Source organism: Thunnus thynnus, chromosome 11, assembly GCF_963924715.1.
Source record: "Thunnus thynnus chromosome 11, fThuThy2.1, whole genome shotgun sequence".
NCBI classification, from domain to species: domain Eukaryota; kingdom Metazoa; phylum Chordata; class Actinopteri; order Scombriformes; family Scombridae; genus Thunnus; species Thunnus thynnus.
Genome location: NC_089527.1, coordinates 21603803 through 21747305, shown reverse-complemented (window position 1 = coordinate 21747305; position 143503 = coordinate 21603803). Strand labels below are relative to the sequence as shown.

The window sequence follows — 143503 nt, the reverse complement described above, 5'->3', positions numbered from 1 at the left end:
TTCCTCCAGCATGATAGCATGATAGGTTTTTCTCTCTCTGAGCGCTAGCAGAGCAACAACACATTCCTGTCCGCATTCCAGCCTCAGGAAAAACAGTGTCCGGAACATAATAAAAGGCCAAGCACGTCATTTGTTTTTAAACCCACTTGCTCGCTGGAACAAAGCTGTGCTGAGGGCAGGAATGGGCAAATGTGTTTGTGCATGAGAGAAAGAGACAGTGAGAGGGATGTGTTTGTGTTTACACGAATCTCTGTGCATGTGTGTTTTCTGTTTTTCTCTGTGGTAATGAGAGCATGATGAGCTTTACCCCTCTGTTACCAACAATATACCGCATGGCCTCCGCCCAGCCATACGAATTGAAATACAAATGTGTGGAGGAAAAAAACAAGCATGGCAGACACACATATCAGCAGCAGTACATGTTTTCATTTGTACCATCCCTCTCCTCTGCCTTTCGTTTTTGGCCTTTTGTCCAGCTTGTCTAATTTCTTCTGTGCACGCCAGGTCACAGGAAAATCCCCAGGTACACTGTGACCTTCTTTAGGCGACCAGGTATCTGCTATTCAAACATATGCAGTGGACAACGGCATACAAAGACGGAAAGACACAGGCACATATTTGGCTGTACACACAATAATTATCATTGGACAGCTGATAAGAGCAGCACTGGACATTTGGCGCTGTCCAAGTCGGCCCTTTGTTGTGTTTGTTGTGGAGACGGCCTTTAATATGTGTGTGTGTGCGCACACACTGAAACCTTGATAATTATCCATGCAAACAACAGTCTCTCTGACAGTGGTGGCAGGTTGAAGGTCAGGGCAGTTTTAATGAAGTGCTTCGCCCGTAGTGTATCCTTGGTCAGACAGCCTCTTGACCTTTACATCCTGCCTAGAACAATATCACTTTCACTCCTCTAAACCAGCCATCACTCTCTAAGCATGACTGTGACCGATTTTGGTGCAAAAGCCTCCGTGTTGACATTTCCCATCATTCATCCTATTTTTTAATCTATCCACTACCCCCCAAACTCTCAATTTCCAAATGTCTCGAGATTGTGCGGTAACTGATACTGAGAGCTTCCGACTGGCCAATCCATAGCACCGCTGACCTCATCCTGTCCTCTTCTATGTCTGCTGCTCCCCCACCACCAGAGCTCCTCAGGAAGCTAATAATCTCCTTCCTGTATATGACACAGGACGTGGCAGCCAGCAGAGCCCATCCATGAAGGGGGTGAATCCGTGTACGCATGTGCATGACAGTACGTGTATGCGCGAGCCCCGTGCACAATGATTATTCAGCCATAACGGAAGTCATAAAGACTTCCGCTGATCACTATCAGTGTAGACAGAGCGGGTGGAGAGATAATACAGCCACAGGGTGTAAACGCAACACTAGACCAGAGCTGCACTGACACCCAAACAAAGCTGCTGACCGAGAGTCTGGGAGATTCCACATACCACTCACATTACTTCTAAATGTCACTAAATGTCAGTCAGTGTCGTTTAAAAGCGACAGTGATGCCACACTGATATAAAAACAAAACACAACATGATTAACAGTCATGACAGCATCATATGCTTTGTTGAAATATATCCAAGTGTGCATTATTGGAGTTACCATCTCTTTGGCAGGAGAACATTATCATGGCTGACCTGGCTGAGGATCAGTAACATGTCAGTAGGAAAGGTGAGGAGAGGATGTATGTAGTTTATTTTGAGTCCTGCTGTTGTAAATGCTCACTAGCACACCAAAATTTAATAGTCCACAGCTGAGAATAGCCCCCGACAAATGCACTGTTTGGGTAATGTCTGATAAAAACTACAGCGCCTACAGGCCAGATTCATGATCCAACAATGTGTTATTACTTACTCAGCTTGTTCTAGAAAACCGCATGTACACCTGGTATGAGGTGTGTGTAAGGTGTGCACAATTTAACCACACATTCTGTTGCATGCATCATTTATATGCATGATTTATGCATTCGATCCCAGCAAATATAAATTTGTAATCCATTTTTAAAGATTCAGTAGGAAACGCTTTGTTGGTTTTTTCATGAGATTTGTCGATAATAAGAGAAATATAAAATAACACCAGCATTAATCCTTTATCTTGCTGAAATCAGCTGCGCACTCAAAAGTAGGAACACTATCCCCGTCCGATTCTAACATGATCTCACGGCGATATCCCACCGCAGCAAACATCGGAAGGCCAAAGTTTAACAACCCACCTATAAAGCAGCAGTTCTTACAACCTGCGTTTATATGACCCAATATCACACTAACAGTCTGTTAGGACTTAGGGGACCAATAACTTGTGTCATTATTGACTGCTGCTTATCCCGCCTCTTGACCTGTACATCTTTCATAAAAGAGGAAGGAGAAAAAAAGTCAGCCTTACTCATTTTTTCCTTGCCACACCACACACATAAATATATATGCACATTAGGTAAGACTAAATATTGCCAGGCAGTTTAATGGTGGTTTCTTTGGTAACAAACAATTTGATTTCATGGTGACAACAAGAGAATAGTGAGTAAAATGTGTTTTTTTCCATGTTCTGTTTTATGTCACCTATATTCTTGCAGTTTGTGTCTCTTTGTGACTCTGTCACTTTCTCTCGCTCCCCTTCTGTCTCAGCCTGCTCTAACTCTTGTTTTCCTCGTAGTGGTCTTGATGTTGTAATCCACACCTGGACAGGCGCCAAGCCTGTCTGCGGACACCTGCGTCAGACCGACTGAGAAAAACAAGAGAGAAACGAACAGATCCCACCCCTTCATCGTTTTTCTCCCGCTCTGTCTCACTCTCTGTTTCTCTATCCAACCACAACCAACCCCCCCCCACCCCTTTCACTCACTGTGAGTTTGAATGGGTCATGTGACTTCCTTCCTGTTGATTTGACCCTAGGGTCAGTCTGCCCCAGGGTCAGTGTATACCCCCCTTGCTTATTAAACACAATCTGAAAATCTCTGTCTTTTCTCTGTCTCTCTCTCTCTCTGTCTCTCTCACACACACATACATACACATACACACACGTACACACATTCACATATTATGGACACACACACACACATACAGCCACAAACAGAGTAGGGGAGACAAAGGGCGAGAGGTGGAGCTTCTGTTGAATCTGATTGAACTTTAGAGGAACTCAATGACCACACTTTACTCCTCTTTATGGTGCTCTCCAGCTGACCTTTATGTCTGTGGAGGACAGCAGGCGGCTGGGGGTTGGGTGCTGGCCTTTTGTTGTGGCTAACTCAATGAAGAACACCCTGTTTTGGGTCCAAACATGTTGGATAAAGACAACTATTAACAGCAGTCAGCCACACTAGATACATCACATTCTTCCTCAGCCTGGACATCAGCGTCATCAAATTAAATCACCTGCATGTCACTCTGAATTTCCTAAAGCTTCTCATCTCAACATCAGTTGTCCAGGGCAACCATTATTTTTGCTGTAGAGTGTATTGAGGTGAACACACACTATGAACAATACAATCCAAGGTCATTGAAACATAAAGTGCCGCCAAAGTCTCTTTGGATTTTAACATGTAATCTCCCAAATTATCAAGAGTTCCTGCTATCTCATAGTTTTCCCACAGACGCAGGCTTCTGTTCCTATCTAAATACCATTCAAGACACTTTTCCTGATTCAGAACAGGCGTCAGAGGGCCCCAATGGATCCAGTGTGTTGTCATGGTTACAGATAAGGCTGTGTGTTATCACTCTCTTCAGCTATGGAAAGCACATGACCATGAATTGTAGTACAATCGGTATATGTATTTGGGCATGTGTATGTGTGATTATTGGTACTCATACAACGTGTGTGTATACACAGTGGTGGCGTCACTGGCTGCATGAAGAGGAAAAAGGATATTCATTTACTTACTGAACTTGTGACTGAGGTCTAAAATAATCAGTCAGTGTGTATTTAAAAAGATCTCTTCACTTAACAGCAAAAACTTTCCTGTCAGAGATGGAGGGCATGTGTGGTATTTGCTCTTAGGGAGGAACAGCCCGTCTTGCTCTAAGTTTAATCTTTCTGTGCGTGTATGTGTGCACATGGCAAATGCCTCACTCCGTGTACTTGAGCTGACTAGAAGAGGGGGTGTTTCCGTGCTGCTTTGACAACTGGGGAACGCTGGGTGCTCAGCAAATTAAACTTGCCTTCAGCTGCGTAACGTTCTGTTCCCAACCTGGGAAACATGTGGCCCCTGGCACCAGGGCAAACATAAGTTTGAGTTCTTCTCAGCTCCCTGTCCTAGCGAGCAAGGTGACCTACCAGTGTCATGTCAGCTATTTCGGCAACAAGAAGAGTTGAGAGTACTTCACTGCATATGGGTGTGTGTTACCACCCATGAGAGACAGACTTGCAGAGTTAAATGTAGAAACAAACATATGTACAGTAAGTAATTCCTTGTCAGACGTGAAATGCGCAACGCTGCTGGCTTCATATATCTGTAAAAGTAATGGCTTTTGGGCTTTCAAACAGAGGTCTGTAATGGCTTTATTCAAACATGACAAGACCATCAAGAAAGACCCACAATGCTCATGCAATATTTGGCACCTGGTAGGTGAGAGGAGGCGGTGGCACAGCTGTAGAGGTTGGCGAGTTGTAAAATAATAATATTATGGAACAAGACTAGTGCTCACAAGATTGCCAAGGACTCCTCTCATCCCAGTAACGGACTGTTTACACCGCTGAAGTCTGGCAAACACTTCAGCAGCCTTAAAGCTCGGACAGAGAGGCTGAGAAGTTTTTATCCTCAAGCTGGTAGAGGTATAAATAAGGAAATGTAGAAAATGTGGTTAATAGTTTATAGCGTATATAGTGTATAGTGTAAATGTAGCAAATATACTGTTGTCTCTACTTTTGTGCATTCTACTTCTTCTTTGCACATTCACTTGCTCACCTGCTACTAAAATTCAAATTCAAATTTATTGTATTGATATAAATGTCACAACAACAATATTGCCAAAGCATCAAGAGTCAATGAAACAAAATAACATTAACACAACATTAAGATTGACATATGTTAATTATATATAGTATATCTATGTATCTATATTTATCTCTCTCTCTCTTTCTCTCTCTCTTTATTTATACACACACACACACACACACACACACACACACACACAAATACATGCATAGGATTATATATATATCTGTGTGTGTGTGTGTGTGTGTGTGTGTGTGTGTGTGTGTGTGTGTGTCTAAGTCATTCACTGTCTCTCAGGTTGTGGCATGTTGATACATATTGGGCAGCAATAGGAGGATTTTTAATTTTGAGAGAACATTAAGCTCTTTTAATTCTGAATCTTGTTAAAGTAAATGTTCCTTATTTCACTGAATGTTTTACATTATAGGAGGAAGTGCATCTCTGTCTCAGCCTTACCTGTCGAACAGTGACAACATACTCTGTTTTCTTTTGGTTGCCATGATTTTTTGTGTTGTCCTTTTTCGCCAGTTTGTGTTCACTGAGCCTGTACTTGGTTAGGATTTGTCTCTGCTTTCTCTCTCTGACGGTACAGAGATATTCTGCTTATTCATAATCTCTTTTTAGGGCCAGATAACACTCTGATCTACTTTGTGCTCCAAATATGTAGGTTTCCTTACATTGCGTTATAATTTGATTTACTCTGATTGGTGTTTGGAAAGCAGTGTTGGTGTGTGACTGGTCAGAGTGTGTCTGAGAGGGGGCAGTTAGTCTCAGCACCACTAGGGCACTTTCCTGGGCTCAGCTCTTCGGTTTGGAGGGCTTTAGAATGGAGGGTGTTAAGGGGGCTGGATTTACAATGATTAAAAAATTGAGTGCTCTCTTTTGAATGTTAATTATAAGCAAGTATCTGCCCAATTCTGCTCTACATGTATTTGTTGGTGTTTTTCAGTGTAGGCTATGTGTAAAATGTATCTGCAGAATTCTGCATGTAAAGATTCTGTTGGATGTTTGTCCAAACGATACGACCCCATACTTCACTACCATACAGTGCAATGGGCTGGATGACAGTATCAAATATTTTAAGACAGATGTTAAATGGAATTTGGAAATTATACAATTTTCTCTTAATTGCATTTAGAGCTCTTCAAGCTTTTTCTTTTAGTGCATTCACTGTCATGTTGAAACTCCCTGATGTTGTTATGGTTACACCAAGGTAAGTATAACTCATACTATGTTCAATAATATGATTATTTATGGTATTTGTTCTCCTGACATCTGGGGCATTTTTGAAAAATAGTGACATTAGTTTTCTTCATATTTACTGCCAGGGCCCATTTCTGACAGTACTTCTACTATGTCCAGCTGTTGCTGTAATCCTTGTTCAGTAGGAGACAGTAGAATAAGGTCATCAGCATAAAACAGAGACTTCATGTCTTTATCTAGGAGGGAGAGGCCAGGAGCAGCACATTGATCCAACTGATTTTTTCCAAATACATTGATTTAACCAGATCATACATTTTGTTGAAAACTTTCTTGAAGTCAATAAGTGAATATCGTTCCATTTTTTGTTTGGTGTACATGTTTGTTAATTAAAAGTGTGAAGGTTATATAAATGGTTGGTGGTGCAGTGTTTTGGGGGGATGGAGTGTTCATCAAGGAAATTTAGTATTCTTTTATTTAGGATATTACAGAATAATTTACCTAGACAACTGCTGACACAGATGCCACGATAGTTACTAGGGCCTGATTTGTCCCCACTCTTATGAACGGGGGAAATGAGCCCTTTGCACCAGATGTCAGGAAAAAATCCTGACTGTAATACAATATTGAACAACTTCAACACTGCACCCTGAATCTCTGGGATGCTGCATTTGAGCATTTCATTTTTAATGCTGTCTGGACCACAGGCTTTCCTTTGCCGGAGAGATTTTTTCTGTGTGGTTAAATCTTCCCAAGTAATTGGGAAATCAAGGGGGGTTTGGCTGTCTTTAATTGTTTAGTCTAATGTTTTTCTTTTATAATACATTGATCTGAATTAATTAGATTTATTGGTATTTCTACAGATTTTCAAAATGTGCTCTCCAGATGTCACAATCTTAGATGGGTAATTCTTTGTTGTTCCACATATGCCGGAATTGATTTTGATTAATGGAGTTCTCAATATCTTCAAGTTTCATGTGGGTATCATTTTGGTTTTTTTCCCTAATTGTACATTTATATTTGCTTAAAATTTCCTTGTATCTAATGCGTAAGATTGGGGTGTTTGGTTGGCGATGTTTTTCATTTGCTATTTTTCTCAAGTCTTTTCTGATGGACATGCATTCTTGATCAAACCATTGTCAATGTTTTGCCTTTTAACAGGCTTCAATTTTTGTTTTATAAGGTCGCTTTAAAAGCTGCCTTATGAAATATCATATTGATATCATCAATGGCCTTGTTTATGTTGCGCCCTTAAAACAGGGAAAATAGTGAGGGAAGAGGGATGAAGAAACCCGCACACTTCTCTCGTTTTCATTTGTTTGTATTGAGTCTTAATTATGTACAGTACAATCAAATTCACATATCTTCTCAGTCGGAATACACTCAGTCTCAGGACCACAGTTTACAACGAAGTTATCCTCTGTGTTTTCTAAATAATGTAAATTATATTTTTAACCAACTTAAACTGTAACTTAAATGAAATACATTTACCTTTTTAACTTTCATATAACACATGAACTGACCTTTTACCATGATAAAATAATGTTTTTAAACACCTTACAGACAAACTTAAATGCAGAAAATGGCGGAACAACAGTCGGATGCTACATCGGGACAATAGCAGTAGCTAGCTTACACGGTGAAGGAGTTAGCCAGAAACTCTTTAACAATATAAAAGTACAAAGTTCACCTCTTTCCCTTGCAATGAACAACAATGAGATAAGAAATATGAGAAATAAGTATCAACAATGTGTGTCGTTTATAGTGCTTTAAGTACAGTATTTACCTTAAAACAGGGAAAATACTGAGGGAAGAGGGATGAAGAAACCCGCACACTTCTCTAGTTTTCACTTGTTTGTAGCGAGTAAGGCAGAGAGCGCGATTCCCCCTACTGGAGTCATGAGGCATTACCAATAGATCAACGCACAATCAACCCAGAAAAAGAATACACATTACCTATTTGTACGGTTTACACTCTGGCTGTATATTCTCCACAGTAATAACCTTAGCGACATAACCAACATAACAATAAAATTATGTATTAAGGAAATAGAATATATAAGACATATAATTGCATAACTCTGAAAAGAAATAAAATCATGTTTCTGAAAAATCTAATTATTTTTCAAATTCTTAACTACCACATTTACACCATCTCTGGTAGGGGCATGTTGATTTTGGTAATGCACTGTATATACTATACATTAAGTGTACATATGTCATTTATTCATCTATATTTTAATGCTTATTTATGTGCTTTTTCATATGTTTAATGTGTCTTTAAGTCTTTCCTTTTTATATTTCTTTATAAACCCCTAAGCCCCCTCCCTTCTAATTCTTCTTTTCTCTTCTTATATTATCTAATATTGCACAGTCTTGAAACTACCAAAATGTCATTTCACTGCAAAACCATACATCACTGTATCACTGCTTGTATGTGACAGATAAAATCTTTGAATCCTTGAATTGAATTGAAGAGCATTTACAGATCTCTCACAGGTTGCATCTGTGATGGATATTAAAGCCATTTCTTGCAGTTGAGTGACTGTTTATCTCAAGGCTTGATTAATGACCACTATGAGCGCAAGGGAAAATGGTTCCCCTATGGCGGTTTTTTCTGCCACACCAGAGAGAAAACAAATGAATGAAAGCACATTAATTTGTGACAAATTTGTGTGTGTGTTCTTAAACCTGCAATAACAGATTTTTTTGGCCACATGTGGGCAGTGGAAACCACTTGTGAACATGACATTGACATGTCATCATCACCTTTTAAGTTGACATGGTGAACTTGTTAGCAAACAGTTACAGAGCAACATTATCAGACATGTTTCTGTTCACCTGATGAATGTAAGTCCAATATTCACTCTCTTTTAGTTTCCACCAGCTCCTAGGAGAAATATCTGGCTCTTAAGCAGCTATATGCTCAACTATGTTCACCAACTAGTTGCTAGTTGCTTGGTAGTGTATTTTTGCTAAAACAGCTATGAGAGCAGTGGAAATGAAGAACTGGTACTAAGCAGCGGTGCGCACAACTCCAAATCTTAAGATTGTATCGGGTGCACAGTGGTGATAAAGACTAAATAAACAAAACAATACAACAGCACTCACTAATCTATCTTCTTGTGTTTTTTAAATTGTGGACACAATTCCACAATTAAAAAGCACAAGAAGATAGATTAGTAAGTGCTGTTGTATTGTTTTGTTTAGCAGTGTAAATGAACCAAAACCTGAGTCACAGCCACCCAAATTAGTAATATATTATAACATATTTTTGTGGTGCAACCTATCTGTATCTGACAGGAGCAGACTGAGAATAAAAATTAGTGCGGGACATTTGATTCAGATTGACACACCAAAACAAACCTGGAGATACACCACCACTCATACGGCTCATGTCACACTTACCAAACACACTTATTAAATAACTTAATCCCAATAACTAAACCTAGATTTTCTCATCCCTGTTGTTCTCTGCCTACAGCTTCTGCTTTAAAACCTTGACTGGTGTTTTCACTGGACTGCGGTCCTGGATCCTCTCTACCGTCTTCTGCCCTCTTCTCTGGCTGTTTGTAGAGCCACTGCTGCTAAATGCAGTTATTTTTGAAGCCTTTGGATGCTTCTACTTTTCAGGTTTTTAACTTCTTCTCTCTGAGATTTTCAGCCCAACCTTTGTCTTTTTAGCTTTGTTGTTGATGTAAAGCAAGTCAGCAACAGTCCACTTCTGGCTGCATGAATGTTGAAACAGTACTTCCAAAGCAATCTTAAAGGAGGGACGGAGATCCATCCACATAAACCAAATATGATTGGCTGGGGGAGGGAGACAGATGTGATGACAACCACCTAGAACAGCACATCACAGGCTTCTCTCTTTATATCTCTCTCTTTCTCCTTCTCTCTGTGGTATTTTCTTTCTTTTTTTTTAATTGCGGCATCACCCCAATTTATGTAGTGGCCCACCGGGAAACCTCCCATTACTCCCAATGGCCCAGTCCGCCCTTCATATCTGATGTCATTGAGATTTCTGTAGAATAAAGGTAAAGTCATGTTTCTTTCCCATCACAACCTTCCTTGTGGCTCCTGTAAATCCCATCTGTATTATATTTACTCCTGCTTTTCAGAGGCGAAACAGACCGTCGCAAATTGTGTTCCTGTAATAACTATATAATCAACCCCTGTTAACATGCCTCCTTGTATTATTTGCATCATCCTCCCTTAATAAGAAGGGAGAGACATCTTTCAAAAACCTGATAGCTAAAATGGCATTAGATCTGCAGCTCCAGCCCGGTACACGTATGTATATGAGCAGAATGTGGCAGATCTGTGGCTGAAAAACAGGTGCAAAAGCTGTAGTAAATCTGGTCCAGGGAGTACGGCATGCAAACACAGCAAACATTTTAATGCTTTTAGGAATGTGGCTATGGGCCCAGAAACTATCCACAATGTTTTCAGAACACATGGGAGTTGAGCCTAACATTGTTACACTAATTGTGCAGTTGTAAGTAAAGGAGCTGCTGTTTGAGTAGTAGGGTCACTGGAGTCAGGAAATACTAATCTCCACACCACGCCTTTTGTCTGTTACCCTTCCTTCATACCGTATTTCCTCAAATAGTGGCCGGGGTCTTTATTTACCTCAACTGCAGAGGGTACCAGGCCTTTACTGGAAGCAGGCTTATATTAGAGAGAGGCCTTCATTTCTAATTCCCTCTGTTTGATAAGTACCATATATTTGCTAATATTTTAGTACAAAGACTCCTTGTTTTCTGATCTGCTTCAGTTTGCTCTGTTTAATCTTTGTTACTGCATTACCAGTAATCCACTTACTCCGATGTGCGGAATAATAATTCTAGCGCTGGAGTTCCACCCGGAATGTTTTGGCAGTGCACCACTTAGCTGTAGCATGTGGGTAGCATGCTCGGGGATGTATGCTCGCTTACCCAGGTTACCCTGATTACCTATGCTCATGTAGTGTCATTGCCGTAATTATTATTAAACTATGCGCAGTTATCCCTGTATTTAAGCGATATTGCATCTCCTCCATCCCCCTCCCCTCTCTGTGACGGTCGGCTAGAGGGCTACGCATGTAACTACTATTTATGCTTAACTGGCATGAACATTTTATAACAGGCACCAGAAGTTTATCTACCCTTGTTTTTTCCCCGGCCTGTTTTTGGGGCCGGCCTTTATTTGTTTGTGTCGACCACGCCCTCAGCCATTATGGGAGACCCAGCTCTGAACGGACTACTGTCTTTTATTTGAGGAAATGCAGTAGTCACCTCCTACCCCTCCAAGCAGGATGTGATTTATTTACTCATAATAACATGGCCACTGATTGGCTGGCAGTTGTCCATTAATTTTTGGTAACCAGACAGCATAACTGTACACCAATTATTAACCAAAATTACCTCAAATCTGTTGTATATTTGCAAGGAATTTGGACATCCAAATCATGGACAAAAAGGATTTTTGAAATTGTAATGGCGAGTCTGGTGGATCCTGCCGGTTGGAAGTAGTTGGACAGTTGTAGTGGAATGATGAATGGAAATGTGGCCAAAGAGTTGTGAAGGCAAGTGTGAGAGGAACAGTGATGTAACACCCTCTAGCAGTGTGGAACGAGTTGCCAAATTTGATTTGGTCGGTAGAATCCTTTTCTGTCTTCAAAAATCACTTGCCTGCCTCTTCCAACTCACGTAATATGCTCTTTCTCTATCTCTCGATCCTTCTCTAGCTCTCTCTCTCTCAAAAAAACAAAAAAATAAATCTGTGAGGCAGATATTCATGCACCTGCAAGCCTTGTGACACTTGTGTCAGGTGTAACATGGAACTGAAAGCCGAGACACTTCTCATAGACTTTTCCTTGATGTACTGTGGCGCGGATTGTACACATTTGTATGTCGCTTTGGACAAAAGCATCTGCTAAATGAATAAATGTAATTGTAAATGTACAAATGCCAAGGAGCATCAGGACATCAGATTACCTCCCAAAAATCAGACCCAAGCAAATGAAAAAGAATTTTCCTGACCAAATTGGACAGTAATTACCAAAACTAAATCCAATGTGTTTTTTAGTCCTAATGCACACACCTATACAGTAACACTCTATCTCACCTCTATAGCCAATAAAAAGATGGAGGTAATAATAAGTAACAATAAGTAATAATAAAAAAACCTTGACTGTATAATGTCAATGAAAACCATGGCAATGAACAGACTCAGTTAACACAGCCTGGCTATTGAAACAGGTAGACAAAGGCAAACTTGGCTACCAAGAGAAGACAAGCAGTAAAAAGGGGTTCTCCATGCATCCTCCAGCAAAGTGCAGCTGAATCAGGTACCTCTCAGATCAGGGACATTTGCAAATTAACTTTCGACCACTGTGTCGTCATCAGGGTCAAAATGCTTTTGCATTTGCTGCAAAGACTGCAAATCAATGAGTGTGCTCTTTTCTCTCTGAAGAAGATGGTCTGTGTCCTCACTGTACTCTCCAAGCAAAGCCTCAATTCCTCAGTGAAGGTCCAGCCTTAAGGTAAGAATTCTTACAAGAAGCCAGTGGGTAAACTTCTTTACATTTTAGATAAAATAGCACTCTTGGCTGCAAAATATTTATGTGCAAACTCATGAAACTCCTTGTTTGTTCTATAATTTGCTGTTTTTTCTTTTTATGTTCTGTATATACACCTATTGTGTTATGTTCCACTGTAACCAGACGTACTACTTGTTTAACCTTTTTCTGCTGTCAACTGGTGGCGTGTTTAGCTACATGTTGCCTAGCAATGCAAACAACAGGAATTCTAATATACATGTTTCTTTTAACACTGACCGCAACACTTATCTAACCTTAACCAAGTAATTATGGTGTCTAAACTTAACACAAAAGCCTAACCATAGAGGTGGCAGATCAAAAAACAGACATATGAATTATTTTTATATCAATCATTTGTTTTAGGAGGTGCTGACAAACTATGTTGTCCTGATGAAAGGCGGCTGAAAACAGTCATTCCTACGCCTCCCAGGCCCTTTTGGTCTCCTCCCAAGCTATTTCACACATAAGAGGAAGCCTCAGGGGTGCAAATACTACATAAGCATTTCAAAATAACAGGAAGCAATCATCTCAGTTCTAAAATGTTTGCACATTGACTGTAAATCTGAAATGTGTGTTTCCCATTTTCATTTCTCTCCCAACCCCCAAACTTGTGTTCCTACCAGATGGGTTGCAACCTCCATGTGGAGAGCCAGCGCTGTAGAGTGCGACAGTTTAATTAAGCACACTCATAACCGCTCAACACCGGTGCATCTCTCTAACTTTGTTGCATGTTTTATAGTAACTGTAATATGTAGATAATACAGCAAACCCGATACATACCAATACCCTAAAGAGCAGGCATCACAATGTGACATAAATCAGATGACAGAGGCTTGTGTAGAGCTTGTGTGTGTGTGTGTCTTTGTGTGTGACACCTGCCCATTTTTAACAGAATAGCTTTGTGCGCCTGCTGTATACTAATATACAGATCTAGCAGGGATGTGCTGATTAGGATCAGACCTCTCTGATCGGATGAGGAACTGGATGAGAACCATCAACTGAGAGGACTTGTACTGGAGTGGTGCTAGCACTCTCACTCTCACACGCAAGACAATGAATGATGGAAAACTCGTTGAGTAAATGAACAAAAATATCACACTATTATTTCCATGCCTGCTATGCTGTATATTATATGCAAATATTGTATGCAAATATTGTACCAATACTTCAAACGTGTTAAAAGAGTTGTGAACGTGTATTGCGGTGTGTAAATGTGGATGGCCATATGTGTTTTCAGGCTGTATGAACACATTAAAAGATTGACATGTGCAAAACTCTCAGGTAGAGATGCTCTGCTGGTAACTGCAATGTTCTTAATTCAAATTCAGCTGAGGTATTGCATGTCTCAGATTTGTCTGTCGTTCTCTCCTCACCTTTTTTCTGTCACTCTCCATTATTAAGCTGTAGTCCTGTAAGAATAATGTCATATATCTAACTGTGCCAGCCACAATTACAAATTTAGATACAATAAAAACAAATCAATATCACTCTTATTGCCAAAGTAGTACTCTCAGGCTGTTAATTTCCCTCCAAGCAGCTCCACCAATTAACAAAATTCAACCAATTATTTAAACGTAAACATGTCACCCAAAATGATCCTTATTTATGGAGCTTGTTAAGAGCTCAATAAGAATGTCGGGAGGATTAACAACCTCATGTTTCAGGAAGAAAAAAGTCTATTAAATTTCCTGGTGAGGTATCAGCATTGACTACTGACTGCCCACACGGGCGCACAAGGCAGGGTTGGAACACTGCATCTCAATTTGACTGCAAATTCAAAATCATTTTGGGACAAAGTAATCATATTAAAAAACAAAGATATACTGCAGATACAGGTGCAGCATAAATATAAATCATATACATCCACAAATTAATACGATAACCACAAAAACCACAATACTGACTTGTATGTGTGTGTGCACATGTGTGTATTTCTGTGCTTGTGAGGGATTAACCCTTCCGTTTTTTGACAGACAATGAATGTGGATGGCTTGTGGGTAGCTCAAAGGTAAATTAGAAAAGACCAGACAGCTCGTTGCAGTAACATTCAGCAGCTCCTCTTTGACCAATAAAGAGGAGCCCATCCAGCTAATTAAATTACTTATACCTCTGAAGTAGGGCAATTATAAGATTTAATTAGTTGGCGAATGGTTGATTAGATGGTTAACCAATGCTTGATTAAAAAAGTGCTACAGCACTATGTGGTGCTGATTGTCATTCAAAGTTGGGGGTGAGTTGGCACTAGGCAAAATCAGATGTTTGAAAATAAACACAGGTCTATGTACATTTAGGATCAAAAGAAAATGGTAGGGCGTTTTCCTCTCCGCATTTGTCACTGTGTCTCCTGCAGATGTTAAGAGTATAAATGGTCTGTGGTTTTCTCTAATCTTTCATTTTACTGGTGACAGCAGAGACAAATGAAGGAAGAACGCTTGGCCACCACACAAAGGCGAGGCCCACGGGATGAAGCTGAGAAACATCTGACATTTTCCCTCTTGACCAGGCTGTGTTGCTGACTGAGCATATGCATATTCCGAAGATTTTACTGCATAAAATGTCTCTCCTCTGAATTCATGGAATGGATGATTTATCTTACATCCAAACATACAGATACTTTGGAATCACTCGATATTTTTACGAACCCCCTCTGACAACACATGCAAGCTGGAATGGCATGTGGAATTTTTCTCCTACGCCGCTCTTCACAGGCTTATAGACCGACGCTATAGAGTGCCATATGTTTGCTAGTGGGAGCAGCGTGGGTTGTTAATGTAAACATGACATACAGCAAAGAGAGGTCCTTGGAGAGGCGGCCCGAGGGAGAAAAGCAGCATTGCAGTACAATAGTAATGCTGCACTGACAAGGCCTCTCGTTGCCAAGGAAACAATACAGAGGTTATTGACATAATTTCAGAGATTTTCCAGGAGTCCTATCTTTGCATAATTTTGTCAGTTTCTTTGATGCCTTTATGGAGGCAAAAACCTCTGGATACTGTATTTATACCCTTTTAATATTATATTCTGACATGCAGCATAACAGCATGAGAACAAATGTGAATTGTTAGATTTGGAGAAAATGTTAGTTTTCTCTTTATTCCTTTTTCAGTTATTCCTAATACATTTGTTTAATAGATTTGTGATTTCTGTATGCCTCTGTAGCCATATTGCAGACACAATTAGAGCTGATTAGTGTTTCCCCATGAGCCCCTCTGAGTACCTTACCTGACAGACATTTATGTGTACATGTGCATCTTCTGTCTATGAGTGGAAAAGTGTACTTAGTCCGTCTGACCTCGTCAGCAATATAGAGCCTTGTTAATTGCCATGTTAATTAGCTTTAACATCAAAGACAGCCTCTGTGTCTGTCGATCTGCTGACTGCTGTGTAAAGGGGGAATGGAAGGAGGATGATTACGGCGGCTGCCGTCTGGATTCAGGGAGGGTGGAGCAGACAGGATTCATCTTCTGTTACTGATCTACTGGCAATGATTTATCACTTTGTTTTTCTTGTCTAGAAGCATATGAGCATGGGATCATTGTGGTTCTACATCAAGACACAGATAGCTGGAGAGTTTGCTGGATGTTTATCGAGTTCATATGGGGGAAGAATTTCTATGGTATGTTGGGAGTGCATATTGACACAATACTTATCTCCGCATGGGGCCTTGTGTGAACAGCATTTGATGGTTTCAGGGGTGGTCAGAGTTGAAAGTAAAAAAAGTGCATTTACTCAAATGCCATAATTATGCAAAGAGCTAGTACTCTGAAACTGAATTACATGTACCATTCTGGGAGACCTTGGGCCTCATGCAAGAACCACCCGTATGACAGATTTGTTCTGAACAGACCCCCCCCAAAAAATGAATGAAATCATTATACCTCTGGAGTTTAAATATGATACTGAATATAACTAAGACACAACAACTTCCACATTTCAGTGGTTGTAGGAAACTTCTCTCACTCTGACATCTATAATATTCCCTCATCTGATATCTTTGTCACTGTCACGTACGTTGACCACCTCTCATTTTAGTCATGGACTGCTTCGCTTTAGAAAAACATTTTTTAGCATCTTACTTCAAGTCAGACTGTATATCCCCTATTTATTTTTCTGTCGCAGTACAGCGCTGCTCACACAGCGTCATTAACATATTCTAATTGTTTAACTGGTCCTTTAAGAACACTACTGACAACTGCTACATTTGAATGACAGCAAGACTTTTTTTACTCTTTGGTAACATTTTTTTGTGAATGAAACCTGCCCATGCAAAGAGCACAACAGGTTTCTTTACATGGCAATTTTATGCAAATTATCAAACGCATACCTGCTCCTGAACAGGTAACATTTGAACAGTCACATGGGTGAACCTCACAGAAAAAAGTAAGAGATTTAGGATAACAATACAAAAATGTTCTTTCATGAGGCTCATTGCACTCATACCTACTACACTGCAAAGAGAAATGTATTTTTTGCACCTCTACAATTACCTTTGGTTTGTTATGTTGCAGATTAAGGTTTAACATTGAAAAAGTAGTTTAAGCCCCTACTCAGACCAATTTTCTCCAGGTTTGGCAAATTTTTCTAATAACAATACCTTCTGGTGTTAGAATCCTTTGAAAGATTCTAATTCTTCTTCTTTGGTATAATCATATCAAAAATACAGCTATAGGTGCTTTATTGTTCTTATTAGAGCACTGAGTCTGGTCATGTAATTCCAGTATAACTCCACCTTCAACTTGAGCAGAGGGCAGAGCTATTTGACAAATGTAAGTCCAATATACACTCCTTTTATCTCTGTTTTGGTCTCCACCAGCTCCTGAGAATCTGGTTCTTAGTTGCTAAGTTTTTTTGCAGCCACAGCTGCCCACTGTGGCTGGAAAAAAGATAGGCGGTAAGAGCAGAGTTGTCGTCCGTTAAACCCAAAAAATGAGGTGAAAGTACACTAAAACAATGTCTACACAGCCTGTGCAGTGAAAGCAGCACGTTAGCAGAGCAGCATTAGCAGCTTCGGCTTCTGAACTGTGAGTTTTGGATGGTAATTCTGTGGGTTTGTCACCGCAAGTGACGCTTTTCACATTGCATGCAGTCTTGATTCATTGTTTATATAAAATATTGATCAGTGCAGCTTTAAGGAAATAATTTGAGTGTTTTCTTCCACCTTAGTGGTGTTGTGGGCTGGGTGGTGTTGGCTGTGTAAGTGCAAGAATCACTGCTTGTGTGAGTTTGTGTCTAATCTGATTTTTCGAAGGCTGATCTGATGTGATAGATGTGTCTGGCGAGACAGACCTCAAAGTCATTAATTGAAAATTGAGATGGTGTTGAGATGATGTTATTGATTTTCACACTCCATGAGATGTACACAGAAATCTGTGCCATTGCGAAAAAAAGGGTGAGGAGGTGAAAAGGGAACAACTCTGAGGTCAGAGGAGGATAGGGAAAATGTGATGGGGGAGGATGAAGAGCAGAGAGGGTAAGATTGGGGGAAACGGGGATCCTATGGTGAGGGTAGGCAGTAAAGTGGAGTTGAAAGATGGACATCTTGTGGCCTTGGAAAATAGTAACCATCCTTCGCAGCTTCATGTACATTACAAGCATAACATTAAACCTTCAGTATCATCGTAAAGCCAGTGAAGGCTCAGCACTAAGGAAACAGCCCCTCTAACCTGTGCCTTTTCTTTGCCGAATCAATCAGACTGGAGCAAACCAGTCCCCAGGCTGTTTATAAGTCAACATAAACCCACAAACCCTCCAACCAGTGCTCAAGTAATCAATAGAGGTGGGAATCATGTTTACCCCTGTGTTTCATGGCCTTTGAAATGTTTCAGATGTTTGGACTCATACAGCTTTCATCTGCCTTCTGTCTTGCTTTTCTCTTTCAAGCACACACAGTAACACAAACATGTAGACATGAAGACAAACAGTACTGTACTGTCTGTCTCTAGTGAGTTCGTAAAGGTGATTTATAGACCAAAAGAAGCATATGATCAATACCTTGCCTCTTCCTAAAGTAAAGCATCATCCTATAAAACTAACAAGTAGCTACTGAATTTTTACCAAGCAGCAACTACTACGACTTGAGGCTGAAGCCAATGTGGAAGCACCAAGCACCAAGTGTAATGCCACCGAAACAGTGCAATGACATTTAAAGGTCTAGTTTATAGGATTTAGTGGAATATAATATTGGAATATAATATTAAATATATATAAGTATGTTTTAGTTTGTGTATAATTCCATGAAAATAAGAATTGTTGTGTTTTTGTTACCTTGGAATGAGCCCTTTGTATCTACATAGAGAGTGGGTTCCCTTCCACAGAGCCTGGCATGTCGCACCGTCATGTTTCTACAGTAGCCCAGAGCGGACAAGCCAATACTGGCTCTAGAGAGGGACTTTGCGTTTTTCGTGAGTTTCGCGGCCACTGTAGGTTCTCTCTAGTGCAACCTCACCACTAGATGTCACTAAATCTGACACACACTCCGTCTGTGACTGTCCATGAGAGGAAACTCTGCTGGTAGCCACAAAAACAACAAAAATATTCTTTGCATTTCATCCGGTAGCTCTTTAACTCACTGGCTGTCTGTTCCTGCAGTTATCAGCTGGTAAAATCTTGTGTTAAAATGTTAAATCGCTGTGCTGTGGAGCAGCAGCGGCCCGCAGCTCTGGCAGCGAACAGGTTCAGTGACAGTGCAGCTCCGGTTATGTAAAATAAGAGTTACTCTCAAAAAGGACAGACACATATTTGCAGTTTCAAGCTTTCCATGTTACTTTGAAACCATCATCAGGAGCAGGTAGAGGATAGTTAATAAATACCAGGTCTGCCAGCTGATGCTCAGCAACATCTGATGAAGTCTCAACATCATGTAAGCACCTTCAATTCCTTAGACTCAGAACAAATCATTTCTTTAAAGAATGGCATGTTGGTAAAAATTGTTTCCTGAAGTTTGTAGTTTAGTTTAACTTGGCTGTTTTTTATATCTAACATTTTCTTTTTAACATATTGTACATATATCTGTCCTGAAACAAATCCAGAGAGGCTTTGGATGCAGGCATGAAGGAAAGGGAGTGGGGGACATCATCAGCCAGCCATCATCAACCACCTGTACTGGATTACTGCTTCCACTCCTAAAGGTGATCCGGATGCGATGGAGGCCAAGTGGCAAAGCAAGGTGAATCATATTTAGGACATCCATGAACTCAACATGCCTGCATTTCCCTGCTGCGCACATCCACCTCTGCAGGGAGAAGCACCGAACAAAGGAGCAGCTGAAACATATATACATTATACATCAGCCCTGATGAAGTCTCTGAGGGAAGACTACCAAAGACTCTACAAGACAGCAGTGCTGCCGTGTCCTCCACTGCACTGGGGTCCCTTTACAGAACCTACCAGCAAATCATTGACCATGAAGCAGTTGGCCTCTAACTTGCACAAGCCTTGACAGTTTAAAGCCACAGATATACTCCCGAGCAGACATGTACATGGACAGCTGCGGACACCATGGATACATAGTGGCTCTGTTTATACTACTTTCTGGAGACTGCTTGGAGGACGCGTTCCACACATGCACAGTAGATCAGAGTCAACAGGAACCAACAGGGAAATTGGCGGTATGCCGATGTCCGCACAGAGTCCTACGCGTACACCCTCTGATGACGAAATTTACGTCACGCAGACTCTAGCAGACCCTTGCATGCTCGCGGATGCAGAAGGTATAATTTTAGCTTAACACACTTGATTTTACAATTCATACTCATTGAACAAAAGCCTAACAGTTATACCTCTTAATAAGGTGACGTCACACATACAGACTCACGCCATCCCTCTCTCATCCCTCCGACACACAGCCCGACTCTGCAGTAGTTAATGAGTAGAGTTTTTTCCTGCTGTTGCAAAGGTGAAAACCTGTCAAGAAACAATAATAGGGATTGTCCATAACCCCCTGATGTGTGTGTGAAGGACATACATATAAACTGTGACACTTTTGTGGTGAATAATTCTACCTGAATAGACCCTCTTTCTTACATATTCTACCTCATTCTGTTACATTGTGTTATTTAGCATACTTGTCGACAATTTTGCTAGCTTGATTGATTGATGGCTTAAGTACTTTGTAGACAGAGTTACCTTATTATCAGTGTTTTTCATGCTAATGTATTAGTTCACTGGGGTTGCCAACCTGCAAGTTGCTCTTGAACATTTTGGCATGTAAAGTGTGATACAGCGTGGTGGGGATACGTATGTCCCTACCACTAATTTGATATGAATTACATATGCATTTAAATAAAATATAATTTCCATCGGCTCTAAAAAGAGTTTATCCCCTCATGGTCCCACTGAATGAGAAATAGAGTTTTTATTGTCAGTGTATTACATAGTGGTTGTCCATACAGGTATCAGCGAGAGATAGAGGCAGACATTCCAACTGACTGATAATTTCTCACCTTTCATTGTGTTCAAGAAAGTACTATATAGTTATAGTATATTGTGCAGATTTGCAGGAAATGCAATGAAAAAATCCTTAATTTTCTGGGGGAGGATCCCCAGACCCCCTGCCAAATTTATGTAACCACCACTTTCCAAATCAAACCTACACCCTTGCAAGCACGGTCTGTTTCAGCTTAATTACAGTTAAGCTAATGTACAATTGGTATTTTAGCTGTTTGAGGCTAATACACACAAACGGTCCAGCGATCACACTCCACCAAGAAAGGTGAGAGGTTGTCAGCCCAACCACAATCTCCATCATCTTCCTCAGCTTTGTTTATAGCTTTCTGCTGGACCATCCAACCTTAAAACCCATACAAATACTATACAGCAGACACAGTTCACACCTGGGTACAAACTGCTCCCTAAAGTAGTCCTGAGGGAGTGATGGAGACCAAAGAGAGTCAGGACAAATGGAGAATGGTAAAGGTGACCATTCAGTGCCCTTAATGGAAGACTGAGAGAAAGGGGCTGTGGGTGTGAGTCAGGGTTTATTGGTTACCTCCTGGCCATTTACCCCTCCTTCCTTTTCAACCCAGAATAAATGACTGAATGGTCTTACTACCACTTCTCGTGGTGGGGATAAATTAGGAAACAGCCCCCCTACAGTGTTGGTCACTGTCCTTGTATTAACCTTAAGAAAAGGGATTTTTGTAACAAATAGGCCTTTTTCACAGAAGACATTTTGACATGTCACAGTATGGAAAGCACAGGTGTAAATAATAAAATGAATGATGGCTCAATTTGATTTAGCTGCCTCAGTTTCAGGGTCCTGATATTGTGCATGCTAGCTCACTGTCACACTGTAATGACTTACTGGGACAAGGGCTTAGTGTTTTGCAAACAGAATAAAATGGATTACTGTATTTTTTTGCTTTTTTTATCTGAGTTGTCCAGGTAACCCAGAATGTCATGCAGTTATGTTGAATGGCAGTATTGTTGAGTACTGTGCAGGACAGTGCAGATGAGTAGTGAAAGGGCAAAAATAGTTGCATATCTCCACCAAGATTTCATGATATTTTAATCAAAGAAATGTTTTGAGGTTTTAAAAGTTTTAATGCTTCAAGGCTATTTAAGGCTATTGTGCTAATTTTTTGGAGAACACTGACATTCAGAGAATATTAGGGCCTTGTCCAGAGGTAAATTGCGAGTCACAGTCATGATCAGCAAAAATCAGACAAGAAAAGGAAAACATATCAAATTCAAACACCAATATATGCATTTTTATTTGCAGGTAGCTGTATCAGTAGTGCAAGTAGTACATGGTTGGAAATGTTCAAATGTTATATACTGCAAATATTCAAAATCAAACCAAACCAAACCAGAGGATGTGCAGTCAAGGAGAGACTGACAGTAGTGCTGACTTAAGTAAGGAGTGGTTTTGCAGAAGCTAGCACACAAGACTAACAACCCCCAGCTCTGGCTGCACTTCTGAAAGAGACAACCAGTGAGACAGCTCAGGTGGAGAGTGAGGGATGTAAGGCCCCAATACTCCATGCATGCATGCAAACAGCAAAGCCTAGACCATACAGTTCCACCATAGTCCATCATCATATCCAACATGTGCTCTTACGTACCAGTGAAGGTGATCAATCACAGTCCTCAAGGAAGCTACTTAAATCATTAAAATTTGGTTGCAACAACCAGTTTGTCAGTTTATATCTTTATATGAAATAGGGCATGCCAACAGCAAAAGGGAAATGAATGTGTCTGAATAAAATCTGATGTGTGGATTTCCGAAAACTTCTAAATGGTGGAGAATTTCTGTAAGCAAAAATGGTTTGATACAAACTGATATAAAGAAGGTGGGCCAAACAAACCAGGAGAAAAGAAAACAAGGAAGAGAACAAGTAACACATGAAGAAACACACAAAAGGGAGTGAAAACGTAACCTTACATATTATGGTAATTAGATTGAATGAAATTGTTTACTCTCCATAATTCTTCATTGCTCTCAAGCATCCATATATACCCACAATCACGTGTCAAGTGTCTGCTAGAGTTGTGTAAAACGTGGTTCATTTGGGATTCACTTGCTGTGGTGCAATGCTGTATGCACACATTACCACATGCAGGTGTTAATGAGTGTAACCACAGTTTTTCTGTCTGTAGCACTAAAGCTACTCTTAATATTTATTCTGTTCATTAAGTTCTCGAGACTGCACAGAACAAATTGCACCTAATGATGTTTCAATAAACCAACTAGCTTTCACTCTTGGAGCCTGAAACAAAGTCTTCCGAACAAGTCTTGATTGAAATTGCAAGAGCATAAGTTGGCTGTTTTGTGCCTATACTTGTGCAGATCAATCAGCTGACACTGGTAAAGTTTGCTCAACAGATTGTTCACCATTTTAAATTTTTAAGTCATAATGCATAAGATTACCATTGAAGAGATGAACTCGCAGGCACCTAGAGCTACAGTATTATCTACTTCCTCTTATCGGCAAATGTAGAACATTTGATTTAACAGTACATATTAAATTATTAGATCTGATCTTTTTAACAGGCATAGCCATACCAATTATCCTGTGTCATCATAAGAATGCAAGTATAGTAAAAAAAAGGATTTGGCAAAGTATCATAGATGATCCATCTATGTTTACATTAATTGTATTATCATCAGATAATCCACAAGTTATGAAAATTGTAAATTAGGGGTCTTCTTGGGGAATGTTCTATGTCTGTTGCACTTAATTTCTGCTGGGTATGTTGTTTGTCCTTCAACCAATCATCCTGGCACTCACATGTTGAGTTGAGTTTGATGTCTAATGCTGTTTATATATCCGATTTTACACAGAAAGTAAAACCAATCTGAATTAATATCCGATTGCATATTGAATGTATTGAAAGAATGTTTTTTATTTGGGGACATCTTTTTTTTTTTATTTTGAGACAATATAAAAATGTCCATCAATCCTGTTAAACTGATGACTTCACTCAACTGTCTTTCCAGCTTCTCATCTATGAAGTGTGTAATCATACTGTACACACACCAGGATGCGTATGAATCAGCAACTCCTGGTAGGAGCTGTTTACTGTGACACATAAACTTCAAACACATGCTCCCACACTCTGAGGTGACGCCTTTCAGAAACATTCCTTTAAGTTACTATAGCAGATTATTAATGTGGGAAGACACTGTTCAGTTATTCAGTTGTGGCTTGTGCTTGTCTTGACCTGATTCTCAACAGAAACCACCGCAGGTTAGTAAATACCTGGATGGGGCAGCCTTCTGGGAAATGTCACATAACGCTAGCATTATATTTGTTTATGCAAACTTCTGAGGTTCCACTTCCAAATACATTGGGAGCAAATGCACAGCATTGAAAATTTACATTTAAGAAACAACAATAACATCTCTCTTCAGATACATTTTCCTCATTACTCTAGATAATACAGACCTCACTGTCAACAGTTTTCATTAAAACTACTTTCTACCCAAAGAAATAATAGCTTTAAAACCTCAATGTGAAGTCGGTGCATTCACCAGAGTAATGGGGACACAGGTTCTGGAAGCAAATGTGGTCATTGAATTTTTAAAAGTCTCCCTCTTCTAAAAAATGTGTTTTTCTTATTGTTGCTTCACATGGATGTTTGAGTTTCGCTATGTAAAATGATTTATGTTAAGAGTTTGATACTCAAGATTGTTTTCACTTTCATCTGCTGGAGGGAGAAGGTTTCTCTGTGCTCACCCTTAACCTGAGTTTTAGGCATGTACATGCAAGCATGATGTTGTGACAAGACAACTAGTTTGTTAGCCAGTCATCATTTAAATTAGACAAGTGTGTGAAACCTCCAGTGCACATATATTGAGAATGGACGTTACAGTGGCATAGCAGAGATCATGTCTTTAGAAGTTAAACTTAGTAGAAAAACTCCTTCCCACTGAAACATGAGTAGATGTAATTTTTAAAAAATATTTTTTTTGTGGAAAAAACATATCAGACACAAATTATTACTAAAAGGAGAGTATTTTTTCCTTTAATTATGTATTAAAACATGTCTGGAGGTCTACACTTCTAGATAGTTTTCACTGTTAGTTGTGGAGTCTGCCATTCCTGCATTGGATTCAAATTGCTTTCATAAGCATTCACAAGGGATTCACATGCATGTCATCCAGCATTACTGATTTTACGATTTTATCTAATTGATAACAGCTTCACTGTTTACTGTTTCACTATCATGACGTGGTATCAGAGCTGTATTGAGTTGCTGCTAATCCAAACCTAATAATTCCTACTGCAGCTGGTTCTGCTGCAGATGATAGACTGCACACCTCCAACCCTTCAGCAAGGTAATCAACCCCTTATACTGTGCCCAGCTGTTGTGTAAAAAACTACTCCCATCTTGTGAAGCATGAAATTGGATCACGGTTGCAATTACTATTGACTGACTGACTTCTTTATTAAAACAACGTGAGTTTGTTTGGTTGTGCTGTAAACAGATGCACCAGTTGTTCCTATGTTGTATTTCTAAAAATGCAGTTGCTCAATTCCCACAGTCCTTGGCAAATCAGGACTGAAATCTTAAGGTTTACAACTATAAATGCACTTTTGCAATGCTGTGAGCACCACATTTGAAATTCCATTCATCTATATTGTTCTGGGATTGTAGCACAAATCTCATAGAGACAGGTGTCCCAAAACCTGTGTAAATGAAACCCAAACTACCTGCATGGCTCGATAACAGTGAGGTAAGTGAGAATTTACATGTAACACTTATATAGCTGTGTTCTACCGTTACAATCTTGCTTTCACTGCTGTTTGCTGCAAAACATTAATGTCCACAACTAACTGTTGCTCATTTAGCTTTGCATAGGCCAATCTTCACTTGTAATATTGTGTGCTTCATGCAAATACAGAGATATTTACAGTGACACACACATACACATACACAGCATGCCAATGGTGGTATGTAACTGAGTACATGAACTCAAGTACTATACTTGATTTGAATTGTATCTCCATTTTATTACTACTTTATACTTCTATTCCACTAAATTTAAGAGGAAGATACTATAGATTTTACTCCACTACATTTACAAATAGAACTTTAGTTTCTAGTTACTGTTCAGATTAAAATTTATTATAGATTAAAATACCTAACAATAATGAAATAGTTTACCTTGATTTTCCCTCTCCTACCACAGCACCAAGCATATAGACTCACACCATCATTACATCTGAGTTCTAAAACTAACATGCAGCACACACACAGATACACGATTGTCTTTCTGTACTTGTGAGTAACCTCATTAACACAATGTGTTCCCTAGCCCTACTCTTATAACCATCACAATTAAATACCTAACCCCAACCCTTAACCTAACCTGCTTCTAACCACAAACTCTTAACTCAAACAGCCCTTTCAAGTAGTGAGGACCGGCCACAATGTCCCAACAATGCAGAAATGTCCTCACTATGATGGTTTCAAACTAAAAGTGGTCCTCACAAGGATAGTAGTACATGCAGACACACACGGATAAAGACAAGCATTGCCACAATTGTGCTTTATTGCTGTACAGGTACAGTACTTATAAAACATTGGGAACATAATAATTATGAAATATCACATACGATCTTTTTTCTTTCCACAAACACGTATGTATGCAGGTTCAAATATACTGTATGTCATGTACAAAAGAAAGAATAGAATAAAAAAACCGACAACACTATGAAAGGCAGTGAGATACCCCTGTTTAGGTGCTAAAATATTGTGTCTCTTAGGACAACTATACATGGACTGGGGACAATAAAATGGCCATTCTGCACTGGCTGTAGCACCAGAGAGCTGATCTCAGAGCAGAGGATTTATAGATTCCTGATTAACAACGATACTGGCAGTAATCTGGCCGCCACAGTTTGGTATGCTTAGACAGACTGAGCTAGGTCATCAGGGATTGGATATGAGGCCGCTGACATGTGTGCGGGCCGGTCCAGTTTAAGGGTGGATATGGATGGATGACGAACGTCTAGATGGGAGACAGGGGACAGTGCAGTGATTCACAGTGCAGTGGGAAGCAGTCCTTCACATTTGATAGCCTTTTTTTAATCTTTCCAGCATGAACACGTCATAAGGGACCAGGCCCAACATGTGGTCATGCAAGGTAAAAAGCACTGACACGCTTTAAAAGACAATAAAAAACAATGTCCTCATTTCATGATCTCAGTAAACATGGTTATACACAAAACCATAGCGATGCACATAACATTTTTATAACAAAGGACCAATATAGAGGTTATAAATTCTCTTTCATTGGCATTGGCAAGGTTGACTAGCTTGATCTTTGTTCCTGTCTACTTTGTTTGATCACAGATTGGTTTAAATCCTTGTGTAAGTGAGCTGAATTGCACCATGATGAAAATGTTTCACATAGTAATGCATTGCGCAGAAGCGCTACTCATGCAACCCCAATCACAACAAACAAGGTGTGAATCATGGAGCAAATCAATACCTTATCAGGAATGCTGCATCGTTATTAACTTGCTTTGAAAAAAACTGCATACATAAATTCTGAAGACAATAATCACATTAAGCAGTTACGTACACTCTTTAGATACAGGTGCATGTTCCAGTAATAAGATACACAGGGTTTCCTTCCATGTACACAGGCAGTCAAATAAAATTTGCGTTTATACATTCAGCCAGTCAGTCGAAAATGCAGCTCAGCTGATTTGCCATATGTTGTGAATATCGGTGGTCTCTTCTAATTCCTCTTGAATATTTGTGTGCCTTCATGCGCCGACAGCAGCTGAGATCGATACTGTGATGGTGCTGCTAATTCGTAAGGCTGAATCAATTGGAAACATTGTGGGTGATCAGTGGGAATGAGAAATCAATTACAGCTATTGATACTTTGCAGCTCTAACAATTCAGACCGATCCTCGAAGATCAAACAGCTTGTCGAGACACACCCAGCCCATTACAGAAGTCAACACAACACCACATAAACATTGTGCAATAAAACATCCAGATACAATGAAAACATCTGCCTTGCATCATAGGAACAGAACAACAGGGTCGAGAGGGGGAAAACAAATAATATTAAATAGAGTATAAAGAATTTCATAGCGATAGACAATCATTCTGAAAAAAAGATATTCACATTTTAAAATAAACCTCTTCTCTTTACCTCAGTCATTGCATCTGACCCAAGACATTCTTAAATCTCAGTTTCACCATCATAGACAGTATTATCTCATCTCTTTTCTTGTCTTTCAATTCAATCTCTGTGCTTTCCTGCTATAGTAAAAGCTAGAACATATGACACTGGTCACTATTTACAGAGCGGTTACTATGGAAACACCCGTAGAGCCGGTTTGATCCATTAGGAAGTTAGGGGGAGGGTCAAAGAGGGTCTGTTTGTTGGGGTCAAGTAGGCAGAGGAGATGAAGGAAGGAGAGGGCTGACATGGAAGGTAATGGGCGTATGAGTGGACACACCCAAGGTGAAGGAATCTGTACAAACATCGAGTTCATCTGTGCGCGAGTTCCTGAGCTCTGCACAGTCTCCTGAACAACACTGAACATGTATGCAACTGTTCAGCTGTTGATGAGACACAATGAGAGTTAAGTCGCAACTTTGAGTGCACACTGTTGTTGTTTTTTTCCCATCTTTTCAACATGTTCTTTTGATTTATTTAGAAACAGTCCGTGGAGTCATCGCTGAACCAAAGCTAACATGTGGTCATGTATGTCATTTGCGCAGTCTGTACATACTGTATATGACTATCAACATGTTTGTATAATTATATTTGTTCGTTTACACATATCTGTCACAAGTTGTGTTACTTTGGCACAGAGTTTCATGTTCACAACATGAACTATATACCTGTCAGCTAAAGCTATGTTTTTTTTTTTGTAGCTTTACCTTTATACCTTCAACCAATGTAGGTTGTTCGTTGGACCCCCTTTTCATAATAAAGGTAAGTGCAGTAGTTTGCATTTGGCCAGAGGTTTTTTTCCTCAAGGCTGGTGGTAACAATGGGGAAGAGAAGTGCACCTTCGGATATTACTGAGGTTACCCTGACTCCTGGTCGCTTGTTGCCAGGGCTGCAGTAGCACTTAAGAGCCCAGACGTGAGGGGCTAAGTGAAGAGCTGTATACCTGAAAAGGACCCATGTCTAAGCCAGTTCACCGATGCCAAAAACTGGAGGCGTCCAAGGCATTGACTTGTAAACTTCAGAGAGAGGGGGGGGCGGGGGTGTTCTCACACAAGCACTCATGAATGGGAACATCACAGGACAGCACATCAAGTTTAATCAGCACCATGTTTTGGGGTGGAGCTCCTTTGCTTCCTTTTTTAATCCAGCAATTCCATTATATATTTTAAATCTCAGAAGAACTGAAAATAAATAATAATAATAATAATAATAATGTAATTTTCGTAATTTTTCTGTCTCTTTCTGTTCATAAAATATTTGATCAAAAAAAGCTTCCCAGGAATCTCCACTGTGTCTACATTAATTTTTCATGGCTGACACGTGTTAGCATCACATAGTGCTGAGCTTCTATTTTACAGGTTGGGTTGGGGCGTCCTCCACAAGTCAAGTTCAAAGGCGGAGAGGCAGTACCATCAGCCCAGGGACTAGGCTCATGCTTTGGGGCTTAGAGCTTCGGCCTAGCCCCTGGGCTTTGAGGTTACTTGGTCCACATTAACAAAAAAGAAAAAAAAAAAGAAAAAGAGCATGTGCGCCTGAGGAGAAAGAGAGGGAGGAACCTCATAGCCAATACATGTGCCTGCACCACACATCCGTCATGGAGAGGCCTTCCTGTTGGTCCAGAGCAACGTGGGGGTCAGGGGTGGAGACTGAGGGGGACGGTGCTTCCAGTCACTCCGCCCCTCACACTGTGCTTGCCGCCATCGCAGAAGCTCCCCCAGTGCGGTGCCCTCATCCCCGTTGGACAGACGTAGCCTCTGAAACACCTGAGGCAGGGGTGGAGGGTGTGCCAAGAGAAGAGAGAGGATGAGAGAAATTGAGAGGAAAGATTAGTGTGTGTTTACATTAAAATCACATCAATGATTACTTTCTCCTGGACGGATCAACAAGTAGATGGCAGACAGCTGAAATGACCGGGCTATGATTGGAGGTGGTAGGGAGAGTGGAGTGTGAATGACAAGTAGGGGTTCCATGAAACAACAAAAAAACCCATTTAAATAAACAGATAAAAAAAGATTTAAAATATCATATTCTGATCATGTTGCCATTACAGATTATCACCTACAAGCAAGAATAATAGGACATAGTTTTGTCTGATCTGTCATCTTGAAAGAGACAGTGATTACTGCACTTCTCCACTCACAGTGGGACAATTTTTCTCATGAATCACTCTAATAAACAATACAGAGATGAATCTGGGGCTAGAACCGAGCGATCTCATAAGGCAGTTGATACAGCAGGAGGCAGTGGGGGGAATCCTTCTCTGACTGACAGCTTTAACAGCAACTCATTTCCATATTCTGTCTCTGGATCCTCCATACTTGAAGATCTTGTGAATGACAGTAGGAAGCCTGCAGTGAGGACCTTAAGTGTCTCTTCTATTTTCTCACAGGTCAAATAGCACAAGTGCACACATGCACACGCACAAACTGTATGGAGCATATCAGTCATCTGCCAGTCAATACCCAGGTAAATCAATCAGACAGGAATTCTAATCTCCCTCAGTCGGTAATGCCAGCAACATGACTGAGCTCAAATGATCCATACCAGATTAGGACATGGAGGTTATAATGGTGGCAGTTGACGGGCTGTTAAACAGCAAAAAAAGTGTCCTCTTGCTTATAGATGAGATTTAAAGGATACAGCAGGCATTACTCTACTGTATAATTTTCTTACTGTCAACAAATACCGAGAAAATACCAAAACCAGTGATGGGTCTCTCAGTACTTTCCAAGTAACATTCCATCCAAATGCAGCACAAATTTTAAACACATTTCCAGATAATCGGCAAAAGAAAATGTGAATGAATATGTGTTTCCACCTACTAATGCGAATATTAGGATTTGGGCTCATCAAGATAGACAGCTGGTGGTGATAACACTCCTGTGTCATTTTGCCTTTTTTGTTTCCAGTGTTTTCACTCAGATATTTTTTATGTGCCAATTGAAAATGCGCATAAAAGCAGGTGGTTTTTGGGTTTTTGTTTTTTTAAAAAAAGGCAAAGTAATTTCTTAAATCAGCTGGGCACTGTAGTTTTCTGAAAATGTTAATCAAAAAGAAATAAATGGATCATTTGTTGGGGACACATCTGACGTGCTAGAGAGAGTTTACAGCACCAGGACAATGTGTGTAGGATTGACTCATAGTAAGTAACAGTGCTGATTGTAATGACAAAAAGAAAAATATAGAAAATATTTTGTCAGCCTTACCCTTTAATATTCTCCTAAACACATATTAAAACTTGATTTTATTCTGTCATTGCTTTTAATTTAACAGTTGTTCCCTACCCCTGCTCCACCATTTTTTCATCACTTCTAAAGTACAAACAGGGAGCTAAATCGATTGTTTCCAGTTTGGTTTTGTAGAGCCCTCTGCCCACAGGAAAACAGATAAATCTCTTCTTTGTAGTCCTCTTTTCACTTGGCAAACAACAAAAACTGCACATCACAGGCAAAATCTTTTGCCAAGCACACGCTACATGAATTTCAAAGTCGTCAGATCACTGTATTGTTCACACTACATAACTTTCTGTCTAGTAATCGGGAATCTTGAAGTTGTGGTTTGCACACTACATCACTGATCAACAACAGGAGGTCAAACATTACAAGATCTTTCACCAGGAGGAATCCCCGAAGAGTCTGTATTGTCTCCAAACTACATTTTGTCACGAAAACACATGTGAGAAGTGACACAAAAAAATGACACAATACCATGTGCGAGACAGGATTTTTTTCTTTCAAAAGGCATTGGTGCTCCTTGCCAAAGTTAACTAAATTTTCCTACATTTCTTGGGTCCAAACAGACCATGGAACTTTTCTTGTAGCCACGCTTGTTGATGTTGTCGTGTTGCAGGTGTTACGACCCCTCGCCCACCTGACAGGTCCAGATATTTAGCCTGCTTGATATCTTTTGGGTGTCTGTGATGCATCGGCAAGTCTCTCAGATTGTGTCTTCAAACAGTTCACACATAGTGATTAAGCGCCGATTTGCAAGTGCCGATTTGCCTCTGATCTGGGACTTTTATCGTACTCCAAGTCATCAGTATTTATAATGCAACATTTTCCCTGTATATTGCCAAGCATTCAGTACATTTAGTGATGCATTCCACACGGCATTGTCTACATACACACAAATACAGATTGACTAGAAGGCACAGACCTATCTAATCACCTCTCTGAATAATATTGGACAACGATAATATATGACTATGAGTCACTCGTTAGAATAGGGAAATGGTCAACTCACCACTTTATAAACTCTCCTCCTGCCAACTCTGCTACCTGGCCAGTCGAGGTTTTCAAATGTAAACATTGGAGTAAACATTGAGGAAAAGGTGAAGGAGATAAACACAAGCTATGATACTGACCACATAGACAAGCAACACCATCTCTGCGTCCACCTCTGCATCTATCTCATTATAGGCGGAAACACTGAGGTAAACGTGGAGGGATTAAACACCGTCTGCGATCCTGGCCACATGGATCTTCTCTGCCAAGCATCCTGCTAGCCAATGTACAGGTGTTGGATAGTTAACGGGACAACCTCCATGCCTGCATCCGTTTCCAACGCGATATCAGGAACTGTAATGTCTCTTGTTTCACCGAAACTTGGTTAAATCCTGGAATACTGGACAGCGCCATTCAACTGGACAGCGCCATTCACAAAGCTCAAGGACCTGGGATTAAACACCTCACTGTGCATGTGGATCCTTGACTGTTTCAGCTCAGACGCTTGAAGAAATTGTGGGTATCCCCTCAAATACTGAGGAATTTCTACTCCTGCACCATGGAGAGCGTCCTGATGGGGAACATCACTGCCTGGTACGGAAACAGGACCTCAAGGCCCTGCAAAGATTGGTTCATTTGGCTGAACCTACAGTAGGCAGTCCTCTACCCTGCACTACAAGAATAAGGCCAGGAGACACACACAAACTCAATGTAATGATGATAAAGTTCTGTCAATCTAAGATGTATAGTTTGTGGATTTGCTCGCTAAATAGGTAATACGACATAAATTATATTTACCTTATGCTTAAAACTCTGCGTTATTACAAGTATGTAGACACTGACACCTACATGTGACTGTTGAACATCTATTCCAAGGCCATGGGCATGGGTAATATGCTGCGCTACTCTCTGCTCTTGCTGTAAAATTTTTAAACCTGACTGCAGGGATTTGCTCTCATTCAGCCTGAAGTGCATTAGTGAGATCGGCCGTCGATGTTGGGTGATAAGGCCTGCATGGCTCAAACAAGTTCACTTCGACAGGTAGTGCTGGTGATTGAACAACCGACACTTGATTAGTGGATGACCTGCTCTACTTTCTGAACCACAGCCGCCCCAGTAAAAGCAAATACTATTAAACTGCTGCACCAAATTTCATATAGTAGCCTACATAAAACATTTCCTGATTGAGGCATTGGATGGGAGCAATCAAAAAACTTACATGACATTTGTCAGTCTATGTGTATATTTGTTGGATTGTGCCCTGTATAGCGTGTACAGTCATTTGGCACTGAAATATGTGTTTTGTGTGGAGAAGCTCAAAGATTATTGTCATACTCTGTGGCCTTAGGACATCCAATCTGTGAGTGACAGCTCAGAATGACCAGAGTCATCCTGCATTATCTATTTACCATAACATTACCATTCATTAACATGTTGGTTTGGATATTGGCTCCCTACCCAACACCCTTGTGGACAAGGGCGTGGTTTACATTTGGGTGGGGGAGGGGATCAAGGGAGGAAGGATGTGTGTGCATCACATAGACACTCTGAGCAAGAATATAAATAAAATACAAAAACAGGTCTCTAAATGGTGAGTACTTCTAGAACCACTATTGTATAGATAACAGGAGAAACACCATTAAAGAGGAAGGAAATAAAGAAACCCTCCATGGAATCTATGAAGTGTCACAGAAGAAATTACAACCAGATTACACACACTGATGTATGGGAGGAGAGACCGCAGTAGGTGGAAAAAGAGAGGGTGCCTGCAGAGGAAGAGATGATGGTAGTCATTGATGACTTATGTGTGAGCTCTTTCCCAGGAATTGCCACTGGATAGTTTAGGTGATGGGGAAACTTCTGAGAAACTAGCATGACACCTTTACTCACACATATGCTTTAACCCTGGCACACACAGGGATTTCATGCAGAAACACAAGGCTCTCTGTCTGTCCTTCTCAACCCGTAAGTGTTGTTATTCTGAGAAGCAAACATGTGGCACAGTCCTTCTCCCACTTTAAATTTCATCACTGCCTAGACCATGAAGTGATAGACGACAAATTATAATCTCGGTGCCATCAAATCATTCAGCAGTGAGTCTATTCTGCGTATAATGAGTCTAAACTGCTCATGACTAGTAACTACAGAAACCAAAACAAGCCAGTCCATTCATTCCTAACCGAGTTAACCGTCCCCCTCGTCTTCCTTCATCCTTTCCTTTTCATTTATCCCATTAGATCTTTTGATCCTACATAAACATATCTGGAATGCAGCTAATTGAAAGGCATTCTAGGTCACAGAGTTGCTCCCAACTCTTGAAGGAACTCATGGTAACCAACATATTCCAGACAACACGCCAGATTAGTGAGGTAAGGAACCAAGATAAAAGCGTCCCTCTTTCCGTGTTTCAATGGTAACAGTGAGCATACACAGCCTCTCTCTCATATTTTCACTGACCAGTTCTAACATAGAGATAATTAGGCACAATTGAATGAAGATTTTAAAGGTTGTAAAACTCTTAGATGTTAAAAAAGGGTCTGAGAAAGGTTTAAAAAGAGGATTGTGTGATGGATTTAGCAACATCAAACCCCATCAGATGAATAAGCATCATTAAAAACTGTAGCTCCCCATTCTTGAACACACTTAGTCAAAGGTCCGATGTTCAATAGCACTAAGAGCCATGTGTATCAGTGTTGGTATGTATGCGCATTTGCCTGTACACTGGAATTGGCAAAGTCCAAGGAAACAGGGATGCCCACTGTCCACTACAAGATGCATTTATTATAACACTCAATCACCATCACAATCACCTCTCATTTATTTTCAGGAATGCACGATATAAAAATGTATTTTTACCAATATCCAATATTGGCCAAAAGTAATTTAAACTGAAATGCAGAAAATCTTAGCAGAACCTTTTCAAAACTCTTATTTCTTGCATTTTTCCTCCAGCAGCTGCAACCTTGAAACCTTCCCTTTAAGATGCTGACTGTCATTATTTTCAAAAATCAAAAGGGAGAAATCTGCTCCATTTAAAAACAATTAAAAGGTTTTAGAAAAGCACACAAAATAGGTGATAACTTTAACTTTTCAAATTGAACAGTAATTGTCACCTTTAGGAGTACAATACATGAAAGTGCACTTAAGCACTAAGTAATTACAGAATCAATCATCCACATTACAAATATACCTGACATATCTGCTATCTAGACATTTTAAATGATATAAATATGCCTGAACAGAGAAATGCAAGGATAGGAAAGGATAATGTGCAGGTAAACTGATTGGGCTGAGATGAACCAAAGAGCTGCAGTTTTCTAACAGAAATAGGGAGAAAAAAAAGACAAGTGGGGGAAGAAAAGCAGAAGCGTCACTGATTCTAGGATCAGACTTTTTGCCCCAGGAGAAAGGACAGATAGCTAATCTGATTCCAGACCAGTGTTTAAAGGATAGCAAGCACAATAAATAAAGGGAACAGGTAAAGCTGAGATGATGTCCTGCAAAAGCAGTGGTTTTCAAGGTTTTTTCAAGGACCCAACTTTTCACTTGACTTGAATCTCTGGATAAAGGCTACCAGAAATTTTGATTGAATTAATGGTTGTAATGGTATTTTTTTCTGCCATAAATACTATTGAATCCATTGTGACTTGAATGGATTCATGATGATCACAACCTTCATTCTCTAAAAAGGATTAAACCTTTAAAGTCTACAGGAGGGAAGTATTCCATACTCCAAAAATAGACTTGGGTGGAGTATTACACGTACTTTAAACTTCCAACTTCTGAAGCCTTTTTAAAAAAAAACAAGATAGGGGTCACTTCTGGCATGATCCCGCAATAGGTCTATGAAAAACACTGCTATTAAGGGTGGAGAGCAGCGAGGCATGACATACACTCACCACATCCCTACATGTGGACAGGGCTTCCAGTGAGCCCCCCTGCCCCCCTCGCTGTTTTAGAGGGCGGCCCCTGCACCGAACGGTGAAAAGTTGAGATGACCCCTCTGGAAGATAAAGGAGGTAGTGAGAGTGATAGCCAAACTCATTAGAATCAAAGGGAGACAGAGAGAGAGAGATACATTCGGGTACAAGAGAACAGCCCAATTGTTCACATTCTGAGAAAAACCTTAGTATTACATTAGCACCAAGAATGTGCTTCAAACTTGTTCAAAGACTTACACAGCCTCAAAACGGGTGTGCTGGCACACAAAAGCTCCAAAAAGGATGCAGCTGTGGAAGCGTGGATCTAACATTTAGTCAACCTGAGGATTGTGAAGTGGGTACACAGCGTGCCTTCACTTCTCTTTTGTAGATGGTGAGTCCTACGCTGCTCTGAAAGTGGCTCACTGTGTGCTTTGCTCAATCTTGTGCTTCAGGCATCACTGACAGTCCTACTCAATCACTGACTGATACAGTCTGTGATGAATCTGAATCAGTTTCAGTGCGGTGAAACTTTCTTTTGAGTGCAGACAAGAGCAGCTGTATCCAGTAATACATTATGCAGTGAAACAATAACAACAAAGAATATTGAGGAGAGTATTTACAGTGTGGACACTATTATGTAAGACTTTTTTTTCATTATAAAATGATTTCCAGATGAAACCATTATAGGGGTGGAACATGTGTGTTGTAAAGGCTGCAATGGCAACATCTTTAGATCAATTATCGTTATGGCAGCCGTTCACTTCCTAACAGCACAAATGGAGAAAGTGAGTGTGTGTGTGTGTGTGTGTGTGTTAAAGAGAGGGTTGGAACTGAAATAGAGACGATGTGAGAGTAATATTTGTAATTTGTCTTGTGCCAGTGAATACTTGGCAACAGATACATACAGGTTGTAACAAATCAACTGAAATGTTGGGAAATTATACAAAATTATACTGTAAAACTAATATATAATTATTTGCCCACCAAGCTAATTCTTCAGAGTACGTAGATGACTTTGCAAGCAGAGAAAAATGATGAGAAGTGTTCTCAGGCTGTTGTGGCTATATGGTTATAATGTGTTAAATCCATAGATTAATCACAGGGCAAGGCTGGGTCTTTTTTAATGATGTAAAAGAAAGAGTAGATCAAAAGAGACATTGACTCTGGTTCATTGAGTGTCTGTTTTTGCCTCAGGTGAGGATACAGCACATGATAATCACCATGAAGGGGCTTTGTGTCTGCTTCTGTTGTGACTGCTTCTCCCTGTGGGGGTTTGTATGCTGTGTCAGTCATGTGAGCGTGAACAAGCTGGTAAGCTCCTTTATCTTTATATCTTTACATTACTAAGTTTTTCTAACATCATTGTTATCATCTTTGTTTTGAAAAGATGGTTTCCACTGTGAGTCAGCTTGTGTGTGTGTGTGTGTGCATGCGTGAAAGACATTAAATTCAATGCTGTAACCATACACCTGTGGTTGGAGACAGAGAAAGCTCACATCATGAGTGATGCATGTTGTTCAAAGGAGGCCACTTTCCTGCCCTCTCAAAATGTCAAACCCAAAACAAAATACAGGCCTGATATAGCTTTAATTAGGGTGTGTATGTGTGTGTGCATGCATGTATACGTGCATGCAAATCACCTGTTGCCATCAGTGTAATGTGTTCGATTTAATCAATCAAGTATCAGTTTAATCAATTAAACTAATTGTGATAATATTACACACATACAGTACAATGTATATGTGTGTGTACAGCTATCAATGTACTTGAAGTGCCTGTCCTTGTGTGTTTACCTGAGTATGATGGCTGTCCATATGTCTGTGCAGAGAGGCTGAGCTGGACGAGTTTGACTTGCTGTGACTCTCATCCTCCAACGACCCTGTACACATCATATCAAAACCAATCTCACAAAGTGCCAACATTTGACTGGAGGTCCTCCCACACACAGAAAGGTATAGACTGAAGGACATCTCACTCTTGAACCACAAGCTACTGGCAGAGGGCCCTGTTTTTTTTTCCAGACATTTTTTCAGAGATGTTAAGTAAAATAACACTGTGGTTGCAGTGTTTCCCCTAGGTTGACTGCGTTGGAGCGGCGGTGGGGGGGTGGGGGGATGTCATATGTGGGGGACATATGAAAAACTCAAGACAGAGCTGAGATTGACACTAAAATGAGAATTGCTGGTCCACCTTAAAAGTCAGTCCACCTGAAGTTAGCCTGGTCAAGTTAAGCTAACGCGTTGTTGCTAACTTCGGGGCTAACGCCCTTCGATAGGTGAGTATTTTCTTTGTCTTGAGGAGCTGCAGCATTTATTAACTGACAAACAGTCTGTACTGTACATTTACTGCCAGATTGACAACTTACTGCTAAACTTTTCCTCTGCTCCGCTCGTGTTCACGTCATGTTTTTGCCGCTCACCCTCTTCGCTCGCGCAACTACACGCGCACATTTACACACACATATCCACACACACACACACACACGCACTGCCTTATTCCCTAACGAAGCTACGCTACTCTTGTACCTTTCACGTAGATGTCCTTTGAAAACGAAGAGAGGGAGGATGACTAAAGAAAATCCACAATAACGTAGGGTGTTGCACAGTGTGCGAGTGAAAATCATTAGGAGCTCGTTGATATTAATGATCGTCTGAAATTTTAGCAGTAGCGGTGACACTGGGTTGTTAATCAATCTTAGTTTTTAGTTCTCAGGATGCTTTATTATTTCATGTTATTTCCCTCTCGTTCTTTGTAACACCTCCTTCACCTCTTCCATGCCTGTCTTCACTGCTTGTGCAGTGCTGTTATTTCAGGCATCTCCAAAATGAAATTAAGTCATTATGTGACTATGTTGTTATATGTTCAAAATGGTAAAAGGAGAGTGAATAGCTTAGTCTGACCTGACAGATTACTTTCTTCACTCCACAGGTTGAGTCAGTAGTGTTAGACTCTTTATAGGGCTTGTTAGGACGTTAATTACAGCAGTAGTCTACAGTATATTAGAACCTTGTGGCCTTTTAGCTGCTTTCAGTTAAACTGTAATTATAAGTAGCTTGATATCCAACCAGTTGTGCACTCTGCTCGTCTACATGCACACCTACATACCAACATGACATTTACACTATTATACAAAGCCATGACAATAAATAGAAGTACATTTTACTGAGTAGCTCCCAGACAGGGTGTGATGACAGTTCAAAAGTTGGACTGTCAGTATTTATAGTGATTACACTGACTCATTACAAGATAAAAGCGAGCTGCATTCCGATGCAACATGTAGTGAATTTTCGGCTTGTTTTGTAGGCTGCAGTGGTATCGGTGGTGTCATTTGGCCACAGAGAGCCAAATACAAATTATACAAAGTCAGATAACCGCAAAATTTTAATAAAGGTGAAACATTTTTCACAATAACTAAAGGTTGGGCCTTGGCCTCTGTTCACGAGGCGAGTCCTGTTTTGTATGTTTTTCTGAACTGTGAGCTGACACCTCTAATAATCAGGTATAGTCAGGGTTATCCCAGCTTTGTTTACATTGGCACTTGGCCTTCACATTTGTCAAAAAACAAGGTATCTTCCACACATATTGTTATAGACTGAGAAAACTGTTGATCTTTTGAGCCTCAATTCTTTGTACACTAATTTAACCTGGACTTGTTATTCTCTAAGCAGCTTTACATTCAGACATTTGTAGATATCTTATTATGTATTCTATATTTTACTTTAATTTCTCAGCTTTTATGTTGAACATTCATTTTTGGTCTGGTATGTATTGTTTGCTTCACCCTCAACATTGATACACAGACATGGACAATAAAGCAAGTCATCTCTATAAAAAAAAATACAATTTGAATTCTGATATATAAATGTACAATACTCAGACTGTTACCGTTGGAGATCTGGTTGCCGTTCTCTACAGGGGCGGGGTTCGGGGAGTGAAGAGAGTGGTTGTTGGCGTTCTTGTCCTGTAGCTGCAGAGATGGAGAGGTGGGGGCAGAGCCACATTCTTCCCGCCCAGGTAGATTGATATTGGAATTGAATCCTGGGAGGAATATAGCCAGAGGAAAACTAGTTAGGTGACAGTGCATGTCACATACAGCAGACATCTGATACAGTTAATATTTAGATTTCATAACACATAATATCATCATGGTATTTGGGGAGGTACAGGAAACTCCAAAATAGTGCAGAAAGGTTTTTGGTTTGGCTAGCAATATTGGAAATAATCACATGTAATTTAGCTGCTCGTGTGTTTACTTCCTACTTGCACATCGTCCCTAGTCTTTCACAGAATTCATTCAGCTCAGTCTGGTAGGAAGGTGACTGACTCCATATGACCTGCCTATGCCTCTGCTGCTGCGTTTCCGGGCTCACACGCTACCACACACTAAATGAATAATTGTCTGTGGTTACATATGTGTATGGGAGTGTGAATGGGAATTTGTCAGCTGCTGTCCCACACTGAGAATGTGTGCCTCCTGGTCACCCCCCATGGTCACAAGATGTGACCTAAATATAAACTTACCACCCTGTACTATACATCCCATGGGATAGGTGTGTGTTTGTGTGGGAGACAAGGCCAGGTAGTGAGAGTTCATGTGAGGCTTACATTCTTGAGAAGAGATGAGTCACAAGAGTATTTGGATTTGTACAATGAAGACTATAATGAGGATGAATTATCCAATTTGTGGAATTTTGTGTGCTGCTGTTAAAGCAGGAGGTGTCTTATGACAGTGATTTCCTGAAGCCTGCCAAGACCACCTGCCCTCTTCCCCTGACATTCCTGTGTTTTTTTTCATTCCCTGAGGATGAGGAAGGGGAGGAGGAGGGAAAGGCAGCTGCTCTTCACAGAGATGTCTGGGATAGCAACTGTAACCCCTGGCCACTCCCACAGCGTCAGGTATCACACTCACTCATTTAACAGGCGAAAGGGGACAGAAGTAGGCCATCCTGTTAAGCCCATCGGCATCCCTCTGCACTGTAATCTAAGTGGACCGCCCACTCAAAATAACAACAAGGTTGTGAACTCCAGTGCCAGGTTCCCCTGTCACACGCACTGTTTCCATGATGCCAGCGCTTTTTTCCTGCGCAGGTCTGGGTGCTGACGAACAGTCAAGTGCAAGATATGACGTGAGGCGTATGTGTCAGTGTGGGCACTTGCTCTCATACCGTCTCTTATAAGGAGTTCTGCTTCCTGCCCCTTGAACTTGTCACCATTATAGCAACGTGACACAACTGCGTCATATACAAAACAAGCAGGCCCACGATTGTATGAGGTTGTAGCAAGACGACTGATTATTGACACCAACAGCTAATACTTTGACTTGATTGTAATTTTTCAAGCTCATCTCTTGGATAACTGTTGAGGATATCTCTGTTTGCTGCCGTTGGGCAGTCACACCGCCTTCAGTAGAACATGAGTGAGCTGCTAAATATTTGATACTTATCCTCATCATTCTACTGCTCATGTATTATTAACCCAGCCACAACTAATACACTTTGAGGAAACAGAGACTCAGATGAAAACACAGCGAGACAACACAGTTTCTATCTTCCCTGATGTGCCTGTGCTTTCTCAAGCTGCACTATCAACGGAAAATTCACTTTCATAAAAGCACCACAAAGTAATCTCTTTGTGGGTTTGAAACCTCTGACCCGAGGACCCTCCCAGTTCATTGACTACGTGTGACAAATACATTTGTCCTCCTTTTGCAAAGGTCAACCTTTGCATCAGTGTCCCAGAGTCTGTATGTGCTCTGCATGCAGTGCACTGAGCTGCACACACCAACACAGCAAGGTCTTCCTTAAAGTGCAGTGTGATGCTAAGTGGGCTACACCAGCTAGCTCATTAGCTAACATGTTAGAAGGCAGCTGCAGCAGCCAAAGGGCACCACGCTGGGGACTGAAACAAATGGGCTACCTCAAGTGGGCCAAAGAGGGTGGTTGGCTAGAGCACCTGAATTAATGTAAGGAGGTTCCACATGTAGAGACGGGGGATTTATGAGAAAGGCTGTTGGGCGCCGGCGCATCACACCTCTCTCCCACTCAAACACAGAGCATGTGTGTAAACGCACATGTACACAGACTCACACCAACACACAAAAACAGGGGGTTATTACTTACCTACAGCCCTACACTACTCCTGCAGTACAGAAGGTAATCACCCAGTACCCAATAAATCATCTGGCAGAGAGCAGGCTGAGACTTTGATCATGAACTCATCACAGCAGATATTGCACATAATGGACACATGCACTCCGGCACAAATGTGCGCACACACACAAAAATACACACGCTTTCAGGTGGGTTGAATGGGACACTGTGAAAAATTACAACAAAGTAAAGGTTAACTCCCCACCCCCTACACATATGCCCACAAACCGACAGGTTCTTATATTGGTGGTATGGCCTCATCCATAGTGGACCATTCACCCATGAATGCAGATGCATGATTAAAGGAAAATGGAAAGAAGGGAAGAGGTTTGTTTTAGCCTCTGGTGCAATGTGTGTATGTGCTTATCTCTCTGCTAGTGTGTTTATACTGTGCATGTTTGGGTGTCTGTGTGAGCATATACTGACAGACCTCCGTCTCTCATCTTGCGGCCAGACGTGGACTTCCTCAGCAGGCTGCGTCCAGAGCTGAACAGAGTGTTGAGCTCATCCAGGGGGCTGGTCAGGGGTCTGCCATTGGCTGGGTTGAACAACAAGGGAGAGGAGGAGCATGAGTGTGCTCTCCGAGGCTCAGGACGGGATATCTTCACTGGGGAATAGGGAGGTGGCTTCCCCAGTGGTTCCCCACCTGCCCTTGGTGAGGACGAGGTTTTGGGGGAGTCCGAGCTCCCTATGACAGATGCTGCTCGCGTCAGAGCCAGGAAGTTGGCTTCAGGTGGGAAGGGGAAGTGTGAGGGAGGTCTGTAGGGGGGAGGTGGGACACTTGGGGGAGGAGGAGGAGGTGGAGGAGTGAGTGGAGGTGTGGACTTCTTCTCTGGCATGAGGACAGTGAGGCTAGGAGAGGAGTCAGCCCTCTGGCGGGCATACTGTGGTGACAGGGGGCTGTCTGGGCCAGTAGCATAGTTCAGGTTTGTCTCAAATACTGGAAGCTTCTTGACCTCTAGGGGGGTGAGGGGTGACTCATCTGAAGCAGGAGAGCAGGTGACAGGGGATGGGGGAAACACCAAGAGAGGTGGACGATGGGGGAGCAAGTTAGGAAAGGGGGCAGGAATGTCACAGCTGCCATCTTTTCCATGCTGAGTTTTGGGAGCCCCGCTGCTGGATGTGCTCTGTGAGTGAGTGTTGTCCATGGCAGCGGTCACCCCTGCTGGCATCCGTTTGCTCTCCCCGCTCTGAGGGGGAGATGTTCCCAACCCCACCAGGCCCAAGCCTAGGGCCTCCAGTTTGGCCGCCTTGGTAACAACAGCAGGAGGTCCACCATCTTCAGAAGGGAAATACTTCATCTCCTCATAGACGGCCTCTGAGTCAGCCTGCTCTGGGCTGTCAGGGGGCTCCTGGAGGCTCCGAGCCCGAGGCTGGGAGCTCAACATCTCTATGTACACATCCTCTTCATCTTGGCCCTGGTACAGACTCAGTGCTACCCCTTGTGGAGCATCTACAGAGGCTGCTCTCTGCATCAAGCCTCCAAACCCTCCAAATCCCCCAGCACGAGACAGCAGGGCTAGTTTTACATCAGCGGGGCGCAGCTGGTGGAGGTGAGGAGCTACAGCGTTGATCTCCTCATATGAGCCTGTTAGCTTAGTGTTGGGACTACGCTTAGGTTTGGGGGGTGGCACCTTCCTCATGGTTGTGTAGTCATCACTGTGGGGACGGGGCTTGGACAAGCCTGTGGAAATTATAAAACAGCAATTAAATACAGAGAAAGACAGCACTGAGGCACATCTGTTATATCTTCTGAAGACCAGTAGAGGTGATATACCTGCAGGGTCTGTTGGGGACAGTTGGGATTTAGGGGGGCTTCCAGCTGGCGAACCATAACCCTCTGGAGTGGGGCACTCTTTGGCTGCCATCATCAGACCTGCACTAACTGCTTCATAGGATGCACTCAGACGGGTGTTGGGGTCCCTCTTTGGTTTCGGGGGAGGTTGCTTCCGAGGGGAGGAAAGACTTCCCCCGCCTGCTCCATCCTCGCTGGTATGAGCTACCTGCTGCAGGGCTGGTTTGATGGATGGACTGGCAGAGGAATGGACCATGTTCTCCATGGCAAGGGGGATGGGTACTGAGCTTGATCGAAAGTGGCGAATAACTCGACTGCTGCCGTTGACAGTGCCCTCATGGACTTTACTACTTTTTTCCACAACCCTACAAATTGGAGGAAGAATAACATACTACATATTTAAATAGAAAAAAGGAAAAATATATATAATGACCTGTATATATATATATATATATATAAAAATATATAATGACCTCTATCTGTATTGCCTACATTATTGATTCATGCTTTTCACAAAAGAAGCAGAAAAGCTAAATCTAGAGGTAATTTTTTTCCATTGAGATCAGCAGTATACTCAAACCGAATGTATGCCTGCTTCAACTGTCATGCCACAAATGTGAACTAAGGAGGCCAATTGGGGGATAAAGACCAAAGAGATTATGCTTTAAATCTAATCTCCTTGCAGTAATTTGATAACATCCAGTTTGATATTTCCTTCGCTAATCTGGGTGAGCCATCTGTTGGTTCCATGACTGCAGGCGGGGGTGGGCTGAGCATGTGTAAAAGTGATGGGGGAAGGCATTTAAATACCTGGAGAGAAATTAGGTGTGTTTGAGTGAATGTGTGCATGTGTGTGTAAGTGTGTATAATCGCTTCTGCTAAACAGCCACCATGACTCCTCTCCCATCCCGCCTACTGACACCCCTCCTCCTGTTAGAAGCTTCCCCGTGCGCTTGTCTCCTGTCCCAGCAGCAGATGTTACATGCACAAGGACACATGGAGGACACGGAAATCATGTGTGTGTATGTTTCTTTTTTATTTTTCAACATGTATTGCTTTATCCAAATGTTATCAAAAAGCATTAAAAATTGCTGCTGCGGTCAGTGCACTGTTGTGATGTTTCAAATTTTTGTGTTTCATTTGTGGCCACTGCTCATTAAAATGATATACTAAGGCAAGAAATGTTTCGACTGAAATGTTTCCTTTTTGTGTACAAAAAGGCAATACCATAAAAAAGGCCATTGTTTTTCAAAAAGTAGGAAAGCAACTTTTCAAAATGTGGCTCTTTTACCTCTAAATTGCTTCTTATGACCTTTTTTTATCCCTCCTAACTCAGCCCTCCAGGGTTATTCCATTTTCTCCTGGCATGATACAGTATGTAATATTAGTCTGAGATGAGACACAGATAAGGATAGCGTTCTATAGGTGCAACACAATACTAATACAATCAGATAATTATCTGACTATTAATCATGAAAGTTTCAATTAAAAGCCTACAGAGAACAGGGTATACAATGACATCATTAATCATGAAACACATGCTGCGCAGTCATAGACACACACATGCAGAACCACACATACACATGAATGAACATGCACTTATTTATAAAGGCAAATGATTCTTTCATACAGTTATAAATCCCGTGAATGACAGTAACTGCAGATTATTTGTTATTTTCCAGGCTAAATAATGCTACAGTCACTATGAGTTAATCACATTTAGTATTTTGAATTATATTGTAGAGCGTAATAAAAGCCCCATTTTACTGAGACTACGGCCTTGATTGGCTGATTTTGTGTGGAGCGATCAGCAGCACAGTGGAGGTCTATCATTCAAACAACACAAACTTTTTGATGAAATGAACGGGGACAAATAACGTTACAAATACAAATAGCAATTGGGGAAAAAAATAAATAATTGCATATATACAGTACATAGCTTTAATATTTGATCATGAATTTTTGCCCTCTGAACTGGCTGAAGGCACATGTATGTGCAGGTGTTACCTCCTGACAGGTTGATCCTCCTCCTTTCCCACCGGCTCAGGCCTCTCACCAAGTGGTGGGCTGCTGCCAAGGGTGTTGAGAAGGGTGTTGCCATGGCAGCGCAGTCGGTCACTCTCTCGCGCAATGTCTGATGCATTTTGGATGACCAACTGGTCGTAGGTTCGCAGCCCCATGTCCTCTGCCCCCTGCAGGAAATGCTGCACACTGCACTCTTCCTTCTGCTGCGACGTCAGCCTGCGATGAACGCGCCGCCTGGCCAGCCAGCCGCGTACCACTGAGACACGAGGAGGAGAAAGAGCAGAGAAAGTCAGATGAAACCTAAAAGAACAACTGGGCTTATCGGTTTGTTATTTTGGATATTACCTTTCTGACAGGTGATGATCTTTTTATGAAGCTGGTAGCAGCGGTCGTTGAGCTGGTCTGCCTGCCAGTATCTGAGAAACACTTTACTGCTGCCCATCTACACACACAACAACATAAATAATCTGGTCAAACATATATGCAAAGGAATTGTTATACACTGCAATGTCATCATCATCATCAACTTCAGGGAGTAGCCAGCAGACTCTGTGAGGCTGTTTTCTGTTGGAAATCTCTGAAGAGTGTGACTTGCTAGTTGAGAGATGGGAGAGCAGTGATGTAGCAATGATGTATGATGATGGGCGGGTGTGGAGTGTGGGCAGGGTGTGTGTTTGCATATTGACACTGCATTCACTTCCTGGATTTAGGGAGCATTTGGGGGGTGAAAGAGGTCACTCTATACCAGGTGCACAGAACCAAGGGGGCGACATACTTTCACAGACAGACACTATTCATTCCAACACATGTTACTTGTAAGAGTGTGTGTCTGTGTGCGTAATTCAGGGCTGTATGAAAAAGTGTGTGCAGGGCATTGTGGAGGAGTGCGTATGCATGTGTGAAGCGGGAGCTGATGTGACCTATAAGGTCACACACTCAGACACAACAGCAGTCTGGCAGACAGGACACAGGGGGGGGGGGGGGGTCCATACTGTTGTGTGTGTGTGCGTGTGAGAAGAATGATGATGAGGTGGGACAGCTGGAACGAGTTGTCAAAGATTCCAAGGGATCATTCAAATAGAGGGCCAGGGATTAAGTCATTTGGCAAATCTTTTGTTATTGATGGAGACAGAAAAAGACACACACACATACACACACACACACACCTGCCATCCCTGGAGTTTGGACTGTTGCAGAACTGAGCGACATCTCTCCTCTGCTGACAATTTCTTCTTGTCTCCCAAAGTTGGGACCACAAGGTCTTTATATCTGAGACACACAGAGAAAAACATATAACATTAGCTGGGACAAAAGATCTCAAAGTGCTGTACTTAAAAATTTAGACGAGACATCTTGTCACACCCCCTCTTTTCAAATACAATGGGTTCAAAGGTCAAGGGGGTCATAGAGCAGACCAGCCAAACAGCATCTGTTCCTATTGGTGTTGCCCTGGGCAACTGTTGCCATGGATGGTCAGCTGGATGGAGACAGTGGTTTGTTTGTGCTTGGGATGGTGGGGGAAAAAAAGGGATAGTGGGCAAAGTTGATACCAAATTCACAGACAGATATATACAACTATTTACATGTACACAAATGAAGATGTTTTATGTTTTTAGTGTAAGGGTCACAGAAGCTGCCTGATGAATGGAAACTTGCCAGTTTTAACCCTTGGAGCAGTTTAGGAAATGTGACTGGAATAAAAACAAAACAAAACATTCTCCCCATAAGCTTTTACTCCCAAAGGACATTTTTAAGACCTTAACTCTTCAACTGCTCATGGAAAACTCTGCAGTCACAGTGTAAACATAAATGTACTGAAGAACAAGTGAACGTAGTCAACTTTGTGTAGATGCAATTAAAAAAATATGTTTTCTGGTTTCATGGCAATGAAATAGCATAAAAAAGGTTAAGGTGTCATTGGTCAGCATCTTTACAGCGGTGTGTATTCAATTCAGCAGTCACAGAATTCCCCATTTGCTCTGGTCCACATCACCACACTGGGTGTGGTGATCATAATGTGGGTGTGCCTGCGGATTACTGTAGATCACAGACTAATAGTCCCTACATTATTATACTGATATTGTACAAGAAAAATCAAAATTTCATAGTTGAGTAGCTATGACAACAAGTATGCTACTATAAAAAATGTAGAGCTGCAATGATTAGTCAATCAACAGAAAATGAATCACTATTTGGATAATCAAATAATCATTTTAGTAATTTTTAAGTGAAAATGCCAAAATGTGCTGGTTTCAGGTTCTCAAATGTGATAATTTAGTGCTTTTCCTTGTTACAATTATTGGTAAATTAATCGATAAATGAAAAATAATTATGAAAATAATTGCTAGTTGTAGCCTTAATAAAATCATTATTTAAATTAAGATAGAGGTAGAGTTCTTCAGTGTTCAGTGAATACAAAAGGCCTTTTTCACAGCAGACAGTTTGACTACTTATAGTAGGAAAAACACACAAAGCTCAGGTGTTACTAATTACATTAACAATAGCTTCATTCTATTCAAGTGTCCCAGTAAGTCATGACAGTGTTACAGTGAGCCAGCATACACAGTGCGAGGACCTAGAGTAGACGGATTTCCTATGATCACTAATACTCTTTTCCTGGAATTCCTGGGATTTCTCAACATCAGTGACAATTGATAAGCTCATACTGTCGAACCACATTGTCACTGTAAATAGAGCCTTAAGAGATATGTTAGACATGCAAATTTCTGAATTAAATATCAATATCGGCCAAGAAAATACACAAAAACAACATTTCTTTCAGTTGGTGTGGTCTAGCTGTGCTCTGTCTCTTATCAATGAGAGGCAGAGCCAGCTGATGATGTCACACGTCTGATGAGGCAAATGTAACAAGCAGATGGCTGGAAACATAAACCACTTGTGTTGTCAATAGTGAGTAAGTGAGTGAACATAAATGTGGGATGTGTTTGATTTGCAGGAGTGGGGTCTGTCTGAACTCTCCCTAACCCTCTCTCTGTATGGAAATACCAGTCCTGCAGGCAGCACACGCTGCCCCCCTGGGCCCATAAAACACAAAGGAACTGTGTAAACCCATGACCTCTCCTATGAGGATACGAAAACCATCGATGGTCCCCACTTTTACAAGACCCAAGGGGGCTTCATGTGGAGTCAAAGAAGTGAAATAACCTCTTTGATAAGAGTTTAAATGGAAGGCTACAGAGTGCTAACGCTGCTCTGTGTGACCAAAGGGCCATCAGTGACCACTGTTATTGAGCATCACAAAGGTAGTAAAGATGATGCAGCTGGAATTTGAACCACTCACTTCCTGTCTCAAGCTGCTTTTATCCATGAGACAAACAAACACCTGACAAAAATTCAGTCAGAAATGATGGATATTATTCTGTAGGTAACTTAATAACCTTCAAATGTGTGTGTTTATCCACCAGTGGAAGGTAATGAGGACCCACTTGGAATAAGCCATGTAAAAAACATGACCCATATGTTAAAAAGTTGCATTTGTGGCATGCTCTGTGAATACTGATATCTCTTTCTAATCCACTTCAGAACAGCGACACACAAAGAGGGCTGGGATTTACAGGAACAAGGTTCAAGTGATAGTATTTGACCTTACATATTGTCAGAAAATAAACCTGGCCACAAAACACGTAGTGTATCATAAAAGACAAATAAAAGCAACAGTAAAAGAGATTTCCTCATAAATCACTCTGGTTACCAGGACACTAATGTAATTCGCTTCACGCGGCCTCTATGACTTAGTGAAGTGGCCTGCGTGGTTCCAGTGTGCAAGTGTGTGGTTGTGTGCACACATCTGTGTGTTTGTGTTCATGAGAATATAGCAACCTCAAGATTAATGGATGATTTATTGGCCTGTCATTTTGATTAGTCAAGGGTCGGAGCCTGTTTTGAAAGAGTGACAAATGGAAAGAGAAAATAAACTTAACAAAATTGAGATAGTGTGCCTTGAGAGCCGGAGCCAGAGAAAAAAAGGGAAGATAAAGACCGAAATGAAGAGACTGAAATGAAGAAATGACGAAAAAAGAGGCAGGGAGATGACAGAGAAAGAGAAATGGCACTTCAAAGGACAAGATGTGAGGAAACATTAGCCCTTTTTATACAGCCTGTTCAAGACGGGAATGTTGCACTGTTATTCCGCCTCGCTGTTCTGTATAAAATGTATGAACACGGAATGGTGGTGGTGGTGGTGGTGGTGGGGAGGGGTGGGGGTGCATTGTTGTTCCATCGTTAAGCTGGCAGCGGAGGTGGTCACATTGCCAAATCAATATGTAAAAGGGAGCCGTCATGACGGGACAGTCAACACTAGACGCCGACACTGTTGTGTTACACATCACGCCTCTGATTCCAGAACACCGGCATGCCATCTAAAATCACACACGGGGCGCCATTATGCCGGCTTTGTTTGGTTCAGTGTAAAATAGCAAAATCTGCATAATAAGGCTTCTTTATGACAATATTGCAGGATCTCTGTTTAAAACGGGCTAATAAGAAACAGAGTGAGAACGAGCTCTGTGAAGACAGCAATGTAGACCACCCCCACTCTGCAGCAGCTCCGTACTTGGCCAAGGCTGTGTTCATTCATTGGCCATGTCTGTGTTGAATGCATTGGAGGGGAGAGATATGAATGGCACTTGGGCTGGGCTGACTGGTGTCTTTGTGAGTGGCAGCCTCTTAAATTAAGCATGGCCTTAAAGTATAAACCGCAGAACAGGGACGCATGTCAGACAAAGGCACATAAAAAAGGTTCATTTGTACGAACACAAAACACAACAAACACACGTACACAATGCACACATACCAGTGATGTGCAGTCAGACATTACTGAGTAAAACAACAGTAATTTGATAACTTTCAGTAACAAGGTATGTAAGGGAATTTGAAGGCCATTTGAAATTCAGTAATTATATTAGATAGTAATTCCAGTAACACTCTTAAGGTTGTACTTGTTTACTGTCGAACCAGGAGCTTAATGGGAGAGTTGACATTTGTTTTTTTCTCTGTGTTCAGTGGAGAGACTGGTCAATATTAGGTTGGTGCAGGGGCTGGAGATGGAGGAGCCTGCTAATGGCGTTATATCACGTAAACCAGGGCTGTGTCTGAAAATACTTGATCAACACTCAATAGTTTACTCAATAGTGAGCAATAAATTCAGATTTAAAAAAACCTACAAATCATCATAATTTTCTTCATCACTGACAGGTGTAGTTTCACATAAATGTAATTTTTGCATCTATGAAATGCAATGTATTGCATCGTGGGATTTTTACACAGGAGTAATGCTGTGAAAAAGCTGTGATTTTAACTTGTCAGCCCTGTGCTGTTTGTTGTCGTCTCTATTTTTAACATTACCTTTAATAGTGTGTTTTTCATGAATGTAAAGCAGTTTGTGATTTTTTTTTATCTGTGAAAGGTGCTATACAAATAAACTTTCACTTACTTTAGTGTACATGACATTGACACCACCTTTTTGTTCCATTGTGGAATTTTTGAGAGCATATTTACTGTGAATAAATTTACATACCCAGAATTCAGACACTAAAATAAAATGTCTGAGAGTAAATATAGCACACTGTCTAGTAAATAGGGAGTGATTTCAGACACAGCCCAGAACTCTTTTCTTCACCCTTTATAGGAACAATAAGCATCTTCCTGTCTGACTTAGCGATCATCCAGTTACAGAACTGTAAATCTGTATTCTTTCCAACAATGCAGTAATACAGTTGCTGAGTACACCATTAAGTTCCCAATATTAGCGTCAGATCATGGATGGAGTGCTACCTCCCTTTTCCAATATTTACCATCAGGTACTGCAGAAAAGACAAAACGAGTAGCTTCTCAGGACAAGAGGCATGGTGGTGGTTTCTCCAAGAACTGAGGTTGTTTACATGATGTTGTAAGTGTGGGGTGTTAATATGTATTGTTTTTGTTGAATCTCACAGTTTAGACCTGTGACATTATTGATGCAACTGAACAATGAGCTGGCACACCTGGTATTTATTGGTTGTTGTTTCCCTGCCACCTCTACCTGTGCCTAATGTTGGTTTTTAACGTTTTTCGGAGTATCTTTACTCTTATATGTGCTAGTGGATCTCCTGATTTCTCAGGAAGAGCTGGAAGATCTGGAAGAAAATGTGGCTGGAAATGTTGACAATAGACTCACTGACAAACAAAGAGACCCTACCTTTGGACATCAGTGCACTCTTCTTTGCCAGTAATCTCTTGCATGTGGAGTCTATTCAGATTGGAATGGCACAGCTGCTCAGGCAGGAGCACATACAGTATGAAAGAGATACTGTCTTTACTGTGGTGCTGCAAATAACTTTCTAACTGTACTAAGCATCCAGCCAAAGATCAGACCCGGCAGTGATGATCCCTCGTTTACCTCACCTGTATCCCATGTGATGCCGTCTGCTAAGATCTCTCAAAGGAATCCGATGCACCTGTATATCGCTCTCATGGGTTCAGAGTGGCAGGTAACCAGCTTGACATTCCTTGTGCCGTGAAATGTGGGGAATTTCTTACATATAAAATTCATATAAAATAAATCACTGTCTGCACTTTTGATAGCTGTCAGCTGATTTTGAGTTCCCTTTGGTTTTGAGGTATTTGTGGCTCGCTCTCCACAATCCCAACATAGAGTAGACAGCTGGTAAATTGAAAGAGTTGAGGCCTATGTGTCAGCTAACATGCCACAAGTCTACACCTGAGATTATCAACAGTGTGTTGCTCAATCACAGCCTGTCAATGTGTTTAATATTACATCTCAGTGTAAAAATCCACAGGAAGTGTTCTTAAAGGAGCGAGCAACCATCTCACCGCCCCTTGGTCTGTTTAATAATACAGTAGATCTCTTCCCTGGCAATTGCCAATCTCTAGGTCATCTCTACTCCCTCCCCAGAGACAGCTGCCATGCAGGAATGCATCAAAGAGGTTCTCATGATGGACTCTGATGCACCCATCCACTTCACCAGCTGGAGCAGGTTTCTTCTTTGCTTGTAAAAATGATTGTTTTCTCTGCCCATATACTGAATATCAGCCTCTGTATAATATCACTGAAATGTTACCTGATGTTGGCTTCAGATTCTGAACACCTCTGGGGTGCTATCATTTTTAAAATCAAAATCTACCTCTGTAGTGCATGTGAAGTGCTGTGCATCAGGAGGGAGATGAGTGGAAGTCAGTGAATTTATGTCCCGCACAAAACATACACCCACAACGCCCATTGTTGGATTCCAACCGGGGACCTTTGTTGCATGTCATACCCCTCTCTCTCCCCTTATTTCCTGCCCGCCTGCCTACAATCTAGTTAATTTCAGAAATATGTGGGAGCATACCCATCATGTGCTGATAAATAAATAATAAATATGTTTGCCAATAAATGTGAGGTCCTCCAGTTCAGCTGAGCAAACCCAGCTTGTAAGGACAACAGAGGTGACGCTTCATTTTCATCATCTCATCATCTCTTCTACTGACAATAAGCTCTATCTATGCATGATGTAAAAAAATAACTTTACTATGGGATAAAGAGTGATACTACAATCATAATCACCATAACCTATGTCTGACCAACGCACTGAAAACACACACACTATTGCCCTTGCAAACTGTTGTTTATGCCCAGACCAGCAACGATTATGTTCCCCCCTCCTGACAACCAGCTGGCCCTTGTGATAGTTAGTTATCTGCTGGCCAGACCCATTGCTAACAGAGATTATCATATGCCACATGGCTGTCTATCACTGACAACCTCGCTCACATACTCACACACATGTGGCTTAACAAACAGCATTCACTCACCAGGAATTTCAATTACAGCTTGAACAATGAGAGTGCTGGCTCTACAAGGTATAGCAATGAAAAACACAAAGAAGCTGGCAGCATCTTATAGACGGACTATACTACGATCTTTATTGGATTCACTTCATTGTTTGACATGGGCCTTGCTCTCCAGATTCAATTTCCCGTTCAGGTTTAGTTCACATCCCTCATGAAAACCTATTATCTGAGTGACAACTGCACTTATAAAAAAAACTTATTCTTAAAACGTATTAAAAAAAATATTACATGTCAGACTGTACCTACAACAGATGCAGCACACCTCAACCATTTGCACAATATTCTACAGTGCTTGGGTAGCTCCTTTCTCTTCTTAAGAGCATCCTTTTGCTGATGAAGTGTTACTTACCAGTCAACTAGAAAATTAATTTAAGACCCTTGACGGGAGACTCTTAAGTTTACCAAATAAAAGTGTGAGCCTTTGTTTTTCTATAGCATTAAAAGGCTCCATTGCTGTTGGCATAATTTTGACAACCCTTCTTGCTATAGACTTAGAGTACAGAATTTTGATTCATCCTATTTTCTCTTAATTACTGTAAAGTCTAGGACAGGAGATTGTTCTTAGAGGTCACACTCAAAACTATGTAAGGAGCTGTGTGTGTATGTGTGTGTGTGTTTGTGCCCTGAATTGGATGGACCTCAAAAAAAAAAAAGAAACACCATTATGATGTGATGTTTACAGCGGGGTAGTGGAAACTTTTGGGGGTGGGTCATGTGATCAGCTTTGTCCTCTCTTATTATCTGGCAGGAATGTTCATGTTAATCCTTTTATCCTCAAAAAGAGAGAGAGCGAGGTCCAGAAACAGAGGATGGGAGAAAGAAAGGAACTGAGAGAGAGAAAGCAAAACAGAGAGAAAGAGAGACAGACTTAGAGCTAAATACTCTCACTACTCTACTGGTTCTCAGATTCAGAAGAATAGGAAGAGAAAGAATTGAAATAAACAGACACAGAGTAAGGGATGGAGAGTAATATTGAAAAAAATGGCAAAGAGGTTGTGTGAAAGAAACACATACAACTCCCTGCTTTTCAACAAAACAGGGGAAAAACAAGTTTGTGACAGAGCCAAGGAGCAATTTGAGAAATGAACAGTGATCTACCTCTTTGCCAGAAAGCAAGGGCCATACTGCAGTGAAAAAGTTAAGAAAAGAGGTGTAATAATGGCGAACATTCAAGTGTGGGGCATAGAGACCTTACACACAACTGACTGGTTAATGTGTGTGTGTCGAGCTGACATGGGAAATGTGATAGTAGCATTCATCAGCCGCAGTGGACTCCCACCGTACTCTAAAAAAGCTATTCAAGGTCATTTTGTGCTTCTAACAATGAGAGTTGCTGTGACTTGTCAATGCTGATGTGTCAGTCTGCATGTGAGCGCCTGATCCCTACAGTACATGCCCTTGCATTCATTTGCAGACGTAGAGAAGGCATACGCTGTCAAGCTTTTAGCTTACTTTGACCTGCTCGTGCTGTCATGTGACAGAGATCACAGTGACCTGCTGGGAGTGTAATGTATCTGAACAACTGAACTGAGAGGAAGAGACAGAGAGGGGAGGAAGAAGAGCAATCCATCATCTTTAAGACATTTCCCTTAAGGAAGAAGCTGAAAGAAAAGAACAGTCTGTGTAATGAGTGAAATCAGCATACTGAGGTAGAACAATAACTTCAGAAGATGGGTTAAAACAGTGGCAGCGCTCTTAATTATGTAACATGTTCTGACACTAACCTGCTGAGGAAGCCTGGGAAGGACAGGCGTACAGGGTATCCATAACGGATCATGCGCACCATCTCAAGCACCCCGATGTACTGCAGCTGGGTAGACACATGGAAGCTGTCAAAACTGTCTGGCTGACCACTGGCGTTGGGGCGCACACACTCCACAAAGTGGGGAGTGCAAGCCTGCAGCTTACTGATCACCTCTGACAGCGAGTTCTGTTAGAGGGAAAAGGAGAGGAGACAGTCAAAGGCACCCGCTGGTACTTTTAAAATGATAACAAAATGAGCAACATGTTGTGTTCTGAATAACAACTGTTGTTGGTGTTTGGCTTGGAAGAGCCGTGTGGCTGTTCTTGCTTCTATGTACAGTAGTATAGAAGAGCAGAAAGGGCTCTCTGGCTTCTTCCTTTTGGTGTTACGATTTGATTTCCGAGCAACAGTGAATGGAGTGAGATCAAGTTGTGTTTCTGACAAAGTGGTCTGTGTGTGTGAGAGAGTTTTTTCTTCAAGCCCTGAAGTCACAGATGCTTCCAATGCATCCAAGATCACACAAACACACACATCCACGTAAACACTTACATCTGTGTTTTCGCCACTCCTCGGACTGACGTCAGTCTATGCTCTGCATACCCTACAATTCTCAACACCTCACCCCTCATCTTTGAACGTCACTGACGGCATTCACATTGCCGTCCTCCCACCAAATATGCACATGCATGCTCGCAAACTGCATGCGCACCTCACACAGTGGTTGTTGTCCATTGTTCATTCATTCATGTGGAGGACTTCATGCTTGGCTTGGTACAGCATCATTCTTCAGCCCACTCTCTCCTTCCCTGCCATTCCCCGGGGGACTAGTCGACCACAAGCCCACAACTCTGATTGTGCAACACACTGGCTTCATTCAAAGCAAAGTCACTACTTCTCTGAGCCGCATTTCAGCCTCTTTGCATCACCAGCAGACACTGAACTACGCTCCCCTAACTGAGTATTATAGTTGCTTTATATAGTTATGAAATCACAGTTCCCTATCCTTAATAGGTCTTAGGCCTTCATCGTTGCAAAGGTTGTGCTTTGTGTATGAGTGAGAATATTTTTTAGTGATATGAGGACTATTCTGAGGGAATGGGTGTGTGAGGATGCATAAACTGTGAAGAATGAGTGAGGACTCAATTCACACATAACATACAGTTTCATTAACAAATCCCTTCATTGATTTGAGATCTGATCCAGATGCTTGTATATACTTAAAGTAGGGAACAGACATTCAGGAAAATAAAGGTAAAATTAACCAACTTTGTTTGATTGTTATCAAAAAAAGTGTATATTGACTTTCCCATAACAATTGAGGGTTGTTGTACAAGTGCTACAGTAGATACTTATGACAAAGGCAAAAATAAATGCTGGAAAGTGTTGCTCTTATCACAATTTAAGGGAATTTACATCAGTACAAAAGAGAAAAGAAAAGGCTGGTTTTCCAACTTAATTGTTCAATGTTGTTATGTTTGATATTTGTTAATTTGCAGCTTTATTATTTTAATTTTTTTTCCATTTGCAAAAGGACTGAGATTCTTCACTCAACTCTAAAATTAATTTTCCAAATTGCTTATACAGTGCAGAGTGAGAAGGAACTGAAGCCTGTCGCAGCAGGCACTGGGCAAGAGGCCGGAAACATTGTGGGCTGGACGCTAGTCCATTACAGGGCTAAGACACGCAGACAGACAAATTCATTCACAACCACATTTACACCTACAGGCAATCTAGAGTCCAATCATCTGAACTGCACGCCTTTAGACTGTGGACTGAGGAAACTAGCGTGGGAGAAAACCCATGATGCAAAGGACATGCAAACTCAACACAGAAAGAATACTGAATTTTTTGCTCTGAGGCACAAGTGCTAACCACTGACTCTCCCTGCTCATTAATGACTCAGAAACCTACTCTAGAATTTGAGCTGACCCTGTCTTGCAAAAACTACAAAAGTGTGGTGGGTGGAGGGGAATGGTTCTCACCCTCAGCTGGACAGACACTGTGATGGGCCCACACCGCTCAAGCCGTTGGAGGAAGGAGCTTGAGCCTTTCTTCTTCAAGATCTGACAATGGAAAGAGATAATAATAGAAAAAAAATATTAGACAGCTCTAGCTTACTTTAAGTGGCCACAGAGGATTATGAAATCATTACAATATAATCATCACATATTATCATCAAATTAGGCTGTGATGTTTTGACAAAAGATCAAAACATGATACTATAAATCCCTGTCCCTGCCTCCCTTATTCTGTTCCATACACTTTATGGCATTTATTGTCTTAGATTGTCTTATTCATTGTCTTATACCCAGTGTTGTACTTCAAATATTACCTAATGTTACCGTAAAAGGCTGCTGGGACAGATTGGGGAGCTGAAGGGGTTCTTATGTAACTCTCTGCTCTAGATGGCTAATGAGCCACAGAGACAGCAGGCAGGACCCCCCAGGAGGTTACACAACCAGCACAGTCACACACGTGCACCAGTACAATACGCTTTCCAAAACATTAAAGCAGATACAATGGAGACAAAGACAGGGAGAGGACAGACTAAATAAGGAAACAGGGTATATAGAAAATGTCATCAAGTGTGTGATTTTTTTTGTTGTTGTTATGATCAAATGTCATGGGAAAAGTGTATAATCACAGATAAGTCTGCATGTTTGTGGAGTTTCTATGTCTTTGCAGGGCCATACAAACAAATCCAATTCCCAGAGGTTTATATATAGCACCATGGTGGGAAATAGCTTAAAATAGACTGGGTTTTTGGGGGTTTTTTTTAAATACAATCCCTGTTTTTCCATTGATGGTACAGCAGTCAGATGCCCAGCTGGAACAAAAAGCTTCTCACTGATTGTGTCAGTTTCTGACTGTGTTCCTTCAACTTATTGATTCTTAGCAGTGTGATCAATGGTAGCATTAGCAATGTACCTTTTTGAGCCTGTGTTTGCCTCAGCTCTGATGGCCAAGTGATTAAAATACATCTAATGGCCAGAGTATTAACAAAGCAAGAAACATCCTTTCATACTCAAATATTTTTGAGCAGCTACAGTGCAACAACAGGAATACTTCATTTGTGGCTCAAGAAAGTACTGCAGTCACCACACTGCAAACAGTGCACTGTACCTTGGTAAGGTCATGGTATCTCCGGGGCTGCTGGGGGACAGTACTGGCAGTGACAAGAGAGGCTGATGGCATCCTGTGGAGCAACAAAGCAGCTTTAGGCCCCCTCAGCCCGACACGGCCCTGTGCTGCTGGCACCAGAGAACCAGTCTGAGTCAGCTTGGACTGGAAGAGCTGCTGCAGTAACACACTCTCACTGGCTGCCGGACACAAAGCACATAGGGAGGAAAATTAGGGTGAAAAGAAGCAACAGCATTGGTGGAAATAAGGGGGCGGTGGAGAATAAGGAGGGGTGGGAAAGAATAGAGAGAAGGGTGAAAACAAGGAAAGAAAGAATGAAAGAAAGAATAGAGAGAAGGGTGAAAACAAGAAAAGCAGAATCAAAGGGTGGGGAGTAGGCATAAAGTTAGGATCCATGTAAACAATCAGTCAGTGGACCATGTCACTCGACAACACGTGGAGCAGTACAAAACAACAATGAGCTCATTCAGAAAGCCAAACAACATGTGTGTGAATGTGGGCGTGTGGCTCTCATTTGAAAGGCTGAGAGAAAGAGAGAGAGAGAGAGAGAGAAAGACAGAGAGAGAAAGAGAGGGGAAAGGATGATGGCAGGTAGGCGTACTAAGCAAAGAAAAACAAACACGAGTTCTAGACTCATTTAAGGATTTAATTACACACAGCGCCAAGCGTAATTATCTTTTCATTTAAAACAATCATAGCCACCACTTGACTTTAGACTTCCTCAGATACCTTGACCTCCTATAAGTTTAAAGGCTTAAACTTAAAGTGGGGAGGGGATAACATCGATAAGGAGAAACCACATTGTACATGTGTAAGGCCACTTATAGACTGACATTAGCCCTGTGTGAAAAATAACAGCCATCTCATTCATTTTAATGGGGATAGTCCGGCAGTGAAGCAGGGGTGCCAACACGGAGGATAAAACGCAGGGTGCCTTGGCAAAAAAATAAAGATGGGTTCAACTTTTGCTGCAATGCCATCCTGCAAAGCACTGCATTGGCCAATCATGCAAGCGCACATTATTGGTAGCTTACATTTTAACGTGAACGCCGTGTTTCTACAGTTACCCTTGCAATTGTCATGGCGAAAATTGCAACTGTGATGACTTCACAGAGTTGTAAAATCTTCTCTGAGTATTATAAACCACTGAGCAGTGTTTTTGGCATCCGATTAGGCTTTAAATGCATGTATCTGTTACTCAAGCTGGATTTCCTGGTTTGTATTTCATGTCTCACTGGTTCTTTAAACAACACACCCCCACCAACGCAGCCCCCTGCGTTGTTTTAACGCAGTGCTGTTTTCACTCTGAATGCCTGCTAAGTGTTAGCGTTGAAAGGCAGCAACGCATCAACTTGGTCAGACGAAGGAACAACAGCCAAGTGTGAGTGAAGGGCTAGCCTTTAGAAGATTAGCCTCATCATGGAAATTATAGCAATTAGGCTGCTGGACGCAAAGCTACCCTGGCAGTCACACAACGACTGCTTGTGTCCTTCTAACCACAACACCCCACATCTGGCACCTTAATAGACAATATACACACAGACGGTGCTGTCTGCTGCATATGCGACGAAACACACACATGCCAACACAACCACACTTAAAGAAAGAGTGGTTTTGTCTGCTGTTAGTTTAGACAAGAGGGCATCTTTGTGATCAAATGTGCTTTGACGCCACAATGTGCTCATATGCGTTATTCATTGGGTACTTACACTTCATAGTAAACAAGATATTCTGAGGAAGGGAGTCCTTGTTTCTTGTGAGTGATCCTGTGAGGTCATATGAAATCTGATGGAAAAACAAATCATACACTTAAATACTTACACAGTACATTTAATTATGCAGTATATGCAGCATAAAATATTTATGAATATAGCAATATATAATTGTATAATGTATGTGAGACTGACTGGAGCTCATTTGGATATAGGATATGATAGCATAAAAATTATTTATATATGTAATGTGGTGGGTAGTCCATAGACCAGTTGCCAAAGCTATTTCTTCCACCCTTTAGCCATTTCCTATTAGGTTATCCATACCAATATGTTTTGACAGAATTAGGAAAATCAGTGGCTGCTGTGGCCGGTAACAATGAGTCTTCTCTTGAAAATGTGGAGAGTCAACTTGTATGTGTCCCACATGTTCAATGAATCACCAATTCAAATATATATATGGCCAAAAATGACTGTACTGAACCACAAATATGCTGAAAAGGACAGATGATGAGTTGACTTTTTCAGTTGAAATAATGTTTCCGGACTTATTAAAAGCCTGAGGGGAGATTGTATGAGTCATGTCAATCCCACTCTTCTGCAGGAAAACATAAAGCCTGAAACAGTATTTCATCACTTACTGAAGAAGGGGCATGTAGCAGACATACTGCTTTATCTTCTATATACTGTATATACATACAAATGTTTGAGTATCTTACAGCAAGAATAACATCTTATTTATTGTATGGTTGAAAAACAAATTTCTTCAGAAAAGCTGTCATGTAGTCTTCCCATTTAATGCACTTGAGTGCACAACATCTTGCCTCAAGTACAAACAACTAATCACTGTCAGTTAGCGTGTTTTTTTTGTGTGTGTATGTGTTCCCAGCAGAGAAAGTTAAGTGGGCACGGTTCCACCTAAGCAATGCAAATAACCATGAGTGCCCTTTCTAATCCAGATAATGGAAACAACTCATATGGTAGAGAAATTGCAGCTAGGTTTATGGTTGCAGATGAGCTGGCACAGAAAAAGAGTAAGTGTCAGTCATGTGGGCAAACACTAACTTTAGTAAATACAACACAGGAAAAAAAAAACTAAGATAAATAAATACTGCCTGTATTACTTTTGCAGCTGTGAGAGGAAACATAAGGAATTTGTTCCATCACCTGAAACACAACCATGTTATAGAAAATGACAAGCACATGTCTAAGAGAGACATAATGACAGAAAGCTGCACACTCAGATGCAGCAGTCATTACACAGCTGCCACTTTATATGAAGGGAACAGCAGCCAAAAATGTGTTATAGCCTATTTTTACTTACTTGCTGTTTTAGCAAACAAATGATTAAAAAGGGGAATATGTTTAACAGATGTTACTACTTAGAGTCATAATCCAGGATTTTGTGTTTATTGTTCGCTATAATGAATTAATAGAGGCCCACTGATTTCATGTTATATTGCCCAGCCCTACATACATACATACATACATATATATACAGTACATTTTGTTGCAGATCAAACACACCTGTCCGGCATAGTGGCTGACAGTGAAAGCTGGGCCTTGATCTTTGGGTGGGGGGTTTCCGTTGCCATCCTTGGTGGTGAGAGAGAGGCCGTGAGTCGGGTTGGAGTCAAGCTGAGCTGACAGTCTCTTGTATAGTGTCTGCTCTGCTGGCCGCAGGCTCTGGCTCTCCTCATCTAACACACACAGCAGTCCCTGAGGCTTCTATAGGGGGACACAAACAGTGTTCCCATGTTATTTATGTCAGTCATGTTTACAAAGCATCCTTGATAATAATAGTAATAAATTATTTCCTTGTAGCACTTTTATTGATCCCCCTAGGGTAGAGTTGTCCCTCTCACAGCAAATAGCTTGAATCATATTCCTTTGTTTTAGATTCTTTAGCATTTCAGCCTGTATTGATAGAGGAGGTAGAGACACACAGGAGACATGGGTCGAAAGAAAGAAGGGTAACATTCAAGAAAGGTCACAGGCCACAAACAAACTGGGGACACATTGCAATTACGTGGTATGCATCTTAACCCCTGGGCTACCAGGACGATCAGACATATTCTAGTTTGGGTTTTATTTTTTATACAACCAATCTTTACATCTTTTACATTACTCTTTATGAATCTAGAGTACACAACAATGTAAAGACAAGGCCAATTCCAATAAATACGATCTTGTAACATCATAAACTTAGGAGATTTTGCCAAATTAGCATTAATATAAGCTGCTGTAACTCTGTTAGAGTTAGAGTGTTCACTTATTAATGGCAATAAACTGTTTTATAAATCAATTTTATTCTTGAATGAACAAAAACAAACAAAACATTAAAAACACATCAGGCAGTTTTCATAGCTTCAGTGCTGAAAAAAAATGGTCAATGGTTAAGCCTCATTGCTGGCCCTTGCTTTACATTTTGCATTTTTGCCAAATGTCTCACTTTCCAATAAATTGAACAATTATAGATAATCAGAGACCAAACTGAATTGGACTAGTGTAAACCAGTAATTTACAGAACCTGAAAAAAGAAGTCCAGAACAGCTGGCTGGTTGCTGGGGGAGCATGGGGTCTCCAAGGTGATGCCCTCCTGCAGACACTCAGCCTGCTCCTGCTGGAACAGAACCTCAGAGACGTACTGCCGCAGCCGCTCATTGGTCATGTTCCTGCACAGCTGGAATGCACACAACACACACAACACACACTTAAGACGCACACGTCAACTTGCGAACACACACTTCATTGCACACGGTGAAGTTCCTCAGAAACACAGTGTTGAATGTTTGTTTCAAAGCAAAAAAAACAAAAAGACGCACAAATACAATCTCAAACCCAACCTGCTGTGGAACAGGAGAGTCAATGGGGCATTAATGACTATTCATACTACAAACCTGACCCTGAAATCTTGAAAACTGTCTACAGGAGACACCTCATGCATGGTGTAAACAGCGGGGCCTGTCTGGTGTATAGACAATGTTTTCCTGCTCAGACACATGAACTCTTCCTCACCCAGCAGTTAACCAATCACTCACAGCGCGGGGAGGAGTCGAACAAATATCTTTGTCTGGAGTGTTTGTGCTGAGCTCTGGAGGGGAGACTCAAGTATGACTTGTCACATTGATGTATTGAGAGGGAACGTAGAAGATGAAGTGGAACGACGTGGGACAGCGGGAGCAGGCCTGCTTAAACTTCACCTGAACCCAAAAGTGGTACGACCAAAAAAAAAAAAAAAAAAAAAAATGAAAGCAGTTGCCAGACTAAGCAAGACAAGATGAAAGCAATCTGATAAAAAACACAATCTTGTAGATTTGGTGATAATGCCAGTAGCTCAAAAATAAGAATAAAGTGAAAACATTTATGTTAATACAAAAACAGCCCTTTAATAGGAAACCCTGCAGCCCTGAGCTTCAGGGTAATGTTCTCTACAATATGTATCTGTATGTTCATTTGCTGGATGTGTGAAAATCATAACAGAGTTTTTCCTCTTTGGGCGCTGTCATGTGATCCTCTCAGAACAGTGTCATGACCCACATTTGGCTCACAGCCCGCTGATTGAGAAGTGCTGATCTAGAGGTGTGCTGTTCTGTGGTGCGAGCGACTACAGTCCTGTTTTTCTTTCATCAGTGTTTGTCTATTCTTTGTCTTCAAGCTAGTCTACTCTATTAAAGGCTTAGTCCCAGCAGGTGGTTGATTGAGTTAGCTCATTAGCAAAGTGCTGAGCAGGTACAACACACCCCCGACAAACACAGCTCTAATTAACAAGCACTAATGACCCTGATCACGCTGCGCATGTGGAGCGTGTCTTGTGTGTGTACAAACATGTCAGAGTGTGAGGGTTTGTTTGTCACTGATGTGAAAATGTACCGTAGAGATCATCATGTTTGTTTATCCAGAACTTGCTCCTCCTCTTGTCTCGTTTGTGGGTGGCAGGTAACGTGTGTGGCTCATATCAATAGGCAGCCGGCAGCAACAATGGAGAATATGTCTGAGAGAAAGAGGCCTGTACTGCCTCTGTCTACCAGAGATAGTTTCACTTTTGTTTTCATTTTCTTACCAAACACCCCCCCTCCTCCCTTCTCTGGCACTTGCTCTTGGACTCTCCGTGACCTCAAGAGGAAAGGTCACGCAATCCACTATTTCCACTTGGATTAGAGAACACCCACAGTAAGCATATGGCCACTGACATCTTAGTGCCACATACACACGAACACCGAAGTCGCACACGGGCACAATAGCAGACATACGCACACAGTAGCAGGAATAAGCACTTAGTCTCTTGAGCACTGTGAATTACACCCTAAGACACACACACACACACACACACACACATACACAGAGTGATATACAGACTTGTCTCACTGATCCCTGCTGGTCTTACAATGGAGTAGTCTATTAACAGTGCATGCTTGATGGGCACGTGGCAGATTTATAGCCCATAACAGGTGAGCTACATAGAGCTGCACATATTGTACTCTGTACACTATGCAATGCAATCACACACACGGACACGCTGACTTAATGAAAACTACCACCAATACATCCACATACACACACACACACGTGTGCAAAATCACATGCAGTAACACATACAGTTGCACATTCACACTGACAAAAAAAAAAAAAAAAGGGAACCAAGATTCTGAGAAAAAACTGATTCTTGGTTTTTAATAAAGTCATAATGTTTCTCCTCACTAAATAAGCTACATTGGTGCACAGTGTAGTGATGAATAGCTGCTGTATGATGCTGTGGAAGAGTAAAAACTACATCCATCAGTCTCATCTTTGACAAAGGCAAGTGTTGGATGCAGAATTTAATAACCTCTCCAAGAAAAAGGAACTATTGGTCTTTAGCCGGACTGCTGAATAATAAACATAACTGGCAGCTAACTGATCTTGATCCAAGTTACTGTCTGACCAAAACACTGAAAGAAACTGCCACTGCTGCTGACAGTTTTATGCAACAATGAGAACAATGCAGCCTTGAGAATGTTAACGTTACAAAAATAGAAACAGTTGGGAGCAGCTTCACTTGATCGAGATCTGATTTTGAATTGAGAATCAATGATGAATTACTGTAATTACAACTGTAATGTATTGTAATGTCATATTGTAAAAAAATAACATTCCCACCTACACGGACACACATACGCACACTGGTCGAGGCAAAGAAGCTGTCATTGTGTCAGCCGTCAGTTCATTTGAGGATAACTGAAAGTCACGCCACAGTCAGCCACAAACCTCACCTCATTCATTACGACTACAGACTGAAATATTTGGGCTAAAGTAGATAACCGTCTCACATATTTTACCAATCTGATTAAGTTCTGTTTAAAACTACAACACCACACAGTATTCAGAGAGATTTCTATAGCTCAGGACGGCCTTGTAAACCAGTGATGTTAATCAGGGAATATTATAACTGCAATTGGCTTAAATAGGAGACATTTGTTTGAAAGGGTGTTTACGAGAAAAGAGAGAGGAGAACAACATTGATGTGTATTTTTTTTTTAGAGAGACTAAAATTGAACAAGTTAGCACTGCCCACCTGCTCAAATCCATTCCTCTGAAATTCTTCAAACCCAAAGACGTCCAAGATTGCTATTTCTAAGGCAGGGTCACTGGAAGAAAGTTACAGATGGAAAACATATTTATTATTACACCACTTTTACTTCAGAATAACATGAGAACTTGTTTGCTTGCTTGCGTCACTCTGACAAGAATTATCATGTTTGTGTGGTGTGTGTGTGAGTGCAATAACACATCTGAAGGATTTGTGCCATGAGTACTGTGGTTGACAAGTTTATTACATTCTGTGGTTGGTGTGTAAACAAGGCAAAGCAAAAACACATTCCAGACGATGGAGTTTGGGTTATCTGACTGAGCGTGATAAGACGTCACAGCATAAACACCAAGGATCCCATGGCCTCCACCTGTATGTGTGTGTGTGTGTGTGTGAATATGTGTATAAACCTTGGCTGTATCTTCCATCTCAACCCTGCTGTTCAGTATTTTCTACTTCAGTGTTCGGTGTACATACCTATTTGTTCATGTCATGCAATTTGAAATATTACAAACCTCTGCTCTAAACGATGTTGTGTCATGTTACAACATCAGTGTTGTTGCTTCAGAGGCCCAGAATGAGCTACTGCTCATGTGTGATGACAGATAAACAGCATTGAAAGAAACTTTCCTGGAGGTTTACACTGAAAACACCCTTAGGCATACCTATGCATAAATGTACACAGAAGCACACACACACATACACAGACAAACACACACACACACACACAAAGAGCTATACCCAAGGCTGTCGTCTTGTCCCTGTAAGTAGTCATTTATACTGTTGACCAGATAGCTGAAGAGGCGTCCATAGATGGCCTTGGCCAGTTGGTCTCTGTACTGCTCTGACATCTCCACAGTGTGGCGCCGAGTGATCATGTCACCTGACACAAAAGGGACAACACCAAGTTATGACACTTTACAATTTAGTTCATAGTTCTGTGTGATTACATTATCATTTAATCTTAACTGCAGGCTCCAGATCCCATCTCCTCAGTCAGGTATATTTACATTAGACAGCAGCGTTGATGTTTTTCCTCTACTTGTCTTTCCGGTAAAGATCAATCAGTTGCTAGGCATTGTGATAGAGTACATCTGCTTATGTGTGGGGAAAGAAAGCAAGAGGCAAGTGATGACGAAGGCTGGTGAGAAGATACCTTTGAAGTATTGAATATTGGAGGTGAGGGCGGTGCTTAAGTCACTGGCACTCACTTGCAACATTCCAGCCACTGTGGAGAGGAACACAGACAGAGAAAAAGGAATGACAGGATGAAAACATCACAATAACACCATTAAATATTAACTGTGATGATGTGAGCGTCAGAAAGGTAGTGCTGATAATAACCCAGAACCCTATCTGCTCTTCCCTGCCTGACGATGATATCACGCTGCCATTACAACAAGTTGAGCTCTGCTAAAGCTCAGCTCCACGGAATTGATCAGTGGAGCTGGCAGCAATTAGTCATCAGTGGATTTCTGAGCAGAGCCCATAAACAAGCGCAGAAACAGGTGACAGCAACCCAGAATCCCTTTGCTGACATCACTAGCCATGACATCACATCTCTGTGACAACGACTGGCTCTTTCTTTTTCAGGCGCTGATGTCATTTGTTTACCAGCTCACAAAGGTCAGGGGTCATGGAAGCACATGAGCTGGTTGCATAATGAGAGAGCAAGACAGAGAGAAAAAAGAAAACACTGACCCTAATGAGGGGAAATAGAAGTGTGTGTATAAGAGTGATCTACCCTCACCATGGTTACCTTTTGGCAGAAATACGGCTAGCTAAACAGGTGACTGTCTGGCCTTTAGCTAATGCTGGCAAGCTGCCAAGCAGACAGAACGGGGACAGAGGAGGAGGAGCAGTGACGACGATGTAAACAAGATGACTGGTGTGATGCACCCCACCTCCCTGCTCCTCCCCACGTCCATACAGGGTGGAAATGTGACCCCCGTCATGTGACAGGGTTACTGACCTCTCTCCAGCAGCTGCAGGTCAGAAGGGAAGGCTGTATCGGCATCTGTCAACGCAGTAAAACGCAGATCCCCAATATGGAGCACAGCAGATAGGAGCATAAACACTGAGTCAACTTCCTGGCAGAGAGAGACAGTGGAAAAGAGAGAAACAGGGGTGAGAGAGACTAAAATATCAGCAACTAGTAGGTGGAAATGAACAAAATAACGAAGTTATTATAATAACTAAGTTCAGGAACAAGACCATGCCTTGCTCCTTCTCACCAATTCACAACACCTGTGTCTCGTTAACCCAAATCACCTGTGCCTCCCGGCCACATACCTGCGCGCATATATAAGCACGCCTAGCCTCCACCTCTCCTGTTCGTCTCAGTTCTCTCAAACCCCACCCCCCCAAAACCCCATTCTCCTCTCTCCTCTCAGGGGGCGACACGGTGGCTCAGTGGTTAGCACTGTAGCCTCACAGCAAGAAGGTCCTTGGTTACAAACTCAAGCCGTCCCGGGACCTTTCTGTGGTGAGTTTGCATGTTCTCCCCGTGTTCGCGTGGGTTTCCACCGGGCACTCCGGTTTCCTCCCTCCATAAAGACATGCACGCCAGGGCCTATACTTCCATCCCAGTAATTCTATTCTCCTCTGTCATCATAGGAACCACCGGGGGATGATGAAGTAAAAGTTGCTCATCGAGATGTGCCCCCACCCTGAGTCTCCATCCCCGGGTTCCTAGACGCTCCAGCCTAAACTCAACTCCAACCGGTCACTATCCATCCAATTCGACTCCTTCATGACGGCGACCCACATCCGGCATCCATCACCTCCCCTCGACCCTAACATCCATCACCCCTCATCTTACTCCTTCCTGAATCATCTTGCTGATCAAATAAACTATTTAAATTACACACAAATGGCGTGGTCTAAGTTAGTGAAGTGATGCAATCAAAAGCACATATTTCAATTTTTGTCAGTGCAAATACCAACTTCCTTTAAGCAAAATACTGAATCAAACAACTTGGATTCTGAATCCAACCACTTTCAAAAGGATACAACAGATGATATTCTTATTTTTCTTAATGTCAACAAATGTCATGAAAAGGCTCCTGAATTGATCCCACTAACAAGTATTGTATGTGTAGCCAAAGCCTGGTATAGCTTATTCCTCCATAGAGCTAACCCTAAACTATTAAAACACACAAATGAGCCTCCTTGTTACACTGGTAACATGTTCCCTCATTACCATGACCACTGGAATTTATTTAGAATCAATCCCACATACGTCCTGGTGCTGAAAATGTGTACTACTGTACAGCCGAAAATAGTCCCCAAAAACTACATTACCCAAATGTTTCAAGAGACTGCTTGGCCTTTTTTTAAAAAAAAAAAACTATATTTATGACCAATTTTTAAAGCTGTACGTCTACTGTTGGAACAAATGGGCTTGGGGCTGAGTGCTACAGACAGGGTAGGTTGCTTGGAAAGTATGGAGAGAGTTACACATCGCTGGTTTTGTATTTTCATGGAATTTCTTAACAATAGGAGAAATAGAGAATAACCAGTCTTTAATGCATTGAAAAACAAGCATGAATGTCATTTAGAAAACTCATCGCTTTTTTACAATTCATGACGCGCCAACCCTCCGCCCTCCATTCACACACTTCTCTTCCTCCATCTCGCTCTACCCTCCTCTCTGCCCTTGAGTAGAGGACGCTTAATGGAATACCCCATTACCCACTGCTCTGAATCTGAGAGGGGGGATGTTTGAGTTTGAGGGTGTGTGTGTGTGTGTGTGTGTGTGTGTGTGTGTGTGTGTGTGTGTGTTTGTGTGTATATATATCTGTGTGCGCTCTCTCAAGGCAGGATATTGGAACTGATATCTGTGAGATAAACACAAGCATTAGTCTCTGTCTGACACTCTATATACAGAGAGACCCTCCCTCCCCCGACCACCACCACCCCGCTTAGGGAGGAGAAGAAAGGAGGCGAGGGAGAGAAAAGGAGCGATAGGGAGCGTTAATGACAATTGACCTTTGGGTCTGGACTGGGAATCATCCCCTGTTGAGAGCTTAGACAGAGACCAATGGGTGGTCTATCACTTCTACTCCTACTCCCCCACTTCTCCTTCCGTCTCCTGATCTTTCTCTCTTATCCAATGGACACTAGTGCCCTCTGATACTACTGCCATCTATCACTCTATGCCTCTGTTACCTTATTCCTTCCCTGCGTGTATTGACTACTCCTGGATTAAAAGGTTAGATGATGGTCACACACTGCTGACAGATGCTGACTAGGAATCTAAGAATAGAACCTGATAATGAGCAGGGAATACAGCTGGTGGAGTACAGGACGGACTGTACCATGGCACACTGCGTGCACACCGCATGTATCAATGTCTCACTTTTGCATTTGGTAACACTGGAATTTATGTAGATAATTATGACTCATTGACAATTTACAGTCCAGATCCAAAGAAATTCACATATGCAGGTTGAATATGTCAGATCAATGATGTCTGTCTCATTTCAAATGCTTCTTACGCCTTAACTGAAAGGACACAGCCATTGTGTGTGCAGTCTTCAGGATCCCATAATCCATTATTCAATTATATTAAATTATTCAAAATACTGGTCAATTGTGTAATGGAGCCTGAGCAATTCTTGTCAACTTGTGAAGTTGGGAAATTACTTGCGACAATGTCATTAGGTCATCAGGTATAACTAGAACATCATTCTGGTCATAAAATTTGAAATATCTGACTTTGCAAATTGACAAAAAGACCACACATTCATCATTAGTTTTGCTCTCCATGAGGTGAAGATTCAGCCTGTAGCCTTTTGGTCCTTTGAAGGACCCCTCAGTTGAGACACAGTTACAGACTCAGCTTGTGCCAGCAAAAATCTGGGGTAAAAATCTCATCAATGGCCTCACAAGTTAATATATTTGAGGTACTGTGACGTCAACACTTTAAATGATCACTGCTGTCAATAGCCTTCAAATAAACGGGGTGAACAGAAACTGTATGCCGTGGCAATTAATACCTGCTTGTTGAAGCCCAGAGCTCGCAAGGCTTGCTTAACAGCTGTGAGGCGTTCCCTGCTCTGGGTAGAGGCTGTAGCTACTGGAGGGTTCTCCCCTGGAAGTCCTCCATTAAGATACCTGGAGTGAGGACAGAAACATGGGGCGACATGGATCAATATGTCAGACAATCACAAACCAAACAGGACTAGGGGAAGCCTCCTTCTATGATTAGTGTACAATGACAGGTGGATCAACTGCAAACATGTACCCAAGTGCTCAGCAGGAATTTATGTGCATATAATTGGACGAGAGAGACCCAGAAAGTTGTGTTTGGGAGAGAAGAGAAAGGGTAAACAGGATTTTATGCACAGCCAGCAAAGCCACACAAAGACACAGTGAGTTAGCGCAATGCCACAGACGCTAGTGTGCTTCTCAATATTTAAAACAGCACCATTCAGGTTAGTTTTTATCCCACCGGTGGTGTACAGTGGAATCTTGACAGTCAGAACAGTGTCTTGCAGTTACCCTGTCATTCTACAAGTAAGAAAATGTGCATGGGTAGGGATGTGCAATGCAAGCACAAGTGCAAAAATGCACAGACACACGCACATACAGGATTATGCATACTCAGATGCAGTAAATTTGAAACTCTTCTCATGCTGATTTCCTATGGTGGCAAAAATGGGTGTTGCTCTGAAGGACACACTTACATAAGCCAAACTTCTCGACACTATTGGCCGACTGTACTTAGTCTTCTTGATACAACATTAAGTATACACAAACTCTCTGAGTTAGGAGAAAAGGAACTTTTTAAATTGTTGTGCCAGAGACCAAATGGAACTCTGAGAATTCAAGGACCACATTATCGTCAGGGTATTGTCAACTGTAAATTGTGAGCTCACTTAATGTGAGCAAAGCTTTTTTTATGTGAGCAAGGTAAGGTCTCTACAATTGATTTATAAAATGTCAAACCATTTAAACTCAACAGCTTTTGTGCTGCAGATCACCAAGTATTCACCCACTGTCTACTTTAACCAGAGATTTTCTGAACTGTTAATATGCAGCTGATATCCACATACCTATGAGCCAAGACATTGTTGAGGTAAAGTGCAATCTTCTCCTCAGGTGACAGGCCTTCAGCCATCAGATAGAAGATGCTGAAGCTGTGTTGGTGAGGAGGCAGGTGGACCAGACGAGACTTCTCCAGCATGTAGGTGTACACACGGGCTAAGACATGAAGTGTGATGCATATTTTAAAAACAGGAGCAGGAGTGTGTAAATAAGAAATTAGCAGTGCTGATTACAATTTCCGGTACTCAACAGTCAATCTGTGGCTACTGTTTGATGGCCAGTGCTCACTGATCTGATTAACTGGGTTAAAATAAGGTGAGCAGGGCTGTTAAAATGGAGTGCAAATACAAACACCTTAGCAGTACTACTCATGGGCTTTTACTGCCCCCTGCTGGTGTTTCACTGCTGTACACCTGACTGCAGAAAAAAAAACATCATTATAGTACAGTGCCTACATATATATAATGAAACTTGTTGTGATTTATGTCTATGCGCTAATATAATATGTTATCTAGACTGTGAAAACAATGATAATGTGATAAATAAATAAATAAGAATAAATATGTGTGGGATTAAAAGATCCAAATAAAGAAGATAGACATTTAGAAGAATTAAGTAGAATATTTTGACAATTAAACGTTTTTCAACCTACTCCTGTCTTTCACATGGAATACAAACTATACTGTATGAAAATGAACAAGAAAAAAAAAAACAGTTCACACCCAGTGCAACATTGACAGAAATGTAGCTTACCTCTGAGCAGTGTCCTCCTCTTGTCACAGTACTGGATGGTCAATAGCTTGATAAAGCGGCTTGAGTTGTTGTTCCTCAGGGTCTTTGCATGGCCGAACGCCTCCAGAATACAGTTAACCTGCATATTTTATTAAACCAAATGAAATGTTACCAGTGATATAAAATATTTTTCAGATTCAGAGAGTTCTGCTCTTATTCCACTTCCTACCACTAGATGTCAACATGCACCCATTATCTGGGTACTAAGTATATTTGTGTTCCAGTATGATCAGAGAGCTGACCCAGATATCGACTATATAACGATGACTTCATCAGAACACAGCACTCCCAAGCAATGCACTGCTTTGTTAACCAAGTGGGGGACTGAGTGCAGAGTGGGTGAATCATGCGTTGAGCACCACGAACATCCACAGCAACAGAGAATATGACAGGAAACGGTAATAGTGCTGACCTAAATGATGGATTTTTCTTTTTCTACTTACAATATGAGGACGATAAAAAAAAGACCTTGTTTAAATGCTTAATAAAAATGTGCAAGTATGTGTTTCTCTACAAAATTTCAGGACACCATCTAGTCAATCAAAATGTTTTCATGATTGTAGCATCCTGATTTACTGGAAAATGTGCCATGGAGGGAATATGTTGGTTTTTTGTACTCTACAGTTGTGTCTTTTTTTTTTAAAATCAATAAAATCGATGGAGAATGAACTTCCCTCTAAGAATAACACTCAAACAATTTTCTCTGCTACAAATGGTTCTGTCCTACAGAATCAGCGTCACAGAGATAGATTCACCTAAACAGCCATTAAGGGTCTGAATGCTCAAATGGTGTTTTTGATGAATGAACAGCTATCAAGCAAAGAAGAAAAGACGACAAGCAAAGGCCCCATACTCTGGTGTGCTGATCCATACATCTATTCTTCCACACACCACAGCAACAGAAGAACAGCAGGATACATTCATACAGCTATGAAAACTCCTTCACTACACTGTGTGCTATCTGATTTTTGGATCACAGAGATGACATGACAATAGATGACAATAAGCGCATAAAGACATGAGGACAAGGAGAAAGGAAGTAAGGACTCTGTCAGCGCTTCGTTTGGAGAACACGCAAATATTCATATGATTCTTGATGAGGACTGATGTGTGTAGATGTGTAGCACTTAAGAATGCCCAGGACATTGCAGTTACATCACATGTACCCTTCGCCATTATAAACATCCAGGACACCCCGACTGATGACTGTTTGAATGGGAAAGTCGAATATCTTGAGAAGCATCTTGCAGACAGACAGGTCCAGACTTACGTGTTTCATTCTGGGTTCCAGTGCAAAGCCTTTGGGGCTAGATCGGGCTGTCAGGTGTCTCACTATGTGCTTACAGGCTTCTGTTTTCCCAGAACCACTTTCACCACTAGAGAGACAAAGAGAAAAATAGATAGATACAGATCATTCGTTTGTTAGTTGATGTTATTATTGTTTGTCATTGTATTAATGCTGCAGTTTTTTATACTGCTGTGATGTAGTCTTACTACATAATAGGGTAATATTATATATTAGCCTACCCAAGCGATGTTTACTGACAACATGTATTTAAATTTTGATACACTTCCTGATATTTTCCCAGCTGAACATAACCACGTACAGTACGTTTTTAATTTTCTTTTTAACTTGCTTTTAGAAACCTGTATTGGGCAAGCAAAAACAACATTTAAAGACTGCTATCAAGGGTAACTGGACTTCAACAATAAAAAAAACAAACTTCACAGTATAAATATGATGCATGTGTTTGTATCTCAGAAGAATAGGTTTGATGCATTAAATCACCAGGGTGTTTCCTACATCTGTCACCTCAATCACATGCTTCCGCCCACCTGACATCAACCCTTCAGGGACTCCTCCCATCAATTCACAATCCTTTCCTCCTTTGTAACAGCACTAACCATGGACCACCACTTTCCACTCCCTGTACGGCACTGGAGGCCGGTTTCTAATTTTCTGTTGAGTAGATATTAAATCTAACATAAGGTACCTCTACAGTACATGCTCTGACACACACGGACATGCAGAGAGTTGAGACCAGCATAGTAACACCAAGCAGATGGCTTCAGAAGGTCAGGAGCCCTTACTAATGACAGCAGTGTGCTGCGGTGCGCTGTTTGTCTGTGTGTATGTGCGTTGCTATATTTCCTGCTAACAGCCATGCTGAGTGTGAAGTCCAAAGGCCTTTCCATTGTCTTTTCATTTACCAGTTTTTATTAGATTTCAAGGGCATTTTGTTAGAGCACTAGCCTCGGGGGATTACAGCCGCTGATTGCCTGTAAACGTGTAGGAGTGTGTATGTGTGTATGTGTAGGAGTGTGTGTGTGTGTGAGTGAGGAGAGAAGATGTGGAGTGAAACAGGAAGCTTGAATGAAAGGGAAGCGAGAAAAGAACACAAAAAGGTGTGTAAAGTGCAATGGAGGAAGAACGAGTGTGTGTACGTGGGAATTCATAGTACAATGTCCTTGCATGTATGTGTGTGTGTGTGTGTGTCTGTGTGTGTTTGTGTGTGTGAGTGAGATGGATAGCCTGTGGCCAGGGCGCATTAACTCTCTGCCAGATTGGTTACAACTCAGCAGGAATGTCACTAGAGTGCCGGAACGGGATTTAATTGCAATCAGGGAGCTGCCTCCGTCCAGCAGAGGACAAAGAGCAAGACGCTGCAACACTTCCAGCAAACATCCATCTCTGTGTGAACACCGAACAGGTCTGCAGCTCAACTCAGGCTGAGAGCTATTAATCTCTCAGGGAGTGTTTAACAGGTGTGGAGGCAGAGGGGTGTGGACAAACCAGGTGGCCAGATGAACTTCACTCGTATTCACACAATTATTCCGCTCTGTTGACACTGTTCTCTCGGCATCCCAAGACACAGAGTTCAGTGTTTGTGTGTTAGGAGGGTGGGAGACGTACCTTAAGATGAAGCACTGTGGGCGTCTCTCCTGCAGCATCATGTGATAAGCTCTCTCTGCTGAGGAGAAGATGTGAGGGGGCAGAGAGGAGCACAGGCGACCTGTGGAGCTCAGGTACAACTGACTCACCTGAGAGAGGGAGACAGGAAGATAGTGTCAACAACCTTACGTAACTGGGCCGAGTGACACAGAGTATGAAGTTTCAGCAAAGCAATGAAACTATGACACCTACGTGATGTGCATACAGTTACTCTCCTGCAACTAAACACACTAGCTAAAGGTGACCCGGACACATCGGCTGGTTTACTTTAAAATAATAAACCAAATGACAGCAAACGTATACATCTTAATAGAGGCAATATCAGTGTAATAGAAAATAGTAACAAGAATCCCTCTGCATTTAACCTTTTAGACATGTGACAATATATTCTGGCATACAATCGTATGTAATACATCGTAATACAAAAATGCAAAGTATGCATGTGGAGATGAAAATGGACCACAGTGTTCACTAAACCTGATCAGCTGTCTAGTTTTTGTTTGCCAAGTGAGACTCTTTGTTGTTTTGGAAAGTGCAAATACAGTACAAATACTGTATATCATTATGGTATTATTATTACCAAGGGGCCCAATTAACACTGTAACTGTTAACCATCAGAGATCTCAACTGTTGCCTAAAAAAAGTTTTAAGTCCAGCAAAAAAAAAATCCATTTGTGTGAAGAAGTTTAATTTGGGGTTTGTGGGGCTTGGTGTTTAGAGAATGTTTCTCCAATCACATAGACATTTTATCTTTATTTAGATTTTTATTCCTCTGATAATTTTCATATAAATAGAGATTGGCTTGTAAAAAAAACTGCTTTATCTATATTTGCATTTTGAACTTACAAAACATAGAAAAGTAAGAATGAGGAGACAGTAAGAAGGAATAAATAAATCATTTTACATTTTGTTTGTTGTAAATTTGGATTATGAATGTATTGGACCATGAACTATAACTATTGTCTGTTATACTGAAGTGTGAGCTGACTGTAACACTCCTATTTGCAACCAGTCCAGCAGATGTGTGCCAGTGTTGTATTTGTGTCTGTGGAAAAAGGGAAGGAGGATGGGCTGTGGACCACCAGACCAGAGGGGGTGACAGACGGCCAGCAGATCACACATGTTGTGACATATGTCCTTCTCACACTGGCTCCTCCCTGCTCCTCCACACACCCTCTCAGTTGGGTATAGATGCCTGGAGTGAATCCAGACATAGGCAGGAATGGGACAGCCGGAGGGAGCTTGGCTTCATTCTGTCATGGCAGAAGAAGATGTCTCCTAGCCATCCAACCCTGCCTGGGTCCTCATGAGCAAGCCCTAAACTGGCATTATTTCAGCTGTAATATGGATTGAGGACATTTATGGAGAATTTCATTCCAAAACGAGTTATCCACCATTTGAAATAAAGTAACAACATTAACGCAGATGATAATGATGTTTAATAAGAATTAAGTAATTCACTGACAGGGTCCCCTATGTGTTGGATATGTTAAATATACTGTTTTTCACCTATTGTGTGTGTGGGTGCGTGTGTGTGTATCCTTGCTAAACTGGATCCCACGCTTCCCTGGCTGATGCAGAGTCAGCCTGATGCTGTGTATCATTGACAGGAAGACTGCATTATTTATCAACCACAAGGTCCATTTCATCTGTTCATGCGCTACTTATTATACAACCAACGTGCTTCCTTTATGGTATAATTTTGCATTTACAATGCTGTTAAAGTACATTTTAAGCTATGATCATTGCATACACAGACCTGTAAATTCAACATAAGGAGAGCTACTCACAGCATTTCTTGTAAGTCTATACGGAATAGAGGTCATTTAAATGCATGCTTACCAAAGTGGAGTAGATGGGCAGCTCTTTGTTTGGATTCACCAGTAAAAGAATGTGTCCAATGTAAGTCTACAAAACAGTGAAAAAAAAACAAACTCGAGTCATCTTCAAGTCAGTAACTCAGTTTAAAACATCAAATTGATTAAATATTATAAAATATTTATCTTTTAGGTGTGAGGTTGCATAGTTCTGGTTCAACCGACTGCTTTGACAAACAGGCTGAGGCTGGGTCATAATTACTTACAGACTGCCTATAGCCAACACTGAGTGTTGTCCCTTTCTTTCCTTCACATCAGTATTCATGGTGATAACCATCTCTATTATATATAGAAATATGCTCAACTCATGGCAGAGAAAGGTCAGAAAGAGATTTCCAAGGATAACCTCAGTAATGACCTTTTTCCAATAAAAACAATTCTGCCCTCTCACACAACCTACATATATACCCCGATGTCATTTAGATAACAATAACCAACTCTCAATTTCTGACCCCTTCCACTAAACTGCTAACCCTCCAATTCTCACAGAGTCCTGGAGGCTGAAAGATAAATACTCAGTCCCCTAGGAGAGTGCAGGCTTTGCTAACATTCTGTAACATGCTGCTCTGTCCTTAGGTTCCTGGCTCAAGGTTAATGACTGGAAAAAATGTACACTCCGCAGACATACTGTAGAGCAAAACTGACACATCCTTCCTCATGTTTTTTCATTTTAACCAGGTGAAACCTGTCTGAGAATGGAAAGCCACCTCTCCACTAACTCTGTGGTTTAATCTCATAACATGCTTGTCAATAATTCAGCCTTCATCATTGTCCTCTGTCATATCTTTCCCCAGTTCCTTGCTGCTCTCCTCAGGGGTTTAGCAGCGCACTGGTCCCTCTCTCCCAACAGAAGGCAGCAGACCACTCATCAAAGCCCCATCTCTGACCACCCTGCTGGGAACATATGGAGCCGTCACTGTCTTTGTCCTCCCCCTATTTCTGTCCTTTACCACATCTCTGCTTTCTTTCTTGAAATGCCCTCTATAGTGGACAAGTAGATTAGCTATAGAGACAAGACGGAGAATAATAAAATCTGCTTCTGCTCATTTCAGAGGCAAAAACTTTTAGAAAAGATGGATACTATACTGCAAACTTTACCGTTAAAGCCAAGTTAAACCATTATTTGATAACTTGGTTTTGTTTAGGAATGTTTGCTACACACAGAATGGAAAATAATGCATGAGTATGCACCTCCATGTCAGTGAAATTACACACAATCACATCAAGCAATGTCCCCATGATAGCTGCACTTTGTCCACTCACTGTCCTCTCTCTTTACCACTTCTTCCTCCGCCAAATTAACTGCACCTCAATATCCAAGTCTCATTATTCTGAGTTCTAATCGTTTCTCTTTTCTTCATCCACCACTCTACTTCCCTTTATTGTCGACCCCTTATCTGTTTCCCCCGCTGTGGCTAACCTTAACGCCCATATGGGTTTCCATAATAACAGACTATTACTGCCTCTTCACAGGGAAGAGAGTGTACCAGATAGTTCCACATTGATCTGGTTCCAGTCTTTATAGAGCTCAGTCCCTGTGGAGACGTATGAGCCATACGTATGATGTTTTAGAGGAAAGGAAGAAAATGACAGGAATGTGAAATGGACCAATTGCTGGAGATGAGGGCATTTTACTACTGAATATAGTTATGGATTTATCTTTCCAGTCGATCTAAATGGTATTGATTTAGCAACTGTCACCAGTGTAGGTGTGTATGTGTGTATGTGTGTGTGTGTGTGTGTGTGTGTGTGTGTGTGTGTGTGTGTGTGTTAGCAGGCCAGAACAGAGAAGTGATGGGATTCAGCTCATGAACACAACCTTACTTGTTCGGAGACATAACTACATTCAGTAAAATGACTATTCACAACCAGCCATTTGCTGTAAAAGTAGTAGTGGGCCAGAGATCACACATATTAATATTTACACAATAGTTTTTAAGAGCTTTAGAGTGTGTGTGATGTTTATACATGAGGGACAAGGTATACTACATGTGTTGTACATTTGCTGGAGGGCAAAACACTGCAGCGCTCAGGGGTAAAAAGTACATGTGACGTGATCCCAACATCACACCACGAAATTCCCAGACTGTAAACAACGCTTCACTACGAATAAACAACTGGCCTAGTTATGCCCGAGAGAGACTGTGTTTGCATGTCCCTGTGTTCTGTGTGTGTTCTAATGCAAATTTAATGTTAAGTGGGATTTGTAAAGTGGCAGAAGGACAGCGGAGTCATACGTAGATTTGGTCGTTGCCAAAGCGCTTCTGCATCTCGTAGAGCAGGCTGCTGTCGGTCAGCTCACTCAGGGATGCCAGGTCATCATTGGGTGCTGGAGGCATCAGCTTCACCTGAAGAGAAAGCCAGGTGAGAGTTAAAAACATAAAAACTGTTCACCAGGTGATTTCTTTCATCAGTTCACCTTCCACCTGAGAGAGGGGAACTAACCTGTTAAATGGATTTTTGTATCTGCAATGATCTTGGGTCTCAACTGTATATTGTTGCAGGGATCTACATTTTGCTCTTATCAATTACATATTTGATAAATTCTCAATTATCACTGGTGAATCAGCTCCAATTTTAACAAATTTCATGTGCCAGTTTCATTTGTCAGATTCCCCGCTTCTCTGTCAGATGAAAAACTTCTGGGAAACCCTAGGTTGATAAGAGTAAAGTGGTTCATGATGGTTAAGCTAAAGACATAGTTGTCTTTCTTAACGCCTGAAAAGTTGCGCTAAACAAGGTTTTCACAACATGAAAGTAACAAATGGAATATGTGAAATCCCTCCTTTTCCGTGTAACCTGTCTGGATACTTGGGAGTATCTGTTTTCTTCTTGTCAGTGACAAAGTACCTGCTCGAGTTTGCTTGCTCCAGAGCTGAAGGGGCCATCTAGGCCATTGTCCTGTGAGGGCTGTCGGCTCAGTGCTGCACCTGCCTCTCTGAACATGGCGCACTTCTCCAGCAGACTGTCCCGCTTTGAAATAGGGAGACCCAAGGGGTTCCTGCATGAAAGACACAGTAGATGGAGGGAAAGAAGGCAGATTTGTGGCACAGTAGAGGATGAGGGGACAGAAAAGAAAAAGCACAAAAGAAAACATGATTTACAACGTCTGGAGTGACCCTAAGACAAGAGTTGTGCTCATGTAACTGTTAACCTACAAGTTCTTGACAGGGGTGTTGAGGTCATGTGATCCGCCATCATAGCGTTGGTCAGTGGGGGGGAGAGGAGTGGAGGGGTCCTTCAGTCTCTGCAGCCAGCTCTCCTCTGCGTTCAGCAGCATATCAGCTATGGGCTCTGATGCAGCAATATCTGATAACACAATATACAGGATAAGTATATCAGTACAACATTTTGAGCAATTTTAAAAACATTACTCAACATGGACTTTTACATGAACTCTCAGCATTCTCATGTTTATCTGTCTCATGTTTATTGGTGAAAAGACATTTAAAATGGGGTAATATTGTTAGCTAAAGAGAATAATACTCTGTGCTGTGAAGCAACCAGATGCATCTCTCTCCTCAGCCTTCCTTCACAATCCTTACAGATGAGCCTGCACTGGTGCAGAATGTGCACCCCATTGTGGATCAATCCAACTGTGCTTAAGAGGAAGGAGGAGTTAAGATCCCCCCTATCTGTAATGAGGTCTAACAGGGCACAGGAGAAGGGGATGGCTTCATCCTGTCTTTTTATTTCTGTGTGACTGACAACACCCTAGACTCCCATCACTTGCTCTTGGTCTTTCTTTCGTCATGTGGCTGCTGAAGGGGGGGGGGGGGGGGTGGGCTCCAAATGAAAAAGAGGGGGATTGTCTCAGTCTCTAAGGGGTTGTTTCACATCTTTTATAAGCCTACATGCAAGAAGGGGTTATTGATTAAGACCGGAGTGAAGCACTCAGAGGTGTGCTGAACGCATGGGAGTAAATGGTTAAAGGCAGCCACACTATTGTATTTCACGATGGAAAGGTTAGAAGGTAAAGCCCCTCTCTATGACACATTTCATCACTATCACACACGATACATGGCTTACATTTACAATGACTTCACTACATTCATCAGCAGCCTGGTTCAGTGGGTGGTTTTATAATGATTCTGTTAGCATTGATTAGTGCCATCAGCCAATCATGGCTTTCACTCCAACATTAATATTAATATGTATATGAACACCATAACCTCCACAAAGCCAGACTGAGCACTTCACTCAGAAACTGTGAATAGATTTTTTCAGAATTACATATCTACGAGATGTCAAAGACTTAAAATGTTCTGTTGAGTTTTCTGGTAAATGAGCACAGTTATGTTTACAGTCAGTGTTTCTCTTCAAAATGCATAGTGTGTATCCTTGAGGTCTTACAATTGTGTTGAATGTATTTCCCTCCTTATTGAACAGCAAACACAATTGTTTTTGAAACATTTGAAACCTGAAATGTTTACATTCATGTTTACATCTGCTGCCAGTCTTCTTCCTCTCTGCCTTTTCCTGGTGCATTGTTGTTCCTTGGAGTGTTACTGTCTCCAACTGTTGATCCGCATAGCTTGACACCAAGGAATGTCAGCCCCAATATAGTCAATGTTTGAGGTAAATTCTCGTTTCATTTACCATCATATTGGACAATTTGACATTCGGGTTTACTAGCTATCAACTGATGAAATGTTTACAGGTATTTGTTCATCTGAGTTGTTTCACTTTTTTGTCTTCTTCATGTATTATGGCTTGCATGCACAACAAGAGATACAAATCAAAAAAGCACCTGTTCTTCGAAACATTGCTTCATTGGTCAAAAACTGTACGGTACAGGGTACCTTTAATACAAATTAAAATTAGGTGGATGGGATTTAAATGGGATCCATAAATACATCATTTTAAGAGTGGGCATCATTTTTCAGATGGTAGATTGCAACAACTATTTATTGAAGTCTTTTCTGAACTGTGGTGCCTACCAGTCAAACAGACACCCACATACATACAACTACCCCCCCACATTGACTGAACTTGTGCAAATGTTCTTCATTTAGACCTCCTATGTTGATCTTGTATGCTTCCATTATTAAAGAAACAATACAAGCTTGTGGATAATGATATGCTAGCTTTATGCCCATTAGCAAATTAATCACATCAGCCCCTCGTGACAACTGCTAACACCCAAATTTAATCTGTGCACATATTTGTGTAAGTGCATGAGTAAGGTGTTAATGTTATCTTTCAATAATAAATGAGTTCTCTCTTGCAGATACACTCAGATGTGCACAGAGAGGTTCACCAGAGACTGATTATGAGGGAGCCTCATTCACTTTGTATTGAGTATGTACACTGTGAGTAAGTGAATGAGTGAGTGAGTGAGTGAGTGAGCGTGTGTGCATGTATGAGTCTGTGTTTAATATTTTCACAGTGATTATTAATGCATTTGAACAGGCTCAGCTGAATAAGTCAAAATCCATTTCTCTGCTTCTTTGCTTCATTACATCTTGCTTGCTGAAACACGTCTGCCCATTCGAGCTGCAATATTTGTGTATGCACACACACACACACATGTATATTTGTGTGAATGCCTAAATGTGTTACCTGAGGGCTTGTCTTGGTTGCAGTTCAACAGAGTCGGGTTTGCTCCGTGCTTCAGGAGTTGGCTAACGATGCTTGTCTGTAAGAGATGGCATAAACACCCACATCCAGTTGCATTAGAGTCAAGAAAATGTCAAACATTTCTAGGGTACTATTAACTGCATTTGTCTCAAACCATTAATGCAAAAACAGCAAAGCAGAATACAGCAGATTTCAAATGTTTTTACTTTTTTTATTTCTCATGTTAAAGGCCACAGAAAACATTGTAGTTATTCCGGCGTTTATTGCTATAGTGCAGATGTAGATAAATATACTGTGACACAGACCTAGACTTTAAACTCTAAGCAGTACATACAGTGTACGTGACTTATGATAGGTCTATACTAGTGTTGCCCCAGAAAGAGGAGATCCTTTAATAATGAGCCTATCTTCCATCACATGTTACAGTAAGAACCCTCATTTCTATACAGTGTGACATGTGATGGCTGTCACCTCTGCCCTGCGCTGTTCTGCGTAACCAAGGCATTCAGTCGGTCCTTTCTCTTTCATTGCTGCTTCATCTTCTAGTCTATTTTCCCCAAAAGCTGTATCTAATGCACTGTGATCTGTGAATACCTATTTGTGATTTGTCTATGTGATGTGTTGAAGTATCTGAAGTGTGACTTAATTCATTGATAATAGACAAGGTACATTAAATCTACTTGGGGATGTAGGGAAGATGGCATCACCCTCACACGGTCTTGAGTGCAGCTCAATAAACATGAAGACATGGTTTCAAAACAAATATCATATCAGTACGACTGATAAGAAAACAAAAGAACCTACTCAACCAGGGTGAATTCTTGGAAAATATCCTTGGGAACTACTGTATATTGACCCAAAGCATCACCTTCTCCTGGTCACTTTTCATGCTGTAACAAGATGCTGTTTTAGCATCTTTCAGCTCATTGTTTTGGTTTTACAGTCTGGAACTTTACTGTTTGGTTCACTTTCACCACTCTCATCAAACTTGTTTTCAGCTAGCAGCTGTTTTTTTTTTTTTTAGCAAAAAGCTCTGATAAACCTATTGTACACTACCTGACCTGCACTTAACAACAGACAGACAAATTAGCAACTAGCTGGTGAACAGAGGAGCATTTTTTAGCGGCTAAAGAACATATTTCCCTCAGAGTTGGTTGAGACTAAAACAGAGCTAAAAGGGGAGTGAATATTGGAACTTATATTCTCCAGATGGCTAGAAACAACTTCAAATTATATGTTACTCCATAACTTATGAAAGAGTAAATGAGAAAGTGTTCGGTAACTTGTTTGTCATAAACTCTATAAGGTGACAATATGTCAATGTTGTGTTTACTACGTGTTGCAAAGTGGCCAAAAAAATCAAGTAATGCAGGTTTAAATAAAAATGTAAGTACATAAAAGTGTATTTTAATGAGAACAAAATAACTGACCCTCTCAGTACATCTTCCTAGACTTAGCAAAGATAGAGAACAGAACATGTATTGAAACTGATTAATTACCAACACACTTTTCCATAAGTGAGAAAAAAATTCAACAGAACAACTATAGAAGAAGCAGAGCTTATTTGCACTATAGCAGAGTAATCATCTGCAGTACAGAGGAGTGAATCAGCACATTCAGCAGACTGGCTCTGACCCACACAAGCAGGTGTTCAGAGCATCTCTACTGCCCACAAACGCTGTCAGCTGCACTCGCACCCTATAAATACTGACAACACGTCACTAGCGCCACAATATCTAAACCCTTCAATGGGTCAAAGTTTATAAGAGGACCTGAAAAAAGGTCATCAGCATGGTAGGGATCAGCATGTAGATTCAGATACATAGAACAATTTTGTTTTCCAAAGAGTGGCAAGGGCCCAAATGCATTTTATATTGGTCATATGACTCGAAAATTAATCTTGAGATTAACATTAAAGTGCTTCAGAAGATTAAACTTTCATATAAATCTTGTGGTTGCTATATTGCCACAGCTTCTGCATGTACCTTCATTATAAAATAGAATGAATTAATCCAGTCCCAGCAGGGGTGCATTTTAACACCCTGTCATTTTTGTTTAAAAACCCAACAGAAAACTATTTAAAAAGTCTTCCCTAAAGACAACACAACTTGAAAATCCTAACTCAACCTGGGATGCCAAGAGTCAGGGTCTACCTTATCACAAGACCAAGCGAGGGAAGCTTAATTAGCTGCAGTAATAAGGGTCATATGTCTTCTTAAAGGGTCAGTCTTTGGGTTTCATGTGCCAGCTAGTGTTACAGTTGCCAGCCAGCGTTTCCAGGCAACGGTTTGCTTCCGCCTCATATCAGCAAAACGTCTTATTAGTGGAACCAGTGATTTACTGGGCTAGATATATACACACATCTTGAACCCATAATGTCCTGTGTCACTGATGTACCACTGTCTGACCAGCTATAAGGGAATAGTGACAGGAAGTGAGTGTTAAGGAGGCTAAGGGAGTAGTTGGTATGCAGGAAGCAAAGCACTGGCACCAGTAAAGAGCCGATGGCTGAGGTGATTTAGCACTGCAAAGGAAACCTAATCGATTGTCCAATCCTCTAGACTGCCACTCTTAAGTCAGAAGCACTTACATATTAGACACACACACATACACAGAGTAACTATGTATGCAGAAAGTCTGAGAAACAAAGAGACATTAAGCAGTTATTATTCCATTCACAAGATTGCTGTCTGGAAGATGTATACATTTAGATCCATTTCATCTAATTATATGATCTAATAACAACTAGATAAAGACAACATTTCGGAGGAAAGAAAGAAAACAAAAGCAGCTGATCTGTATGAATGAAAACAGAGAAAGGCTGTGAGGTAACGGGAAGAAGGCATTTTTAAAAACACACTCTAGTGGGGGGAGAAACATGGCTTCAGCGTAGATGAACCCAAGAAGTAGAGAGTGGCTCTAAATACCAAATGAATAGAATCTCTTCGTCAACAGCCCAGCACATAGCCCAGAAAATGTAATTAAATATCTAGTTGGGTCAGCAAGATTTTAACATGATCACATCCCTTCCTACATAGTTGGATCCCTCTCAAACCACCAGATCATATCGCTCCAACAACTCACCTCCGCCCCATCTGTAAATCAATCTTCTTTCCTCTAAGAGGGACCGTTAAACATCTAATCTAAAATGCATATGCAGTGCAGTTTGACGGTCTCTGATCAATAGACCCAAAAAGAGCAGTTTATCAGAGTGTGTGCAGGGTAACTGGAGGCAAGTTTCTCAGAGGAAAAATCCATCCATCCATAATTTCCTCATTATTTTGTTCATTTCATTAGTGACTGCAATCACATTGGATCAATGCGGCTAGATGAGTTGAAATTAGAGGACTACTTAATGAAAGTCAACATTGTGACGTTTTGTCGTGCAGCAGTGGGTTACCTGTCCGTATTTAGCAGCAAGGTGGAGAGGGGTCCAAAAGTTGTTGTCTGCAGGATGAGGGTCCGCCCCACTATCCAGCAACACAGACACCACATCCCTATATCCACTGGCACATGCTATATGGAGCTTAAGAGAGAGAAAGAGTGAGTTAAGTTATGATGGCGAAAAGAAGAAAGCTAAACTAAACTGATTTAAGGAAACAAACAACAAAACCAACCACTGATAAAAAGGAGAGATGCAAAGAAAAGTACAAACCCAAACACTAGCAGACATGAGCCTCACTTACCAGAGTGACCCTGTCATCATTGGGCTGGTTGAGGCTTCCCCCTGTGGCTACTATCTGCCTAACATCAGACAGCATGGTGCTGGGTCTCTGTGTCTTCATAGTGTGCATGGATGACACCTCCACCCCTACAAAACAAACACAAGCATGACTGACACATTCATGCTCCAGTATGTCTTGGGTGTCATACATAAACCTAGCACCTCAGATTCATCAGTTAATGAAATATGACAAAACACTTACTTTACTGACTTTAGCAATATGTAGTAGTGGGTTACAATCAAGTAAAGGGATCTGACATGTTTGCATTTCAAAACCCCCTGTTTTTGCAGAACTGAATTTCTCACCAGGATTTGGGTTGTGCAGTATGTGCAACACTGACTGAAAAAAAACCCACAAACACGTCAAACGCCAAACAGGAAACCCCCTCTTAAACCAAAGCCTTGCCGATCAAGGCCAAAAGCGATCTTAATGACACTTCAATAAAAATCCAATACTCATGCAGTGCTTCTGTCCCTGACCTGAACAATGCAAGGTCAATGTAGCGCTTCCTCTGGGCTGAGACAGATAGACAGAGGTCTACGAGGGCATCTATTCCCAAAATATGAAGATCAATGCTCGGCTTCATAATCACACTCACAGTGGACCTGATTTTAGTTGCTGTAATAGCACGGATTGATTATCAATCAATCTATATTTCACTCAGATAAGCTCTAGGGCACTAACTAATGGGACTTCTCCAAATAGACTGGTTGGATCAGCTCATCAATAAGTTTGTCTTTGCAAACAAATGAGAGCCTCAGGGTTTTGTAGGTATTTGAGACACGCTCAACATTACTGTAACAAAAAATAATTCACATTCTCTAATAGTAGGAATTCGTTATTATATGAAAACAATGCCTCAGCTAGCGCGAGAAGTTAGAGGCAGATTTTTTTTGGTGGCACGGCGCCACAACTAGGGAACAAAAAAAACAGAATTTTCCTTCTCCCCCTTTCTTCCTGATGTAGAGACACATGGACAGCCTGTCTTTTTCCCACAACCGCACAAACTTGATGGGGATAGAGAGCATGCGGCCAAGTTGCTATAGCAACAGAGGCCGAGCGAGCCTGTGTGAGTAAGAGTGTGTTTCATGGTGGCACAGCCCAGCACGATGGGGGGGTATCAGGGGAGCGTGATGTAGGCAGGAGGGAAGAGATCACCACGGGGGCTGACAGACAGAAGCAGAGAGGAGTCTCAATAAATTCAGTGGCTAGGGGGGGGTTAAAGAGTGTGTGTGTGTGTGTGTGTGTAGGGTGGTCTTAACTTTGAAGAGTTAGCCGTCTAGAGTCAGAAGCTTGTATTTGTCATGTGAACCAGTGTTGGCTCATGTGTGGCCAGTGACAGATTGATGAGGGAAGACCCTCCATCATTGTCTCTATCTGTTTCATGACTAGCTTTGTCAGCATGACTCCAGTTCTCTCTGTACTGCTCTGGTACTTTTCTGTCTCTCCCTCTGTCACTCTTTGTCTGTGCTTCTGCCACTTTCTCTCTCTTGTGCCTCTTTTATTCCCAGCTCCTGTGTTGACCTTCTCCTTTCTCAGTTGGAAAGAAGCGCCTAAATCACAGCCCACCATCATTAGGCCTGTGGGTGTAGTTGACCTTCACAAACTGCTTCACAAACACAATTGCTCCTGTCTAACTGTGGGTATGGTTAATCAAACATTCACTGTCTTTTCCAAACCGCATTATCCAAATTCCTCTTAAATAGAGGCAATGAAAAACATACTTTTCCTCATTTAGCTTAACTTTTTCTCCTTCTCAAAGGGCGGTGACAACATGGAAATAAGCCACTACATTTCAGTGACTCACTGGAGTTCATGATGAATGAAATGTGAAATGGCAAAGCTAGCTTTTTCTCACCGTACAATACAACATGAATTAGAAGGTGTGCTGAGCTTTACCATTTTCCTCAAGGTGTTTTCGGAGGATATAGCTGGTCTCGGTTCCCTCGGAGGCGTAGTCCAGAGGAATGTTCCCGTTGACGTCTTGCAGCAGGACGTTAACCCCGGCCTTCCAGACGCAGGGCAGAAGAAAGCAGAGAAGACACACACATGAACTGAGTTTTAGCTGGGGCCATTCATCTTGACTTGAATCAATGATAAAGCGGGCCTAATTATCTTGGTTTCCCAGAGGCGTATACCTGAGCAGAACCATGGAGACATTAACAGACAATAGGGTGAATTAAAGAACTCATTATGTAACTGCCTGGGGGGGGTGGGGCAGTGAAGAGTAAGGGCGTTGGTTACCGTTACCTGAGTTCATTGGAGTGAGCGTGTGTGTGACAAGATTAATGTGTGTTTGCTCAACAAGGACCCTGCCAGGGCAGTATTCTGCTACAGCACGAGATAACATGGGAGACTTTCCCTCGGGCTCCGTTAATGACTGTTACTCCGACCACAGCACAGTCGTTGGTCACAATATGGTTATGATTGATTGCTTCTCTTCGGAGGAACTCTACTGCACTCATTATTTGTAAAAATGCTGTGATGCTTTACCAGTAGAGCAGAAAGGTGTACAAGCCATGCAAAATGTACTTCCGTGGACTTTGCTTCTGTCCTTTTCATTTTTATCATACCCTCTTCGGGGGTTAGGTACTAAAAGTAACATACATCCTTTCAAATGGCAATTGTCAGAAGCCAGCCGTGAATCGTTTGCTGTTGTTTGACTAAACCATAAAAGACAAGGGGGTGTAACGATCGTAGCTGGACCGGGTCTGATAACAGGGACAGGGGACTCTAAGTGAGGATCCTTATTGAATATTTACAGCTAAGAGATTTATGGCCTAGTCCTTAGGAAGACAGAGAGGGAAGGGTTGGAAGAGAGCACAAAATGGGAGGAAGGAGGCTGAAAATGCAAGGAGGGAGCTACACAGCTGACGGAGCAACACAAGAGCCGTAAACCTTAGTGCTCTGAAAACCAATCAGCAAAACCACAAGGACAACCAGCCTAAAAAAAAAACCCTCAAACCAACCTTGAAAGTCCTTATTGATTTATAAATAAGACATTTGTTTTTCATCTCCAAAATGTTTTGCAGATTTTAAGATGTTTTTCACCTAAGAAATGCCGAGCAATTACAGTTCATAAAAGGCACATTGCTGTCAATTTAGAGTTTTTTAGTGGTTTCATTATGCACCAATCTGTGCCGTCTAGTGGGATTTTTTTTTTTTGCTCACTTATGAGGGTTAGTTGGAGGTTAACAATGGGAATTAATTAACATTAACTATCAGCTGCTGCTTCGTGACTATTCATGAGAGAACGAGAAACCTTATCACCATGTGAAGCACAGCTTGAAGAGCAAGAGATGAGATGATGAATGAGTCAAACAGAGAGCATAATATTATTCCCCCCACCACCACACATATAGTACATTCACACACACTCACACACACACACACACTCACACACACACACACACACACACACACACACACACGCACTCAATCCCCAGTCTCCCTTTCCTTCTTTGTCAAATTTAGACTGCTCCATCAATATTCCTTAGATTTGTGCTTTGCCCCCCAAACTGTAATCAACCTGGTCATAAACCTGACAGTTCCTCTCAGGATGCCTCTTTTAACATGTGTGTGTGTTTTTGTGTGTGCGTGCCTGCGTGTGTGTGTGTGTGTGTGTGTGTGTGTGTGTATTGCATAGTGGGCAGTAAATGGGTGTGCTAACCCAGACTTCAAGGTCCAGTAAAAGTCAATAGGAGTCTGGCTGGATGAAGTTATCAGCTGACAGACAGATAGATATATATCTTACTCTGTCTGTCAGGAGGCCACTCTCACCACTGACCACCTTCACTCACAGCCGGACAAAACAGCTGGACAAACCTTGAGATGTATGTGCTTGGAGAATGTATAAATACAGTCAAATTCAATATTCTAGACAGACTGATGCTGTTTTAAGAGTGAAAACAGTAACAACATAACAACGTATAGTGAAAATGTACAAAACTAATGTGAAAATGCTATAGTTGACCTCCTGAGTCTGAGCTGTATATAATTATAGACAATAATAGAAAAGGGTCAGCATAGAAATAATTAATCTATAGAGTTCTATCATGGCACACAATGCTCTAAGACCAAGAGACACAGATGATGGCGAAGAAAGCATGATGTGTGGGCCATTTATCCAGACACATTAATCATGTGTCTGAGCTCACACGATAAATACTGACAGATATAAACGGGTTGGCGCTGGCTAGCAGCCGCGCAGACCGCAGAGGGGTTAACAAGTTGACTTCTGACCCCACCACGCTCCCTGCCACAAAATGATGAATCCACCACGGACATCCCAGAGATGGAAATCTGTTTAAACCACACACTAGCCGTGGTTCGTTTTATTTTCTATTTAAACATGAAGTCTCTTGAGATACATCTCTTTTTCGATAATGGCAGTTGTTACATGCAGTGACAGCCACAAAATCAATAACAACTAGTAGATATGTGCTGATGGCTGTCTCTGTGGCAGTCAGTGCTGAGCTTGGACACAGTCACAGCACAGCACAGAGGAAATCTAACCAAAGCAAAGAGTTCCAATTAGAGCCTCAGCTGGTAAATCGTCCAGGTCAATATATCGTCCAATATAAGCTGATTGCAGATATATTGGTATTGGCATGTATGTTAGCCAAGGAAATTGAAGTACAGAAATGCCAAGGATATGTTCTGAAACAGGGTTATCATTCTGTAAACTGTACACTAGTGACAAGTTTATTTTTCAGCTGTAAAATGTCCTTCCCTGTAAAGAAAATGAATATCAGCTGAGGGATCATTATTATTTAAACTCTCAAATATCAGAAGAATATTTAATTCTCACATAGGAAATCTGTGTACGAAAGTTCAAATAATCCCAAAGCTTTCTCTGTTGTGTGAAAATAATAATAATAAAAAGTAATCCAGGAACACTCAAACTTGATAATCAAAATTGCAACAAAGAATTTTAGCAGGCACAGTATTATTATTCTCTCTTGATTGTGCACGACATCGGCTCTTCTGTTGCAAACTTTAATGACTTTTCAATCACTGTTATGTATTCACTGCTGTTCTTGTTGCACATCGGCCATCTTATAGATACAAGGATAAGACAAAACATTGGTAGACTCTGCATAATCAGGGACAATTCTTCACTATAACAAAAATTTTATACCAAAATTGATTTAGCTATATTTAATCAGATGTTAGTTCACAAACTCTTCATTTCCTGAAAATATTTCAACAAATTTTCCACAAATTGTTAAGAGTTTGCAGGTTTGGGACTTAAATTAAAGCAGATAACTCACCATAGGAGTGTGCAAATATTGCTTGATGAACCAGTGGCATGTTTGGAGGAGGGAGGGCTACATTATCAGCAGAAAGACCAAAAAAGTGTCAAGTAGAGTTCAGTGCAGCCAGGGGCTTGCTGTTAATCGTTTGACTTCAAAGCACTCAGAGTTCAGAAATTTTAAATTCATCATACACAAGCACGGAAAGTGGGTCAATTCTACAACTGTAGCCCCATGGGTTTTGAGCTGTAAGATGAGAAAAAACATTTTGGAACAGAACCTGTCTCCTGTGGATAACATGATCGTATTGCTACAAGAAGTAGCATAAATTTTGAAAAAAAAAATACAGTTGAAGTGCACAGTGGTAAACCATTTAAGACTATTATTTATATGTTCTTGAGCAGTGTTTATATTTGTCAAATGACAGAAACTCTTGCTCAGGAAGACTAATCCAGTCAATATTTAATTACTTACCACGTCTCTTTTTTAAGAAATTAAAATTTGATAAGTGTCTTGTGGCTTTGAATAGAAGTCCTCAAAAAATGTAACACATGGAGATTAAGAACCTCTGTTAATTAAAGGTGCAGTGTGTAGGATTTAGAGGCACCTAGCAGTGAGGTTGCAACAAACTGAATATACCTCCCCTTCTCCCTTTCCCCTTCCAAGCATGTAGGAGAAACTATGGTGGCCGTGAAACTTGCGGAAAATGTGAAAGATCTTCTCTAGAGCCAGTGTTTTGTTTGTCTGTTCTGGGCTACTGCAGAAATTTGGCAGTGCAACATGGCGGGCTCCGTGGAAGAAGACCAACTCCCTACGTAGATATAAAGGGCTCATTCTAAGGTAACGAAAACACAGCGATTCTTATTTTCAGGTGATTATACACTAATTAAAATATACTTATGAATATTATACTCCATTTCTGCCAAGTCTGTTCTGCTAGATGCCACTAAATTCTACACACTGTACCTTTAAGTAATGGACTTTGTTGAAATCAATATGAAAAGGTACACAGTTTGCTCTGGTTTTGTTTGATAACCAGACACTTTAAACCAGCAAATATTACACAAGTAGTGTAATATTTTTGAGGAATCATTTATAAAGACTACACACTCCACACACAGATCCACTGTCTCTGAACAGCCAGTTAATTCCACCAGGGTCTCAATAACAAACATTAACCAGAGCTTGACCTAGGAGGGAATAGGTTTGGGAAAGGGTTTGGAAATAGGTTGGGAATGAGGGTGTTTAGAAATGGCTTACTCCCCTCTCCTGCTGTTTGGAGGCAGGAGATAAGAGAATTAACATTAGTGCCAATCCGGACACAGAGCGACAATGCACCCAGACGTCTCATCAAACCCTCCCTACTTTCCCCACATGACAAGCTTGGTAACATCTCTGTCAGCAAAAACCACTCCGCTTCTCTGTGTAGGAAGTAGAGACAGGAAATCAAGGACAGAGAAGCAGAGGACACGGGGAGGGGAACAGAGAAATAGACGAAGGAGCAGGACACAATAGATTAGCAGTAATATTCCTTCCTGTGCCAATCAAAGATAAGGCTGCCAGTCAAGCTCCTCTGGCGAGACCACTGTTCCACTTCTCATTAAAATGTAAACCCGTCATATTCTGAGGGAAGATCTTCTACTTACAGCTCTGATAAGGCCGAAGCTTGAGAACAGAGTAGAATGACTGGGCATTGGCAGCATTTGTGCTGGAGGAGATGGGTGTAAAACTGAATGAAAAGAGAAAAAAAAAAGGATATTCCATCTCTATCGGAAATATGGCTTGGCTGAAGCTATTTCTACACAGGAAGAGCCTTGAGCTCCCCTTTCAGAAAACATCTTCCATGCTGATTGTACCAGGAAAAGAAACTCAAGTGTTTATCTTACCCTGAAGAAAAGAAAAATCATTCCATGCCAACATACAGCACTTTGAAAACCGAGACTTTTAAAGTCTCCTATCTTACTGAGCTATGTCTCCTCACGTCCAAATACTGTCACAATCACACGAGTGCACACTCACACAAGCAGAAGTAGATGCAGTCAAATAAAGAAGCACTTAGTATTAAAGGAAATTCAAGCTGTGAGAAAAAAAATGTTTTGGTGTTGCTACAGTAAGCTGGAAAATGTTTGAATCAGATATTTTCAATTTCTTTGCAATTGTCTTCCTCTTTCTCTTTTTACCCCCTGCTCCCTTTCAACAGGACTGAGGTCTGTGTAAATATGACCTAATTTACTAGAAACTGGTTCTGTCTTGGTGGTGAATGGGAGACATTTAGTTACTGCCTCCCAGGGAGTAGTCTTAAATCATTCTCTCTCTCTCTTATGGTATTGCCTATAATGAAAGCATAGCTCGCTGCATAAATTATATTTGGCGTATCTATATCATACTCTGCTCTACAAGCTAGGCAGCCTGCATTAATCTTTGCTTCCAGGGAAATTAAAAGCATGCAAATACAAAAAGACTAACACATGAGCCAAACAGTCATACAGTCAGTAGAGGCTGACAGATCCACCCTGCACACCCTTTGGATGGCAGCTCTTCAAACATATCCATTCCTCTCAGGAACATCTCTTTCCTGCCCCACAGATAGGAAACCAGCAATCACTCAGGACCCAATCAGCAGAACCAAGCTGTACAAGATTCTACAGAGTTCCGAACTACTGACAACCCTCCCCGGGTCTAATCAACACCAGCAGAGCAGACCCAGCCCACTGTGTGACTGGGCCTGATGTGAATGCCCTCCCCTGCAGCTGGCCCTGCTCTCATTATGGACCTAATCAGCACAACCACAGCTCTTGTCAAGACAGACCCGAGACGAGCTGGAAACATCCTCCACGGAACAGACTCTCGCTTTGATATCATGCTAATGCCGAATTTCTAAATATCCTCATTTTCAGCGATTCAGCTGGGTTTGTGGAAGAATGGAAAGTCGTGTTTCAGACCCTTGGTAATCCAAAAGCCCTCATCAATGAAAGACGCTCCACTTGGAGAGAAAATTCTGGATGACTAATGTGAATACAGCCACTGGTTCAAAGCTAATTCGAAACATGAAGCTCGTATGCCAAGCCATTCCAAAACACTAATCTAATTTGTAGCTGACACGCTTGGAATTGGAAAGATCAACAAGAAAACTATGTCCAAAATGTTTGCCTGTGTGTGTTTGTGTGTGTGTGTGTGTGTGTGTGTATTTGTAGTATGTAATAGCTCTTCCATCCATGTAGTGTGTGGTTATGTTTGTATGTGTGTTTCTCGAGGGAATGTGTGTGAATCCAGGGTCTAAAGACTGTAAAGCCCCTTGAGGGAAATTTGCGCTTATGATTTGTGATACTGGGCTTTATGAATAAAAAATGGATTCGACTCACCAGCAGCAGAAGCAGCACCACGTCCGCATGGTCACACACACACGCTATGTGCAGTGCTGTCCACAGGTCTTCGTCCTGCAGGTTGACGTTCAGCCCTCGCTCGATCAGAAGCTCCGCCGCGAACACATTGTCATGGCGAGCACACTGTAGATGTAATTATTATTAGTCTGCAGAAATGTATATTTCCCGAAGCAGTTCTAAATATAAACAGTACAGATGTGTGATTTAGTGAGTACGGCATAATAATTAATGTATGTGAAAAATGTGATTGTGCAGCAGTTGTCCAGTACTCGGACACATCTCTTCCTTCCTGACCTCTCTCTACAATTTGTAGTGTAATATGAGCAACCTCCCTGGACAAGACAGACGGACTAACTTGTCTGATTACCTCATTCAAATAAAAAAAAACATGTGGTCTCAACCATGATGTGACATGCAGCTTGATAGGGTGCTGTACTGATACTGCTGTACTGATCACACATTGGGACTTAACACACTGACATCCCGGCACTCTATAATTTCCATTTTGTGAGACTTTATAATTTTACCTCAGTGTTATTATTTCCTATTTTATTTATCTGAACCATTTTCAGTAAAATGAAGGTGGCATTTTTGTATCTTTCTAGATATTTGACTACTTTTTACACCACCACTTAGTATGTGAGGGTCTGCACTTATTAATCGTGTTATAGGGACAAAAACTGTCCATAAAAATAATATATTTCATGGTTAAGGCTAAAATTAGGCTTAGAATTTGGAAAGGGTTGGGATAAACGTACGCACGTCACTACAATGTCCCTTTCAACTATCAGAAATCTTGTGTGTGTGTGTATGTGTGTGTCTTACCAGATGTAGCAAGGATCCACCAGAAGAAATGGGAGTGTTAGGGTCTGCTCCCTCCTTCAGGAGACGCAACACTGCAACACAAAAATATTTGACTGTTATCTACTTACATCCATAAGTTCACACCTGCTGTATGTGAAGACAGACGAGGCACTCAGGGCATGTAAAACAGTCACACAGTCACACACACAAACACTGATCTTCACCACTCCCTATCAAAACCAACATGTGCCAAGTGTCCTAACGGTCCTTGACATGTCAGTTTGCATCAGTGTTAAGGCTCTGTGTGTGTGTCTGTTAGCTCCTTGTTCCAGCAGCAAACCAGAAAGCCTCTCGATTACACACGTTCACATTGCATACTGTGAGCTCCAGTGAGCCGCACCACCCACTCACACACTGACACAGATCTACTGATGAAAAAACACGAGCCATTACAAACGAGTTCACACAGTCAGCCTTACGCAGATGAGCAGACAGTTGTAGGCTAAACAAGGTCACAGTGATTTTTGTTATACCGCTGATATAATTTTTATTCAACATCTACAAAAAAATGAATGAGAATGCAGAGGGAAACAGTGAGCATGTGTGTGTGTGTGTGTACTGGAGTGTGTGACAGATAAATAGAGTGGGATGGACAAACAAGAAAGGGAAGTGGAGTACTGGGGTTTGGACATATGTGATCCCACCAACACTGACAGCACTAGATGGATACTCACTAAACTCTGGAAGACCTTATACCAGCAAAACAGCCACCACTGTCACGCAATCCCTACACACACACACACACCACACATACACACATACTGAAGTCTTTAAGCAAAGCCAATGGCTCTGAAGACAGTAACCATGGTAATTACTGTGGTGATAATTCCATCTAATGAACCCTGTTGATGACCCCCATGAGGTCATTTTACTTAAAAGGGTCATTATCTTGACAGACTTGCTTGAATAACTTCATCCAGCCCACACACACAGGCATGCACCCACACACACAGACACACACACACACACAGCAAGTAGGTTTTACCATAGATGCTGGTCTGTAATCCTGTGCTTGTCATAATATACAAAATAACCACTAATAAACATACATTAGAAGACCATATATTACAGGCAGACATCAGTGGGTAACGTGCCAATGCTGGATGTAACGTTACCTGAGAGAAAACAGTAAGACTTAAATTCCTTATTTGAAATAAGTGCACTGCAGACAGAGTGCAGATCTAAACAGAGACAATGCAGACAATAACATTAGTGTTAAATGTTCATTTAGTTCATTTAAATTCAGCAATTTTGTGTTATATCGGCATTTTATATATATATATATATATATATAAATATTGGCAGCAGCCATTGAAACACCCATATAAGTTGATCAATAATTTAACGATATATTTCAACAGCACCATAAACTGTAGCCACCAAAATGTGTATATGTATGTATCTACTGTATATAAGTTTGATTTGCTGGAATCATGTACACATTTAAATTCTCAAACAAACATGACCATGTCCAATGTGCACGCAGTCATGAATGCGATTGCACCCTCAACCCCATGTACACATTAGGGCTGCACTTCATCATTCAAACTATTTGAATTCAATATTTTACTCTGAGAAATGTAAAAATAATTGTCCATCATCATCGTCATCAGCCTAAATTGAGGTTGACGAATTGCTTATTTTGTCTGTAACAGTCAAATACCGAAAGAGATTCTATTTACAAAGATATGAAGAGATTTTTTTATTACTTACATATGTATAAATTATCACAATTGTCACCAGTTCATTTTCTGTAAACTACCTAAATAATTAACTGCCAAATCATTTCAGAACCTAACGTGCACACATACTAAACTGACCAAACACATACTGTACAGTACACAGATATTTTCCCATTTGTCTAATGGCCCTCAGAGCCTAATGGCCTTTAAATGGTTGAGTAGAAACAAACTGGCCAACCTTGGAGTCAATCAGCACAATTATCTTCAATCTCCTCAACATACTGTAGGGGCTCAGGACTGTAAACCTCCAATTAAGGCTTATCTAATGCTTAAGTAGCTACCAGGGAATAGATAATGCTCTAGCTTTCCTGTCTTATATCACAGGGCTGCTCATTAGTGAATGTGAAATCTTTAAGCAGGCGAGACGTCAGCATGATTGCTGCTAAAGAATAATAAACAGTGACCAAAAAGATAGTCAGTCAGTAATTAAGACATTTTCTGGTCTGCAAAACCTCCTATCAGTTAGAGCCTGTTAGTGTTAGATCTTGACAGAAGAACCTGTCTGAGTTTTACGGCACATTATTGAATGTGTCTAAAGAGAGGTCGAAGGTCAAGAACTACAAATTGACCCTGAGGCAGTAAAAGAAAAAAACAAAGCGTCTGCCTGGGAATGTTGTGAAAAGGAATCAATAGTACTGTTGTACTATTGGCAGATTCGTGATGACCAACCACTGTTGCAGTCTGTGTAGGAGGCCCAAGTTTCTACTGTGTGGAGTACGGAGGGAGTGCGGTAAACTATACTGTACATAGATATACATTTCAAACTATTTCCTTTTAAGATCAGTGTAAGTTATCTCATAGCTTGACAATGTAAATGTGGGGCTATTTTCACAAAGCATTTTCTGTCACCACTAGACGTCCTCCTAAATGGCAGGACAAAGTGGAGTCTGAAGAGTTTTTTGTTGGATTTGTTTTTGATGGATAATTCAACTATTATCGCCGGCAGTAGCTGACTGATTGTGAGTCTTGGGAGTCCTCTAGACTATCTCTAACTCAAACTAGTCGACTGATTTTTATATTATTTTTTATTTATTCATTGTGAATTACTCTTACACCAAAAACGTACACAGGAGTCTAAATGTTAGGACTGACATGCCCCCTATTTTTAGCCTTAGGATGAATACAGGCCCTGCTCTCAGCAATTCCAACTAGTGTATGAGTCAAAAAGATTTTAACAAAGAGGGTAAAGCCACTCAGAAAGTTGAATGGATATAAATGGCTATTTTCTTCCTAACGACAACATGGCAGTTCAGTCAACCAAACTGATTGGTTTAAGGTGATAAACACCATAAGGACAGGCTGGAGTGCCAATTCTATAGTAAAATAAAGGTGTCATTATATCATACAGTTTATTCAGTGGTAAACTAAGAAAAGTAATAACTCATGAACATTTGTAAACAGGGGGAAAGTACCTGATTAAGAGCTATATTTAGAGTGTTCAAAGTGTATTTAGGTGGTGCTGTGGGTTTAAAGAATGACAATGTTTATCTGTGCAGTAATGTAGATAAAAGTGAAAAGCAACACTGGTCATCATGGAGATTTATGTCCACTGAATGATATATACAAGTACAGTAAAGCAGCTATATGCCATTTTTTTCTCTATACTAAATCTTTATGTCAGTTGGTGTTGGATTGTATGCTATGCTATGCTATATGCTATGATCTCAAGCTTTGGTTGCATGTGTTGGCGTGTGTGTGCATGCGTGCACGTGTGTCTTTATCGAGAGGCTGATAGGGAAATGGAGAGTAGGAGCAAATCTAAATTGGCTGTCATTTTGTGGAAAATTGCAAAACAGCTGTTAGAGACATATGTGTAGTTTCCATGGCAACCAGATGGGAACTGGTAGGGAGTGTGGAAACGAGAGAGAGAGAGAGCATAAGAGGACAAGAGCAAGAAGCCTAAATAAGGTATAGACTGACTCAACTGCTAGATCGAACTAGATGCCCTACTGCAGGTACCTACTGTATATATCCATTCTGTGATAAACCCAACCTTAAAGACTTCACTGGCCCTCCTTTACTATGAAATAAGTGCAAAATTTCTCCACAGCTCTACATTTTAACAAGGTAATATTACATAAAGCTATAAAAGAGCTGTCAGATTCTTAATGAATCTTCTGCTGGCCTCAACATCAATGCTGCTGTCATTCATTCATTAATTCATTCAGTCTGTGTGTTCAGGTAAGACCTGAATACAACATCTATCTCTAAGAGAGAAATATTACTTACCTCCACAGCAAGTCATGAGTGATAATAACACTATTTTTTGTTGAATGTGAACTTCTTGGATAATGCACATGCTGGACGAGCATGTTCTACAGATTAAGTGCAAGATTAAATGTACTTGTGTAATCATCAGCCTGTCTTTTCGATTCTTCGGCTTTTCCTTGTTTTACTGGACCGTGATGTTCCATGAATTTGATAAGATCCCTTTAATGCATGCTCCATAGTGTCACTTCACTGAAGTATTGCCAATTTTCTTCCTCTAGTTTCCAAACATATTCCTCTCATGTAAAGCGTCATTCCTTGGCAGCTCAATATGAGATTCTGTTCAAATCCCTCACGTTTATAAATGCATCTGTCTCTTCAGTCCTTATCACACAGTCATAGTCACAAGAAGCCCAGTCTCACCTCACTGCCCCATGTTTCTGAAATGAGCTACGAAATTTTTCCTTTGTTTCTATCCTGATGAAAAAAGATATTGCACAGTTTTCCAATAATACTGAACTCTAAATGCAGATAATCTTGTGATGTGTTCTGTAAGTTGGGCCATGCATCTCCTATGCACTTGTTCAGGCACACTTTATGGATTTCAGTCTCTGTAACCATACAATACCTTTACAGCAAAGACACGCAGTCAAAAGAAATGGTCAACTTATTTGTTTAATGTATTTTTTTATTATTATAAAAGGAAGAAAAAAGGTCTTAAGATCAGAAATATTCGTTTTGTCTCAGCCAGCAGGAAGGACATGTTGCTGTCTTGAGTTTGGTTGACAGCAGCTGGCAGGCTACCAGATTGCTGGTGTTACACCGTAGGGAATGAGGAAAGAGACAAAGTAAACAAACTTGTGCCCTTAGCCTACATGACATGGACAGACAGCTGTTAGTAATGGTATTGAAGAGTAAGGACCACACCAGCATCCAACCAAACCGAAGTGACATTTGCAAGTACATTTACATGCTGTGTAATGTGCTGCAGCTGAGCTGCTCATTAGCTACCACCAAACCTCTAAAAGAAGCGCTGCAGAGTCATCAAGTGAACCAAAGGTTTAACATCATGAGCTCAGATAAACTACACTGCCAGTGAAAAGTGTTAATATGCTGGACGATGACGTATTTTACATTAAAGTGCTCCCTGCTTTAGCAGAATCGTAAGGTTTTAAATTGGATTCCGGCGAAAGATATCAAGACATCTTTTTCTACCATGTCTGTAGGCCTGGGCCCCGTTCTGTCAAAAACATGATAGGTGTCTGACATTCCTTTAATCCCAGCATGCTCTACTGCAGAGAAATATCACATTCGTATTTCTCTTTTTCTTCACTTCCCTCTCTGGTTTATGTTTTATCATTTGGGGAGATTATATATATATATATAATCTCAAGTGGCTTGCAGTAACAGTGTGACATGTTTTCTCCACTGAAGAGGACACCTGAGTGTTGGATAGATGTGAGGTGGTGACAGCCAGCTGACTGATAAATAACAGACAGCTAAATGTCTTTAGGTTCAGACTACAGCACAGGATACTGAGTGGTACATTGATTTTCCACTTCAGCTGTGGTGCTGTCCAACACGTCCACCACAACTACAACAGGTGTCTAGGGAATATCATTTCCTTTGAAAAACACACAGCATATAACAAAATGTAGAGAAAGATACAGTCTTACCTTAATCTGCATGCACTCCTCACATATTATCTGACTGACAGAGACTGAAAGACATTAAATTCATTGCAGGACAGTAACACACTAGTGCTCCCTTTGTGCAGGATTTAACTGAATTTCCTTTCGTGTCGAAAACTGGCTGTGAGAACAGCCACATGTGGAAAATAGAAGGTCGAAGTAATTTTAGGATTATATAGTTCTTCTCCACATAGACAAAAAAGGCTACTGGAAGTGTTTCTTTTCACAGGAAAATTATGATTTGTTTTATCCTGATGCTATACTAAATTGAGATTGAGACAAGTTATATAAATGTACAGTATGAACATATGAATATTGATTTGGGTTCATCCAATACTGAGGACTAAAATGAATATGAGGAGTAGTGCCACCTTGTCACACAGTTTTGAGTTATTTAGGCTCTTGATTTGCCAGGACAAAGGCCAGTTTGATGTTCCTGAAAATCTGATTTTTCAGAAGCTCCATGGCACTGATCCCGGGTAGGGACTGCATCAACAAAAATGATTTAAAGGTGCTATGTGGATATATAGCAATTATAGCAATGCTATAATTTAATTTTATGAATTATGTGTAAAGCAGAGCTCCAAAACACTGGCCTGGGAACCAGACGAATCTGCAAAACTCATGTTTTATTAGCGAATTAGTCTGGCGACACCAGGCTACCAAAACACCACACAAGACTGGAAGTTATTACTATGACTTCTGCTGCCTCCCTTCCTCACTAAGAAGAACTACTCAGAGTCTGTGAGTCACTGTTCTGCGCTTGCAGGATGGATCTATACATACTGATCAATAACAGTAGGTGGCTATTCAGACAACTCTTTGTGTATGTGCATGCACACATACAGTAATTACACTTCCATAAAGTGCCAGGATATCTTAACCTCTTGACGCATAATAAGCACTCACTCTCTCTCACACACACACACACACACACACACACACACACACACACACACACACACACACACACACACACACACACACACACACACACACACACACACACACACACACACAACACAGGCACAGGGGAAGAAGCACTCGCGCATTACCGCAGTGACTGGGTGCAATCCCCATCAGAACTGCTGCTGGCATCCCCATTAAGAAAATTGGAAGTGTTTGTGATTGGATAGTATGGATGACCTTTAGTATCAGTGGGAAAAAACTTGATGTGTGATCTGAGGACTGTGCTAGATAAAAAGTCAGGGGATAAAAAAAATTCATTCTGTGGGGGCTGTGAATGTCTTTCATGACTATGAATCCAAAGGCTGTCAAGATATTTCACTCTGGACCAAAATATTGGACTGACAAACGGTTTGACAGGCACTCTAGAGGCAACCATACACGCACATGCACACATATACACACACACGAATACACAAGAACTCCATGATAATACTGAAACTAAACAATGTCAGATGGTTTAACATATATTTATACAAAAGATGCATCAGAGGGCTCAGGATGCAAACAAGTTACTGGAAACAGGTGATGGTAATAGTCAGCTTTATACTGTCAATAACAAATGTCTCATTACCATTAGATAACTTAGGAAAACTCCTCTCCTTAAAAATACAGTCATTTTAAATTCACCTTAATTGCTGCTTTGAATTTTTGTTTGTTTTACCAGGAATTGTCACCTCAGTAAGAACCACAGACACCAAAATGTCATACTTCATATCATTATTCTGTTGAAAAGGGAAGACATAATAAAAATTGATTGTAAGTTCCATAGCTGTAAGGGCAACAGCTGCTGCCATTCCACTTGTGTCTCACTTTGATGAAGTTAAGAGATAGGTTTGGGAAAAGCAATTTCACCAAATGTCACCAGGCAAGTGAGCCAGATGTTTGCATATGTCAGATAGGAAAAAAGAAGGAAGATGAGGTATGGCATGCCTCTATTTTACTATATGGTTGTGTGCTCTTTTTTCACCTTAACGCTACGGTACAATATCCTCCCGGACTGGATGTTTCTTTCCTGCTGCCTTTCGATTTCTTTCTTTTGCCAGTTTTCCCATTGTGTTCATCCTTTCCTCTTTTACTCTGCTTCTCCTCATCTCATTCTCCTTGCTCTTATTTCCAGTCCAAGAAAACCGATAAGAAAATAAATCCTTGTATGACAGTGTATGTTTGCTGCCTTGTCAGCAGACTGAGCTTCTGCATCCATGAATCTAATCCTGAAGCCAGCTCGCTAAAATCAGGCTTTAATTAGAACATAACAAGGGTTCACTGTCTCTCTTTCTATCTCTGCCAATCTATTTCTTCCCAGCCTCTTTGTTTCTTTAGTCGTTTTCTCCCCGAGTCTCATTTAGCTAATCTCTCATTTTCTCTCTTGCACACTCACTTCTTAATAATGATGAGTCACCAAAATGTCTTTCCATCAATTTTTTTCCATCAATCAGCACCATCTGGGGACACGCTAAAAATGTGAAAACTAATCAAGTTGAGACATGCACAGTTCATTCGAGATAATTGCAATGTTAAAGATATCATTGTCTATCAGCAAAGAGGCGTTGATTTTTGTTGGCCTCTAACACTCTATTGACACAGTCTAGCAGTCTCATTTCACACTTCACACTTGAAGGGACCCATGAGATATTTAAAGTGCCACTCCACTCAAAAATGTGTTTTGCTTGTTGTTACCTCACTTAGATGTTTGAGCTTCACTGTGCAGAATGATGTATGTGCAGGGTTTGACGCTAAAAGGCTGTTTTCACGTTCATCTGCTGAAGGGGGGGAAAAGTTTCTCTGTGCTTACCTTAAATCTGAGTTCAAATCTACAAGCGTGATTTTTGGTATCACAGCTGGTTTGGAGCCAACAGTTTTCCAAAATGCAACTTACACAAGTGTGAAGTGGAAACACTTAAACTACTGAAATTAAGTTTATTTGCACATTCATAGATTCAGGATTTTTTAATGAGAGAGAAGGAGTTGATGTAATTTCAAGAATTTCCAACTAGGTACTTGAACTTTTTTGTGGAAAAACTACATAAGACACAAATTATTAATCAAAGTATTTTCAAAATACTCTTAAAATGTGTTGATCTTTAACAATAATATCGAGAGCATAACTTAATCAAGATATCCAATTTTTCTGGTCGTTGTATCTGATATAGATGTGGTGAAACTGCCTGAATCATTTATAAAGAGGAAATCAGCACTAATGTATGCTGTTTAATATTTCTGTTGAGGTCTACTTTCTAGACGAGAGATTTAGTTACACTGGAATTGTCAATGAGTTACAACTGCAAATCCCTTTCAGTTGCACTTTTACCCCTATCCACCAGATTAACCCCCAGGCTCTCGCTGTTTACATATTCCCTCTTCTCTTAAAATACTTCTGTAGTGAGAGGAAAAGATCCAGAAATGTTCACACATTACTCTGGGGAGGGTCCAAGCCTGAGGCAAATCCTATCACTCTGTACAAAAAGAGGCTAACTCAAGGCAGCAATGGTGAGAAAAACCTATCATTCTGCACATGAGCACCTCTTGAATGCTCAAGAACCATTGTCCAGATGTAGCAAGTGCTGACCTACCCAACCCCAGTATTACCTAAAAGTGGTTTTGGATAGACCCCACAAGGCCTCACAAAGACCTAGACAAAGTAAAGCAGACAGGCCAACATTACATGAATAGATCATAAAGCTTTCAAGCAGTCCCTTGACTCAACTTATCTGTTAGAAGTGAATCTGTCCCTTATGCAGGGACCGCTGTACATAAGTCTACTATTTCTTTAATCCAGATCCAGTTCTTGTCTTGAATAACATTCAAAGGTCGAGAGGTCTTCCCATAGCAAAGCAAACAGTAGCCTGGTACCAGTTCAGTGCCATGGCTGGTAGGTAGGCATTAGACAGAGGGGTAGCAGGTCTGATTCATGCCAAGCCAAGGAACCCTGGTTTTAGTCTGGCTGTTGCAATGGCACACCAGCTGCTCCCACAGACCCCAGCTGAACCTCACTGGCAGCCAGGGAGCAGAGATTAACACAGTGACCTGCAAAGACAGCTAGTAGAACTGACACAGATACACCCGGACAGCTGCATAAATGACTGGCAAATGATTGGCATAGACAAAAAGAAACATGGTAAGATTGGATGAAAATCAATGCCCTTTAAAATGAAGTGTGAAGACCTCTTGAATCTTATGAGTTTATTCACTATCTGATCTTACAAAAACAGCGTGAGTATTTGAAAGTCTTTACTGGGAGCAAGGTGCAGTCCTGCTTAAACCCCAAGCCCGAGGGCAAATATGATTTACTGTCTGCCTGAGAAAAGCTCTCACAGTTTTGCTCAACTGTCAATAGATCCCCCCGATGACGAGTCTGACAATGGATATATAAATGAACATGAAGAGCACTCCACACAAATGCAGTAACAAACACAAAGACTTTTAAAATATTTTTTTAAGGGCAAATGGGGAAGGTTCATCAAATATTTTGAATTACTTGTGTCTGCTTTTAATTGCACCACCAAATATACTATATACTATAAGTCACATGGAACTGTGAACAATTTTATATCAATTCTGCAAACTATACTGTTTGTGGCTGTCAGCCAGGTCAAGCAACCAAGCAAGTGACCTATTATATCATAGTATGTAGCACTAGTTTACAGAAAGACTTACACAAAAGCTGTCATATGCTCTATTGTTACTATTGGCATGTTGTTACTTTTGGCATCCCTTGACTCTGGCACTGAATGGTGAAGGTGACAAAAAGCCAATGGGCCTCTTTTACCTAGACTCCAAGAAAAAAAGTGACAGCCATTCTGTGGAATAACAGTTTGCTTACAACAGCAGGCACTGTCATACCTACTACATTATTTTGTCATTGAGAGCTGTTTGTATAAGGATAAGAGCTCCACTCAGTTCTCCTAGTTGAGTGGCAAGCTTCCAGCAGAACAAATCGTGTGACCTGCAGACAGCAGCACTGTTTTGTCCCACTGCTGTGTATGTGTCAGAAAATTTAACAGGTTGTGACAGACAATATACTGTAGGTGTGCCAACACTGCAAATCTGGTATCCTGCGCTCACCCTCAAATGTTTACTGTGTACACATCCACACACACTACTATCTCTGCACACGACGACAAACAGACATACACCTACAAACACACACCTTCTTTGTCGTCATGGCGAATGATGGCATCCTGTATGACATCGGCGAGGCTAAAGCGAACGCGGTGCTTCTTGCGGTGGTTGGGTGGGGCTCGGACCTTGATTCCACCCTGCTGGCGCTGAAGGCTCTTTTCCCTTTCGTAGTATGCCCTTATTTGGTCACAGCGCATCCTCCTGACCAGCCGCTGGCGCTGGCCAATGGGGAGAGACTCCAGCAGACACTGGTCTATCTCCATGTTCTGACGAAAGACATTACATAGCTGGAAACAACCTGGTAAGACAGAGAGAGACAGCAAGACAAATAAATACATGTAATTTATTTATACATGAATTGTTTCCATTTAAAGCAAGACTATATAACTTCTGCTTAGCAGCAGCAACAGCAGCCTCTGCTGCCACAAGTGGTAATTACAGGACGCTGGTGCATTTAATTCTGTTGAAATATGAGCAGTGAGGGTATCGCACTATTATAACATGAAGGAACACCATTTAAAGGGAAGCAGATTTCAACACTTATGCAACGTCTAGATCGCAAGCGTAGCATGAGCAGCACGTTTAGCAGAGCAGCAGCAGCAGTGAGTGCTGCGTCTGTGTCTACACAGGAAACCTGAACGCCTCCTGTGTAGACATGAAGATGGTCTAGACACAGGGTTACTGTTGTGACATCCCTCACTGTGCTTCTGGCTGATCTTATTTCCGTGATCGTCAACATCTGAATCCATAGCAGCTGTGTGCTAAAATGTAGTTGCTAACAGCTAGCATTATACTGACTGACTTACATTATGATCCACATCATCTTCACACACCGCTGAAAATACAGTCCGGTGGCTGCTAGTATGTATATTAGTTCTATTGATAACGATATAGTTACATATTGACAAGATAACAAGTGATTTTAATTCACCAAAGGGCTCATCAGGCGAGCCAGCTGTTGCTTATTAGCTGAAGACCAATCCGCATGTACTCATAGAACTGGAGTTACATCCAGGTAACTACTGATCATACCTGCTCAACCCACCTTACATAGTGCCAGAACAGGCGTTCGGGGGCGTGGAGTGGGAATGAAAGAGGCCATTGTCCCCTATTCCCTATAAGTCAGCCATCAAAATTATTTTGAAGCTGTTATTTTAAGGTAAAAAAGTTGCATAATGTTGCTTTAAGTTCTGTTGGCAAGCTGTCCATGCAATGGCAAGAACGAGGAAGACAGATGGATTAATCAGTGAAAACACTTTCATCCCAAGTGTTTACTCTAATACAAGTTGATACTGAGCTAACAACACAAGGCTCAGATCATAAACCACAATAAACCTGTGAGCTTTACCTCCAGGCTGAACTGTGTTTGAATATCTCTTGTTTTGTTTTGTGTGCATTCATGTGTGTTTTTGTGTCTGTTTTTTGCATGCAGCTTACCCAGTTGTGTGTGTGTGTGGGCAATCATTTAGCATATTTACTGTAAAGGATATTTGCTGTGTCTGTTGGCCCCGGGGCCAGTTGAGAGAAGCATCACAGCATTTTGTGTGTTGGTTCTCCTATCCCGATAATGTGTAGTGATTCTCCTGACTCTGCATAATCTCTGTCTCATAGTCTCTCAGTGGAACTTCGCCAAACAGATCTGATCGCGCAGCAGCAGCTAAACCTATTATGGTCTGCTTGGATGATTAGGATGTACAGTACTGCTTGTGTAGTCAGCAGACTGCAGATTCACTGAGTGTGCACAGGTAAAAGTACACACTTAACGAATGAAAAATGTATTACATAAGTTATTTGAGGTAAGGGTTAAAGGTGCAGTGTGTAGAATTCAGTAGCATCTAGCGGGATGGTGTTGTGTTTTTGTTACCTTAGAATGAGCCCTTTATATCTACATAAGGAGCGGATCCTCTTTGACGAAGCCTGACATGTTGCACCACCATGTTTCTACAGTAGCCCAGAACAGACAAACCAAAACTGGCTCTAGAGAGGGCGTTTCACATTTTTCACAAGTTTCGTGGCCACCATAGGTTCTCCTACATGCTTGGAAGGGGAGGAGGAGGGGTACGCAGCTGGTTGCAATCTGTAACCTCACCGCTAGATGCCACTAAATCCTACACACTAGTCCTTTAAGTCAAAGTACTTACATCAATGGAGGAACTTTGTGTGTATATGTTCACATACCAAGTGCACAATCTGGCATTGATGGCATTGACAATTTGACAAATTCAGGTCACAGCCAGCCCAGAGGACAAGCAGAACATGAAGAAGAAGATGTCTAAGCAGAGACAGAGTGAATGTTGTGTTTGTCTTTCTGACTCACAGACTCTCTTTGGCCCTGCTGTCTCTAAGTCCTACGCATTCTTTGATCAAACTCAACTTTGTTGCGCCTTTGTTGCTCTTGTCCTTTTGTGCCCACTTTGTTTAATTTTTAAGTTTGTCTCTCCATTGATCTCTTTGAACGAGGCTCTACGTCTCTGTCTCAGTATTTCATCTTTTTCTTTATGTAACTGAGCACACATCGCTCTGCTCGTCAGGTGGAAAAGTATCGTTAGCGGGACACCTTTGAAGTATTACATGTTGTCCCCATGTTTCCCACACACACCCCTCCGTCTCTTTCTCATCTCTCTTTAACTCTTTGCATATGCAGAGAGCGACATACAAAAGGTCTTTGAACACTCAAGAGTGAAAAGCAAAACATCAATAACAGACATAAGTGGACTGTTGCTACTTTGTGTCAATCCTATACACCGCCGTTTCTCATCTGTAGGCGCTGAGGTGTGTTTGGACTAGATCTTTATCAGAGAGACACAATGCTGTCCAGGCAGACAAATGAAGCTGATGTGTCTCTTTGTGCTTTGTTCTGCTTGATATACATCTACACATTCATTCAAACACCTGCCCCCTCCACCCCTATTTGCCACACATACACACACACACACACACACACCTCCTGCACAATACACCAGTGCCATCTGCTCTGGTTAGACATGTAAAAAAAAAACATTCTTTTGTGTTCACATTCCACACCACGGGGGTCATTATTACACTGTTCATGCCAGGTGTCTACTTTATTTTTTTTCTAGGAACTTGGCTGCAGATTGAGCAAACAAACACATACAAACTCAAAAACACACTCAACCTACTGCCTTTTTCAATATAATGCCACTCCATCTCTATAGTCCTGCTTCCTCAGCCTTGTGTTATTGCCTCCTTTTTTTCCCCCTTCTACTCATACACTTGCAACCCTTTCTAATATGTCACTTTTGTGTGTTCAGTCTGGGTTCATAGACTCCTTTTACAGTGGGTGCACTGGTATATGTTATACTAATTCTACTTTATGTTTATTATTGAGCTCGTAGTGGGTGGTGGTGGTGATGTACTAAGTGCATTGTATTGAAAAGTGTTCCCAATATTTTGCTTCCCTCATGTATGTTAATGGCGTGGACAAAATATTACGAACAGCATTCAGTATAATGCGCTCCAGTACACCACCGCCAGCCACTACGACCTCAATAATAAACATAAAGTAGAATTATCACCTTTCTGACGATGTCAACAAAAACTGAAAATGTACAAGCTTTGTAAATGTAGAATTTATGGCAGAGTTGATGTATTGGACTGCATTAGATTGCACAGGTGTACCCTATGAAGTGGCCAGTGAGTGTATATATATATCATATATGCACACCCCAGATGACCAGCTTTGGCCAATGTGTCAGTCTAATGGCCATGGATTTATTGTGAGTACATAACTCAGTAGGTGTGTGGAAGTGGGTACAAACAAGACTAAAAGTCAACAGCCATGCTAATGGCTCTGTGAGGCTGTCTTTTTCATTGTAAAAGGTGAGCAAACTGTTAGATAGATAAACCAAAGCGTTGGACAAATTGAAATTTTGACCTCATGATGGCACTAGAGAAAAAGATCAGTAGGGATATCTGTACCAAATTTCATGGCAATCCATCCCATAGATATTGAGACATTTCACTAAAAAAAACAAAAATGTCGACCTCATGGTGGCGCTAGAGGAGAAGTCAGGGGATCATCAAAGTAAACAGGCTTCATCCTCTGGGGACCATCAAAATTTCACTGCCATCACCAACCGACATTGCCATCCCATCTATTAAAGATCTATTAAAGGTTTAATGGTAAACTGTGAGTGTGATTAGAGACAGCTTTGCCAGAACAAGAAAAATCAGAGAAGCTGTAAACAAGTTCAATGCCGTTTTTTATACCTCTCTTGTAGTACAAGTCACATAAGGTAGCCGATATCATAAAGCGCAATAGCTCTGTCTCTTACACAACACAAAATGTGGATGGGTTGCATTTACAAAGCATCTCTTTCTCTGTCTCCATCTCTGTCTCGACTCTGTTGTTGTCTTTTCTTCGGTTTTGCCACTTATATCCTTCACACTCTCTGTCACCCTGCGTTCAAGGGTATAATCGCGTCAACCCATAAACTCCCTGCACATGACAGACGTCACATAACATGGCATATTGATGCTGACATGACTCACACACAAAACATTATGTACTGGATACTGGATTTTTAAAAAATTATCTATCAAGACCAGCTGAACACCCTGAAGTAAAGCATATCCTATCAGTAAAGATAAAGTGATACAAATGTACTCTTAAATAAATAATGATGTAAGCTTAGTGCACTACGACTGCACTTTAACTTCCACTTGAACTGCCCGGCAGTTCACTTGTGGCTTTAGCTGTGACATATTGTGAATACAAAGTCTGTCCCTCGTGACTTGTCATAGACAGAACATTGCCAGGAGCATTTCTTTGGCTTCAGTTTTTCAGATGGAAACATCAAATATAGCCGACATTAGCTGACAGGAAAGATCAATAAGAATTTTCCCTCGATCGATACATACTTCAGTTTCCCATTTTTCACATGAATATAGTATGTAAATCAACTAGCTGATGAAAACACACATCGTTACTAGTTCATTTTTCAAATTAATTTCAAAAGCTTTGCACAAAATTCACTCAATAGTTGGATGGAAAAACCACAGGATGACATAATGTCTGCTCTAAACCGACATACAAAAGTAATACTGACGTTTGCTGCTGTGCGATGAATTCCTCTACGCAGAAACATGGAATGTGAATGAGAGTGGGAAAGGACAGTAGGACAAGGAGTCAAATGGGAAACAAGGGCTAAATGGATTTGAGAAGAGACACAGTGTTAAAGAGAGACAGGGATGATAAAAAAAAAAAAAAGCAAGAGCTTTCTTCTCCTGCCATCCCATCTCCTGGCTATCAGTTATTGATTGAATGTGAAACATCCCATGCAGGCTCCAGCTAATAACACTGACAGCACTGCAGGAGCTTGTAAATTTGAAAATAGCACACACACACACACACACACACACACACACACACACACACACACACACACACACACATACATACTTTGAGCTGCAGATACCATAAACATACAGGATATGGCTATATAAATGTATGTAGTAAGGGGAGACAAGTAGGGTTCTCAGAATCAAGGAGAGACTTTCTGACTGCCTTTATTACCTCTATCAATGAATTATCTTATTTGTCCTCCTTTATTCTCCTTCTTTCCTCTCCTCCTTCCTTGCTCTTACCTCCCAAAGTAGCATCACTCTCCCTCATTCCTCCACCAAGTCTACTCGCCACTCTTCCCACCACTTGGCCACATCCTTCACATGTCACTCATCCTATCCTCACCTCCTTTTCCATTTCCCAACCCTGCCGTTCCCTCGCTCTCTACCAACGCTCCTCTAAAAATCACCCTCAGTTTCTCTCCATCTGTCCTTCTCCCTCTGAAATGACTTTCTCTCTCAGTCAGTCTGTCAGTGTGTTATGAATATGCCAGACGCTCATGGGATCTGCATCTTTGTGGCTCTGTTTTATCTTTCTTTCCCTCTGCTGCTACGTACCTGCCGCATTCACCGGTCAGCTTCACACATTTGCAGCAGCTCTCTGCAGCAAGCTCACACACACCCACTTACTGCACACACACACACACACACACACAAATACCCATTTGAAGTTTACATTGTGATGCTGTGTCGGCAGCAGGTGACCAGAATTCTTGAGCATGTAAACCCACACAGTATATGACACCCTGCACATACAGTAAGTGGTAATACAACAGGCACACACCCATGGCTGAGGCATGTTCAAGTACACTTGCGCGTGCACACACACACACACACATGCACACACACACACACATGTATGCACAGATAAAGAGATGCTAAGTGGCTACTTACAGCATTTGATGAAGTGGTAGTGAGACATTTTCTGAATAAGTCAGACAGTCCGCCAGTCAGGTAGAAAAGGCTGGCAGTGGCAGGCAAAAAGGTAGGAGAGGAGTCAGTAAGTCAGGTAGGCAGACAGTAGGCAGCTACAGGTTCCAGCAAAACTAACTAATGCAGAGCTTGTAACCCGGCAAGATGCATTATTAATCTGGCTCCCTGCATGCTATCCAAACTCCGTTCCCCTGTCTGCATTATTCACCAGCAGCAGCAGCAGCAGCGGCAGCAGCAGCGGTAGCAGCTCCAGTTGCAGCCCGGGCGGCATGTACATGCGCACAGACTCAGACTCTCACACACACACACACACACCCGCACATACACAGACATTCACTCCCTCGGTCAACCCGTCGGCAAGGGAGCTGCGGCTCTTTCTAGCTCTCCTCGCCTACAGCCAGATAACCGTCGCACAACGTCTTCCCAGCCATGACCGACGCACGTGCTACACTCACGTCACTGATTGACAGCCGGCTCAGCCCACCTCCCGCTCAACACACCCCCGATGACGCAATGCTCTTCACCTCCTTACACACCCCCTACCAGTCTCCTTCTATCACACGCACACACACACACACATACACAGTGACTCATACAGATGCACACTTCTTTGGACAATCCCCTACCTTCTGAGCCAAAGGAAGAAAAAAAAAGGGGTGTTTTTTGGGGGGGTGGGGGGGGGTGGGATTAATTGTGCCTCCTCACACTGTAGATATAACACAAAGAAAGAGAGCAACACAGATAAGGGGAGCGAGGGAGGGAGAGCAAGGGAGGTCACTGGAGAAAACAGGAGGATAGAGATAGGAATAGAAAATGGTGGAAATGCAGATACAGCAGGGGGAGCAAGAGAAAGAAAAATAATCAGGAGATGGCAATAGACAGGGAGAGAGAGAGAGAGAGAGAGAGAGAGGGAACTGTTAAACTGTGTAGAAGGACAGCTAAAGAGAGAGAGAGAGAAAGAGAAAGAGAGAGAGAGAGAGAGAGAGAGAGAGAGAAGCTGCTGCAGTGCGGTGCTTTTGGTGCAGGTTAAGTGCTCATCAATTGTCTTGAGCCGGCCACAAATTAACAACTTATAGATAGAGTTAACTAGAATGGCAGGGTTTTGAGACCACACGCTCCATCATGCGTTTATCATGCTCCAACACACAGCAAGTGTTACAGTAAGTGATGCAATGTGCACTGTGCTTGCAGTGTCAGTGTGTCTGTGGGGCAATCTCTGTGATTTTGTGCTTTACGGCTCATTTGCATGTATGAATACCTAAGCTTTGCATTAAAAAGAGGATTTGCGAGGTGGGGAGGGCGGGGGGGGGGATGTGAGGGAGGAAGAAAGAGATGGGAGAGAGAAGCAGAGAGAGAGAAAAAACAGCAGACTAAAGAGAAAACGTGAAATAGCAAGACAGACTGAAGACACACAATATGGATGAGCGTAGAAATGCTTAACAGGCTGTGCAGTGTATGACTAAAAGCAGGATTGTGACACACATTTTTAGAAAAATCTGTGCCACGGTACCCACACATCTGTAGGATATAGAGCATGCTGTATTTTATGTGGGAGATTTTAAGCTAGTATATTATGTCCCATTGCTGTCAAACATGGGAAGATAACATGTGGAGATGGGATGAAAAGAACGTGAGAAGCAGGTGAGGTTCATTTTGTGACAGTATAGTGAACATGGAGGAGCAGCAGAGCGAGCTTGAAAGGGAAATGGATGTGTGTGTGAGTGTGTGTGTGTGTATTTGTGTCAGACTGGATGCTCGAGTAATTCCTGTCATAGGAAATCAGGTCACAGAAACAGTGCGCTGCATCTTCTGCAAAACTCTACCGGAACAACTGCTCCAACATCTACCTGAGTAAAATAATATTCCAGATTTGGGTGTGTGTGTGTGCTTGTGTTTCGGCGTCTGACTGCTTGCAAAGGTTACAATTAACACTAAATAAGTCACGTTGCTAAATATCACCGGCAGATTGCACATGCACAGCTCTGCCGCCCCTGGCTTGCTAAGTAGTGTAGTATTTTTTGATCAAGGATAACACAATGACTTCCCCATTAACACTTTACCCGTGACATCCAGACCTCACAGCGGGAGATCTGACAAGAAAATGTCACGCTTTTCCATCCGAATGTCATGAAACATTAATGGCTCATTCGAAATCTTGCTATCTCTGCCTGCAGCGATAGATATGTAACATGCTGTATCAGGGAGCGGTGACGTGCTAGAACGCTGGGACGAAAAGGTGACACGAGGTCTAGGCTAAATGTGAAACATTGTGCTATAAGACGAGTCGAGTCCTCGCTTGGCGTAACATCTACCTGATAGTGGGTTGGAGTCACGTCCCGATACCTCTCTAGAGCAACAATTAGGTCAAGTACCAAAACACAGCGAGGCGCGCGGAGAGAGTGCGGATAGAGTGAAGAAAAAGGCTTCATTATATATGAGAGATATTTAAATCTCTCTGTTAAAAGAAAAAATGCAGCTATTACAAGCTTTTTATAATGCAAGTAGAGAGAAAACACTCACTCGACAATTTACACATCAACTTCTCAATGTCTTTAATCCATTTTCTGAATATGTGCAACTCTATACACATATATATAGATATATATACACACACACATCTGCGCATGTTTGTATAGTATCAGCTTCAATGTAATGACTGATAGCCCATACTGTACAAAAAACATATGCTGTATTTGGCTGTTTTGTGCCTCCCTGCTTCCATACAGCAGTGACAAACTCATTATAACAGCTTTTATCCCACAGGAGATGACAAATTTCTCTCTGTTTGACACAGCTGTCATTCTGCCATCATCACCCTCAGGTGTCAATCAGTACAGCGACTGTGTTTCCGTCATGATTTCTATGGTTACCACACCCGAGCGTGTGCGTGCTTGTATGCGGGCTCGTGTGTGATCTGGTAACTGACACTAATAATGCAGGATGTCTGATGCAGGATATGTTCCCAATTACGACAAAGCCAAAGGCACTTGGAAAGTTTGGGGGTGATGCATTAAATATGAAAAGAGATCTCTTTGGATTAATTATTCATCATATGTGATATATTTACACAAATAAATATTTATTTTACCAGCCAAATTTTCAACTGTGAATACTATTTGCATGTATTATGGATGACTTAATGTTGCCATGCAAATACAGAACTTTGCAAACGCATCCACACGCACAATAAAGCTTCCTGAGCAAAAAAGCATAGTGAATCTACCAGAAACAAAAAATCCTTCACATCCCAATCGTCCACTAGTCTATGTGATTACAAGCTCTTGTTAATGAGGAATTCACACACACACACACACACACACACCGGCATTTAAATGAATCCAGTGCCTTTCTATTCACTAGATTACATTATCTACCTTCCCTCCTTCTGTCTAGCCTATATCTTAACCCCTCTCCTCTATACTTGCACGGTCAAAGTAATATGATTTTCCAACAGCTATATTGATTTTAGGAGCATAACAATACTGCATATAGTATCATGTTGTTCCACACAAGGTTCCCCTTTTAATATACAGTGAATTTTATGATTTACTATGTTTATTGTTGTTGTTTAACTGAGAAGGTGACAGCTTGTGTTTTTGTCACTATATTAGGTTTTATTGTTACGTGGCAAAAGCCCTGCTGTTGTTTTTGTTGTTTATCCTACTGATGAAACATTCTGAAATGGTCTTTGTTTATTTTTTTAAATCACAGATGTTCTTTATGTGAAACTTGATGTGAGATTTTCTACATTTATTAGGTTTTAACAAATTGGAAATGGAGCAGGCATCTTCTAAGGCCATGTATTAAATCATAGCACCGCCATAATGTATCAAATCTAAGTGAATTTTCTGAATCACAGACCAGAGCTGCAACTAATGATTATTTTCATTATTGATTAATCTGACTGTTATGTTCTTGAGTAATTGATCGGTTGTTTGGTCCATAAAATGTGTGGTGAAAAATGTCATTCACTGTTTCTCAAAACCCGAGGTGACGTCCTCAAATGTCTTCTTTTGTCCCGTCCAACAGTCTACAACCTGAAGATATCTTTTACTGTCATAGAAGACTAAAAAAATGCAGAAAATATTCACATTTGAGAAGCTGGAATCAGAGAATTTGGACGTGTCTTTATTAAAAAATGACTCAAAACTATGACACCTGACACCTGAGCTCAGTATCTTCAGTATCTTCAAACTGTTAGTTACCTTAATACACACACAAATATAGTCAGCATTTTTAACCTCATCTTTTGGCCACATGATCATTATTTTCGAGGATTAGTTAAAGATATGTTAGAATATGTAATAACGAGGTTTCACTGTGAGCAGCCAAGCATCAACAAGGGTGTTGACAAATGGGCTACCAGATGAGTTACACCCGGGTGGATATTCTCTCGCTGCTCAGGGAGAGAGTAATCAAAATGTACAAGAACTATTTGTAGGAATTAAATATTTATGACCAAATGCAACTGAAACGGTATTCTAAAAAAAAAAAAGAACAAATATCCTTTGGCAATACAAAGACCGACAACATTTTGATGGTGGCTGATTTAAAGGTGAGTCATATTTAACTGCTCAAGTGTAATATGTATTTAAGCTAATGACTGGGTGGTTAAAAGAGCTCGGCCCTCTCACTGGTCTCTGGTGCTGATGTCATGCTGGTTTTCTTGACATGCTCTCGAGATTATGGGAGTGACGCGCTGATGTATTTTGCACCAGCTGCACACAAGTTTGTTACACAGGATTAGAAGGTTGATTTAGTGTTTCTTCTATCCCTGTTCTTAGACAGTGTTTAATTGGCAGGGCTGAGATGGAAAGTGAGGTGTCCTATCAAAGCATACAATGCTCCTTAGCACAGCAGAAACCAAAAAAAAAAAAAAGATTCATGAATAAATAAAATGCACAGAAGCCTCTTTCATCCACTCTTTTCTTTGAAAGTTACCTGGTAGAGCACAAATAAGCAACTTCATTGACTAGGGATGGATTCAAGATACTAGAAGGCAACATGCACAATATAAGCTGCTAGCCTGCACTCAAGCACAGGCACAGCAGCAGGAATACAGAAGCATTACCCACAAAGAAGACATTTAAGACTGAAGCAAATGTTACAGATGTCTATTCCAAGCAAAGATTGTAAACAGCATAAAGGAATTTGCAATAATGAACATAATGTTCTCAATGAACTCAATAGGATCTTTGTCAGAGATTTTTGATCATTAAAAATGAATGAATTACATAAAAAAACAACAACTAGAGCTACAGTCCACAGACCTCTGTTTGCATGTCTGAAATCAGTTTAATGAGTATCACTATGTGGGCTGGATTACATTGTAATCCAACTATTTGGCCTCCAAAACTGGAGCTCAGTACAGGTTTAAATTTAACAGCAGGCATTACTGATTAATATTAATAATTTATAAGTTAGGAGTCTAGCAGCTATATTAGCCAATTCCAAGGTGGATCGTTGCCTGCAAGGATTTTAAAGCTTCTCTGTATGATGCTCAGCACTGAGAAACTCCACTCTATCAAACAGACATTTATGTCTCTTGCTCAAGTGCACATAGATTGGAATTAAATCTGCATTATTCACTTCATGACCAAAGGCAGACAGACCAGGATCTTATGGCTAACAATATTCCTACTTACAAATCCAGAAATAGAAGTTGTTTCTGCTCTTGTCTTTGGTTTACTGGCAAAACACAGAACTCGTCACCACAGCTTCAGCATCAGAACAGTTACTGTAGTCAGCCTCTTGAAACTCCATTATCTTCAAACTTCCATTTCCACAAACTTTCTTTTTTTATGTGCTTTGTCCTCCTTTTCATTGATGGGTTTTCATTTTAAAGGTTGACTTACTTCTTGTAAATGTTGCCACACAATAGCTATTTAATTAATGGTAGCAAGCAGCAGACCAGCAGCAAGTGACAGTTTAGCAGAGAGCTGGAATGTCGAGTACATAGTCTGTAAAAAAATGATGGACATAGCCACCATGGCATCACCCATTGGTTTGTGGACTCCCATTTTGAAGCCTCCAGTTTGCATTTCAACCATCGCCATCTTGGATTTTTGGAGCCAGAGGTGACCATATTTGGATGAAACTGTGGAGCTCACCCTGGCACTTGCTGCTAGCTTGGTTAGCACGGTGCATTTACAGTCTTTGGTTAACTGTGATAATGCTAATACTAATGCTAATTTTGGCTAGTGACTCCATAGAGGGTCTTTTAGTATAAATGAACGCTGAACAAGATTTTTAAGCGACCAAAATGTTACAATTAACTTTCATGAGCTGAAAACATACATAGTGTCAGCTATGTCTACATTCCTATTCTAATCTGGGGATACGATGCCAATGTACATAACCAACATTGTTGCCATGGTAGCGACGTCATGTGTCAATCACAACGTAGGCATGCCCTAAAGCATACCCTGCTTTATTGTCTATTTTACTCTAAATGGGACCATAATTTACAAAATGAACGACATGCTGTAAATTAGTTCATGACAAAGGCAGTGAGAGATGGAGCAGAATTTGTCAATTAAAGCTATAATATGTAACTATTCCACATTAAAATGTCTAAAAATGACTAGACCTACAGTATGTTATATACTTTGTTCAGTTGTGTACTTACATTACTCCAAATGTTTCCAACAATTTTAAAATCCAGTGAAATCCGTAATTTTAATCAAGGTAACGGTCCCTTTCATTCACATAAGATGATTATCATCTTGTGCGCTTATACTCTTTGGTAAAGGGCGCATCAGCATTGTGGTATTCCGCCATAATGGCCTCCACCAAAGAGTATACACATAAAGATAATACATAGGCATTGTAGCTGTCTGCCAGAAACTGTCATAAATTTATTCAGTTTTAAGCCACATTTTAACGATAAACTTTTTAGATCGTGGTCATTTTTAAGTATATCTTGCAACTGGATGAAGGATTTTAGTCATCGGATGTCTGGATCTTTAATTATCAGGGAAACAAGCTGAGAAAATGTTAGGGGTTGCTCGGCTCACATAGAGCCCCTCCCAGACGTCCTGTGACCACCGAACAGCATCAAAGAAACACTGATTTTTTCATGTGAAACTGCTCCTTTTCACGTGTTCTCATGCTGAATGCCTCACTTTCTGCCAATAATTATGTTTCTGTTTTTCCCTCTAAATCACCTTCCCTGCCTTCCTCTCGTCAACTTCAGAATCCCTTAAATTGGAAGCGAGTCCATCTCTTTCTCTGCCTTTGTCTATCTCTCACCCCAGGCTCCCAGCTCCAAGCAGCTGGCACAATGGACAACATGGGAACATAAAGGATGTCTGCAAGCTTTAGCCAGAGACAATCAATAACCAGACAAACAAAAGAGCAGCGCGGTCCTGCTTGTGTGCAGCTCCCAACGAGCGCACCACTCAGTACAGAGAGACGTCCTCCTCTCACCTTGCTCTGTTCTCGGCTGACTAGGAACGAAAACCGTGACCGCTGCCTGGCACGCACTGAAACTCATACTGTATCTGTGACTCACAGTGGGCTAATAGACCCTTGCAAAGTTGGATCTAATACTAACCCTCATCACCATTCAGCTCATGGCATCATGCTACGTTCACAGCTGCTCAAATTCAAGTGCCGATGTTCCCTAAGATAGCTCCTGTGTATGTGAGCAAGTGTGCACAAACACACACACACATACACACAATGTACTGAAATGTACACACACTCTTGATCATGTACAAGTATACTCAACCGGCTGTTTGTTTTCCCGTTGGCAAGGCTGAGATACTTGCCAAAGCAACAATACAGATTGACACACAACAGTAGATGATAAGGAAGTGTGGAGAGTAGCAGAAGAAAGACTAGACTACATAATTATAAGTGTAATAATAATTAAGTGTAATGATATGATGAAAACAACTTTATAGCACTGTCTGCATCATGAACAAATTGTGACTATTATGAAATACAGGGTACATCCTACATGAAATAAAATACTGAGTTGTATACAGATCTCAAACAATTATTCATTGTGGATGTACAACTGCAAGACAAGATTGGCATGTTTCCTCTGGCAAAATTCTCTAGTTTGACGCTAGACTTGCTGAAATTGTGAGAAGACCCATGCTAACTCCCTACAAACCCTACAATTTGCAAGTTACCCCATCTGTTGTTCATTAAACCAACAGATCTAAGGTAAACATGGCAAGTATACAGATATTTGGTCTCAGTTCCTTTGACAACAGTTCAGTCTCATGCAAGTTTAGTTTCATTTCAGCCTACTGGGATTTAAATTAACCCTTCATAAACCACTAACAAAAAACACACAGGGAAGTAAAGACAAAGAGATGTCTCTTTTCAACCTAACAGTTCCAGAAATCCCACCCTGGAACTGAAACTAAATCAAGAATTGTCCTTTTAGCATACTTGCTTGCAGTTTCTATTTGTTTGAAACACAAGACAACAATACAAACTATTTCCTCTATATTTTAGCATTTGTTGTGCAACTATGTAAAGTTTGAATAGATATTAAAAAGCAGCCTTGTAGGGGTGAAAAGGGAGCCTGAAAATGCCAAGAAGGCTAGACACCTGTCTGTGATGTACTGACAATCTGTACTTGTACTGCTGAAGGTTCCTTTGCTTTAGTGCATAACTGCAGTGACGCAAATGGAGGAAAGTTTTGTTTCCCTCAGTCTCTCTTGTTAGTGTCCTCCCTCTGTCTGGCTCTTTTTTCAGACTAGTTTGGAAGTTGGCTCAATAACAGTAACAACAACATTACATTACCAATCTCAAGTTCTTATATGGATACTATTAACAACAAGTGCATGCCTGGAGTCTGATCTTATACAAGTTGTAGCACTTGCGAGGCTTGTGTCTGACCAGTCAGCAACATTTATTGCAAACTCTGTCTTATACAGGATAGTTTCTGTCCTGTTTAAGAAAGTACTTCAGGAGAATGGAGGAGAATGATGGAGGGCAGGAATGACATCGCAGCAACAAAAATGTAGCAAAGCCTGAAAGATAGTTCAAGTAGACCATGCAAGTGAACTGCTAGACTCACTTACAGGTATGCGGGGGTTTTTTAAGGCCTGTATGTGTAGCTATGTCTCTGATCTGCTCTTTCCTCACTTCTCACCTGAAAACTGTTACTGCTGTTGCGTCAGAGGTTCATACAGTATATCATTTCAAAAGGGCTCCACCTTGATCCCAGCATCCACCTGTATAGGCTCTAAATTCCCCTTGGGACAAGCTGGCATCGCTCCCCGGTACCACTGTTTAGCGTAGCATAGACACCAATATCTCCTGTACATATTCTGCATTCACACAAGGGTTGAAAGTTTTCCTGTAAGTTTAAAACTCATTTTACTTCCTCTTTTCCAAGGAAAACCAAAATCAAAAACTTCACCTGTTCATTTTCATAAGTTGTCTCAGTGGTTTGAGGCACACTGGTATTGGCAGCTCTACCAGTTGAATGCCAAAAACCACAACATGTTGCTTAACCCTTCTGAAACACTTGCTGTATGACTCATAAGATGACAAAACATGACAAAAATCCTCCACACAGTCTGTGCATGTGCGCACGTGTTTAAATGTGAGTGTTTGTGTATGGGTCCAGTCACCATATCTGACCAAAGCGTTGCCAACCAGCTGACACCACAAGGGGGAAGGACTGAATGCACACACACGGCAACACACTCACCAAAACACACACACAGACGCTGACTTCAGCATGGTGTAAACACAACTCGCTATGTCGCTATGCAACCTCTTTGAAACGACTCTTCTTTTCCAGTAGTCATGAACAATGTACGAAAGAGGCAGAGAGTAAATAGAAAAAAGAAAGAACAAAACTTAACCTCACTGTTGAGGAGGTTGAGAGGAAGGATGCAGTACAGTGGCTCGGATCTAACTTCAGATTCTTTTACTTGCGACATTGAAAATGTCACCGTGTTAAGTTGTGTCTCGCTACAGGGCATTTCTGTTCTGAAAGCAGAGAGAAAGAAACATCAGTGCTGGCATGACTACGCTATTGACCCACTTGTGCCCCCAACCATGGCCGTCCAAAAAGCTGGCATTCACAGTCACTCACTCAGCTGAGCTTTTAAACTGACTTAAAAGACATGCCAGCGCTGCTTCATATAGTCTGGAATGAAGCATCCGCCCTGATTTCCTCTCACAATAAATGCAACAAGCTTACAGGTTTGCCTGATGCGTAGCTCCGTATGTATACAAGGACTATAATCACACACACATGACACACTGACAGTAGAGTTTCCTACACCTGCTGGCAACATCCGAAGACACTTTAACAGTATCAACTGCTCGAGTGAACTCGGCTGAACCTTGCAATGCCACCGTGATCTGGACTTGGGGACTATAAAGGTATAAAGTAAACTAAACTGACACTCAATTGAACCGATTTACCCTTTCACAAACCGACAATCTCATTTCTCCTGCTGTTTTTAAAACTAAAACATTCTGCCTTTGCTCCACAACTCCAACCTGTCTCAGCCACAAGCATAAAGGTGAGTGTGCTACATGTGTTTTCAAGGTACAAAGCCTTTACCCTTTCGCTCTTATCTCGGTTGCCGTGATTTCTGAATAAAATAGGATAGTCTGGTTAGGAAGGATCTCTTTGCATACTCTCCCTAGACAAAAACTGGCAGCAGTGTTCACACACTTGCCTGTCAGACAAGGCCAAAATACTAGATTGCCTGCAGTACGGTGTCCTTGAAGCTTGAAACCTATGCTCAATAACAACGTGGCCTTGATAACAACTACTGAAAAGATGAGAAACCAACCATCACCCAAATTCACCTCCACACTGTGAGAGGCATTCCAACAGATTTGTAGACCAGTTAACAGTCCTAGTAATGGATTATGCTTTCCAAATCTAGCCTAAATGTTGATCCCTTCATCCCTAATGTAATCTGTTTTCCCTGTTCAGGATGCTGGCCAAGAGAAGAGACTGAGCTAAGGATTCTGATTGGCTTTGATGTGACCTCTAGCCCCTACCCTTCAACTCTAGCTGTTTTGTCCCTCGAGGGTCAATGCGGGTCAACTTCATCATTAATCACACAGCCAGATGAATGGCACTGGCTTTGCCAATGAACTCACAGCGGGGTGGTGCACTGTGGAAGGAAGAAGCCCTTTAATCGGAGGAGCCGGTTTCACACTAGCTTCTCGCACTAGCTTCTCTGCTTAAGTGTCCTCTGGCAATACATTCGCCAGCTCCAAAGGTGCTGTTCAGTAGCTGACCCTGTGCTTTTGATCTCCCTGCGGAGGAGGAACAAGACAACTTCCCTAGAAAAGAAAATTATCTCGTGATAACTGAAAGCATCAGCACATCAAGTTGCTTGATAACAACACCGCAACGAGATAGGATGTCTCTCACTAACCCAGAAGACATACTCATAATCATACAGCTCTAAGTTGTGACAAGCTAAACCTTCTAATAATTCTTGTTATTGAGAGCTTGTCTCAGCATTCGGCACACTGAAATCAGCTGTTCATTCCCAGCCAGAAACGCACACATTCTTCCACACTAAGCATCTCATGGTATATTTAGACCCGTGACAACTGCACGGCACATCTGCTTTTCCTTTCATTCCCAGTGGCACGCCAGGAGCACCACATGACATGCATGCACATAACCACACACATGTCCTCTCTCTCTCTCTCTCTCTCTTTCTGTGTTCGTTCTCACATGTTGCCGAGACCCGAAGAGTGTTATCAGAGAGGAAAAAAACAAAAAAAAATTGCACGCTACACTCGCCATCGTTCCTTCGCTGTGATGAGAAGGGGAGAGAGAAAGCAGAGCCTTACCGGTGAGAGCCCGTCCACAGGAGACACCAGAGACAGATGTGCCGTCTGCCCAACGAAGAACCCGAACGAGAGCCGCCTCCCCGTGCTCCGCCACCAAATCAATTTCACACTCTCTCACCTCCCCGCCACTGTGATGTCATTCATTCATCCGTTTCCCCCCCGTAGCCATGGCAACTCTGCCGCTTGGAGCTACTCATTCTTTTACATTTGTCTTTCTCTCTCTCTCTCTCTCTCTTTCTACATCCCTCCCCCCCTTCTCCAGACCCCGGTGAACCCAGCCCACTTACTCCATCTGAGAGGTACAGTTACACCCCCCAGCCTCACAAGCATCCACCCCCCCCCCCACCTTCTCCTCCACTATCACACTGAAGAGCTGGTGTAAAAACAAGTAGGGAGGTACGGGATACAAAAGAGGGGGAGGCGCCTGAGTTCACCTCATGTAGCGTACACGCCCTGAAGAGTTTGTGGTCAAACGGGCATACTTTCCTAAAGACAGAAACGGCAGACAAAGAGAACTGGCAGACAACGGGGAGACACACAACGGAGCCTGAATAGGTACGCCCTGGAAATCTCTTGTTTAGACGCGAGCCAGCTGTCTCATTTGCACACAGACATGCACACATATTGGAGCCTAAACGCTGCTGAACAGATGTGTTTGTCCACGACACACATAAACCCAAACACTTGGTTCCTGCAGTGTGAGGTGATGAATAGTTAATGACCACCACCATCATTACTACAGTGGCTCTTGCTAATAATCCCCATGTTGACCTTGGAAAATGGGGGAGGAAAAACCTGGCCACTGAGAGACAAATCAAACAAAGACACACACTTACACACACACACCACCACTACTGTGTCTGAAGCCGCCTCCTTTATTCAATTACAAGTCACCTTCTCCTCTCCTGGTCTGGTTTTTGTTTCCCAACCGTCACAAGCTCAAGATGTTCATCACTGCCTTACTTCAACCACTTCACGTACCACTCACCACCGTGCTGTTTTTATATTTAAAGAGGAACTCCACCAATTTTACACATCAAAGTCTGTTTACAGGTCTTTGCGGAGTACTGTGTATATATATATATGAATAAAAGTTGAATGCAGCCTTTTGTAGCTCCAGAGGGAGCTGCTGATAAATTGCCATAAGTGATATGATATGGGGCTGAAGACTAAAAGCTTGAACATGAAAGAAAAAATTTGAAGAGGTTACATGGAAGTGAGCTTACCAGACTTCTGTAGCTGGCTCTTCATCTCTGTTTGAGGTTAACATAACACCTAACACCGCTTCGATTTTGCACCGTGAGTCTGACAATGTTATAGGAGTTCAATGCTAAATCGGTGGGAGTACTTTTTTTAAAACTTCCCTTCCGCACCTCTGCTCTACCTGTTCTCAACATCACCTGCGGGACTAAGAAAGCCAATGAAAGGTATTCCATCACACAGATGAAGACAAACTGATGAAAAAGACAGAGAAAAATCAAAACATCTACTCATCAGTCGCTGACGAGGATATGAGAGGTGGAGTGGGATAAAGAACATGGAGGCAGAAGTTAAACAAAAAAAAAAAAAGAAAGTAAGGAAGACAGAAAGAGAGAGAGACAGAGGGGGGTATCTCTGAAGAAAGAGAGATCTCCTCTCCCGTCAAATCTATTTGCACATCATCTGGTCTTTAATTAGCTTCCTGTGCTTTCCTCCTGGAAAATCTCTCCATCTGTCTGTATCAATCCCTCGCTCGTCATTCCCCTAATCTCTCGGCTGCTTCTCACATAATTAATGATTGTATTACCCAACCAACAATGATTTTTTCCCCTATTTTTCAGCCCTTATTTCCTTGTAAGTCAGTGTTTATTCCGACTATGTATTTAGACATCATGAACTAGTAGAGGGAGAGAATCAGAAGAATCATTATGAGAGCTGAAAATCCATTTATGGACAGTTAAACAATTTAAATGCAATACAATGAATACAATTCACAGAGTGGAAATTATGAATGACTTAGTTTTAACAATATTTTTCTTTTTTAAAACACAGATGTTTGAAGGATGAAAAGCCATGAGGTGATGTATCTGTTTGTGGCTCTGTAATAATTTGTTTTTCTACCGTTTATACATCGAGGTTACATGTAAGGCTGCATTCACCGCCAAATTCAGCAATATCTCACCTTCCCGCAGGGTTGTGAGGAGGTGTGGGCGTGTTTATTTGTGCTTTAGAATGTAACCGCTGTGAAACAATCAGAAAATAACATTTTATTTATCTGATTCATTGCTTTGTTCTGGCTCCTTTTTCTCATTCACTCTTCAGCTTGACCCCCGCTGCTCTCTTGTGCTCTCGACTCGCTCGCACTCTCTCTCTCTCTCTCCTTTCCTCTCGTCTTTTTTAAGATGAGTCAGGAAGCCAACAACAAGTCTAACTTTACTTTACACATTATCAAACAAAAACTTTGTCCTCCCTTTTGCTACAATGCTACATGTAATGCAAACAAAGGCTCTCCCGGTCTGGGTCTGCATGCCAGGAATCTGACCATGGATGTATTACAAGAGCTGGATACCGGACTAAAAATGGCGACCATTCAGCCCTATAAAAATTGCTTGGCTGGCACATACTACAAAAAAGTTTCTAGCTTCTGGGTTTGCTTGGCTTTGCCAAATATGCGCAGTAGTGTTTCCTACGCTGGTCCCACCCATGAGTTCCCGCTCGACCCATAGACTTTACATTGTGATGACGTCACAGATTTTTAAAATCGCTTTTCTTGGCTCAAGTAAAGTTTTACAAATATAAAACTTCCACGTATCAAAAATTTATAATAGAAAGAGTCATAATTGACCTTGTTTGCAGTTTGAGGGGTCCTGTCAATAGTTTTACAGATGTCACTTTTACAGTGGTGGTCTATGTGGAAAAAGCTTTTTGGGCTGCAAGGGGATTTTTCGCTGCAATACCGCCACTGGGAAAGATTGGCTGCAAGACTGAGCGGCGGCACCCTATCTAGCTCTTATTATACATCTATGAATCTGACCCAGTGGCCAATTTTTTTTCTAGGATGGCAGTTGGGTTGGTTAGGTTTAGGCATGAGGAGTGAGATTAGATAGGGTAAGAATAGGGGATCAGGGGCATAGTAGAGTTGGTCATGACTTCGCCATCCTAAGAAAAAAAAATATTGCTACCCAGTGGCAGGCATTTAGAATAACTATATAGAAATAGCCAGTCTTCTCGCTGATGATCTAATTTGCCTATGTAGGTCATACAGAGGCATCAGTATTAAATTGAGACTGTTGCATAACCAGTTAAAAGTTCCTTGTAGTAACTTTAATATAACATGCTGTTAAAGTCATGGTTGGTTTAAATGAGTCACTCCACTGGTGAGACAGAGGCTCAATTTGCTGCGGCTGCTGCCACTGATTATGGTGCTGCTCATACACTGTGACCAGTGATGACTTATTATAGGGGGGAAAAAATCATAACTTTATTTTTACCTGTTTACAGCACTGAGTTGTATCTTTTGAAGTTTTTTTATAATCTCACAGATGTCTTAGGTCTGCCTTGGAGATAAAATGTTTGCCTGCCAGGGTGACACCAATGTTAAATTGATTCTTTTTTTACCTGAATTTAACAAGACAACAGGTAAACATGGAAGATTTACCTTTACCTTACGTAGGAAGCAGCACAGCAGCGCTATAGGTCTTTCATATCATTAGTAAGTCAGTGAATATCACGCCAAAACATTGCAGCTAAAATGATGCTTAGCGAGGCTTTTCATTCAGTATTACAAAATCAAAACACAAGCCAATGCAATAACAATACTTTTAACACAAGAAACCAATATCATTTGTCTAACCTTATAACTGTCCTACGGTTGCCTTCCACTTGTATTTTTCATGGTAGAAAAGGAGCTAATCTGGCATGTTGATGTGTTAGCATAGTTGTCTTACCTTAATAGTTTCTTCGACGGTATGTGGTGCAAATTTCTTGCTTGCAACATATGATTCCCCTTAAATTTTGACTGTACACACCTGAAATAAAGTTAACAATGTTCCTACGCCCATTCTCCCCTTTTCGCATGGCTCCTGCGAAAGTAACTTTACCGGATGTAACGTTCATTAACGTTAACTAGTTGCTGCCTATGATTACAGCACATGTTACTGCCATGGATGTGTTGTACATCCAAGGTTACTGCACTTGGGAACAGGTTGAGTGAGCAAGAGGTTATTTAAATTGTTTAAATTTAAAAGTTATTAAAACATACATCATTCAATTGTCTTTCTTGTAAATCCATGATATCTTAATTCCAATATTTTTATTTTATCTGATTTTTGTTCAAATCAAAAAATAGTGTCAGAAGCTCTGCATACTTGCTCATTGGAATAATCCACAAAATGAATATGTGCAGAGTGTTTGGAAAAACATCTTTGAAATTGAAATTGAAATTTTATGGTTTTAATTTTAATTTGAGTGTTTTGTGTCTTTTTAAGATTTCATAGTTAAACAGTTTGAGAGTTCTTTGTGGGTGTCTTAAGTCATATTGATTACTTTGACCTCCCTTTTTGTCCCTTTCTTTTCAAATGGTTTCAGATGATTTGTCAGTTTAAACACATCTGAATGCAAGCACCTTATGTGTTCTATGCCTCACATGCAGACTATCAGTAGACGCTACAATTTACAGATGTTCCCTAAACACCTCACAAACAGGCTATAGGTAGATGCTAGGTGGGCGGCTGCGCACAACCAAGTGAATTTAGTGAACCTAGAAAACTGAGAGAAGTTTGAGTGAGAGCGAGAGTGAGTTTTGTGTACTTTAAAGGCCCAACTAGAGACTGGCATTGCAAATTAGTTTAGACTGCAAATATTGTGTTATGTGGCATATGTTCATGCTACACTGAATACTTGTCTGTATACAAATAAATAAAATAAAAATACATTTATAGTTTTAATTGGTTACATAACTGACCAGATTAGACATCCACCCAATTAAAGCAAAATGTTCCTGTCATCAGTCTGTCTTTGACTGTGTGACTGCTAATACTCAATATAATAATATTCCTTAAATCTGTGAGCACTGCCCTCATACGAACCCTTACTTTGCAGTAATGCCAAGAGTCCAAACAGACTGGTCATGACTTAGACTCATCTACCTTGATTTAACAACACTTTATTACACATATCTTCTTATCAGCCCCCTGTTACAGTGAGGTAAGCCTGCGGTCATTGCTTTAGTTGAGCTGAACTCCCTCTATTGTGGTATAAGGTCAATTGGTAGTAAATGTAAGAAGGATGAATGGAGGTGGAAGATGGAGCCAAAGTAAGAACACAGAGGAGAGAGGTGGGAGAGGTTCAGGGGTGAGTGTGTATTAAATCCTGGAACCGAGGTACATCGTGGGCATGAAATGACCAGATTAGTGGTTCAACTCGCACAGGCGCATACGTACGTAGAATACATGCACACACTTGAGGGCGGAACCTGTAATCCAAAGCCGAAGCAATTCCCTCCAGAGTATGGTCTGAGATGTTTCTTTACCTATATTATCCCTCTCTGCAGAACTCTTATCTGCACTTACAGAAATGAGCAGAGAATATGACTAGACTGACAGAGAATCCTTCATCACCCCTTCCCCCATACCTTCTCTTCATTTTCACCGGTCACACTACCTTTCACCTTGATCCATCTCTTCAATCCGTCACTTCAATCCAGCTACTTATTGCCTGTCTCTTCCATTCATATAGCCTCCATCTCTTACTTTTTGACAGGGATTCTTATACGTATGATAGTAAGTGGGAGAGTATCATAGCATTGTCAGAGGGGGGCATCATGCCCCATTAAGTATTGACCTAATTTGATTAGGGTTGAATGTGAGAGATGACATGTTTGAAATCAGGCGTACAAACATCACAGCTAGACGTTATCTTTCATCTCAGCGTAAACTTCCCCCATGGCTTCTTGGATAGATCAAAGCTGTGTTTTTTTTAAAGGGAATGCTTAACCGATCCTGTTCAAATAATTAGCATGCATATTCAACACTCTAATATGCACTGTCTAGCTGCAGGCAAGAGAACCTGGTAGGTGGACAAGTGTTTGTGTGCAAACACTTGTCCACCTACAAGTGGATTGCACACATGCACACGCGAGGAGGGCCCGTGTGTGTTTATGTGTGTGTTAGAGGCTTGATAGTGATGGGAGCGGTGAAGCGGTTACATTTCATGCACCTGCCCTCATACACATTCCAGAAAGGGGAGAGAAACAGCTGCTCCACGAGCTGCTCTTTCTCCATTCTGTCTGTTCGTCCCTTCCACCTCTCTCTCTCTCTCTCTCTCCTCCTGCTGAGAAAGACCTTTATCATCCTCCTCTGTCACACTCCTTGCCATGTCGCACAATCAAGTCACTTCAGCTCGCTCTCCTACACACTGCATTAACCTCATAACTGGTGCTAGACGAGGTGCTCTTTTTCTCTTTGCAAGCAATAATGTTCTTACCACTCCATGTACGCATAAAATGCAGCTCTCCGATTCTAATTCACAGTACAAAAAAGTGAGAGGCAATATATATGCACACAAATGTAGCAGGAGCAAGTCCTGGCAAGCCCAAACACTGACCCTGACACTGATGTCCCTTTACTGACACAGTGTCCAATAATAGCTCTGGAAGGGAAACAAAGTCTGCAAGGCCGCCAGTCACATACCAGCAACCGCAAGCCCACATTAATATTAGGAAGTCTTCTATAGAACGATGAGGTCACACGGGAAACGGCCTCCTCTGACAAAGACCACCGTCATATAGGGGTTGGTCGACCTTTGTGTCAGCCGGTGCACCTGTTTAGTATTGAATCCACGCAGACAGCCCTGCTTTGATGATATTGTTTTCATCAGAGGGAGAAAGTCTCAGAGCAAAGGTTTGGATTTAATCTTAGCCTCCTGGAAGTGGTCCACTCCCAAATAACATGTTGCTGCTGCTGCTGCCAGCAGTGCTCCCCACCACCTGTCATTAGCTTTAGCTGCTGTTGGAGCAGGCCAACTGCCTGGTCTGATGGGTCTTACTTTCTTATTAGAATAGTCTGGGATTACATCTTCATCTTGACATCATTTTTCAACTCATGCAGACACTTGTGATACATGCTATGGTTTCCAGCATTGGACGTGATCATAATTCATTGATCAAATAATAACTTATGGGATCAGTCAGTATATAAAAAAAACAGTTGCAGGCTTAAATACAATGCCCTTGGCTTCAATTCAAATCACACCTCATATAAATGCTGCACATTTTCACTCAGAAATGACAAGTATGTCTCCAGTTCTCGCAGCTCACCAAATATAAATAGCAAATATTGGTGTGGATTACAATTTGCACTAATCAGATTTTAGGGTGAGACAAATCTATGGCTTCCCCAGAGGAACGGTGACCCCTTTAATCCCATCCAACCCCCACTTCTGTCTGCCCAGTCAGCTGTCTGCCCTCTGACGTCAGGCACATGAAATGCATCTATCTGCTCAGAGCCTGTGCGTATGTGTATATGTATGCTTTTTTTTTCTGAAGGGGGTTAATGAGGCGGCTGTCTGCCAGAGGAGATGCAAAGGAAATCCAGTACGCGTGGTAACTGGCCAGTCCCATCTAAGAATAGATCAGCTGGTGGACAGGCGAAAAGTTCGACGTCAAAAATGTAGACAAAGGCTTTTGACCGGTATGACTGATCAGACATCAGACGGAGATATTCCAGGTAATAGGTAGTGGTGTCTTCTCTAGTTTTATCTCCACGTTGCACTTCCTCACAGACCTGTGCGAAGAAGCATTTCCCTCCTTAATCATGCATAAAAGGTGTCATTTAAATCTTGCCAAAGCCACAGGGCTTCAGTGTGGCGACACAGTCGGCGGGCTGCTTTACATGAGTAAAACGGGAGGGGGCCTGTATATTCCTTGAACACCACTGGAGCTCCGACAGCAGCAGATCCATCAAAAACCTTTCTTGCGGGGAAAAGACTCGTCATCGTCTTCCCTTTCTCATAAATCAACCCATAATTATCAGGGAGGGTGGTGACTAAGACTTGGGACCATGTGGTTCAACAGCTGACCACAGCACAGGGGACTGGGCTGTGTCCTGACGCAGACTGACAGACTACAGCTTTCAGACATTTGCTACTTGCCGTCTACACCCTTAGACCATGGCAGCACGCATCACTTTGTTCCAAGCAAGAGAGACATGAAATAATAAAATAAGAGACTGGGATGCAACTGCTGGAAAATGGCAGTATGGATACGTGTGTTTGAGTTAATCTTACAAGTTCAGAGAGAGAGAGAGAGAGAGTGATACCTCCACCCAACACGCTGCCAGACACCGAGGCCCACAATCTGGCTGAGCAAGGGGACAGATGGGTGTAGCACACACACACACACACACACACACACACACACACACAGTTTACCGTGGTTGATTTTTTACACAGTATTTAACAGTCAAACTCTGCATCATATTGTCCCGAGGGTTTGACATCAACATGTTTGAACACAAACACATACACACACATACACACACACTGGGGTGTAGGCCCTCTGCTGTCTGAATGAGCCCATCTGTGAGCTCCTGTGAAACAAAGCGGAGTTTTGTGTGGTTGACACAGCCAGAGTTATGTTCTTGTCTGTTACTCCGTTCTGTTACACCAAGCAGAAAAACCTTTACAGACTATAAAACCTGTCCTCCTCTCCTTCTCCTCACTGATCTTTTCTGTCTGCCCACTACAATGCCTCTATTCTTGTGTCTGTTTCCCCCTCTCTTACTTTTTTCTACCTTTCTTTGCTTTTTTTTTTTTTTTGCTCTCTCTTCTGTCCCACTGACACACACTGCAGACATCACACAACCACACAGCGTTTGGGTGAAAGCCGCTCAAGGTCCTCTGAAACTGGGACGATTTCCCAGCTGACATCCAGGCTCCCCAAAGGCTTTTTGGAGGAGTGGGTGTTTGTGTGTGCAGTGAACAAGCCAACAAACCTGTTTCCCTTTTCCTGCGCTGCCAGTCGGCATACATGCAACATCTCGGGGCAAACAACAGCATGCAAGAAGGGAAAAAAAATGAAAGGAACAAAACAAAAGGCCCAGACAGTGAACAGAGACAATGGACATTTAGGGAAAAGAAATAGTCTTTTCCCTGGAAAATATATAAGCTGAATGAATGCAGACCATTGACTCTTTGTGAGATGTTTGTTCAGTTATAGCAACACATTCATGCAGAAGGTAAATCAAAACTGCCAATGGCCCAACACTGTGCCAGCAGGCCCCTATGTGACACAGAGAAACTCACACATATTCTCACACAGCTAAAGAACAGAGGACACTCACAGACAAACAGGAGACAAGTGGCACCATACCTCAAGGTAACAGTTCCCCCGTAGTTCTTATCGCTTTCTTTTCAGCTAGGAAATAACATCCATAGACAATCTGGTCTCAGCTGCAGAGATCTGAAGCACTTTGAGACACAGAGAGAGAGAGAGAGAGAGAGAAATCAACTCCCAGCTCCCTCCACATCTACACCCATAGGCTAAAATCCTCTACTGACATCCCATCAGAGAGAGAGAAAGGGCGAGAGAGGAGAGGGGGGGAGAGAGAGAGAGGAGTGTGCCAGTTTGGGTGAATGAAGGGGGAGTATTTGAAAAAGAGGGAGAGAGAGAGAAAGAGAGCATGAGTCATTAAATGAAAAAGGAGAGAGAGTGATTTAGGAGTTAGTTAGTGAGTGAGTGTGTGTGTGTGTGTGTTTGTGAGAGAGAGAGAAAGAAAGAGAGTGAGATGGACGTTTAAATCTCTAATTACAACTGCTTATCACAAGCCCATAAGCAGCTGGTGGGAATGAGTGACACAGGACTTTATACCCCCTGTGCAATGTGCTGCCCCTGTGTGTGTGTGTGTGTGTGTGTGTGTGTGTGTGCGCATGCTGTGTGTTAGTGTTTGGGAATCAAACAATGGACTGAAAGTGAGAACATAGAGTGAGAAAAGGGGGGATGAAAAAGCAGCGCAGAGCAGATGTGCCGAGCAAAAGGACAACTACGCGCCTTCCCTCTCTCTCCTTCCCTCTCATCCACTTAACTCCTTCTTTCACCCCACCTCTCACCGCTCATCCTCCTCCGTCGGCGCTCTTCTCCTCTCCTCGTACACACAGAAAGAGGGAGACAAGTGATGTTTTATATCGTAGGTCATACATGTCTTCTTAGTTCTTTTTTTTGTGACCATGTTTTTCATTTTTTCCACTTTAAAAAATAAAAAATATAAAATATGTTTATATAACCAGATCCAACCCTGGATCTGTGACTTTTTTTGTCTGCTTTATACTCTGTTCCTTTTCATTTAACACTGAAATATTGGAAATTAATGGTATTATTAATTATATGTATTATAATTAAATTTATGTTCATCTGTCTTGTTAGTTTCATAGGTGTTTATGAACAGCTGTTACAGTGGTTTCGTTTGTACTTTTGCACATACAGCACAGCATTTTGATGTTTTCTTCATGCTCTGAAAGGAACTGGTGGCGAGATCAGAATCAAGTTGCATGAAAGAACCAGTAGTTCATATTTACAGTGTATACAAACTGCACACCCTGTCCCGCAGCCCCCGAGTGTACGAAGCATTTTAGCATGACACAAAAACAGACCTAGACAAACGTTTCTGGCTATGTGTGTGTGTGTCTGTGTGTGTGTGTGTGTGTGTGTGTGTGTGTCTGCCAAAGCTCCATCTTGGAGGCATAAAGCAGAGCAGAGTGTGGGAGTCAGGAGCTGGAGATGGAGAGAGGAGAGAGGAGGATGAGGGTGGGGGAGCAGAGTTGTGGCTAACCAGAATCCCTCTCTCTCTCTCGTCTCATCCATTTGATGTGTTTCCTCTCCTCTGTAATAAGCTGATGTCCTTGAGAAAAAGGCCAGAGGAAGAAAAAAAAAAGAAAAAAAAAGCGAGATTTATCAAGATGAGCTTGAACAGAGACAACTTTTAAATCTGCTCTTTATTTTCTTGCACTCATGCAGATTGCACGCCTGCCGTTTCATCGTGGTTTGATTCCAAGCAGAGGCAGAACCATATGAATTATAGATCAGCTTATATTCTAGCAGATCCTATGTAGTCAGGGGAGAAAAACTAAACCCGATCAAATGGTAACACTGTTAAAAACAAATAAACCTCTCACTCTGCTGGGTCAGTCACGTTTTTCGGATCAAAAACAATTAAGTGTCTTCTCGAGCCAAATCGATTAAAAATCTACAGCATGGCAAAGCTCAGAACACATTTTTTAGAATTTAGAGTAACGGATGGCACAATCCTGTTTGTTGTTAAACCAAATCCTCACTTAAACGAGAAATCCACGCAGTGCTGCTGCCAGTTCAGCTTGAGGGCTCTGGATCAGCCTGATTACTTTGGGCTGACTGCAGCAGATCAAAGTAATCCCCAAATACTAGAGAAGTACATACATGGAACAACCGTGTAGTACACTGCAGCACGGTGAGACGACGTGAGTGCTGCACATTTTGCTAGTGTTTAGGGGAGCATGTGTGCGTATGTATATGTGTGTGTGTGTGTGTGTGTGTGTGTTGAATGTGCATGTGCAAGTCTACAGTATGTCTGTTTGCAGAAGCTGCAGTGTGTGTGCAAGTGTGTTTGTGGTGGTTTTCTGCAGAAACAGAGCATGCTGGGTTTTATAATCAGGATTCATTTACCCCCTGTCATCAGTCAAACCTGTCCTAAAGCTCCCAAAACAGGAAAAGAGGGAGGAGGGAGGAAATTAAAGGACAGATGAGGACACAGAGATGACAAGGTCCATGTTTACAGCCTCTGAAAACTTTCAAGTATTTCTCAGCATCATTAAATATTCATGACTAAACATAAACACCATTTATGTTTAATAGGTGTAAAATGAGACAATAACTCAGACTTATTCATTCAAAATATTTATGACTTTTTTTCAGTGTATATATGATATATATTTGTCTTTATGCATGTTTCCTGTTTAATAATGTAACTCGCACACACTCATGTTGCACTCACAACATGTGTGCGTGTGTGTGCGTGTGTGTGTGTGTGTGTGTGTGTGAATGTGTGAACTATACACAGTGCCAGCATGTGTACACAGCAGGTCTCATTTCCTGATTCCCCCAGTCAGATGCTGGTCTCTTTTGAGAGACGAGCCCACAATGACATCAGCTTCCGCCAACACACCAGCCGTCACCATGGCATCACACAAAGACATTTCTGGCCCAGAGGGAGGGGAGCATCATGCCTGACACATTAACCCTTTATACAAGAGATGTGTGCTCCCCTCTTCTCTTATACCCTCCTCCTACTCCTCCTCCTCCTCCTCCTCCTCTTCCTCCTCCTTCGTCTTCTTCTTTTTCTCGATTGCTGTTTGTACAGCCGTCTGCTCTGTTTACCAGATCATCAAAGAGCGTCCCTGCCTCCATGGCTGAAGTAGCCTGGGCATGGCCTACTCTCTCTAGCCTATATGTTTTAGCATCATAGCTTCTTCCACTCACTCTTCCACTAATGGCTACTACTATCCATTAAGTCCTTTTGAAATCTTTCTTCCTCAGCCTTCTATTTCAGACTTTCCTCCTCCCTCCCCCTCTTTTGGTCTCTCTTCTTGTCAGATGGAGCCATGACTCCGAGGGCAAAATGCCTAGCGTAGAAGTGACCACCCACTGGGCTTTGTCTAACTTTTTGCCCCAACGGACAGAAGGAGTGTGTGTGTGTGTGTGTGTGTGAGAGAGAGAGAGAATTACACAGGGAGGGGAAACAGGATAGAGTATGGCAAGTGACAGAGAACTCAAACACAAAAATATTGAAATATCGGTCTCTTCAAAATGATCAAAAATATCTGGCTGACAAATATCACAAGATGCCTTCCTACCAGGGATAAGATGCCCTGGGGAGTCATCTTGATTTGAGGTATCTACAGATTTTATAATTTACATAATGAATACTATCTCATCAAGAGCATTTTGTTTTGTTTTTCTCTCTTTTACAACGAGTAAAGTAACCTTTTTAAAAAAGGCAAAGTTAATTTAAATATGCTACTCTAATGAGGATTAGCTTTAAAAGATCTAAGCCGTAAACAAAACAAAATAAACAACTCTTCAATTCTGTCACTGTTTCTACATTTTAAAGAGAGGTCTACGACTAAATCATTTATTTATTCTTTACTAATCATTTTTTTTATCCGAATGCTAATTGTAGTTAGCAGTTTTTGCTCTAAACAAATAAGCAGAGAATCAGTTTATTTTATGTCTTTTCATTTAAACATGATATAATGTTATTTATTTACCAATCATGGTATTTCTTTATTAATTTTTTCACAAAAATCAGACTACATAGAAGAATAGGTGTGAGGAAGATGCCCTGGGGCATTTTGCTCCAAATCACTACGGGAAAAATCGATTTTTATATTTTTCTCCAAACTAATAGATGGTTCCTCACATGAATGTCCTAATAGGATCACAGAAATGTTTATCTCTCTGTCTTTGTCAAAACACATGGATCCTTAAAAAACAAGGAAAAAATAGATGAACTCTGTTGTTGTGCGAACCCATGCAAATAAGAGTGTTATGGGTAACAGTAGGACGTAGATGCTCACAGAGGAGTTGATGTGCACAAATTCCACGTCAAGCAAGTTGATTGGTTGATTAATTTCCTGTCGGGAGTCGGGCCCAAAGTGTAAAACAAATGTAAACATATTGCATACAAGTATAAAAGAAACAACACCACAAATGTCCCAGAGTGACCCCTGTACATGTTCGCCTATGTGCAGCCTGGAGAAGCATAATTCCAGCCCTTGTGTTATGAGAGTAGCATAGCTCCTTTAAAGCAGCTATTATTGATATTTTTATGACTATTGATGTTATGTCAATCATAAATTAGTGAAGATATTTATATACATTTTTGAGTGAATTCAATACAGTGCGAGGAAGACTGGTTCAACAAAAATAGTGGAGGCCCATGTGAGCTGTGAGAGGACATATACTGGCTGTAATAGATTCCAATAGCTGTGACACCACAGCTGTACCGATGCAACACAATACAGATACATCAGGCATAATGTGCAAAACACCTTCGACCCCTGCAGTGTTTCTATCTCCTCTGCCACCAAACCTCTGTATCCAAAAATTCAGTACCAACAGCAGATGTACAGTATTTTCCAGCAGTGTTCAAGTTTTAGTTGTTACCCAGATAACCACTATTTCAATCAAACTATATATTGTTGTAATTAATTTGTGTACATGTAAGAAGTATTGTATACTAGAGGTGGATGATATGAATGAGATCAATTTTATATTTTCCATGATCTAAATCTTGTCCTCAGATTGATTTTCGATTTCATTTGCAGTGAATCAGGTAAAACTCAAACTTCAAATGTGTTCAAATTTCAATTTCGAAGTTCAGTTTTTAATTACAATTAGCATTAAATCATTAATTTATGCAGGAGATGTTTATATGATCCAATGTGATCATCACAATGCAATTTCTCTCAAAGTCCATAAAAGATCATGCTGAATCATCACACAGCCTTATTGTATGCAAAAGTACTCTGTATATACACAGAATTCACATAATGTTTGCTCATGAAAATTGGCTTTAAGTCATGGAAAAGTCAGCTGGAAATCCATTGGCCATAATGTGTATGAACGCTGCCCCTAGCTTAACATAATATAAAGTGAAGAATTATCCATTGAGAATATTTCACTGGTTCCTTGGGGGTCCTCAGGCATTACAAATCCATTGAGCAGCTCCTTTGACTGTGCAGACATCATCTCACTATACTGTGTGTCAATCTAAAAATAGTCTCATTTACCTGATTTTCTCTGCTGCCTGGCAGGATGTTCTGCAACACTGAAGTCTCTCCTTCTTGTGGCCAACAGTGGAACAACAACCTCCACCCAGATTTGAAATGATGTCATCTCTTGTGCAAGAATTGTCACTTTATTGCATCTGGATTTTCATATCAATTAGCCATATACAGATCAACTTAAATCAAACTATGGCATTCAGATGATAAATCAGACCAATCTTGGGTATGTTTAAGTATCTAAAAAAGAAAGCATGAGAAGAACTATGGTAGAGTAATGCTGCTGCTACAGGAGGAAAGATTATTGATACATTAAAGAGTATAAGACTGACGTCGCCATGTGTTTGTGATTATGTAAAGAAAAAGTACTTGATTTGGACCATTTTTACAATATTTTCTCTTCATGTGTGGTAGAAATGAACATAATACAGCTGTAACCAGAAGGTGCATAGGTTAAGAGTAAAGGCTATGCCATCAACTCATAGTCCCCTTCATGTCCCCTCAGGCTGAACAAGCTAAGAGTCTCACAGTCTCTCATTCAGCCAGTGCAGAAACGGCTGTTTCCTGTATTCTTCTCACAGCAACCAGTCAGGCGAGGTCACCAGAACTGTGCCTTCTTGCTCCGTTTCCTCCCACTACGGCGGCTCTTTCCAACCACAACATAGTCCCTCGGGTCCAAAGTGAGGTGACGCACTTTAAGCCAGTTTGACAGCACCCACGAAGGTGGCATCTCCATCCAGGGACACATTGGCTGTGGACCGGGGGATCAGCAGCTCCAAGTGGTCCCCGACCTCCAGCTTCGCAATACCTGAGGGATGAAACAGTACGATTCACACCTGGCATTTTCTTTTTTTTTTCACCTATACCATACTACACACACACACACACACACACACACACACAGCTATTCCACAGACACACACACACACATGCTTGAGCTTGACTAAAGAGGAAAACATGCAGATTGACCTTCCGTAGCAGCTGCTGTAAAAAGGGTGAGCATAGCAGGACATAAACAATAACACAAGCTGACCTCCTGTGTAGCAGGTGTTGTAAGGGTAGATGGGGTTCATGTTCTGGATGCAGCGGGACAGGATCACATACTGAGGCTCGTCTCCCACCACATTCCTCTTCCTCCGGATCAACACATGGCCCATTGCAAAGGTGCTGTCCATGTAGTAGACCTGAACATATCAGAAATACAGGGTTAAATCTAGGTCTGGTGCTGGCATGGGTTTTAGCATGCATCAACAGTGTACAAAGTGCAAAATGATATATCAATTTATTTCATACACATGCATCATTGACGTTACTTCAAGGTCTGTTAAACATCTGCATGCTTAGACAGAGCACACCCTTTTTTCCTGCACTGTATGTACTAGACATGTTCCTCTCTGGTGATTGGCACACAGTTCAGCAGTGCCCCCCTGTGGACAAACTATGAAAGGACAACAAATAGACCTACCTGACTGTACACAAAGTAGAAGCCCTCCTCTCTGACTAAGATGCTGTCTCCGTCTGCCTCCAAAGCAGAGCCTCTCTTCAGCCCAGTCTGCCAGGGGATACCTGTGTGCATCTCCTGATCGAATACTGAACCAAAACCTAACATTATATTAGAGAACATGTCAAAGCACTTAAGGCTCCACATCTACCGAAAGAGTTGGCCTGTTGTAATTGGTAATCATTTAGTCGCTGCTTAGGGTTTCTGCATACATAATTATTTTTTAATTATAGGTTTATTTAACATAAACTTGTTAGATCCAAATGAAAACTCATTTCAAATAGCAAAATGCTAATAAATACAACATGACAGGAAATCCAAATAAAAATTAATACAAATCACCAAAGTATACTGTATATACTGTACCTTTCTTGAAGGTTTTCCTGCTACTGTTTGCCAACAATTGCAGGCAAGGCTGAGAAACTGTGACAAAACATAAGAGAAATTTATAGATGTTAAAACTGGCCAGCATCTTTTTTTTGTTACCATCTGCATATTGCTTATCTAATGGCTGTTAATCTTTTACTTCTGCTCCTTCCCTTTTTCCTTTTTTGGCAATATTCCATTGACGTGACAGCGGTATAAATGTTAATGACCTTTATACCAAGGTTTGTGAAATTGCTTGAACTTACATTGAACACAGTTCCACATAACACTGTGGTATTATTTAACCGCACATCTGAACATGTGCTACTGCTTCACATGTTATCCAAAGTTGATGAGTCATTCACACTTAGTCTGTTTTAAAAGGACACTGTTTTGTTTGGGTATGTATCTCTGAGACAAATATTTGATTTTGGGCTGTATGAATAAAATTGACCTGACAATGGTATAGGAAATATCATAACAATAAGAAAGATACTGCAGATTAGACCTTAATCACCACTTTACTGGAAAAAGAACTGTTCACATGTATGATAATACTCAATCTTGTTGCAATCTCACTCTCCAGGCAGACTAGCCATTAATAACAGCATGTACTGAACAGTAAACAGCCAGGCTCAGGTGTAGGCTAATGTGTCTTACCTAATGTCTCTGTTGCAGAGACAATTCTCTTCCTCCTTGTCAGGGTGAAAGGCTGTTGAGAGCCTGGCTGGTGCAGTGGCTCCTGGCCGCTTCTCCTGCTACTGATATTCTCAGTCTGTACAGACACAACATAGTCCTTAGAAAAACAATACACACAAGTAAAACACAACATCTTGCATGTCTTTACAACTCCGTTCAGATGAGGAGATGAGGGTGTTTGATATGTCCCTGAGGACTAGCTGTCTCTCACCTGGCTTCCGTGCTTGGCCTCTTGTCCCTCTTCTCTCCTGCGACAAACCTCTGATTTGAGTCCCTCTACCTCAGCTCTGAGAGCCACCAGTTGGTACAAAGACAGAGCTGAAAGAGAGGAAG

At 41.3% G+C, this 143503-nt stretch overlaps 2 protein-coding genes across 7 annotated transcripts in view; both read right to left on the bottom strand.

Moving 5' to 3' along the window:
- Nucleotides 1-26691: 26691 nt before the first annotated feature.
- On the bottom strand, nucleotides 26692-135271 carry myo16 (myosin XVI). 5 transcript variants are annotated; one of them, XR_010930636.1, is made up of 36 exons: nucleotides 113971-114445; nucleotides 107741-108010; nucleotides 96945-97015; nucleotides 96099-96242; nucleotides 89381-89489; nucleotides 87443-87567; nucleotides 87157-87282; nucleotides 83739-83814; nucleotides 81335-81485; nucleotides 81027-81177; nucleotides 80414-80524; nucleotides 78142-78207; nucleotides 76261-76388; nucleotides 74617-74722; nucleotides 73308-73425; nucleotides 72563-72710; nucleotides 71504-71621; nucleotides 68476-68593; nucleotides 67660-67731; nucleotides 67245-67386; nucleotides 66489-66561; nucleotides 63465-63617; nucleotides 62462-62662; nucleotides 60932-61007; nucleotides 59205-59401; nucleotides 58064-58144; nucleotides 56062-56267; nucleotides 47653-47755; nucleotides 46832-46928; nucleotides 46469-46742; nucleotides 44444-44826; nucleotides 43097-44350; nucleotides 40403-40555; nucleotides 38311-38396; nucleotides 36494-36597; nucleotides 30036-30134 (listed from the first exon to the last, which is right to left on the bottom strand). XR_010930636.1 is itself a non-coding variant. In XM_067603777.1 (35 exons), exons 2-35 carry the CDS (start codon nucleotides 107973-107975, stop codon nucleotides 29964-29966), a joined length of 5823 nt encoding a protein of 1940 aa, XP_067459878.1. In that variant the 5' UTR covers nucleotides 107976-108010; nucleotides 135161-135271; the 3' UTR covers nucleotides 26692-29963. The 5 variants fall into 5 exon arrangements, 4 of the variants coding, with proteins under 4 accessions (XP_067459878.1, XP_067459879.1, XP_067459880.1 ...); XM_067603777.1 differs by lacking the exons at nucleotides 36494-36597; nucleotides 113971-114445 and adding an exon at nucleotides 135161-135271 and having other exon boundaries at nucleotides 26692-30134; XM_067603778.1 differs by lacking the exons at nucleotides 36494-36597; nucleotides 113971-114445 and adding an exon at nucleotides 129741-129940 and having other exon boundaries at nucleotides 26692-30134.
- A 5448-nt stretch (nucleotides 135272-140719) lies between these two features.
- Nucleotides 140720-143503, bottom strand: part of tnfsf13b (TNF superfamily member 13b) — a 3186-nt gene continuing 402 nt past the window's right edge. The window contains exons 1-6 of one of the 2 annotated variants that reach the window (XM_067603775.1): nucleotides 143382-143503; nucleotides 143132-143246; nucleotides 142472-142528; nucleotides 142070-142194; nucleotides 141638-141788; nucleotides 140720-141412 (exon numbers count right to left, since the gene is read on the bottom strand). The exon at nucleotides 143382-143503 is cut by the window's right edge and continues 402 nt beyond it. In XM_067603775.1, the coding sequence (XP_067459876.1) occupies nucleotides 141300-141412; nucleotides 141638-141788; nucleotides 142070-142194; nucleotides 142472-142528; nucleotides 143132-143246; nucleotides 143382-143503 (683 nt within the window). In that variant the 3' untranslated portion in view covers nucleotides 140720-141299. Of the gene's footprint in view, nucleotides 141413-141637; nucleotides 141789-142069; nucleotides 142207-142471; nucleotides 142529-143131; nucleotides 143247-143381 lie in introns of both variants that reach the window. The other variant, XM_067603774.1, reaches the window with a different exon arrangement.

Bases quoted from the DNA above. Each gene is read 5' to 3' on its own strand.
- myo16 (XM_067603776.1), bottom strand. From the start codon at position 113,998: ATGTCTCACTACCACTTCATCAAATGCT. The intron at 96,243-96,944 runs GTAAGACACACA...TTACATCTACAG, and splicing joins GTGGATCCTTGCTACATCTG to TGTGCTCGCCATGACAATGT. The intron at 62,663-63,464 runs GTTCTGTAAATT...GTCCCCCTATAG, and splicing joins TTCTGGACTTCTTTTTTCAG to AAGCCTCAGGGACTGCTGTG.